General features: G+C 47.0%; 1 protein-coding gene across 2 annotated transcripts; it reads right to left on the bottom strand.

Annotated features, from left to right (window-relative positions):
- Positions 1-25,002: 25,002 nt before the first annotated feature.
- Auh (AU RNA binding methylglutaconyl-CoA hydratase) lies at positions 25,003-131,030 on the bottom strand. 2 transcript variants are annotated; one of them, XM_052727803.1, is made up of 10 exons: positions 130,805-131,029; positions 119,929-119,996; positions 119,733-119,820; positions 99,255-99,341; positions 88,732-88,824; positions 86,759-86,815; positions 30,599-30,786; positions 29,035-29,085; positions 28,184-28,231; positions 25,003-25,566 (listed from the first exon to the last, which is right to left on the bottom strand). In XM_052727803.1, exons 1-10 carry the CDS (start codon positions 130,989-130,991, stop codon positions 25,489-25,491), a joined length of 945 nt encoding a protein of 314 aa, XP_052583763.1. In that variant the 5' UTR covers positions 130,992-131,029; the 3' UTR covers positions 25,003-25,488. The 2 variants fall into 2 exon arrangements, with proteins under 2 accessions (XP_052583763.1, XP_052583764.1); XM_052727804.1 differs by lacking the exons at positions 119,733-119,820; positions 119,929-119,996 and having other exon boundaries at positions 130,805-131,030.
- Between the last annotated feature and the right edge of the window lie 13,149 nt (positions 131,031-144,179).

Below are 144,179 nucleotides of genomic sequence, written 5' to 3'. Positions count from 1 at the left end.
CTCTACTGCTCTCCTCCGTATCCCTGGAAGACAGTGTCTCTCACTGAATTGGAAGCTTGAAGCCTTGGCTAGGCTGGTAGGCTGGTGAGCTCACAGAATCTTCCTGTCTCCACCGCACCCCCTGCAATTCCACCCTACCCCACATCTATGCCAGACTTTGTATGTGGGTGCTAGGAATCTGAATTCAACTCCTCCTGCTTGAGAGCAAGTGCTTTTACCCACGGAGTCTTCTCCCTGGCCCCTGCATGTTTATTTTTTTTTTTATTTTTTTTTTTTTGGTTTTTCGAGACAGGGTTTCTCTGTGTAGCTTTGCGCCTTTCCTGGAACTCATTTGGTAGCCCAGGCTGGCCTCGAACTCACAGAGATCCGCCTGGCTCTGCCTCCCGAGTGCTGGGATTAAAGGCGTGCGCCACCACCGCCCGGCCACCCCTGCATGTTTAATTAGACATGTTACTTCCAATAGTGAATAAATACACATTCCTTGTAGTGTGTGTGTGTGTGTGTGTGTGTGTGTGTGTGTGTGTGTGTGTGTGTGTACGCGCCTGCATCTGTATGCAGGAGTGCATGCTCATGTGTATGGTGCACTAGTGTGTGCAGAAGTGTGGAGGTCAGAGGACAACCTCAGGTATTGGTCCTCAGGTACCATCCGCCTTGTTTTTGGAGACAGGGTCATCCGGTAGCCTGGCCTGCCTGCAAGCTCCGGAAGTCTCTTGGCTGTCTTCTCAGCCCTGGCATCATAAGCACGCACTACCATGCCTGGCCTTTTCTGGGGTCATTAGGGATTCAAACTCAGGTCCTCATGCTTTTTCACTGCAAGCATTTTACTGAGTAAGCTAGTTCCTCAGCCTGTGTTTCTTTATCTTTTAGTTTAACTTAATTAATTATTTTTTTGAGATAAGGCCTCACTGTGCTGCCCAGGTTGCTCTCAAGTGTCAGAGCAAAGGTGTTCCTTCCGGTTCAGTCCCCTCAGTAGCTAAGAGAGGACCTAGTTGTATATACTTTTCCACCTAGGGAACTTAGCATGGTGGAGGCCTGGCCTCCTATCCTCCATGAGGTTAACTTGATTGGGCTGAGAGATAATTCGAGGACTAGGAAAGCCCACCCTTGTGTCATCTCTGAGGGTGTTTCCAAGATGAACAACAACAGGTCAAGGGGGCTGTGACCTAATCAAGGGTTCAACTGTGGGATTCACAATTGGAACAGACGGTCAGGAAGTGCTTGAACAGTGGAAGGTGGGGCATGCTCTGAGAAACAAGTCACTGGGGGCCAGCCTCTGAGGCTCTTTCCTGCCTGTTGCTGATCTATGGTGATATTTTATTTGTACTGAAATGTGATTTTATTTGTATGTTAATAAATAAAGTTGCCTGGGGGTCAGAGCTAATAGCAAGCCATACCAGAAGCCGGGTGGTAGTGGCGAATGCCTTTAATCCCAGCACTCAGGAGGCAGAGGTAGGCAGATTTCTGTGTGTTCAAGGATACAGCCAGCATGGAGATACACGCCTTTAATCTCAATACCAACCATAGAAGACCTGGAGGTCTGTATAGACAGGCAGTGACGAGGAGGTCATGTGGTTGGATTTACAACCAATGAGAAGACAGAACAGAAAGTCAATAAAAGGATAGACACACAGGAAGTAGGTCTCTTTCTGAGGGGAAGGACAGCAGCGGCAGCTAAGGGTAAGAAAGGCAGTTTTAAGTCTCAGCTCTCAGCTACTGCTCTGACCTCTTGGGCTTTTAACTCTGCAATTGGCTCTGTGTTTCTTATTTAATAAGACTGTTCATTGACACTGATCCACTCTGTTTCCTGGCCACCATGATGTGAGTAGCCCTCCTCTATGATACCCCACCCTCCATGATGGACTGACACCTCTGATACCCTGAGCCCAAACACATTTCTCTGTTCAAAATGCACTGTGTCCAGAATTTTGTCACAGTGATAATAAAACTGACTTCTACACCCCTTAGGTTCAAGCATATCCACTTCTTTCAGAAAGATGCTGGCTGGGTGAGTGTCCCTGGGGATGTCCCCACCTCAGTACTTGGCTAAAGAAATTGAAATGTGTGAGGTCACCAGCAGCCACAGACCCTCATGGAGGAGTTGCCTTTATTTAGGAACTGCCTACACAAGCTCTAAGAAATGGGGTGCCCGAGGGAACTCCCCAGGCAGAGAAGTGGGAGGAGGATATTGAGTCTTAAGCAAGAAAAAGAAGGATAAACCACCTACTCTTCCCAGAAACTGCAAGGCAGGATTGCGGAGCAAGCAAAGGGCAGGGAGGCCCTGTGGTCAAGAGTGGGTGTGGGGCTCAGTCTCCACTGATGCCCTGGTGCCTAAGAACCCTGAGGAACCAGGACAGATGAAAGCCTGAATGAACTCAGCAAGAGTCCATGACGGCCTCTGGACGGCACCTGGACCATAAAAGACCTATTCCATCCCTCTGGAGGCTTAAGAACATGGCATGATAGGGTTCTAACCTAGGACAAAGCTAGGCTGCATCTTCATGGTGCAGGACAGGGAGGGGCCGGGACTGTGTTTCATGTCCTCAGCCAATACCACACACAACAGGGAAGTCCCATACATACAAACTGACCTGATCCAGGCAATTGGGACTTGAATCACTGAAGGGCATGCAGAACTGTGAGCAAGGGTCTGCCTTTACTCTAGATGAAGATGAGCTGCTGGTTTCTAGCTCTGCCTTGATCCTGGCCAGTGCCTCAAATGACAGTTCTCTGTAGTGACACCTGTTCCCAGGGTAGAGTAGACATGAGGTAGAGGCACCCTGAGCAATTAGCTAATGATAGAAGGGCTTACAGGATGGGTTCTCAACCTGTGGGTCATGACCCCACAAGACCATCGGAAAACACAGATATTTACATTATGATTCAGAACAGTAGCAAAATTACAATTAAGAAGTAGCAATGAAATAGTGTTATGGTTCAGGTCACCACAACATCAGGAACTGTATTACAGGGTCACAGCTGTAGGAAGGTTGAGAACCGCTGGTTTACAGCAAGACAAATGTTCTCTGTGCTTTTACAGGACACCAGGCAGACACTCATGCTTTGTCCAGACATGTCCCACCAAAACCTCACAAGTTCGGAATAATCCCCTTCCTCACAGTTTTGACCAGCAACATATGAGAGACACAAACTTCTGGGCCTTTTGAGATCAGAGCTTCAACATTCTTCTCCATGTTTCTAGGACCTCCAGACCACATGGAAGAGAGAAAAGACAGCAGAGGAAAAAGGATGCCATTTTGGACAGTCCCACCCAGAGAGATCAGAGATGAATGTAGACTAACTATTCATTTAATTCCTGCCTCACTGAAGAAGCCACTGTAGAAAACCTATAGAGTATGATAGAGTGTACCAGCAGTGATGGTACACTCACGCCATCAAATACAGATGCTTCTGTTGCTATAAGAAACTATTTAAAGCTGGAAAATGTTGGTTTATTCTTAAAGAGGCTTGTTTAATGTAAATTTTTGGAGATGTAGACAGTAGGGTAGCAACTCTGGGAGGTCCCCAGGCTGCACGCACCTCTGTTAGACGGCTTCACAGAAGGAGTATGTGCTGGAGGAGTCCCACCGGAGGACAGAACATGAAGAGGAACAGGCACAGTCCTTTAGAACAACAAACTCTTGAGAGAACAAACCAATTTCTCTACAGCAGAGTGCTCCTAGTGACCCTAGTTCCTCTCCAGCAGAGTGCTTCCAGTGACCCTAGTTCCTCTCCAGCATAGTGCTCCCAGCGACCCTAGTTCCTCTCCAGCAGAGTGCTCCCAGCGACCCACCACCTCCTGCAGGGCCTCACCTCTTAAAGAGTGCTATGGCTTTTAATGCCAACACCTGGGACAAAGCTCTCTGCATGTGAGCTCTTGGGAGATACTCAAACCATCTAAAGCAGCATATCCAACCCACAGCCTGTGGCCCACAGGCATCCCAGAATAGCTGTGAATGTAGCTAGCAAATGCGCTACGGATGACAATGTCATGTCACAATGTTAAAACCATAAGAGTGTGTGATTTTTTTTTTCTTCAAGCCCCTCTCCACTGCCACACTATTTCTTCAGAGTCACATTCCTGAGGCAGATAACCATCTCCTGTCCCAGCCACAGGTGGGGAAGCTGCCTGGCCCACCTAAGCCATGGGCTTTTTCAGGGTCAAAGGCCATTACAGCATCATTACTCTGTCCACTGTACTGTTCAGGTATTGTATCCTTATTCCTTAATTTTTTTCTTCTAAAGATAGCATAAGTGTAGTCTAGATTTGTTGACAATGTCCTTTTATAAACTACTCTAAAATATTTAAGAGCCTTACATTATACAGGGTGCTTTAGGCCTAAGGTCACAAATACGTGCAGGAGGTAGCCGCTGAAGTCCTTAAAGACTGAGAGAACCCAGAGCACACTGTAGCTTTTCAGGAACCTGTGGGCTTTTCTTGGTAGTTCCTGAGCTCTGTATTGGAAAAGATGTGAGGTTGGAAGCCGTCTATGGATTCAGCCCCCACTCAACCTCGGAAAAGGCCTCCTGGTGGAGACTACCCACCTCCCACATCATAGCGCTGCTCACAGACAGCGTTAGCTCAAGAGATTCAGCAGCTAACAGGAAACCTCTGGATAGATGGACAGTTTCCCATGAAAGAAAAACGCAAGATCCACCACCACGTGTTCCAGCCTGACTGTCACTAAGGGCATCTGCCAAATGCAGCCCCCACTACCATGGGTATCTTGGAGGACTGGGCTCAGGGAAGCTGGTAGCTGATAGAAGTTCAGGTCAGGGACTCCTCTGAGACACTGGCCCTTTAGAGACCCGTCCTGTCACTGGCCTCTGCTTCCTTTCTGTCCTCAGAGATGGCACTCTGGCCAGACCAGGAGTGTGTGTCTGTGCACGAAGCACACACAGCCCTTTCCTTTGATAAATCATGGTGGGGGGTAAAAACAGGGAAAGAAGTCAAAGTCACGGGGGAGCAGAATCTGCACCCTGTGCGAAAACAGTCTGCTTTGGGGGAGACCCTGGCAGGAGCTGTGGGAGCTTGCTCCACATACACTGAGTACATTCTCTGGGGACAGGTACGTGCTACAACCACTCAGCTCACTTCAGTTTAAGGAGGCCTGGGCCACCCTCTTTCACTTGAGTGCACAGAGCCATCTGGGAGTCAGAGGAGCTTGGGATGGATGGGCAGCCTGGATGGTCAATTAAGTCTTCAAAGGGGACCAAATCTGGGCACTGTGTGCCCAGTCTCCATGCAGGGAGGTGCCATCCCTGAGTCCCATCTTCAAGAGGCTCCTCTCCAAGAGGAGGTCAGGACTCAGCGTTTCCCTGAGTGTCACAGCCCTCTTGTCATGCTGAGGTTGTTTCATAGAAAACACTGTTGACGCATCAGGCCAAGGACCCTGGCGCTCTGTTTCTGACATCATGCTTCCTGCCACAAAGCCTGCGTCAGGTCCAGGTGTCTCTTGGTGGTGCTGGGGAAGTGGCTCTACCACATCTGTAGGTATAAACATCCTTAGATGTTGCCTCCTTGCAGTCTGGCCTGTGCAGAGCCTCCTGAAGACCTTAGCTCATCTTCAGATGGCCTGTAATACTTCAAATGGTATCAGTGTACTGAACTCACTCTTGGGGTCCCACCCACTCAGCTGAGGTCACCTCTCAATTCAGTGTCCTCAACATCTCCAAATCTATCTTCTTGGTGCTCTTTGAAGATACTCCCAGCCTCTGTCAACCTCTCCCTGTCAAAGCCCCCTAAGGCTGGGCTAACAGAGTCCAAGCCCCAGATTTCACATCACACCTGAGTCCAGTAGACTGGCTCCTCGCCCATTCTCCCTTGGTCCAGATGCTTCGCCTACTCGCTCACAGTGGCAAACAGTTGCTCCCTGGTATTTGGCAAGGCCGCTCTCCACAACTGAGTGTCTCTAGAACAGATGGTAATTTGTTGACACTCAAAGACGTAAGGGGACTCAATTACAGTCCCACTAAAAAAAGCTTTCTCTAAAATAAGAAAGTACACAGATTCCTCAACGTGTGGAAATCGCTGACAGTTCTGTTTCCCCCCACAGGAGTAAAAAAGAAGCTGATGGCTTATTTTTGCAGGCTCTGCTCATTCAAGTCTATTTTAAGATAATTTTCCTAAGTCAGTACACCAGAATAGCATTCGGTTTGAAAAATCACCATCTGTTTGGAGCACAGGGCAGGGTCTCAAAGGGTCTGGGCTAGCATACCCGACCTTCACAAGGCATCAGTCCCCTGAGACAAGAACAAGGTGTTTGGAGGCTCCCAAATTAGTGTTGAAAGAATGCACTAAAACATGGCATTGAAAATTGTCATTAACTATTGATATATGGTATTTATAAACTGAAAGACACACACACACACACACACACACACACACACACACACACACACTCACACCATTGACCTTTCAAAAAGCTGTTCAAACAATCCCGTGTATTTAAATAGTTTTCTTGTAAAAAGGCCATCCAACCTTATCTGGGTTGTTCAGATAAAAATTAACCTATGGAAAAGAAAGCCTACTCAGAAAGCTATAAAAAGGCCCTCGCTCCTCTTTTTTTCCGGTGACCGGGGCCCCTCCCTCCCTCCTTCTGGCCTCTGTGGTGACTCATGTTCTTCTCTGGAAGGCAGCAGGGCCTGAAATACAGCAGGAGAGCAGCAACCTGACAGATGAGTAACGTTAGAAGAATTGCTCTGTATCCCCATCCCCTGAGAGGTAAGGGCTCTCCAGGCTGGGGGCAGGCAGCATGGGGGGGGGGGGGTTAGGAAGGCAAGGGAGAGGTGGGAGTAATTGGTGCCCGGCATGCCTGCCCACCTGGCCACAGGTCTAGGTCATTTTTAGCCTCCTCTAAACTTAGTTCTGTCCACCCTCTTGAATAATCTGCCTCTGAAATGTCATGGTTCTCCTATGGATTAGAATGCGAACACACACAAGATTGTATACTAAATTGCTAATGATGGGCACTTATTGTCTTATAGCCAATTAATAAACTGTTCCTGTGAGGGGCTCCTCAGGCAGCAAGGACATGGCAGGAGTGTCTCAAAACCTGTGCCACCACGCAATGGGTGCCCCAGTGCCTTCTCAGCAGAACCCCTCCCTCCCTGCATGTCATGAGGTTACAAGACCCCTGAGCAAGGAAGCACCCAGCTGGGGCCTCGAGCTGTTGTGTCTGCCCTGTGTTCCAAAACAATTGTGAAAGGAAATCATGCACACTTGACAATCCACAACTCACACATGTTCACACACACATACACACACACACACAAACACACATTCCATGCATTCCACATATACCACATGCACATATGGAAACATATGCACACATTCATGAGCATGCACACACCCATCATATCACACCATATCAAACACATAACACAAAACATACACCATACATGTATGTGTGCAAGCATACCACACACGCACATCCTTCCTTCTTGGGGAAGCCAGGACAAGAATCATCCTCCAGTGAAAGTATGAGAGCTCTGTGGTCCTCAGTGAATCCGTCCTTTGCCAAAAGCACAGCCCCATCAGCACGTGACTTCTCATGGCCATGTGTCCCAGGAAGCAGCTTGGTTGGCCTGTGTCACTGGCCTTTCAGAGTAGCCTGTTCATGGGTAGCTTCAGCTACCAGGGGATTTGCTGTCCTTATGCCACAGCCAAACATCTCAGCTATGGGGAGCTGGAATGCAGGTCGCTAGAGGGTGGTTCAAAAGTCAATGTATAACAGCGTTGTTGGCTTTCAGTGGGGCCTGCATGTGAAAGCTGGGCCCAGGCAGGTGGGGGCCCTCGGCGGGCGGCGTTCACTTGCTTTGAGGCTGAGGTGAGTGTGCAGAGCTCTGGAGGAGGCAGGAAGCAGGGCCTTCCGAACAAACTACACTGCAGGACCACTCACTTCTCTGCCTGCAAACCCCAAAGTTGAGAAGCCAATCAGATCGTCTCGAAGTCTGTTCTCAGAAGCAAAGCCTGAGGACAGGGGTCTGGGAAAGGCGAGGTGGGCACTTCCTACTTCAAATAGCTTTAGAGTATGCAAACTGTTCAGAAGAAAGGGAGTCTTGAATTCTCTTCCTCAGAAGTTTATTTAGGAAACAGGCCACGGTATTAGCAGAAGTTCACATGTGGGGTCAGATCATCTTGCCCCAGAAAGTCCCAGAACTTCTTCTCTCCAAGCCCTCAAAACCAGGCTCCCATTTCCCCCAAAGAGCTCATAATGAGAATAAATAATACTGATATCAGAGAAAACACATAAAATGGCCTATAGTTGGGTAAATCAGAACTTTGCAAAACTCGACAGCTCTTGAAACACCGGGAGACAGTGAGGTGTGTGTCCGGGAGTTATTCTGTTGGTAGTAACAGGGATGATACCGGACAGTGGTCAAATGCTTCCCGGGGTTCACAAGCTGCCCACTGGAGGATCTGGACACACTGTGAGTGCAGAGGTAAACAGAGAAACTCACACATTGCTCAGAGATCCAGGAACCTAGAGGGGCCCAGCCAGGCTCCACTGGGCTGCTGACAGAATCATAGCTAAGGATGGTGGATATCCCCCACACTTTCCTCCTGATCTAGGGCAGAGTCCTAGGAGGGCTGCCCATGACAGCATGTCACCCCTGGCCAAAGGTCCATGTCCTTTTCAGGTATCTCCAGAGAGGTCATAATAGCACTGTCTCTGATGGGGAGACTGGGAACTAACTGACAGGAGCATTCCTCTCCAGTAGGGGAGGGAAAGCTGGGTCACAGGGGCTGGGTCTAGGTACTCCCTCTACCCAGGCAGTCTATTTAAACCATGTCTGTGCACATCCCTACCCACTGACGTTCTGACTCAGGTGTTGACGCCGCCACAGGACTCTGCCCCCATGGCTGACCCGCTCTCTCACAGTGGCGGGAGCTCCTGGCTAGTCCAGGTTCTTGCCAGACCAAAGGCCTTTCCACTGCCAGGCCCTTTCCTTTCCTTCATGGCGGAGGCCATGAAGGCTTCTGGGCTCTGCTGTCAGCCAAGGTCACCCTTAGTCCTCCACAGACAAAATGGAGGCAGATGGTGGGGCTGGGGACACTGTTCAGCTGATAATGCGCTGGCATGCCTGAGGACCTGAGTTCCGGCCGACAGTGGGTTGGGAGTTGCCATCAGACGGAACTAGACCAGAGAGTGAAGCCATACAATGGACACCAGGAAGGACAGGCAGCACAGGACGTCCCTCCAGCCCTGAGAGCCTGGCCCTGCTGTCCCCATGATGCTGCCTCCTGTCCTTTCCTGCTGAGGGTTGCCGGTCAAGTGACATTTTGTTTGATCCAGGCCACTTTGTTTGAACTTGTCCCACTCACAACAAAGAATCCTGACACATCAGTTCGTCAGACCAAACTCCCTTGATAAGATTAAAAACCTGCCACAGTGTGGCATTTACTTTTTTTTTTGTTCCATGGACTCAGTACTGGCCACCACAGTAACTTTCCACTGTATGCGGAAACATGACAGGCCTTGCCTCGTGGCTCTGAAAATGTTCATCAAAGCCACTGTACATCAGTCTTTAGCTCACCAGACAGAGAGGTAGACCTGGCTTTTCGACAGCAAGCTGGAACACAGAAAGGTAAAACCAAAACACTGCGGAAGAGAGAGTTCCCACAGGAACCCTCTCACACAGAACTCCCACATTTAGAAAAGAAAGCCCTGAGTCGGTCTCTCTGTTTCACTCAGAGGTTTAAAAACATTTGTGAATCGTGCAGGAAGGGTAAAAAAAAAAAAAAGCCCAAAAATGCTTAGCTATTTCTGAAGTGCTTTATTTTGGAATTTCTGCTCTGTTCGAGCGGCCTGTGTTTGTGGGCGAGAATTATGTCACGAGTTAATCATCTCAGGAGACAGCAAACTTGGGGAAGGAGAGGTTGTGCAAAGGGCCTTGAGGCCGCGGGCTGTGTTGCGTAAGGGGCTCCTGCGCACGTGTCTGGGATCAGAGTGCGGGGCTCCACAATGCAGCCAGTGTCACAGCTCCCGCTGACCTTTCCGGAGACAGAATCACAGCAACGCCCCACCCCCAACACGGACGGTGCCAATAATGAAGTTGGATGTGAACAGAAAAGCAGAAATGTCAGTTCTCCCACAGTTCCCCAAGGAAGCCTTTGAAGTCCCCGTTGCTGCGGCAGCCTGGTGGCTTGCCTGCCTGTCTCACTCCAAAGCACTGTAAAAAGCTGTCCTTTAACACCGAAGCAAGATGTTTTGCTCAAGTACTTCCTGGCATCTGTGACGGGAACAATAGGCACAGCCTCACAATAGATTATTTTATACGTAAGAAAAGCAAAAGGTCAGAGGTGGGGGGAGCCAGGGCTATGCGCGTCACAGCCCTCCGTCCCTGTTTGATGCTGTTGAGCAACCACGCTGGCCTGGCCGAGAAGCTGTTACTTAATCCTGCCAGTATTCTCCAGAAAGAACGCTTGCGAAATACTGAAGACAAATATGCTGTAATTATTACATGCACAGGGAGCTTGTCAAGCATCAACTGTTAGTGTAACATCAACACAGTCTCCCGCTCCACTGGAGTGGACCAGTAATTAGCACCAACAATGCACTGTGTGTGTGTGAGCAGCGGGGGTGGTGCCCAAGGCCTTGTTCTCCATGATACTTCCATCTGAAAACTCTTCAGAGTCAAGGACCAAGTGTGCATTCTAGAAGAAAATAAGCACTCCATCCCCGGAAGAGTTGTGTACACCTCAGGAGCTGGGATACAGCTCAGCCAGGAAAGCGCTGCCTGTGCAAGTATGAGGCCCCGAGTTCAATCCCCGGCACTGATGTAAACACCCAGGCATGGTGGCGCACGCTGGTAACCCCAGTGCTGAAGAAGCTGACAGAGAAGGACCCCAAGTGTTATTTATTTGTCGGTGTTATTTACCAGGTGTGAGAAAACATGAGGTACAACAGAACCCACTATAAGGGTTTTTATAATGGAAGGGAAAGGGTGGAGGTGGGTAGGCCTACCTAAAAGAAAGGGGGGGGGGGAGGTGCGTGCTACCTCTGAAGGGAGGGAGAGAGGGTAAGAGGCTGCTTTTATAGGTCACCTCAAGCATGCATATATGGGCTTACATAGATTACGTAGGATGTAAGGCCCTGGAGTGACTAAGCATTTTGCCTGACTGCTGACAGTGCATGCTGGGTCATGTGACTCCAGAAGTGGCTAGAATAATAACACTGGGGCTCACTGATAGGCCAACCTAGGCTACTTGGCGAATTCCAGCCTGGTGAGAGGCTTGGTCTCAAAAAAAAGATGGACAGCCACTGATAAATGACACCAAGATCGAACCTCTGATCCCCAAGCCCCCCCCTCACATGTGCATGTACACCTGCGTGCCAATCTCTTCTCCTAATCACGAGATGACTATCAGGAGACAAACAGAATTGGGAAGTTAGTAAGCAAATTGCAAGAAAACCACCAGCCTTGACTGGCTGGTGGGGGAGGGGCACAGAATTCCCTTTCCACAGTTGTGATACTATATTATTTTAAAAGTCCTTTATTCAAAAAATATATATAATATGGAAAGAAAGATCTGTGTAAGAATTGTTAACACTCAGGAGAAACCACACCAGAGAAACCTGAGCGTTGAAGTGACTACTACATATCCTACAAGCATTTCAAATCAGCTACTTTGTGTATGTGCAAAGAGGTTGGAGAGGCAGTTCATGGTTAAGAAGGCTTGCTGTTGGGCCAGGTAGTGGTGGTGCACGCCTTTAATCCCAGCACTCGGGAGGCAGAGGCAGGCAGATCTCGGTGACTTCGAGGCCAACCTGGGCTACAGAGCAAGTTCCAGGACAGGCTCCAAAACTACACAGTGAAACCCTGTCTCGTAAAAAAAGAAGAAGAAGGCGGCTTGCCGCTCTTACAGAGGACCTGAGTTCTGCTCCTAGTACCCATGCTGGGTGGCTCACGGCTGCCTATAACTCCAGCTCCAGGGGATCTGATGTCCTCTTTTCTGTGGGCATCTGCACTCATATGCACGGTGTGTGCACACGGACAGTTTTTAAAAATGTTTTTAAGTATGTGCAAGAAGCTGGAAAAAAGTGTGAGAATAATGTCTGACCAAACACAGAATAGTAACACAGAAGAAGATCCAAAGGAGGTTCCTAAAAATCAAAAGTACAACAGGGTGGTGAAAAGCTCATTAAGAGGGCTCCGAAGCATCATTGTGAGGACAGCACGGGAGAGGGGTAAGCCTGAAGACTTCAGGAGGGGCAATCAAATCTAAAGATGAATACAGATCAAAGGAAAACAAACACCTTCAGAAACCCATGGGGTTTCCCTGAGTATACCAACGTGAATGTGAATGACGGGAGTCCTGGGTGTGTGTGTGGGGGGGGGGGTTAGGAACATATTTGAAAAGGTAACGGTCAAGTCCTCAAGTTAAACAACAGACTAAAACCCACACACCCAAGAAGTCCAGTCAGAGAGCCACTGAGATGCATTATAGTGCAAACGTCAGAAGGCCTTCAGAGAAGCCTTCAGAGCAGCAGGGTTATGCACAAGGGTTCCAAAGAGAGGGACTGAAGCCTTTGCTAAGGAACCTCACTGGTCTAAAGACAGTGGGCCCGCACACTCACAGCTCAGACGGGAAAACTAGGGAATGCAGGCCTACGGTTGCAGACAGGCCTGTGCTCCCAGCCACTTGGGGGGGGGGGGGGGGGGGGCTAAGGGAGGAAGATTGTGTTTGGACTACAGAGGGAGTTCAAGGCCATCATGGGCAAGTTATTGAGATTTTATTACCAAGTAAAAAGAGGGCTGAAAACATAGATCAATTGTAGAGTACTGACTGTATGTGTGAGGCCTTTAGTCCCATTCTCAATCTCTCTCTCTCTCTCTCTCTCTCTCTCTCTCTGTGTGTGTGTGTGTGTGTGTGTGTGTGTAAGAGAGAGACAGAGACAGAGAGAGACAGAGATAAAAAACAGAGAGACAAAGAGAGGCAGAGTCCAAATCACCTATGGAGCACAGGGACAATCCTGGGAAGCACAGCACATGGACACCAGAGGAAAGCTCACCCTGCCTGCCACAAACAAGTGAGGGCAGAATCCCCAGGCACCCTCTGGGACACCCCCAGAAAAGCAGTCCGAACCCTGGTAAGACCAGACCAGCAAACCAGTGCAGGTTCAGCTCCCCAAGAGCCCAGAGCACTGAAATCCACTGGCGAAAAGTCGGACCACAGAGCACAGAGAGGAAGAAAGCCGTCACGATAGGCACTGTGCTGAGGTGGCATTCCCTGCCGAGGGCTGGGAACCTCTTGAGGGCCGATTCCTGAGCAGGAACCTACCTCGGCAAGACAAGGAGAAGACAGCTCACCCCCCACCCCACCCCCCCCCCCGCCCCGGATCTAATGTGCTTGAAGCTAGAGACACAAGCTGTTCTCTGGTGAGTGGCGCTGGCTAGAAAAGCCAATGCAGAGGCTGGGGGAACATACACTCAACCCAGCATAAGGAACTAGTGATGCTATCTTTATTAGTAATTTTATTTTTAGTTTGTTTTCATTCTTATTTTAAATTCGTATCTGTATTTTTAAATGCTTTTAGTTTTATCTTGCTTGATTAGGTTTTATGACTGTTACCTCCATTATCTCTCTTACCTTTAACCTATATTCTTGTCTTCTCATTCCTTATTTCCTCCTTTTCCCTTTCCCCACTCCCTATTCTTTTTACTTCCTTTTCAAAAAAATCCATCCATTGCCAGGCAGTGGTGGCACACCTTTAATCCCAGCACTTGGGAGGCAGAGGCAAGTGGATCTGTGAGTTCAAGGCCAGCCTGGTCTACAGAGGGAGTTCCAGGATAGCCAAAGCTACACAGAGAAATCGTGTCTCAAAAAACAAAACAAAACAAAACAAACAAACAAACAAAACCATCTACCTATCCATTCATTTAATGTGTGTGTGTGTGTGCCTAAGTATGTGCGTCATATTCATGCAGTGTTCTCAGAGGTCAGAAGAGGGCATCAGATCCCCTGGAACTGGAGTTACAGGTGGTTGTGAGCTGCTATGTGGGTGCTGGGACCAAACTCAGGTCCTCTGCAAGAACACTAATCTCCCCACCTGAGCTAGCTCTCCAGGCTCTTTTCATTATACCCATCTTTAGCCTTAATAATCTTTTGATTCCATTTGTCCTATGAGAAACTGAGTTCCTTTGCTTCCTAACACCAATGGTAGTGCCATTAAAGTTCCTATTTGCCTCATTCTGCATTTTAGTACCAGGATTATTGTCCAATTGGTGTTCTTATTACAGCTGTCTATGGGGATCATAATCCCCAGTGGATACTAGCTGCTAAGAAGACCCACACAAATAAAAAGGGAGAGAAAAGAAAATCTAAAAACTAGGATGCATTCATCCCACCAGATGCACAGATCATGCACGACACAGATACTAAAACAGAAAAAGAAAGCATAACATTTTCAAAGTCCAGCCATAGTTCCTCGTTGACTGAAACCACAGATCAGGAAGTCAATGAGACACCAAAGAAAGAATTCAAAATCCTAAGAGGAGCTATGCTTAACTGTACAAACAACGTTATTTAATATCACCCTTTCTTTTTAGGAAGCTGGACTGTAGTGGTCCTTGCACAGACTCTGTGTGTGTGATGCTCCCAGCCAGACTCCTGGGCTCTCAACATCCAGGAAGTGGTTGGCAGTGCTTCACACAAGCTTTATACAAACCATTCCTGGAACTAAAGACATCCCATGTGACCTCCCCAGCAGAAAGATCCTTGGATGCAGCCTTTCTCCCACAACCTTTGTCCTGTGCCTCCTCCAGTGCTGCTGGGCAACACATTCCTTGGTAATGACTCACTGCCATGAGTGTGGTGCATGCTGCAGCTCCAGAAGATGATCAGGGTGGAGGGGAATCTTGGGGGCCCCAACACATTTCATCTCATTATAGTTGACAAGCATACTTTCTCAAGGAGTCTTGTTTTCCGGCTGGTGTATGTTCTGTCCTGGAGAAGGCTGCATGCCCTGTTCTGTTGTTACTGGATGGAATGCTCAGTAGGCATCTATTGAGAAGATCTGGAGTCTTGTTTCATCCTTTCCTTTCCTTACGGAGCTGCCCAGTTCTAGCGGCTTTTGAAAATGAGATATTGGAGTCTGTAGCTCTTATTGTCAGACTTACTACTCAACAGTTCCTAGCTGCCTAGTGCCCTCCTCATCAGTCAGCAGTCTTCCCACTACTTTAGAGCTTTGCATTTAGATGTGTCCATATTTGCACCATTCCACCCATTCTGCCTTTGGAAGGGGAGCTTAACTGCTGACAATCTGTCACTCGTCTTAATGTGGGACTCCTTCCTGCCATTTGCGGTTGTAGATCTAAATGTCACAGCAGCAACTCCTGCTTCCTCCTCTTCCTCTCACTCTCTTCTTTCTCCTCCTTTCCTTCTTTCTTTCTTCTCTGCTCCCCCTCTTCTCATTGTCCCTTTTTTCCTCCTCTTTCTTCTCTTCCCCACGTCTGCATTCTCTGTTTTTCTAATATAGCATTTGATTCTTTGTCATTTCTTTTGCTATACATACTTGATTTGTTAACGAGTTTTCTGAAAATGACAATTACTATCTCCGTCTATAAAATCTATTTTGGATTGATGCCAAGTTAATTTCACCCATCTATAAAAGTTCTGCTTATGGGCAGCTTTGTAGCCCTCCCCCTTCCTCTGAGCTCCACGGTTTCACAATTAAGTCCTTGTGCATCACGAGGCCATCAGAACAGCTGCAGAACGACGGCTCTATGACGTCATCTTTTAATTCCAATCAGAGGAAAGGAAGTTACACATGAAGGATATGCTCACACTGTCTTTTATGCATTTTGAACCTTAACTGGTGCTCATTTCTTTCATGTGAGTGTGAGTCTCTAGTGCCTTTTCATTTCACCCTGAAGAACTCACTTGATTCTCTGTCAACAAAGCAGCCCACTTCTGACAAAAACTCAGTTATTGGAATACCTTAAATTTTCCTGGAGTTTTGATTCTTTAAAAATAGTGTAAGTGTTGAAGAGATGGCTCAGGAGTTAAGAGCACTGGCTGCTCTTCCAGAGGACCCGGGTTCAATTCCCAGCTTCCACATGGCAGCTCACAGTTCCAGGGGATCCAATGCACTCTTTTGGCCTCTGTGGGAACCAGGCATGCATGTGTGGCACAGACAAACATGTAGGCAAAACACTCCTATGAATAAAGTAAATATGAATTTTTTTAAAACTTGTGTGCATTTATTGTACAAAGCAGTGGGTTTCATGATGTTTTGTTCAACCACATCACGTACTTCAGCATTGTTTATCCATTACTTCACTCTGTCCTTTCCCCTGTTCCCACCAGTGCCCTTCCACTTGCTTTGTGAGTGTGTAAAATTTGAAGTACATGAGAGAAAGTACCCAATGTTTGTCTTTCCAAATCTGGCTTGTTTAGATCAGTACAGTGATCTCCTGTTCAAACCATTGCCTCGCCAATGATGTAACTTCATTTTGTTTGTGTGTGAACAGTCTTGAATGTATATCACACTTTCTGGATCCCTTCCTCTGCTGCTAGACAGAGGCTGACTCCATAACGTGGCTGCTGAGAATAGTGCTACAGTAGTCACGGGCGAGCAGCAGCTCCGTTGTGCATGAGTTGATCTAGGAGTGATACAGTTAGATCTTCCATACCAATTTCCAGTGTCTGGACTACCTCGTTCTCACCAGCAGCGTCTTCCGCTTTGCCCTACATCCCCACTATCCGTTGTTGTTTAAGGACAGCTATCACAGGGTGTGATGGAATCTCAGTGTGGGTTTTCTGTTGTTGTTGTTTTTTTGAGACAGGGTTTCTCTGAGTAGCTTTGCTCCTTTCCTGGAACTCACTCTGTAGACCAGGCTGGCCTCGAACTCACAGAGATCCACCTGCCTCTGCCTCCTGAGTGCTGGGATTAAAGGCATGCACCGCCACCGCCCGGCTCTCAGTGTGGTTTTGGTTTGCATTTCTCTAAGGACTGTGGATGTTGAACATTTCTCAGGTATTTACTGACCAGTTTTACTGTTTTTTGAGAAATCCCTGCTCATTTCAACTGGCCTTTATTGATGATTGTTTGGTTCTTTTTATGTCCTACACGTTAACCCATCAGGTGCACAGCAAACGCCCTCAGTTCTGCTGCCTGTCATACATCTGTCAGTGCTCCCTTGTTCGCATGATCTGAATTCCACACAATCCTAGCTGTCTAGTCTCGCTATTATTTTCTGGGCTGTCTTGGTTCCTTTCCCTGTTACTGTGATAAAAGCAGCTAAAGGGGAAAAGGCCTTTCTGGCTCACAGTTCAGGGGTTCAGTCTGTCATAACTTGAAAGCCAAGGTGACTGGAACATTCTTTTCAAATCAGGAGTGAGACAAGCATGCCCCACTTTCTCTCCTCTTACTCAATACAATGTTTGGAGTCCTAGCCAGAGCCTGACAGGGCACAAGGAAAACACCCTGGAATTGGGTCACAACCACAGTTATACAACTCTGAATCTATTTAAAACAAACACTCGATTGTACACTTAGGTGGTGACTTTTGTCAAATACGAGTTACTCAAAAAAGAACCCCCAACTGAGATGGCTTTTCCTCCACCTTGAACCCCAGGGTGTGGTAGGTGGGAGTAGAGTGTGGTTACCTGTGGAGGGTTCAAGACCAGGAGGCTCAGGCCTGGGTACCCCAAGCTGGTGAGCAGACACGCTGAGCTGTGCTGTGTACACGTGGCACCCACCTTCCATCTGTAGCAGACCACAAAGCTGGAGGAGCAGGGTTGAAGGGAGGCCAAGGCTGCTGCTTTTTCTTAACACCTCAGCCCTCACGCCTGAAGAAATTCAAACACAATTTAAAGTTCTAAACTTGTTCAACTTTTTCAGGAAACTCAAGAGACACGGCTGTCTGTATACAGGATGCTCACGTGGGCATACAGAAACCGCAGTCGTGGGGAGTGATGTGAGCCCAGAGGGTTTGTGTTGTTGCCTCTCAACTGCTCTTGGGAGCACTGGTGTCACCGGTGGGCCAGGAGAGACACCCCCCACTCATCATTTCTCAATAGCAGATTAACAATCCCAAGTCATACACTACACATTTGCAAAAAGATTAGATAAAAAAGCAAGTAATCCCATGCATTGAGCATGCCACTGCGGGGTGCTCAGGATACACGTGCTGGAGCTGGAGATGAGGTTTAGTTGGTGTGGCGCTTGCCCTGCATTCACACAGCCCTGGATTTGAGCCCCAGCACCTCATAAACTGCACGTGGTGGTGAAAGTTGTTAATTCCAGCACTGAGGAGATGAAGGCAGAAGGATCAGAAGTTCGAGGTTATCCTCCAACACACGGCATGTTCAAGGACAGCACAGGCTACATGGGATCCTGTCCCCCAAACAAGAATACAGCACTATATCATAGCTGTCCATCATTGGGATTTCCTGTCAAGTTAAATGGTACTGTCATTGCCAGCCTCTTACAACATGTCATATAAATCTTGTAGTTACGTCTTAACGCATTCAAATGATGGCCCTCTTAATAAGCAAGTTCCAGGCTTCATAAAAAGCATTTTTATCAGACAACTTAAGCAGAACTATTACTCACTGAGGGAGCGGCTGCTCGGAACTGGACTTACCTTGCTTGCCCAAACACTTTACTTTCTGCAGACTGCACAAAAGATTCATTCAACCTGTTCAGAGGCTGAAAGTGAAAGTGACTCATTATGTTTGAAAAGGTCAAGAGGGTGCAGCTGCCAACTTTCAAATGTCTCTAGAACCTTCTATGGTGAACATCACTACCAAATGCCTTTGGTCCTCAGCTGCTGCGTTTTGTGGGAGGTGCAGGCACCTGCTCTGAAACAGCTCCCACAGCTGCAGGCAGAGCCTTGAGGTGTTCTGGAAACTTCAGAGGCTGATGCAATTGAAGCCATCTTGGCAGAAGATTCAAGAGTGGACAGAGCCCTAAGCAGGAGACCTGCCTGCTCTCAGCCCAGCCTGATTCCTGCTCAGGTGGTCCACGAGACAAAGGAAACAGCGAGGCAGCCCTGTGAAAGCCAGTGGCTGATGAGAAAATTCAGTGTTTCTCCAAGGCAATACATATGCCCAACCCCCCCCACCCCCCCCAAAAAAAACTGGTACTGTAAACATGCCACTCAGATACATGTGTGTACAGGAGCATACAGGTCTGTATTCAGGTGTGTCTATGCATGTGGAGACCAGAAGACAACCTTGACCATTGTTCCACAGACACTGTCTGTCCATCTCGTTTTGTGACACAGGGTTGCTCACTGGCCTGGGGCTCATCAAAAATGCCAGGCTGGGGCTCATCAAAAATGCCAGGCTGGGGCCGGGTGGTGGTGGCGCACGCCTTTAATCCCAGCACTCGGGAGGCAGAGCCAGGCGGATCTCTGTGAGTTCGAGGCCAGTCTGGGCTACCAAGTGAGTTCCAGGAGAGGCGCAAAGCTACACAGAGAAACCCTGTCTCGAAAAACCAAAAAAAAAAAAAAAAAAAAAAAAAAAAAAAAAAAAAAAAAAAAAAAATGCCAGGCTGGCCGGCAGTGAGCCCCACGGATTCCCCCATCCCTGACTCCCCAACACTGGGGTCGGAAGCATGCCACCACATCCAGATGTTTTATGTGGGTTCTAGGACCTGAACTCAGGTCCTCTTTACCCATTGGCTATTGAGCCCATGATGATGCCAATTCTTAGGCTAAACCACCATAAAACCCAGTGGCCAACCAGACCCCTCCTGGGTCATACTTGCTTTTCTCACTTCTAAGGCCTTACTGCCCTCTACCCCTCTCCAACCCTGCCACCTGAGGCCAGCATGTGCCACAAAGGCAGAGCTTCACATCTCAGTCCTCATCCATGCTGAGACAACAAGCTGGTGCCCTCCACAAGAGCTGGCCCCCATTTCCACCTAATACTGTCCTTGCCCAGCAGCCCTGCCCGGGGCAGTCTACTTCCTGTTTATAGGGTGATGTGAACAGGTGTCTCAAGCTGCTTCTCCTGCTGCCTTCAATTCTCATTTCTAGTGACTTGGAGGCTGCTGTGCAGTGACTTCCTCCCACCCTGACAGCCTCTAAGGACCCCCAATTCATCCTGCAGGGCCCTGGGAAACACAAGTGTGGTGACTGCTGCCAGGGCCTCTGTTCTTACACATGTCCCCAAACTGGCTGTGGTTGTGAAGCCCACTTCCTTGCCCAGCTGGTCTCCTCTGAAACATGAAACGCAAACAGTACCGTCAACAGCTGTTTGAGGCCATACTAACTATAAAATCAGGTCAAACAAACAAACTAAAAATGGGTGCAATGTGACTGGAACTCTCCGGGAGCAGCAACTGCTGACCCCTGACCAAAGAAGACGCTGGGCCTGTGGTTTCACTGTTGGTATCTGTACACCAAAGCTTGCCCTAGAGTTCCTGGGTGCCCTCAGAAAACCAGTGACTCCATGATCACCCCAAAACCAGGACATTAAGAACTGGACACAGGATTGGGCACAATGAGTCACACCTTCAAGTCCAGCATTTGAGAAGCAGAGGTGAGTTGATCTCTGTCAGTTCAAAGCCTGACAGAATTACATAATAAAATCCTGTGGGATGGGCACAGCATCCAGCATGACCTGGGGGGACTGGGCATAGCATCCAGCATGACCTGTGGGGGGATGGGCACAGCATTCAGCATGACCTGGGGGGGATGGGCACAGCATCCAGCATGACCTGTGGGAGAGTGGGGAGGGGCACAGCATCCAGCATGGGGGGGGACGACACTGGACACAGCACCCAGCATGACCTAGGGGGGGTGGGACTGGACACAGCATCCAGCATGACCTGGGGGGGACATTGGGCACAGCATCCAGCATGGGGGGGGGCGACACTGGACACAGCACCCAGCATGACCTAGGGGGGTGGGACTGGACACAGCATCCAGCATGACCTGGGGGGGACACTGGGCACAGCATCCAGCATGACCTAAGCGGGTGGGACTGGACACAGCATCCAGCACGACAGGGGGAGGGGGGGAATGAGGCATGTCAATCTTGATAAAAAGTGCCCAGGGTGGCTGGTCCAGACAGGGTTCCTTCTTGAGCAGTGTGGCTCTCAGGCGTTGACACCTGTCCCAGTGTGGAGTGGGGGCACCGTGAGATGCAAGGCCAGGTCAGTGGGCTTCATGGCAGGGGCCGAACAACCATTAGCATCCACGACACCTCTCAACATACTGTTGTCATTAAGCACCAGGGCTCTGCACATAGATACCCAGCACAGCTTCCACTCCAGACCCTGTTCATTAAACTAGAACTAGATAATGCACTTCTCAGAGGTCTTTGTGGGCAGTAGGGTGGGAATATGGGCAGCACCTGGGCAAGGGAATGCCAAGGAGCGTCAACTCTGTCACCTGCTTTATCACCATTCAATAAGCACACCTCCTTAACTCTCCAAGTCATGATGACTGAGCGATCAGGACAAAGGACACGTGTCCCCGTGTGGATGGTACACCCATCGCAGCCTTAGCCTTACTGTGGTTCTGTTATCCAGCTGGCTGTAAGTGCAAAAGGGCGGAGTCATCGGTTCTGGGTTCAATCCCTGACTTGTTGGTTCAATGTGCTAGTCTCCTCTGGGCACCACAGGAGGCCCAGAGTCTGAGTCCTTGGAGGACTGTCATGGAGAGTCACACAGTGCCTGAAAAGCACTGGGGAGGTTCCTAATTAAGTCATTATCATGACAGTGTGTCAACATACCTACATAAAGCACCTTGCATTTTGTGGTGCTGGGAGCCCAACCCAGGGCTGCATGCACGCTGAAGAATGCACTCTACCTACCACTCAGGCACACTATCTGCCCAATGCTGCTTTTATGTTAGGATTTTTACAAAGAATAGCCATGCTGGTTCCTGTGAGCAGTTGTCCTCAAGATCTGTCACTTACCAAGGAAGGGCCATCTTACCACCCACCTCTTCTAAATGTGGACAAGCAAGAGTGGTCCCTCCATGGTGTCTGAGTGCACTGTCTTTGGATCACCCCATCTTCCCTGTCACGTCCAGTGTTTGCCTGTTGCCCTGAAATTCAGAAAATCATCAACCACCAGCTGGCGGAGGCGCAAGAGCCATACCCCAGCAGGGGAGGGGAGGCGAGTTCTGAACTTTCCAGAAGGGAGGGGTTGTGACCACACAGATATTTTGAGCAAAGGGTTTAAATGGCCCTCTTTCTTGCCCCCCAAGCACAAACTGTGCTTCATTAATGTAAAATAGCTCTCAGTTTCTCAGATTATCAACTAATAACTTTCAAGTAAGTTCTTTTGCGACACATCTACCACAGTTATTTTTAATATACTGTTGAGAAAATAATCTGAATTGGTTTTTTGATAAAGCCCAATAAACACAGACGTACTTGTCAGTTAACATTTAACTAGGTCAGTAGACAAATAATGGGCTTATTATTTAAAAATGTCAGCCTGTCGGGAACTTTGGACTCCAAATGAGAGCCAATGGAGGGCATGTCACCAAAGTGGACATGAAGGTCAACTGAGGGATAGGGCCACAACCAGCTACCCAAAAAGGTACATTTTCTCACATCCCATCTCTGGAAAGCATTATTCCAAGTACTGCTGGGAAAAAGAACCTGCCTGTTAAGATGTATTTGATAGATAAAAGGACTAAGTTTTGATGGGTAAACAGACCTAGAGATGATCCTTGAAGTCAAAGAAATAACCATAGAAAATCAGAGCTTCTAGGTTTTTGTTTCCAGACAACATTTCTCTGTGCAGCCCTGGCTGTCCTGGAACTTGCTCAGTAGACCAGGCTGGCCTTGAACTACTCAGAGATCTACCTGCCTCTGCCTCCCAAGTGCTAGGATTAAACACCTCTAGCTTTTTTAAAAAGGGATTTATTGTGTGCTGGAGAGATGGCTCAGGGGTGAAGGTCACTTGCTGCTCTTGCAGAGGACCTGGGTTCAATTCCAGGTACCCAAACTGAGTGGCTCACAACTGCCTGCAAATCCAGCTTCAGGGAAATCCAGTGTCTCTACAGGAACTGACACTTACTTGTGCCTACCCCTCACCCATGCACACGCTCACACGCATGCACACACAATCAGAAATAAACCTTTTTTTTTTTTTTAAGACTAGGCCATTTTTTTTTAAGATTTATTTATTTTGTATACATTGTTCTGTCTGCATATATTCCTGCATGCCAGAAGAGGGCACCAGATCTCATTATAGGTGGTTGTGAGCCACTATGTGGTTGCTGGGAACTGAACTTAGGACCTCCGGAAGAGCTGCTGGTGTTCTTAACCTCTGAGCCATCTCTCCAGCCCCAGAAATAAATAAATATATATACACCTTATGGGCCTGACTTCCCATCACTTGGGAGGCAGAGGCAGGTAAATCTCTCTTGAGTTGGGGGGTAGTCTGGTCTTCATAGATTTTAGGACAGCAGCTGGGCTACACAGTGAGACCTTGTCTAAAAATATATATTATATAGTGTCTGTTGGCATGTATATGCAGGTGTCCACAGTGGCCAGAAGGCGGCACTGGATCCCTGGAGCTGGAATTAAAGGCAGTTGTGAGCCACCCAATGTTAGTGCTGGGAAGAAAACTCAGGTTTTTCTGGAAGGACAGCAAGCACTCTGCATGCTGCCTCTCTAGCACCATTTTGTTTGCTTTTGAGACAGTCTCACAGTGGAGAACAGGCTGGCCTCAAAAGCTTGATTCTCCTGCCTCCACTTCTCAAGTATTAGGAGTCCAAGCATGCTCTACACACAGTCATTAGGTGACATGTCTTTTACAGGTTTAGCCCCTCAGCACCAGCAGGTCTCACGCTGAGACAAGTGAAATGCTTTTGTTTGCTTCTGCCTCTTGGAGGACAACTGTGCCTGATGCCCTTAGTCCCTTTCTGTGCCAATGGCTGGACTCGGGAGTGCCAGCAAAAGAAAACCCAGGCAAGGCAAAACCCAAGAACCAGCACCCTACTCCTGCTCTTTCCCCATCTCAAGTCACTATAGGACTCTGCTTCAGGCTAACCACCTGTCAGGAAATCAAATGGTGACCAAGCAGCAAGTGCAGCCTGGCCTACAAATCCACACCCTTTCCCATTCCCATTCCCATTTCCAGCCCAGTGAGAACACAAGTGACATTTTTAGCATGCTACGGATAGGACATGGTCCTGGTATCTCAGAGGGGCTGAGGAAACAAGCAAGGTCACTCCACTGGCCAAGGTTTCAGGCTAGAGATCAAGAGTTCAGCAGCTTTCTCAGTAAACAAGTATGGACACCAGACAAGACTCCCAGAGAGCCAAGTGTTGTGGGTCTTCATTCGACCAATAGCTTTGGAGTACCAGCCTTAGGGAATGGCCTCTTGGAGAGAAAACTGAGAAGAGAGCATGTGTTGATCGGACTGCTGGTTCCATTCACCCCTGGGCAGAACAGAAAACCACCATGGCTGTTTACTTTGTCCTGGATCCGTGAGTGCATTTTCTCCCCATTGTATATCTTCATAAATCCTTGATATCCTTTTAACAGATTTTCGTGGATTTGCTAACAGCCAGGCCCCTCAGCTGGTTAGCTGCAGCCTCCTCAGTGGTTGAGGTAGTGAAGGAGCAGCTGGCCCAGGGGCAGCAAGGGGGGATCCTGGCTACCACCCTAATCAGGATAGACAGCAAGTGTAGGCCAGGTGGTGGTCAGCCCACTGTGTGTCTCTTGAAAGTTTTGAGAATCACGTCTGTGCACTCTCAGATAGCAGAGTAGCCAGGATGAAGCTGTGAGCTTACGTAAGGGAAGAGCAGGGACGAGCAGGCTGCATGTATGTTGCAGGACAGGAGGCCACTGCGGCCTTCAGCCAGCACCAAGTACTCACTCAGCCCTTGGATCCCCCTATAGAAGACACTACAGCTAAGCCAAGCAGAGCCTCCGGATGGGCTGACCCCTCACCGCCTGTTCTGCGACCATGTCACAGGATTCCTTGACAAAATCAGCATAGACTTTTTACTCTGAAATCTAACACGCAGAGATCTGTTTTGAAAAGCTGGGCAAGGGGCAAGAGGCAGATTCTCAAATCATCTTCCATTGACTTTATTGACATTGGGGAGTTCCACTCAGAATGCCCATCCCAAGTCCTCAGGTGGCAAAGGACATGTGTCTGTTAGTATGTACATAGTTACTCAGCAACTGTATTTGGTATAACTTCACATTTTTGGTATACAGAAATAGTTTTATTTTCTTAATGCAGCACAGTAGACATACAATCAATTATTCCTTAGAGTGTGCAATATAAATTATTCACATTAAAAAATTAACAACAGAAAGCCTGATATATGGGAAATATTAAAAACATACACCTAATTTTAATGTGTTTTGATCGCAGACACTGCTAGCTGTATAAATCTGAATAAATACGACATGGCGCACAGTGGCTTGAGCAGGGCCTGCTCCAGGCGTAGTGAGAACCCACTCTCCACTTTGGTCATTGAGATTCCCCGTGCCAGGCACGGAACCCATCTGAAAGAGCTTCCAGCACTACAGGGCGTCATGGGCTTTTCCTCCTATTCTCCTTTATAGCGAGGGGGCCTTTTCTCCTTAAAAGCAAGAAGACCTTCCAGTCTGTCTTTCGTTGAGATGGTCTAGGAAAGACAAAACATGAAACACTGAAATCTACACACACAACAGTACGTCAAGCATTAACTATGAAAGCCACCAGCAAGTGCCGGGCGGCCACTGTCCTTTGAACAAATTTCCTAAGTGTGTGGCCAAACTATTTTTAATCCAAGCACTTTTTCTCCATTTCCAATATGCTTAAAAAGTGAGACATTCTATTTTCAGAGCTTAAACAAATGGAAAGCTCAGCATGTGGACAGTCTGCGCTCCCTCTGCATCCAAACACACAGCAGCCGCCTCCCCAAGAGTCAGTGAGTCGTGTGTTCTGTGAGTTTGGACAGAGGCATGACGTCATCTGCTCATCACCACAGTGTACACAGAACGGCGTGGCTGCCCCAAACATTCTTTGTTCTCCACATACTCATCTCCAACCTGTCAAATACTTCCTCCAGAATGTCACTGACTGTCTGGAATCACTGAGTACCCAGTACTTTCAGAATGGATCCTTTCCCCAAGCACCATGAATTCAAGTTTCCATTTTCTCGCCTGACAGGTCCTACTCTGTCATCACTGCACGATGTACCAGGTGGTCTATTCACCCACTGAAGGACATCTTTTCTTTTTATTCTTGAGAGAGGCTCTCACTGTATAGTGGAGGCTACCTTCAAAGTCCCAAGGTACAGCAGACTGCCTTGAATGTTCTTGGATTTTAGTCATGTGCCACTAGACCTGACCATGAAGGACAGACATCTTGGTTGTTTCTAAATTAGTAATTGTGAATGAGTTTAGAGGCAGGATTTTGGGCGGACATGTTCTCACCGTGTCTGGTTAAACTCAGGGGGCACAACCATTAGGTGACAAGGTAGAGAGCCCTCAGGCTTACCTCAAACTGGCACCTATCTTGGGGCCACAAACTACCAACCCCCGGCAGCCACGGTGAGTGTTGGTGCCCACTGTTGTGAGGTTTGGTCATTTAACACACACTGCATAGTCTTCAGTTTCCAAATGACAGGTATTTCCAGCATAGGCTCATATGGCTGTTTGCCATCTGCCCATCTACTATGACAAGGTAGCTAGTCAGATCTCTCATCCAGTCTTTTATTTATTTATCTATTCAGATCTCTTTCTTTCCTTTATTTATTTTAGGTGTGAGTGATGCAGCAAGGTAGCTATTCAGATCTCTTACTCACTCTCGATCTGTGGGACTTGAACTTAGGAAAGAGCAGCCAGTGCTCTTAACCACCGAGTCATCTCTCTCCAGCCCCTCCTGTCCATTCTTAAAGTGGATTTTCACTACCTTACTGTGCAGCCTTTGAAGATCCTGATGAGCCTTGGATGTGAGACCTTCACCAGATCCGTGTTTTGGAAAGACTTCCTTCCAGCTCGTCCCTTTCCATCCTTTCAGCGCTGTCCAGCCCACCACTCTCCTCTCTTGGGGTCTGGACACTGCCCAAACCAAGGCTGAACTTCCTCCTGCACCATCTACACAACTCTACAGTTGCTCCATGCACACTCAGCTCTCCAGTCCATTTGGGACCACATTTTGTGCAAAAGGTAAGGTTGCGCATTTCCACGTACGTGGATGCCCAGGGGCCCCCGTACTGCTGTCCTTCTGTCAGTGTCCGTGGCTGGGCTGTGTGGAGCCCCAAGTCAGCCCCTGGACCCACTGATGTGCTCTTTCGCAAGCATCATCAGAGTCTTGACTCTGGGTCCTCTTGGTCTCCCAGCTCTATCTCTGGCCACACAGAGCTATCTGTTCGATATCTTTGAACTCTGAATCAACCTTTTATCCATAAAGTAAGGAGTCAAGATCCTTGTTGTGATTGAATTAAATGTACAGACGTTTTGTCTTTGTTCAGAAACAAGGTCTCACTCCACTGTACAGCCCTGGTTGACCTGGAATTCACACCTGCCTCTGCCTACGGAGTGCTGACATAAAGGTGTGCATCACCACACCCTGCAGGACTCCCTTCTGAATGATACTGAGTCGTCCTGCCCTCAAACACGGACATCTAGTGATACGGATCACGGTGTCTGCCACAGGTGTTTACTAAGCTTGTGATGCTTTATTAAATGTTTTGACTACTAAGCTAATGGCCACACACTTCCTTCCCTTGTTGCTGGTGTGCAGGATTAGTGTGATCTTGCTGTAACTTCTGAGGAGTTTCCATTGCTGATTTTTTGGAATTTCCTCAGTTCTGTCAGTAGCTTCATTTTTACCTTTTCAAGCTTGTCTTAGTGCATTAGCTCGGCTCCTAACCCGATGCTGAAAGGACAGTGGGAGGACGCCACCACCGTGACCCTGATGGGTAAGGACCATGTCAGCACAGGGCCTGCTCTGCTCACACTTTCTTGTGAGCTTTGATGGGGAATATAGACTAGACCTTGACAAAGACTTTTGCTTTAGGGGAGAGGGGTCCATCAATATGATCATACAGTTTTCTTTTTCAGTGAAGACAGAAGGCTCAGAATCCCAGGAACAGCCAATGTGCCACAAATACCATCAGCACGTGGCAGGGCACCCCTGCAAAAATCCCGTCCGGAGGATGGGAATGCATACAGAAACAGACTCCCTTGGAATTACCACGCATGGGTGTAACTTGGAATGTGCACACCCACTGAATCTGAGACCGTGCTACCTACCTGAGCATAGCAGGCTTCTTCTATGGCTAACCCTGTCACTAAGTCGACCTGAGGATAAAAACGTATTTTAGCAGAATAAGGAGGATTCAATACAAACTCAAACGAAATAGCCCCAATCTAAAATAACAGAATCCTTCAAACATAGCACAGCTGCTCAGAAGTATGTGCAACTTGAGACTTGCAACTAAACTCCTGAAGTCACAGTCTGACCCTACCATCTAGAGCTGTGCAACTTGGGAGAGTTATGTGACCTCTCTCTGCTTCAGAGGCATGTCTGACAAGGAGCTAGCTGCAGTACTCACTAAGTAGGGGGTACAGTGAGGGTTAATGAAGACTTGCACACACACCACGAATGCACGCACACGCCAGCACGCACGCACGCACGCACGCACGCGAGTTCCAAAGTTTATGAGAACCTGCACTGTCCACTGTTCCGCTAGCCCAGGACTCCTCTCCTTTGCAGTCATGTTCCCAGTGTGACACACAAACACCCTCAGACCAGCCTGGGTTCAGTGCTTCTCCCTGCACACACATGAAAGATTCCAGGTAGAAAGCAATTACTCAGCATGGAGCTGGGCGGCTCTCCTTGGATTACTGATAGAAGTGTGATCTGGCTAAGGATTCTGTTTCCTCAGGACTGGCTGAGGACCCCACTAAAGCAATGGCAGAGAGAAGAAGGCTGCCCTAAGTTTCAGGGACACTGGAATTCTGCAGCTATGGCCCTGAAGGGAATCCCAACAGCTTCAGTCAATATGGCAGCAGCTGTATTCTAGAGCACTAGGAACGACACAGATGTCTAAGCCTGATTCTGAGTAGCAGCCTCCTTCCCCGGCAGCACCCGAAACACTCACCTCCATCCCTTGATTAATTGCTAGTTTGGCCACTCTCATTGCAACAGGCCCCTGAAAGTCAAAGGAAAGAAACAAATTTTAATTAAAACCTGGGCAAATTATGCAGACTACCTCAGCAGAATTCACATATTCTCAACGCTGGATCCAAGGATCAGCTAACCACCACTGAGACGCTAGATAGAAAGCGACTTTCTGAGCGACTTGGACTTCAGAGTGGCTCACTGATCAAACTGGGTCTTGATGGCAGCAGGAGCTGTATGTCCTTTAAACGTCCAGCACTCCTCAGGTCCTGTCCTTTCAAGTGAAGCAGAGGGGAGCCCGGGAAGTCTGCCTGGCTCAGCACCACACCAACCAGGGGCGATGCCTGGCGCTCAGGCTGGAGATGAACTGCAGCTGCCAAGTGAGGCTCTGAGCCATCACTTACGTACTCATTATCTCTTCTCCTGCAGCATGGAGAGCCACCTCGGGGACACAGACCGGCCAGGAGTGTCCTCTCAGCATGGACAGCTAACTGTAGTGATGGTGGGCTGGCACAGATGTGTCCCCTCAGGTATGTCTGGGTTATGGAGGGAAGAACTAAATGCCCTCTCTGAGAAGACAGGAACGCTCACATGCTGTGGTATCTCAGCTGCCATCCCTACCCTAGAGACGGCCATACTCTGCGAACAGAATTGAGTTCTTAGATCTTGATTTACATCTATCCACAGGAGATAAGTGTCAACTGGATGCTATATTTTGAATTGAATGGTCTTTTTTTTTTTTTTTTTTTTTTTTGGTTTTTTCGAGACAGGGTTTCTCTGTGTAGCTTTATGCCTTTTCCTGGAACTCACTTGGTAGCCCAGGCTGGCCTCAAACTCACAGAGATCTGCCTGGCTCTGCCTCCCGAGTGCTGGGATTAAAGGCCTGCGCCACCACCGCCCGGCTTGAATGGTCTTTTTAGATTATCACACAACACAGTGGGGCCAAGGAAAGGGCTCAGTGGGTAATGTGCTTACTCAGAGTTCAGATCTTCAACACACATGAATGGCAGGTTGGTGTGGCAGCCAGCCTGTAATCCCAGAATTTGGGGAGGCCAAAACAGGCAGAAAGCACGCTGACTGGACTGATGGGCTGAACTAAAAAGCTTGGGGCCCAAGAAAGAGATCCTTCTTCGATATAAAAGATGAAAACACCAACGGCAATCCCTGGCTTCCACAGGAGTGTGCACATGCAGTCTCCTGACTCAGTGGGAGACAGTGTCATCTACATACCTACATCTGAGGTAGCAGCCCACCTTCACTCTCTCTATGGAGGTAACTTAGGTTAGAGTACAAGTTGGTAAACAAGCTAAAACAACTTGCTAGGAAGCTACACTTGTGTGTGTGTGTGTGTGTGATATGCATGCGTGCCATGTGTCTGTCTGTGTGTCTGTCTCCAGTGCAGTCCTCAGATTACCTTCAAATCTTATTTTAATTGCTTTACTTGAGAGGCAGGACAGGGCCACCCGGGCTTGTGAGTTGGATGCTGCACTATGGGAGAATGTTATGGAGTGATCTCAGGTGGACTTGGGGGCTCGCACTGGTACCTGAGGTAGGAACTCTCTCGCCAGGTCCAGTGCCTTCCTGTAGGCAGCGTCCCCTTCCTGGTTCTGCTCCAGCACGTGGCTGATCAAGCCCACAGCTTTGGCTTCCTGACCATCAAGAACTCGTGCAGAGAAGATGAGTTCCTTGGCCAGGGACATCCCGATGGCACGCGGCAATCTCTGTGTCCCTCCTGAAAGGTGGAGGAGAGAAGAAGGGCACATGATGATCTGAAAGAATTCCCTCCTAAAAATAAACCAGGACCAGAGACATTTATGTGCTTCAAGCAAGGCTCCAGTGTACGGAGTCACACAACCGATAACCTGAAGCATGTAGGATGTCATGTCATGGAGTGGTTGGGCACCTGGACCCAGAACGTATATTCTCAAGGCCAAGGCAGGTCTGGCAAGGACAGGCCCTCTTCCCAGTCACTGGCAAAAGCCAATACCATGCCAGCAGACAGCAGCAGGCAAGCAGGGCTCCCAGGAATCCACCCACCAGAAATAGTTCCATCAAGCTTCCATTCCAAATTCTGACAAGTTCAGTTCACGAAGAGACTCCTTGATGGTGTGAATTGTAAGCTAACTCTAACTCAGGAGAAATGAAAGCAACTGTGATGAGAACTGGCCTGTCCTACACCGCTCACTGCTCCTGCAGGCCTCTATGCTACTGAAGATGCTCATTCACTCATTCATTCATAAACTCACTTAATCATTCGCTCACTCGCTCATTCACTCCCTCCCTCACTTACTTACCCCCCTCCTCACTCAGATGTGTTCTCTCTACTGAGGAAGCCTGCTCTGCAGAGCCAGGGCTACACACGTGGTCTCAGCTCTGTCAGTTAGTACCTCAGGGACTCCAAGAGCTGAGCGACCGACTCTGGTACAAATGCCCAATTTAGGGAAAACACAGGTCATGGGCTAACGCATTCCATCCATACACCAATCCGCTGTAGCGTCTTCCGGGGAAAGGGCTGGGAAGAGGTGCCAGATTCCCGGGGCTGCAGTTGCAGGTGCTTATGAGCTGCCCAAATGAGTGCTGGGAACTCAACCCAGGTCTTCTAGAGCAGTAAGGGCCCTTAACACTGAGCCATCTCTCCAGCCCCAACCAACAACTTTTTAATCCCTGAAAATCATCCCTAGCTTGCAGATTTTAACCTACTGAACACCTGACAACACAGAATTTCCCACTGAGGGTAGAGCCAGGCCCTCTGGGATGATGGGAACCCATGGGCTCTGTCTGGTGAGGGCCTGATCTGGGTTCATGCAGCACTTTTTCTCTGTGGTGCTGAAGATGTGGGACAGCCATGATTTCACACACATGTTCTGAATATTCTCTTAAATATTTTGCACTGAGTTTAGGCTTATGCCTCCAGGGTGAGCACTGACTAATGAGTCATCTCTGCCCCCCCCCCCCACCCCACCCCCGCCACCCGGGGAGGGAGCTCCATCTTTCAGCACTTCCATGTGATCTCAGCTTATCTTCAACCTTCCCACTGCCCACTTTACTAAACACAGCCTCTTCAGCAAGGCATACATTTTACCATTGTGATTTAACTGTTTCTTGAAGCCCAAGAAGTAAAACAAGAACTTGAGGGACTAATTCTCTCAAGGATGCACAAAGACAGCAAAGAGCTTCCCCGAGGTCAGACTCTCTCCTGTTTCTCCTGTGCTATCATCCACACCTGGTATCTTCCAGTCTCTGTTAGCTCGGGTCCAAACCGGCTGCTGAAGCCTTGCCATCACGTCTGCAAACCATCAGTGCGCAGAAAGGAAAGGGGAAGGGTAAAAAGTACTCCATTTGCTGGAGACCTGAATTAAGTAAGCACTGGCTACGAACATTTACTTGTGACTGACTATTCACTAGCTAGGGCTGGTTCACACAAATGAACAGGGGCTTGGAAATGGAACTCTCCTTGCTATGTGTCTCACAGCATGAGGAATTCAACGGGGTCTCTGTTTCTAGTAGAGTGGAAGTGGGTAGATTACTCAGCAGTCACAAACTAAATGGGCAAAACCGATTTAATTACATCATTATCACATCATTACACTTCACATTTACATGTTATTTGAATAGGGTGAAAGTATACTGGAAATGTCACACCTGGTTTGTAATTTCTGTTATGTAATCTAATGAAAGGCATCAAAAAAAACTTAGATAAAACAGGCAGGGGCTTGGGCAGGGGCTCAGGCAGAGCAAGCTTTTGCCAGAGGAGAAACACAATGCTAAGTGCAGAAGACAGCAGACAGACACAACATCCCTTAAGAAAGCTTTGACATTCATAATCGATTAGAGCATAATGTATAAACAACTGAACATAATTTGGGCCCATCCAGTATGAAATGTAAACTGTAGAAAGCACCCCGCTTGGTCTGGTTTGTTTGTCCATCATCTTTCCACCCTCTTGACTTCAAGGAAAAAGAATCCACACTAACGAAAGGGGACGCTTGGCGCATGGACTCAGAGTTGAAAGCTACACAGGCCATAGCAAGGAATTTTACCTACAGGACTAGCAGTGACCTTTGACCCCAGGAACTCCTTCTAAATTCCCTCTCTTAAACAGAGAGCTCCACACTGCAGTAAATGCCCTTTCATGCAACAGATGCTGAGAGCTGGGCAGAGTCTTCTCAGCAGACCAGGGCCCAGTGCTCACACAACTGACTCTCTCTCCTTTACAATATGTTTACAGGCCCTGAACACGCTGTGTCACAAGCACACAGAACCATAGGAATATCTGGCCTTCAATCTGATCACTGTTTACAGCGTTGTAATGCTTTCTACTCCCCCATGCTCTGGGCATGTTGTAAAGCAATGGGGTGGGGAGCCCAAGATCGGAACACATGAGGAGAAAAATCAACTGGCTGAACCACAGCAGAACGTCCTGAACCATGCAGGGAGAGCTCGGCCCGCCCTCACTGACACCTCACTTAGCAAGACTAGAATGTCTAAGGACCGGACAGGAAGACACAGGTTAGACATTCAATTATTTTCACAAGGTCAATTAAGCAGCCGGCGGCAAATTAGAACACTTACTACAGCTTTACAGTTTCAGAATTAATTAGTGGAAGCCTTTCTACTAGTACACTGTTAGAGAAAGACATGCTAAAGCCTTACTCATTACAAACAAAATGATGCTTTTTAAATGTTTCTCTGTACGTTTTTTCTTTAACAAAAAGTGTTTGTTCAGACATCACTGTATCTGTTTTAACTTCTCTTTCTGTAGTTCTGAGGCGCTAATCCAGGGCCTTGTTAACTGTGGTAAAAGCCCTGCCTCAGGCTACACCCCTAGCTGTAATCAGCCCCAAGTCAGACTCTTAACATTTTAAAAGCACATCCCTGTACACCAGATGAACAGTCTTCCTTTTAAAAGGCTATGGAAGACAGCCAAAGAGCACTCTGACCATTCCAGCTGCTCCCAGCAGCCCAGCCACCCTGTGCACCATGTGAAGTCTGCAGGCTGAACTCCACGTGGGTCTTCAGGGCATCCAGAAACGAAATGACTACCTCACAATAGCTGTTCCCACACATCCAAGTGGACTCTGCAAGTCTCATGTAAGCGGAGAGCTTGCCAGCAGGTCTCTGCCATCAACACACCATCCTAAGTCAGTGTGATGCTCTCAGGAGTGGCAACCCAAAGAGGCTGCCAGGAAGAGGGAGCCACTGAACCCTGTAGCACCACATGGTACCAGCTAGCGCGCTCAAGCTGCTATGTAAGGCACCATGCCACCACACACCGTGACCATGTCTCCTGTCCCGTGTGGCACTCCTCCAGTTTAGTCCCTATTCCTAACAGGAGCATGTTACAGACAACGGCAAACATCAAAGGCTGGTCTCTTTCTGTGACGACTGCCTCGTCTACCTAATAGAACAGGTGCTGTGTGTGTGTGTGTGTGTAACACGACATGGTTGTGCTGCTAGAGGAACACAGCCTTAAAGGAGCCCCTGAGAGAGGTACTCTGACACAGTGGCTTTGCTGGAAATACAGCTTTTACACCGATGGTGAGGACCATCAGCTGGCTCCGGGCTACTCCATGAGCTCTGTTTATCACTTGGTTCTCCTTTTGTTTCTTACAGTAAAAAAAATTGTGTGTGTGTGTGTGTGTGTGTGTGTGTGTGTGTGTGTGTGTGTGGGTGGGTGTGCATGCGTGTGAGCGCGTGCATGTCTAAGTGGACATACAGAGGCCAGAGAATCCCTGGAGCTAGAGTTATAGGTAGGGCTGTGAGCCACCATTTGGGTGCTGAAAACTGAACTTGGATCCTCTGTAAGAACATCAAGCTAGAGCTCTTAACTTTTGAGCCAAGTCTCCACTGCCCCCCCACCCCCCTCTCTCACACACACACACACACACACACACCCCTCACATCTTAAATGTTGAAAACCAATTATGCAACAGCATTTCCAAACTCAGCTTGGTGGTAACAGTGTCTTCACCAAGTTCTTTACCAAGAAAAGGTTTCATCACCACTCTGACCGGATGACAGGGCTGTGGTAGTCAGTCAGCGAGCCCGGCAAAGGACTCCACTAATCAACACAACACCTCTCATCTCACAGGCTCTGCAGGTTCCGAGCCCAGGAGGCCTGTGTCTGCTATCTGGCTGAGCCTCACAGGCTGGGGCCTTTGCTTCGGACTTCCTCTGCCTCCGGCTAACGTTCTGTGTCCTGCAGCAGAGAGCCAGGTGAGGGGGCTGCCTCCTGGCATGGCACGACTCAGTGGACATGACTCAGTGGACTCAAGAGAGGCAAGACCTGAGAGGGAGGCCACAGTCTTAGCCCCTCCGAGGGGTGTCAACTCAGAGTAAAGCACAATGGCGGACCAGCCACAGGGACAGCGCAGACCATGCAGCACACTGTGCATCCCTTCCTACACCTTTTTCTAGAAAGCCTTCAGAGCACCTCCCCGAAGTTTACAACCATCCCCATCCTTTCCAGGCAGAGGAGAGGGAAACAGAGCATGTTAATGAGTCATCTTTAAAAAACAATGAAGGAGCGGGGAGAGAGTAACATGGAAGACGCTACTGTTGGACCGCATCACAGGGAAGACGCGTGGTAGCTGCCCACGACCACGGGGAGTAAAGGACGAGGTGCACACTCACGAAGAGTCCTTTCCTCACTAGCACTGGAGCTGGCGGCTTTCACTCAATGAGGGGCCTCAGGGCTTAGGACACAGTGGAGCGCCCTCAGGAGCAGACATGTGCGCTGCCTCAAACCCAACCGCTTACACACTCTCTTCTCACAAAGGTCAGGCGCTACCATCGGCCAGCAAAATATTATTGAAAAAAAAAAAAAAAGGGAGAGAACAAGGGAAAACATTTAATGTTTCCAAAATATAACCAAACAATGACTCAGAGATGAAGACATGAAAAGTTGATTTCTCCTAACAAAAGTAGGTCACACAGTGACAACCGCAAGATTCGAGGACAGCAGAATTGTCCTGAACACACAACTGGCATCTACTGAGAGCCGCCTACACACCACACCACACCACACGGCGTAACACTGTGCCCACAAGAGTTCCAGGAGGCCACACTGTCATTATGTTACGTGTCAAACCTGGGCTCACAGAACTGCAGTGACCAACCCAGACCAGGTCACCTGCCTCACCCCACCAGCAGGGGCCAGAGCCCCACAACTCCCCACCCAGTTCTCCTTTGACACACAAAGGCTCTGTGAGGATAATGGAGGAAAGAATGAAATTGACCTTGTTATCTGGAGAACGGCGACAGCGGCAGAAAGCTCTGAGAGGGACCGTGCTCAGCTCGGCCAGCCAGTGCTGTGGAGGGAAGAGGGGAGTCACCTGGGCCTCCTGGCGGTGGCCTGTCCCCCACTTACTCTGCCATGGACACATCTCCCACTGTCTGTGGTTTTTAGGCCAGGCCATTGTTGCACCATCACCATGAACTCTGAGGTCGTGTGCTTGGGACCAGTCCGAGGGGAACTGCCCACTGTTTTGGTGGTTTTTTTGTTTTTTTTGTTTTTTTTGTTTTTTTTTTTTGGTTTTTTTAAAGACAGAAAAACAAACAGCCAAGTGACCAATTTAAACAAGCAGGATGCTTGAGAGTTCACCAAGATGAAGCAGTTAGAATCACTGGTCCCTAGGGAAAGCACTGGGCACTTTGTAAAAGCCCTCCTGGAGAGGCTAGTCCACAACTGCTTTACATTAACAAAGGATGAGCACTCCCTGGGGCACAGCCCGGCAAGATGAGGCAATTCTAACTTACTGGAAAAAAATTATTTTTGTAAACCATATCCAACTACTGGTCAGTTTTTCAAAACTCTGAGTCATATCTCAAGAAAACCAAGACAAATAAAACTCCCTAGTTCAATCAAACATAAAAACAAAATATACCAACAAAACACCTTAATCCTCATCCAAACCAGCAAGAAAAACCATCCACAGCATAAACCAGTGTCAGCTTACTGAGCTTACCCCTCCGGCTGTACTACTAAAAGGAAGCCACCAATGCCTGCTCATGGTACTGCCCCCCTCATCCCCCCCACCCCCGTCCACAGTTTCCCTTTCTGAGGCTCAGCTCCCCAAGATGTGCGCAGTCTAATGGGAAACTGAGAAGTAGTTCATGGCTTTACAATGATGCAGCTTGGTGACGTCTGCTCCATGCTGCCCTGCCTAGGACGTGATCTCCTCTCCTGCGGCGTGCTTGAGATGTGTACACTACTGTCCCATGGCAGCAGGGACGGTCTACACTGCTGTCAGTGTTCACCTGCACCTGGTTTCTACATTCAATGCCACCACAGGTATGCACCTAGAGGGAAGGCGGTGGACGGGACTTACCTGTTGTCTTAGGCATACACTGGGGATCTTAGAACACAGCCCCTCCCACAAGAGGCAACAGGTATATAACAGTATCATTACAGTACACTGGTCAGCGCTGTCATGTTAAAATGTCGGGGAACCCCACAGCACCAGCCACCCACAGACTTCCTTCTCAGAGACTGCTCCTAAATAAACAGACACGCAAGCTCAGCCTTAACACCTGTGTTTCGATGCAGTCTTTGGCACTTTGATATTTCAAACTATTTTAAAGCATGGCTGGAAGCTAACCTGTCTAATTTTCATGCCACCCATCATATCTCACAACAGCTCCGTAACCACACTGCTGAGTGTATGGGCGACAAGTGTGCATGGCAGGGCAGTGCCATCCCTGCCACAGCACCAGCCTGGCCTCAGAGTTCTGCACCCCTGGGGGGTGGGGGGGGCTCGCCCAGGGGAACAGTAAGGGGACAGTGGGGACACGGTTGACAATGTCACTGCTTCCATGTGAGAACAGGGGCATCTGTCACCACTGTGACACACAACAGCCAAGGGAGGGCAGCAGTGGATTTACGGGGTGTGTGTACAGTGTGTGTGTGTGTGTGTGTGTGTGTGTGTGTGTGTGTGTGTGTGTGTGTGTGTGTGTGTGTGCCTGTGTGTGATTAACCCACAGTCAGTATTTTAAATGAAACCCTCGCAACGACTGTCAGCTTACTGCAGATACCTGCAGGGAACTTAGCTAATTCCTCTCTATTTTCTTCAAAGTCTGTAAAAAATAATTGAAAAGGGCATGGAGGGGGTGAAGTCGGTGTGGACAGACAGCCCTCAAGAGGAAGAGGTACAGACCAACAGAGAAGGCACAGGACAGGCATTCAAGCCAGGACAGAGCATGCTGGGATTCCAGAACACAGCACCCCCTCTCCTTGTCAAGTGTTCCCAGGGTGTGGAGAAGGTATTTCCCTTTTTACCTAACAAAAGGAAAGCCGGAAGAAAGCAGAAAATATTACAACCACCTGGTCCAAGGATAAAAGAAAAATCACACGATAATCTCAAAAGATGCAGGGGGCTCTCCACCAAATTCACTTTCCCTTCGTGATAAAAGACAACAGGGTAAGAGGGAACATTCCTCCACTGTAATAAAAGCTATGTGTAACCAACCCTGAGCCAGTGCTACACTAAAAGGGGACCAAGGATGAGACAAAGAGTCGGGACTCTTATCTCCGATTACTCACAGAATGCTAGTGAGCCAGAGCAATAAGCAAGAGAAAGAAACAGAAGGGACCTGAGTGGGAAAGGAAGAGTCACAGTATCCCCATCTGGGATGACATGATCTTACACCCCCAAGACCATAAGGCCATCAGGGAACTCTTTGATCTGATGAACACTTTCAGCAAAGTGGCAGGAAACAAAACCACCATAAAGAAATCATCAGCCTCTCTGCATATCAATAACAAGCAAGCTGAGAAAGAGATCAGGAAAGCAATCCCACTGATAATAGCTCTGAAATGAATGAATGAATGAATGAATGAGCACACAAATAAAATAGAGAAATAAACCAAATAGTAAGATGGAAGACTTCTGTAAGAAAACTTTAAGAAACCAAAGAAGGCAGAGTAGGTGGAAAGACTTGCCAGGCTCGCAGACAGCAAAATCAATGTAGTTAAAGTGGTTATGCTACTGAAAGCAGCCTACAGAGTCGATGCAGTTGTTATCAAGACCCCAAAGATATTCTTCACAGAAAAACAACCCTACAACTCACACAGAAGGACAAGAGATCCAGACTAGCCGAAGCAATCCTGAGGAGAAAAGAAGGACAAGAGATCCAGACTAGCCGAAGCAATCCTGAGGAGAAACAGCAACGGCCGAGGCGTCACAATAACTATCTCAAATTATACTCGAGAGTCATACGACAACAACATGGTAACGGAACGCAGGCCGACAGAATGCCACAGGACCCAGAAACAAGCCCACACATCTACAGTATTCTGACTTTTAACAAAGGTGCTAAAAATATAATTGGAGGAAGCAGGGCCTCCTCAACAAAGCACTGGGAAAGCTGAACATCCAAACATAGAAAATTAAACTAGATCCCCTCTCACATTGAAGAAAACCAACTCAAAATGGGGGAAGACCTGAAATTTTAAAGCTACTAGAAGAAACTCAGGACACAGGCAGGCAAAGCCTTTCTCAATAGGGCCCGATAGCTCGGAAATAAGAGCAAGAACTGACAAGTGGGGTTACATCACATTTAAAAAGCTTCTGCACAGCAAACGGGAAACGATCTTCAGCCAGACATCTGGTGGGTGTATACACAGAACGTAAAAAGAACATGAATTGAAACACAAAAACCTCAAATAATCCAGTCAACAAGGGCCAAGTGAAATGAATAGGCACGTCTCAAGAAAGTCAAGTATAAGTGGCCAATAAATACACGAAGGAATGTTCAATGCCCTTAGCCGTCAGAGAAATGCACCCGTCAGAAGAACACTACCAAAACAAAATCAAAAGCCAGAGAGAGCGCACTTCAGTGGGGATTAAACCAGTGCAGCCAGCACAGAAATCAGGATGGAGCATCTGCAGGAACCGGAAACTGTACCCATCGTCTGGTCCAGCTCTGCCACTCCCAGGTACACCCAGGAGTAAAGCACAGACAAGAGAAACCTGCACCTCTGTGCCCACTGCAGTGCCTAGGTGGCAGTCAGCAGCTGAACAGAGGAAGAAGGTCTGGGATATACACGAACTGGAGCATCTTCAGCCATAAGGAAGGATGAAACTGTGGCATCTGCCACAAAGTAGATGGAGCCAGAGATATTATATTAAATGAAATAAAGACTAACATTGGCTCAGAAAGACAAATGGTGCACACTTGCTCCCCCCTCCCCCCCCCTCCGCCCTGTCTAAGATGGGGAACATGTAGGAGAGAACTACTTAAGAAGAGGAAGTGGACTGGTGAGGAGGAGGAGAGAGGACAAGGAGGAAATGAGGGATAAGATCAAAGCACACAACACACATGCCTAATACACTAGAAACTCCTGAAATCAAAACTAGCAGGCTAAAAATGTAAAGAGGGCAATACCTCAAATAGATGCTAAAATGTCAATTTGGCTAGAAAAGGGATGTGTGAGGCACACAAACTCAGAATGCCCTGCTCATGTGTCAGATCAGCAACTACCTAAGGTCGGAGGAAGAGGCAGAGAGGATTGTCACAGCCCCTCAGAACACCTACCCTGTAGTGACAGGGCTGTTCCAATCTTGGGGACTTACTGAATGGCAAACTGTGACACAGTATGTGAAGCTTTTCCTTGTGACAGTATTTTAGTAACAAAGAAAGGAAAACAAGTCTACGTGCACCAACAGGGAGCGGGTGAACAGACAGAGCAATGTAGAAGAAACAAGGATGATGTTCACCAGCTATAAGAGTAACTGCAGGAGACTCTCACGGACCGCAGCCACAGTCCAGATGCCGCCACACTACTCAGGTGTGGGCAGGCACTTAACTGATTAGGAGAATCCCAAAGTGTTCCCTACATCGTGTCTATCTTTTCACACGCAGAGTCTCGAAGCTGCAGACGCCCCACACCAACAGCAGTGCCCACGGCTGTGGGTGAGAGCTCAGGCCTGCCTGAGCTATGTCAACATCCCCACCCAGGCCTGCCATGCCCAGTATCTCTCCAGTCATGTCCAGTATCTCTCCACGCTCTTATCTGCTGCCCTTCCACTTCTCATAGGAAATCTGCTCACAGCTCTTGACTCTTTCTTCAACCAGTTTCTTTAATTTCCAAGGACATCTCAAATCTCTTGGCTCTTTTTTCAACTGATTTCTTTAGTTTTCCTTCTATTGACTTCAAGGGTTCTCTTGAACCTACTGCAGGCACAAAGTCCTCTGTCAGTCATGCCCTCATACTGTACACATTACCCCACACACACACACACACACCTTAACAGCGTCTTCTGACAACAGACACTTTTCATCTAGATGGATCTGGCTATTGTCCGGCAAGTCAGGGGGAAAAGGGTTTCTGGACCCCTGGGGTTAGGTGCCCATAAATTCTCAAGCCTCTAATGTAAAGAATACAGTATGTGCTAATCTGTTAGCCCTCCTGCACATGCACAAGCCATTCCTAGATAATTACAACACAAACACTATGCACAAAGGCTGTACTCCAATGTTTGTGGATAACGACAGGAGGGCAGTTTCTACTTTGGGCTTCTATACGTATGTCTTTGACCCACATTTGTTTCTTCTGACTTGTGCTGAGACATGGAGACTGCAGTTTGCTCTTTGCATGGGGACAATGAGTAGATGAGGACCTCTTCCCAATGAGACGCCTTTGCACCAGGCCTTGTTTTTAAATGGTTACATTTGTATTTATTATTTTTGTCTTAGAAGGAGCAAAATGCCTCAAAATGATGTTTCTCTTTCTAAAAATGCCTACAATTGTTGGAAACAAGCAGGAAAAACATGAGCACAAGAGTCTAAGAAGAGGCTGTGTGAATGGCAGACAGGGCTGTTCAGGGCAGCATGGTGCAGGCCAGCGCATGGGTTTTCAGCAGCTTGGATGCAGTTCATACAAGCACACCACTGTCAGCAGGGTGACTCTTCTGCTCACGGCCCCCAGTGACAAAGCTTGCGTGCCTGAAGGACCGGTGTCCAGGCAAAGACAGCAGTGTTTCTGAACACTGACTGACCCAGACAGAGCTCTGCAGGAGACACAGCCTGGCCGGGACACAGTGTGGCTGAGGACACAGGAAGAGGGTCCTAAGGGAATCCTGAGAATCTCCTTCTGGGCTGGGCTGATGCAGTCAGCTGACTGTACACAAGTGACCCGTGGCAGTCATATATGGCCAGAGGTGTAAGATACACATGGAAAGCACTCCGGATACCACATTCAAGGACAAAAGCGGCATTTAAAATGCGCTTTCAACTACTGTCTCCCTTCACTTTAATTTTTTTAAAAAAGATTTTCAAAACAATGTAAGGGTTTCTTAAAATTTATAGTCCCATTACTCCTTTCTTTCAGGAATTAAAGGGTGGGGAGGGGAAGCCTCTAGGGCAGTGGTTCTCATCCTTCCTAATGCTGAGACCCTTTAATACAGTTCTTCACGTTGTGGTGACCCTCAGCCATAACATTATTTCATTGCTACTTCATAACTGTAATTTTGCTACTGTTATGAATTGTAATGTAAACAGCTGTGTTTTCTGATGGTCTTCGGCAACCCCTGTGAAAGGGTCATGACCCACAGGTTGAGGTCAGAGAACTGTCCTGTGTTTGCTGTCTTGGGGACAGGTCTGTGGATGGAAGCATATACACTGTGGCCTCCCTAGCTCACAAGAACTCTCCCCAGGCAAACACTCACCTCAGTCCTCACTGCTACAGCAGGACAGTGTGCAGGTTTTCTGATTCCCCCGAAAATTCATTTTAACCATGTAGTCACATTAGAGCGTTCTGCCAAGGGACCCGCTGACTACATCCCTCAGCAAGCGCACTGTGCGGCTGCAGTCAGGGTTATGATATGCCCTCCTAAGGGACTAGAACTCACGGGGTGGGGGTTATTTCCCAGATACTCAGAGAGCTCCAAGGAATCTTCTTGTCTCTGTCTCCCCAGTGCTGGGATTACAAACACACGCCACCACGCTCCACTTTTTAAAATGGGTTCTGGGAACTGAACTCAGGTGCTCACACTTGCATGGCAAGCACACCATAGACAGATCCATCTCCCCAGGCACCACCCATTCCCTATTTGGTAGTGTCTGGTTGTAGCATGTACCACTACTGCAAACAGAAATAACCTGGTAATGCATGTACCCTCCCTAAAAGGAGTCCACTTTTTCCACCCTAAAGCGACTGAGAGCAACCAGCAGGAAGCCGAGAAGACCGTTTTCTGTTCTCTGAAAAACAGGCACCGAGTTCGCAAGCTTTTTAAATAGGAGAAGTTTCCAGGTTTCCAGTATGTAGCTGTCCTGGCTAGTTTTATGTCAACTTGACACAAGCTAGAGTCATCTGAAAGAAGGGAACCTCAATTGAGAAAATTCCTTCAAAAAATCTGGCATTTTCTTAATTAGTGACTGATGGGGGAGGGCCCAGTCCATTGTAGGTGGTGTTATCCCTGGGCTGGTGGTCAGGAGTGCTATAAAAAAGCAGGCTGAGCAAAGCCATGAGAGCAAGCCAGTAAGCAGCACCCCTCCATGGCCTCGGCATCAGCTCCTGCCTCCAGGTTCCTGCCCTGCTTGAGTTCCTTTGATGATGAACAGTGATATGAAAGTGTAAGACAAAGAAACCCTTTCCTCCCCAAGTTTCTTTGGTCATGGTGTTTGATCACAGCAACAGTAACCCTAACTAAGACAACAGAGGATCATGGTGTCCTCCACTACATCTGTCCTTCCTGTTGCAATAGAAGTCAGCACGATGTTGCCCAGGCTACTCTCAAACTCCTGAGCTCAAGCAATACTCCAACCTTAGCTTCTAAATGAATCAGGACTCCCAGCACTGCCATCTTAGGACAGCAGACAGTCACCCTCAAGACAAGCCTCCTATCAGACTGCACATGATGATATGTGCAACCCCAATACCCAGGGGCTGTTCACTCTAACACAGGGAGGGACTGGCTCCCTGTGCTAGAGAACATGCGTACCTCTGGCTGCTGTGAAGGCAGAAGGGCCAGCTAGAGAGAAGCTACTCCAGAATCAATGGGCAACTTCCTCATACAAGGCAAGCCTGTGAGGTCACCGAGATGCGTGGGGCCACCCTCCCTTCTCCTTGCCCTAGGTGCAGCAGCCGCGCTCTGCCCCTCCTCCATAGGTGCCCCCTAACATCTGGAGTGTCCTGGCATAGTCAAGTGTTAAGTTCTTCTAATTTTTCCGAACTAACCCATCCTGCTCAGCAAGGGACCTCAGCATGTTCTCATCTGTCCTCCAAGCAGAAGCTGCCTGGGCAAGCACAGCCTCTGCTTTGCATTTTCCATGAGAACTTGGGAAGGAATCCCCTGTGGGGTCTGCACTACTTACAGAGGAGCTGAGCTTCTGAGAGGAGCCACTGGAGAGTGGTAAATACAAGTCAATCATGGCTGATCAAGCATTCATTACAAAAGCCAGAGGTGTGGCTTCTCAAAGAGCCTGTAAAAGAAGAAGGGAGAGGGGGCCAAGTGTGGAGTACATGCCAGGACAGAGGGGCCTCTGCTTTGTCCTGACTCCTGAGCCTGCTCTCTGGCTCCCTGATAATCCTATGACCTCTGTGCATTCCACTCAGGACAAGGCACAACTTCTTACACTGGCCAAACAATGGATGGTTCCCACTGCCCCCCTAAGTGCTGTGACTGTATGTAGTTACCCACCATGTCCACAGGTTCTGCACCCACAGACTCAAGCAACCACAGGCTGATAATATTACTGAACACAGACAGACATTTGTCCTTGTCCCTACTCTGAATAATGCAGCTTAGTGGACATCTGCACAATGTACATATACCAGCAAACTAGAGGTACAGGGAGGGTGCTCACAGGTCACATGCAAATGCGCTATCTACTAAAGACTGTGAAGGCTGTCCTGCAAGCAACTTCTAGCAAATGCTAAGGAGTAACCACAACTAACATGTGATGAACAGGGTGAGCATTTCTGTTCCACTTCCTTTAGCATCCTCTGTGGTGAAATGGTTCTTTATGTCTAGCTGAGCTGTTGAGGGAATCTATACACCTATCGATCAATCCCTCTTTTCTTTCTTATTTATTTGAGTTATTTTTAACAGCATTCACCTATGAGTGAGGAACAGCGCCACAGAAATAACTACCTTGAAAAAGAGGCTGTGGGGAAGGACGAGTGCCCAGTTATGTGTACCAGGCACTTCACGCATGCCCAACACCCACATGGGCCCATGACCCACACCAAGTCTAGGGCCTGGCAGCAGGCACGGCGAGATGAGGGCTCACACATCACCACCATGCTACCTCTTATGTCTAAGGATGACATGGCTGGGAAGCGGTCCTGCAGAGTCTCAACCCACGGGGAGAGAACACAATGGGGACCACTGGGTAGCCAAGGTCCACCCTGGAGACAAAAGCTGAAGCTCCTCTGAAGGACTCACCACTGAGCACTATGTATGGGTACAACACACGTGCTGATGAAAGCAAAACAGTGTCACACACTGTGATGGGGACGGGGCCTTTTCAGCCCTGGACTGAGGGCACAGGGGGCACAGAGGTGGGTGTAATTAGAAAATGCAGAACGTTCTAGTCCAGTTGTAGTTATTACTATTGTCCTCTAGGTTTGTGTTTTTAATTTTTCCCTTTAAAACCAGTCAGCGGTAGAGCACTTTTCTAGCATGTACAAAGCCCTGGATTTCATCCTGGCACTGCAAATAGACAGACAGACAGAAACAGACAGATAGACAATCAGATAGATCAAATACATGATTTTTAAAGGTATAATGGGATCCATTACTTTTTAGAAAATAACTCACCATGCAATTTTTAAAAATTTTTACTCTGTATGTGTGTGTGGTCAGTACGTATGTATTCCCGTGGGTGTGGTAAGTGCACATGTAGGTGTGCACACACCACAGGCTGACACCAGGTGTCGTCTCTACCACTATGCACCCTGTTTGTTGAAACAGAGTCTCTTACTAGGCCTGGAGCCCACCAGAGCAGCTGGGCTGATCTCATACCTCTGCCCAGTGCCGAGACCACAGGTGGGTCCTATCACGTGCCTGCAGAGCAGCACTCTAATGATGAAGCCATCAGCCGGCTCCTCGTGTCGTTCTGTCAGTAAGGGACATTCTAGCAAACATGGACCTAATTAAACACTTCTACCTCAGAAAGAGCCACTACTCAAGGGGAACTAGCAAAACTAACCTGGCAGTTGACAGTCTCATGTTTAATAGGATGCAATGAAGTGCTGGAGAGCTGGCTCAATGGTTAAGAGTGTGTGTGGCTTCTGCGGAGGACCCGGGTATGGCTCTCATCACACATCAGGCCGCAGCTCACAGCCACCTTGGACTGCAGCTCCAGGAGGATCTGATACCCTCTTCTGGTTCCATGGGCATCTGTACACATGTGTGTATGTACACACACACACATAAACTTTACAATGTATATTTTAAAAGGGATACAAAGTTGGAATTCTACACAGTGTACATGAAGTGGGCTAATAACTAGAGCTTTGGGATTAGACATTCTGATTTCAGATAATCATCTCATCCTAAGTCCATGGCGTCTACTACAGAAACCAAGCCTGTGAGGAACACCTTCTCATTCTGTTTAGCGTGCAGACACATTCCTCAGAGCACCTACAGAAACAGGAAGTATGTTATGGTGTGCAACTGAAACCTCACAAGAGGGTTGGAGATGGCTCAGTGTTTAAGAGTCTGTACTTCGCTTGCAGAGAACCCAGGTTGGGTTTCCATCACACATCATGTAGCTCACAATCACTTAACTCCACTTCCAGGGGATCCAACACCGTCTAGTGTTGTGAAATAATCTTTTTGTACACTGTGAAGATGTGTCACTCTGGCTGGTTTAATAAAAAGCTGAATGGCCAATAGGTAGGCAGGATTTTGGGGGCAGAGAGGATGCTGGGGAAAAGGGTGGAGATGCACAGAGTCAGATGGAGAGGTAGTATGGGCAGTGTAGAGCAAAGGTAATAAAGCCATGAGACAAAAAATAGATGGATAAAAATGGATTAATTTAAGTTGTAAGAGCTACTTAGTAACAAGCCTAAGCTATTGGCCAAGCTTTTACAATTAATAAGAAGTCTCCATGTGGTTATTTGTGAGCTGACAGGCCAAGTCTAGCACCCATGGGCATCTGCATACATGTGGTGTACATAAAAACTCACACAGCCACACAGACATACAAATTATTTTGTAATCTTAAATAAACAAACCCCTCAAGGAGAGATATTAGGATATTATTTCAGGGGCCAAGGTCACACTGCCTGCTAGTCAGTCAGGCCCCTGATACAGAGAAGTGCCTCTCTGTTCCTACTTCATGTTGGGGAGCTCACTTTAGTGGCAGCATGGCCCTCGGAATCCCAAGCCCTGAAGAGCACTACAGCCAGGAGCCTCCCAAGCCGAGGCATCTCGCTCACATGTGTCTCCTTGTGAAGGAACTCTTCAAACCTTCCAGATCAGCTCACTAAGATTATCCCCTCCGAGTGGGTCATCATGTCCACTGTCCTCAGAAGAGAGCTCAGAGCTGCCCTCCTCTGCTGAAAATACCAGTTTGGGTGTGTTTGTTTGTTTGTTTTTCAAGAAAAGGTTTCTCTGTGTAACCCTGGCTGTCCTGAAACTCACTCTGTAGAGCAGACTAGCCTCAAACTCAGATCCACCTGCCTCTGTCTCCCAGGCATGCACCACCACTGCCTAGCTTTTTTTTTTTTTTTTTAAAATGGAAAGACAGCTCACGTTCTTTTCTTTTTTTAAATGTACATTCGTGTTTGGCCTGCATGCATGTCTGTGTGAGGGAGTTGGACCCACTGGAACTTGAGTTATAGCTGTGAGTTGTCATGTAGGTGCTGGGAATTGAACCTAGGTCCTCTGGAAGATTATAAGCCAGGGTTTTTAGCCACTGAGCCATTACTCTAACCCCTACTAATCATATCTTAATGGCAGGGAATTCAGCAAGACTCAAGTAGACAAACTAGAAATGTGTTAGAAGGAATTAACATAAGAAGCTAAGAAAAAGGGAAGATAATTACATTTCTGACTAATTAAAATGGTAATAGAACCAGTGTCTTTTCTGGTATAAAGACTCATCCATTAACAAATCAGCAGAAAGAATGTTGTAATTGTGCTGTTGTGAGCACAAAGACCTACTCCAGAGCCTGCAAAGGCAGGCTGCACAGGTCCAGTGTCCTTCCCCCCCCCCCCCCCGCCCCCTCAGTTAACACAGCACTACCAGCCGCCCTGCCAGCAGCTGTTACACACCTGTATCAACCTTCACAGCAGATACGTATTGGCATTTTATCCTTGGACCAACACACACAATGTAGCTGAAGGCAGCTTCCAAACAACCTGAGGTGCTGACCCGCATTTCCAGATGCAGCTTTGATCACAACTTTAAAACCTCAGCCTCTGCTGTGCAGGGACCAGTGACGTCAAGGTGTTTTACCTAGTTCAACCCCAGCAGCTCAGCTGGCCTCTGCATGTGAGGTCTGTGCTTCACTGTACAAGGAGCTCTGCCAGTAACAGAGCAGCTTACACTCACTGGACGGACTGATTAAGATAAAGACAAACACAGTAATGGATGCACACGTCTGAAACAGAAGATAGAAACTGCTCTGATGACATTCCTACATCTGTCCTGACGTACAATCTCTCTGATTAAGCAAGGCTGTGCGTCTTGTGCATGCACACACTCTTAAAGCACAGAATATTCAATGTCCCCTGTGAGCTTAATGGAACCATAAAATGACATTTTTATTTCAATCAAATGCTAACTTGGCACAAAGTAAAGTTATCATTTAGTGATGACCTTTCTTATTTAAAACCAAGTATAACATAAATTAGCTTTGGAAAATGTCATTTTCTTTCTCACTTTGGAAAACTAGCCACTTGCTCGGAAAATGGAACACACTGATGTGGCCGTTAGAGACCAACTCTAAGTGCTGGCGTTTTATCTTCCATTTTATAGGAATTGAATTTAATCAAATTTAAACAATATTATATAAACATTTCAGTTTTGTCTTATCTTATAAACAACAAAGATTGATCATTTGTAGCACATGCAAGTGTTTCAAATTGCTCTCGGCTGCTCTATTAAATCAGTCAGTGAGGCTTAGACTGTAAACCAAATGTGCATCTGCCCAGACTGCAGCAATCACACATATAGTTTGTTTAGTGCATAAATGATGCTTCATGAAATTTGTCCTAAAATAGCACATTGATACAACCATGACCATGATGACTCTAAGAAGACAAGCAGATAATACGGCTGCCTCGACCAAGTGAAGCGCAAAAGTGTGCTCCAGATCCCAGACAGGCATCAGTGAGCCCAGCCCAGCCCGGCCCAGCCCAGCCCAGCCCAGCCCACCTCACCCCTACCGAGGACTGGCTGTGGGGTACTCCCAACTTACTTGTCTGGTAGCTCTGCTCCCTGAAACATGTGAACACATTTGTGGGGCTACCCACTTGTGATGGGTAATGTGTGCCCCCCGCCCCCACATCGAGTTCACACTGCATGCAGCTATGCAGGCCAACTGTGTCACAGGGCCATCCCAGTGCTGTGGGAAGGCTGAGGATGCTTGCACTGTGCTGTGTGATGAGTTCCCCCAGGCTATGCCAGGGGCCCTTCCCAGTGATGCTTCTATAAGAAGAAGAGCCAGGCTCTGGACAGCAGCAGTCTGGCAGATAGCATTATGGAGGGAGACAAGGAGCCCACCACAGAGAAGAGGGGGAGCTCCCAACTCACAGTCTCACAGTGCTTCCCCAGGAGCTGTAGCAGGGCCACACCATGGCCCACACCCCCTCCTGGCAGAACAGCAGCTGAGGAGGTGCCTGAGCAGCTGGTGTGTAGTTGGCATTTTCTTTGGGCCACCAACCAGCTCCCAAATAAGGACATGGAGACGACTTATTAATTGTGAATGCTAGGCCTTAGCTTAGGCTTGTCCCACTAGCTCTTTTAATTTAATTTAACCTGTTGCTATTCATTTACATTTTGCCTCAGGGCTTTTTACCTTTCTTTCATTCTGTAGGTATTTTACCTACTTTCCTGCTTCCTCCATGTCTGGCTGGCTGGCCCCTGGTGTCTCCCTGGTGTCTCTTTCTCTTTCTCCTCCAAGCCTAAATCCATCCTCCTACTTACTCTCCCTGCCGGAAGTTCCATACCCTCCTTCCTCGCTACTGGCTGTTCAGCTTTTTATTGGATTAATCAGGTACCTTAGGCAGACAAGGTAAAACAGTAACATATTAACATAATTAAGCAAATGCAACACATCTTTGCATAGTTAAACAAATATTCCCAAACATCTGTGGGCTGAAGAAGGTCCCTGCTTGTAAGTTTTGTGTTTTTTTTTTGTTGTTTTTTGTTTTTGATCATGAATGAATACTGAATTCTGTCTACTGTTTCTCCTGCAAATATTGGGATCACCAAACTATTTGTCCTTCTTTTTGGTTAATAAGTGTTAAGTGTTGTGAATGCCACATTATTGAATTTGATGACTTCTGAACCTTTCAGAATTCCACATGTTTTCAGAGTTATGTCTTACATATAGCTTTCTTTGCTTTTGGTAGGAAAGCAATGAAGACCCTGTAGGGTGTGCTGGCAATGCTCCACACTCTCAAGGCTCTCTTCACCAGTGAAGCTGTCATACCCTGGGGTCTTCTGTAGCTAGAGTTTTCCTGCCTGGCCCACAGTCAGGACAAATCTCTCTCACCTGCCAGTCCCACAGCCGCTCAGACCCAACCAAGTAAACACAGAGACTTATATTGCTTACAAACTGTATGGCCGTGGCAGGCTTCTTGCTAACTGTTCTTATAGCTTAAATTAATCCATTTCTATAAATCTATACCTTGCCACATGGCTCGTGGCTTACCGGCGTCTTCACATGCTGCTTGTCATGGCGGTGGCTGGCAGTGTCTCTGTGACTTAGCCTTCCACTTCCCAGAATTCTTCTCCTCCTTGTCCTGCCTATACTTCCTCCTGCCTGACTACTGGCCAGTCAGTGTTTTATTTACTAACCAATCAGAGCAAAACATTTGCCATACAGAACATTCCACAGCAGTCTTCTTTGTGAGAAAATCCTTAACTATAAATTGAAATTTCATTTAATAAGTGAAAGCATTCTGCTTTCTGCTTCTCAGTTGTTTGGTACCTGCGTCCTACAAGCTGGTGAACTCCACAACACAAGACAGTACCTATACCCTGCTAGGTAGCTTCGCGACCCCTAGAGTCATCTGCAGCCCTGGAGATGAGGAGGTGGCTGCCTTTCCATCCTACACTGGCGCTCTCTCTCTCTCTCTCCCAATGTGGTCACCTTTTCCATTCTGATGACTCGGCTTTGGGTCATTAATTTTCCTACCATTCCCACAGTTTGTTCCACTTGTCACCCTCCCAAAGGCGGGGCAACTGAGAACCTTTCCTGTTGTTGCCCCCTTTCTCGCTCTGGACGGGACTTCTTTCCTAGCAAAGGCTTTTCAAAGCCTTTTAAGCACTGTTTTAGCTGTATCCAAAACAGTTAACTATGGTTTCATTTCACTCACTTTAAAGCTTTTTTTTCTTTCTTTTTTTTTTTTTTTTTACATTTCTCTTGTAAATTCTTCTCTGGCTCATAGGTGACTAACAGGTGTTTTCATTTCCAGGAATTCAGGGCTGTGTCATTGTTTTCTGTCACTGATTCTGTTGGAGTCAGTAGATACTCCGCATGACTTCAATTTAAACTTGGTATACTCATGGCTCATCACTTGGTTTTGATGAGTATCTCACGTGTCTCAGTGGGGTATCATGATGGCAACCAGGCCCTGATGGGGCAGCCCCAGTTTCCTACCTCTCTGCAAGGGTTGTCTTGCTCTAGCAACTACAAAGTCACCAACTTTTTAAAGTAGTGTGTTCTCCCTCTCTCTAGTCTTTGAAACAGTCTCACTATGTATACCAGGCTGACTTCAATTCTCCTGCCCACCCCCCACCATTCTCTATTTTCACTTTGTGTATTCTCAAGTTTTGTTGTTGGAGCTGCCTGAACACAGGCTTGTGCTGTGGGATGGTCTGTATGTGGCAAGGTATAGATTTATAGAAATGGATTAATTTAAGCTGTAAGAACAGTTAGCAAGAAGCCTGCCACAGCCATACAGTTTGTAACCAATATAAGTCTCTGTGTTTATTTGGTTGGGTCTGAATGGCTGTGGGACTGGCGGGTGTCAGAGATTTGTCCTGACTGTGGGCCAGGCAGGAAAACTCTAGCTACAAATGGCGCCCAACGTGTTGGCAAGAGTTTCCACCTAAAAACTGAGTAAAAAGATTCTAAAACGGAGCTAAAAACAGTTCCTAGTTGTCTCTTTCAAGTTAGCGGCAGCCTGCCGGTTTGAGCTACTGGCGGGTTCCTAGCGTGCATGCATGCTTGACCTGCAGTATGGTGGGAATGAGGCCTCTGCAAGTGACACATTAAGCTATGTGGTGGATTTAGCCTTTGCTAGTACAAAACAAAACAAAACAAAAAAAAAGAGGTTTCTGGGCTACACGCTGCTTTGATAGAAACATAGACCCACTATTTCTGAGAGTTGATGGCTCCCAGAGCTGGCAGAAAACGTATCACCACCATGTTGGGAAGCTGAAGTGGGCGGAGACAGCAGCGCCAGCGCCGTTTCAGGCTTAGAAGGCTACAGTTCAAAGCAATAGGCTCAAGTTAATATAAAAAAAATAAGCCACATAAAGATGGCTACCACACAGAGAATCTGGATTATGTTCTCTTTGATATTCATAACTAAAGCTGTTGAGTTATGCCAAAATGTATATTTTAAAGGTAACTTGACTTCAAAATTTGGATGTAAGGATATGTTGCTTTGGAAAGGAGGCTCTGCTTTTGTTTCCACAGAAAGCCAGAGGCTATGGATTTGTTCCAGATTAAGACACATCAGGTTTGACCAGCCAAGACCACCTGAAAGGTCTCCAATGACACCATGGCCCAGATGATCCAACATCCAGAACTGTTTCAAGGAAACTGGCTCAGACGATACACCCTCATGGACTACTCCATAACCCTAAAATATTCTTTGTGTCCCCATAAGATACAGCGCCCCCCTCCAGCAGGAAGTAGTAAGAGAAGCTACGCCCAAATTCCCAAATATACCAAGCTGACTTTGGAGATATGTAAAGGTTAAAACCTTCCTTTTTAAGAAAAGAAAAGGGGAAGTGCTGTGGGATGGTCTGTATGTCAAATGTGCTGCTGATTGGTCAATGAATAAATCACTGATTGGTTAGTGGCCAGGCGGGAAGTATAGGCGGGACTAACAGAGAGGAGAATTGAGAGAACAGGAAGCTGGGTGGGGGAGACACTGCCAGCCACCATCAGGACAAGGAAGATGTAATGTACCAGTAAGCCACAAGCCACATGGCAAGGTATAGATTAATAGAAATGGATTAATTTAAGCTGTAAGAACAGTTAGCAAGAAGCCTGCCACGGCCATACAGTTTGTAACCAATATAAGTCTCTGTGTTTATTTGGTTAGGTCTGAATGGCTGTGGGACTGGCAGGTGAGAGAGATTTGTCCTGACTGTGGGCCAGGCAGGAAAACTCTAGCTACAGGCTTGCGTCTTCCTGACAAGATATACACGGCTGGTATGAAATGTCGCCCTTCATCCCCGGGAGCACCCTTGTTCCCTGTGGTTATGGGATGTCGCCCTTCATCCCTGGGAGCACCCATTCTCTGTGGTTATGGGATGTCGCCCTTCATCCCCGGGAGCACCCTTGTTCCCTGTGGTTATGGGATGTCGCCCTTCATCCCTGGGAGCACCCATTCTCTGTGGTTATGGGATGTCGCCCTTCATCCCCGGAGCACCCTTGTTCCCTGTGGTTATGGGATGTCGCCCATCATCCCTGGGAGCACCCATTCTCTGTGGTTATGGATGTCGCCCTTCATCCCCAGAGCACCCTTGTTCCCTGTGGTTATGGGATGTCACCCTTCATCCCCAGGAGCACCCCTGTTCCCTGTGGTTATGGGATGTCACCCTTCAGTGCCACTCCAGCTTCCCTCTGTATTGGCACGAGGCATATATATACCCTTCTAGACTCTTAGTTGTAGCCTGTCCTGCCTCAATCGGGAAAGTATCCCTTAGAAACAGCTCCGAATTGAGTTGTTTCATCAGTCTGGTGATCTCTTCCTTTTAACCACATCGTGTAGAAAATTTGCAGTTAGTGAAACTCAGTCTTGCTTATGCATTCCAATTTTCATCTTGTTCTGGTGGAAGCTCCACCTCAGCCCCTGGTACCCTGGCATCCATAGACCCAAAGAGTCTGGAATGTTCTGGTGGAAGGTCCACCTCAACTCTCCTCACTCATCTCTTTCCTTAAACCCACCCCTTCAAAGCCCGCCAAACATGGCTCCTTTCCCAGAGATGCTCAAGACCATTCCCATAGGGTATATAAGGTGCATCCCAGAAAACAGATGCGTGGTTTCTGGTCTCTTCTCCCTATCTCCTCTCTGGGGAGGCCAGAGAATCATCCGGGAACGCTTTACTCATTAAACCGGGGCTTTTTCTAATTCAGTCTGATTTGGATTGCTGCATCGGCAGAGAGGCCTATCTATCAGGGTGCAAAAAACCTTTTGCACATATGTCACATCTGTCCATCCTGCTTTCCATTCCATTCTGCCATCGATGCCTGTTTATCAGCTATATGGTTTTTCTTTGCTGTTGTTTGGATTTTTTTTTTTTTTGTCTTTTTTTTTTTTTTTTTTTTTTGCTTTTTAGTAGTCAATCTGCAATGTCTTTTGTAGTAGAATATTATTTTAAAGTGTGTTAGTTTTATTTATGTTTCACTTGTCTAACTCTGTGAAGCTGTGTTGCTGTGCCTGTATAAAACATCTGATGGTCTAATAAAGAACTGGCCAATAGCGAGGCAAGAGAAAGGATAGGCGGGGCTGGCAGGCAGAGAGGATAAATAGAAAGAGAAATCTGGAAGGAGAAAGAAGTAGCCAGAGAAGGAGGAGGACTCCAGGGGCCAGCCACCCGGCTACACAGCAAGCCATGAAGTAAGAGTAAGATTTACAGAAGTAAGAGAACGAGAAAAGCTCAGAGGCTAAAGGTAGATGGGGTAAGTTAAGGAAAGCTGGCAAGAAACTAAGCCAAGCTAAAGCCAGGTATTTATAAGTAATAATAAGCCTCTGTGTGTGATTAATTTGGGAGCTGGGTGGCAGGCTCCCCCAAAAAGAGAAAAGACAACTAACAACAGTCTTTCTCAGTGGGTTTTGTGGACAAACAGAGCTGAAAGAAAATATATAAGTCTCTATTTTTAAATCTCCCAGTGACACCACCCACAATCTAAGTCTTTAAAAAGTAAAACATTAAGCCGGGCGGTGGTGGCGCACGCCTTTAATCCCAGCACTCGGGAGGCAGAGCCAGGAGGATCTCTGTGAGTTCGAGGCCAGCCTGGACTACCAAGTGAGTTCCAGGAAAGGCGCAAAGCTACACAGAGAAACCCTGTCTCGAAAAAAACCAAAAAAAAAAAAACCAAAAAAAAGTAAAACATTAGTTTCCATCCATTTTGGAAAACTCTGGTCAGTATTCCCTGCTTTCTCTGTCAGTTCCGACTCTGGTTCTGCCAGGCCCTTGATCAAATGGTCGCAGCTCAGAGGCTCTGGCCTTGCTTCTCTGCGGTTTCCTCCTATATGTTTGCTTTAGATATCCTCTATTTCTGTGCTTTCCGATTCACTAAGCTTTTCTCCTGCAGTGTCTAATTTGCTTTAATTTTATCCTACAAGTTTTCTGTTTCAACGACTGCTCATTCAGCCCTGGGTGTTCCATGTGGTTCTGTCTTTTACTCCCTCCTTTCACCATGTTTACCTTTTGCTCCTAAACCCTTGAGATTTTGAGCCCACCCCCTGCTGATTCTCTATCTTTACCAAAGGTCACATTTCCCCAGGAGTCTACCGTGTTCTTTATTGCTTAGACCTTTATTGGTTAGATGGCAATTGGCTTCCTTTCTGTTGCTGTGATAAAACACTCTGATCAAAAGCAACTTAGCAAAAGAAAGCATTTATTCTGCTTACAATTCCAGGTCACAGTCCATCGTTGAGAGAAATTAAGGGCAGGAGTTTGAAGCAGAAACTGCAGAGGAACAAATGTTGCTTGCTGGCTTTCTCAAAGGCCCATGCTTATCTAGCTCCTAGGACCTCCTGCCTGGGAAATAGCATTGCCCATGAGATGCTGCTGCCACAGTGGGCTGGGCCTTCTTCCACAGATTAACAATCAAGACAATCCCTCAAAGACATGCTCCAAGACAGGCTGATCTGGGTAATACCTCAACTAGAACTACCTCGCCAGGGGATTCTAGGCTGTGTCAAGTTTGACAGGCAAAGCTAACTGGGGTGGACAGTACATGATTTTGTTATGTGCTGGGTTATACTATATTCCCTTAGAGCAATTTGGATGGTGTACCACAGGCAGTTAAATTCTTTGTTGAGCATGTGGGGCCTCCAGACTTTAAGGTTTGATGGAACATATCTAGAGAGCCCTTGCCTTGACCCCAATGGCTCTCTACTTCATCTAGTATGATGTACACAACTGATTCACTCTGGAGAACCCAGGTTATTCTTAACAGTTCCCTGACTGTACTTTGCTTGGACTTGTACACTTTGACATACAGCAACATATCTTAAGATTCAGTAACAAATTCAAGGTCACTCCAGTTTAAATTTCTAGAGCTTTTCTGTGTGGCTACAACCTGTCACCCACCTAAAGCACTCCAGCCTGCTGCATACAGGCAGTATGCAGAAAGGTGCAGGGATTTCCCAACTAATGCACCTGGCCTGATGCATACTCATGGTATGCAGAAAGGTGCAGGGATTTTAGGGCTTCCTATTGGATCACACGCCTGTAATATTTATAGTCTAGTATCTGAAAATAGCTATTTAATAAATACGCCCAATTTCCTAGGCATTTAAAGTATAAAGGCAGATCTGGTCTGTTAATTCAATGTGGTTAGACAAAAGGAAAGGGGTGTTCCTGACCAAGATGAAACTGGGGTTCTGAAATGCACTAGAATGAGGGGGTGTTTCTCTCTGTTGAAGAATGGAAAATGACTAGATCAATCAGTAGTAGCTCAGGGAACTCAGTAAAAGGCTCAGCTGAGGCAGGAAACAGAGAAGAGCACCCCATGTTTACCACCCACTTCATTCACTCAATTAGTACCGAGTTCTCTGAATACAATCTTCAGGAACTTCATGAGAGACATCAGTACTTAGTATCTTCAATGAGTGGTCTACATTAGTTGTACCTGAGATAATTTTAGTCAAATATGTTTTCTAACATAGTATTTTAATGTAGGTTTATATTCTTACTTATGAAGAAATACCTGAGAGTGGCAAAGGCATTTAAGGAGGTGCAAAGCCCTGGCTTGGCTCCCATGACCCCCTCTTTCCCTTCATACGTACTCACTGGGCAGTATTATTTCCATGGCTGAGAATATGACCCCAAACGTGCTCCCCAGGGTGGGTCAGCACACAGGAACAACCTAACAGCCCCTCGGACCTGCTCCAGTCAGCGAAACTGAACAAGAGCTGCCCCAGCCAGCACTGCTCACAAGCCTGGGACACCTTCCACTTCCTCTAACCTTCAAAGTCTCTGCACTGAAGACAGATTAGCAGCTTGGACTCCAACAGCATTACTAAGGAGAGCTAACTTGCTTAAGACTCTTGTCCTCAGTGACTGGCCAGCTGTTTTCACAAATCAGTCTCAGCCAGGATGAAGGGCAAAATCTATGTTCACAGTCACATGACACAAGTTTGGAGACAGGTACACAAGAGTCACCACCACTTGAAAAATAAAACTCTTGACTGTCATGGCAACAGCTAACTTTCCTGGGTGCAGGAAACACTGTCCAGCGCTTCTGACTGAGGCTCCCCCGTGCTGTTCCCAGCTGCCTCCTCTACCAACTCACCCTCAGGGTAAGTTGAGCTCCTGAGTCAACTCCAAGTAACCAATAATGTTTATCTGATGCGTGCAATGCAGAGTAAAAGGTCTGAGCCCACTTCCTACCAATCCCTGAGACCAAAAACCCACCAATCCCAGAGTTCCAAATCCCACCAATGTCTGGGCTTGGCTTGAAATTCCACTAATCCCCACTCTGGAAAAGTCCTCCCCGGAGAAGCCCCATATAAGCCTGCCTCCTGCTCAGTTCCTTGCTGTTTCTGCCTGTGCAGAGGCAGCCAACCTCATTTCTCTCCCAATAAATCTCTTGTGTGAGGCTTGTTGTACAGTATGACTCTGGTATTCCTTTGCTTCTGACTGCCAGGATACCTTTCCCTTCAGGGCTGTAACACTTGCATTGGGGAAACCTTCCTCCTCAGAGCTGAACACCTCACTAAGGAAGCCTTTCCCCTCAGAGCTGTAACACTTCCACTGGAGAAGCCTTTGCCCTAGAGCTATTAACACTTACATGGAATACCGTGTTTAGGGATCCTGGCTCAAGCCTACACCAGACTGACCAGACCACAAGTCTCCCACAGCAGAGCACAACTATTTCCAGACACAGAGTGTTAGGTTCAATAATGGGATGAAGAATCATTTGACTTTTTGTTATTGCTCAGATTAAGAACCATGACTTAAGGAGGAGCAGATCCCACCTTACTGTATTCCCTGAGGTACCATGAATGGATTCAGAGACAAGTACTCCAGTTAAGTCTTATCTTAGTTTGTATTTTACTGCTGTGATAAAATGCCATGAAAAAAGCAACTTGGGGACAAAAGAGTTTATTCTAGTTTACATCTGTTACTACATGAAAGGAAGTCAGAGTGAGAACTCAGGGCAGGAACCTGGAGCCAGGAACTGAAGCAGAGGCTAGGGAGGGAGGGAGGGGTGTTGCTCAATGGCTTGCTCCTCACGGACTGTTCAGTCTGCTTTCTTATAAACCCAGATCCACCAGCACAGGGGTGGTACTGCCCCCAGGGAGCTGAGCCCTCCCATAACAAGAATCAATCAAGAAAATGCCCTACAGACCTGCCTCCAGGCAATCTAATGGAGGCATTTTCTCAACTGAGCTCCTTCCCAGACAATTCCAGCTTGTGTCAAGTTGATGAAAAACCAATCAGGACATATCTCTTAATTAAAACTTCAGTATAAGTCTGGACTAGAAAATAAATGTTTCCAACTAGGATTTGAGTAGACTTCCTTACATACATGGAACCTTGAGCATTGCAAATGAAAAAAAATTTAAAAAGTGTTGCTATCTTAAAACACAATGTAAGATAAACGTAATATGCGCACTAGAAGTTATGTTTCCACACTTCCTTTCTACCATGTCCCACTCCTCAGAAGAAAGTTTCTGAATATCCTCATTTTTCATTCTTCTGGCAGTTATCACTATTCCCCTAAATAGTATACTCATATGGAGGTCTCTGGATTTAATACTTTTGCATGTCCATTTATTCCTCTAATTTGTAATTTATCACAACTAATCTACCATCACCACTCCCCATCTTACACACCTTTACTAGCTGTGACTGAAAATAAATAGAACACAATTCAGTTCTCAGTTCCACCAAGGTGACCCCACTGGTGAGCTTCACAGGCAGCCTGGGGACAGCCACACATCTGCTTCCAGTGTCTAGACCTTGCTCTGCATGCCTTGAAGGAAACAGCCACCACAACCTCACTGCAGGCCAGTGTGAGAACCAGTCTCCACTAAGATATACAAGAGTACTACATAAGGTCCGGCCAGGGGAGATGCTACAATGACATTTTATGTTTACAGATCTAACCCTGGGATCTCCTGGCCACTCTAGGAAAGTAAACGGTTCTAGCTTTACAGACACTTTTCTTGCATATTACTTAGAAGTACAGCCTTTCCTCACAAGTGGAGGTCTCTTCCTGGGAGCCTGAGTCCAGCCAGTCTGGCTTGAATGGACCAGGATACAGCAACAGAGCCCGTCTCCTGACTTCAGGTCCAGACAGTACCAAAGTGTAGGTAGCACTAGCGCCAACAGCAACCTGGAGCCTAGGGAGGTGCCTGCCAGACACTGAGCATAAGTAGCACATATGCAAAGAATACATGTAACCATGGTGCTGTCAGATTCTGGAGCTGTTGGGAAAACACAGTCAACCTTAAAGGACTAGTATATGGGCAAGATCTGGCTTCTCTTTTAGAGAATTAAATAACCGCCATGATTACAACATGCTGCTTAATAAGTGGCATTAAGCCCACCCAGTGCCTGCAATTCTAAGCCTTCACTAACAGAGCAAGTCCCATTTTCCCTTTGCTGACATGCTCCCTTTACCATGGTGTCTTACCCTGTATGGACAGCCAGTCAAGTAGATTTATCTGAAATTTGCTGATTCATGTTTTAGTTCTCTGCATTTTGATTCCTTTGGGTCTCATCTGCTGCCACCCCAAGAAGACACGTGGGAGTGATAACTCAACTGAGGGGGTCAGAGCATCATATTGCAATGCCCCTTGCTGCCAGTGGCAGATCAGGGATCTACTGTCCTGAGTGTCCCCAGCAGCCAGGACAGAGATGTTTTTCCCTTGCCCTCTAAGGCTACTACAAGTTCTTCTCAGAAAGACAACAGTGTGGACCTGCTGCTTCCCACCCCTCTGTCCTGCCCAGGACTGCCCTGGTACTCACATATCTAACTCACTAATTCCTACCTTCACTACAGGGCTGTCCTGGGCTTCAAAACGTCAGCTCTAGGTGACCCGGAGGCCGCCTGGGAGAGGCAGACTCAAAGTCCATGATGGTGCCACCTCTCACCAGGGCCAACTGTGATTACACTCTTCACACTCAGAGTCCTGCTTACCTCTGCAAGCTCTTCCTTCCCACAGAGGCATTGGTTTGTTCTGTATGTGAAGCAGAAAGCTCACTGCCTAAACACTGAGCTACAGTAGCCAAAGCACTACCCCATGGGTGCTCCTTCCCGTGAGACACTTCTATAAAGGACACACAACTCGCTCCTGAACGGGAGGGCACAAAACCCAAGCATCTGTAAACTCTGAGAATGTGTAAATACGACACGCACAGGGAGAAACAGGGTGGGGTAAAGATCCCTGAAGGCTTCCAGTTCTAACAGCAGTATACTATTACAGCTATTTCAACACGTCTGCTTTAAATAAACCCAGGTATATTTTATTGTGGTACTCTTAAATATATCCAAGGACATGACACCTCATACACCGTCTAAGGACAGATCCAAATGACTACACATTATGGTGTAGCCTGCTGAGGCATTATAATTTAGACGCTTCACATTTTCTACATCTTCCAGTGAACTCCTTCACAAAAGATGGATGAATTTTGAGATATGCTAAAGGCCAACAGGATCCATCCAAGGTAGGAAGACTGACAGAGACAGGCAGTGACTCACAACAAACACCGCACAGTGAGACCTCAGTGTAAACGAACACTTCCCACTCTAGCTCACACTCAAACTCAACAAGCATGAGCTGTTCTTCTTCAATACACAGTTCTCCCAGCAATGGTTCTTTTCAGTACAAAAACTATGCCTTCAGAGGTAACTATATATTTAATTCTGAATAAATTTCAAAATGTAATGTTTTAAGTGTAGTCACAGTCTCCTCACCTAGACAGGGTCACCTTAAGTAAAACAGCAAGAGAGAAAAGGAAACTCGGTTTGTTTTAATAAAATCTCATCACATAAAAATTCAGTGTATGACATGCTTTAAGAGTTTGACTACCTGTTTATACAACACAGCCAGGACACAGTGAGCAGCTGCATCTTCCTGTGCCAGGCTACTGGAAAGCAACACTAGCCAGACCTCGTAAACCACACCTCCAAAGCCAAGCTCTGGAGCTCTAGAGCGTGGTGGTGAGCACCTGGCTGGACACACCTGCCTAGGGAAGACCTTTCAGTGTGACAGCACCATCATGTCTTGGCAGTAGACCACATGTAATAAAACCAAAACTTTGCACTCGACTCTGAAGAATGTGTTTCTTGGTTTCTTGTGTTTTGAAACAAGGTCTGTTTATAAGACAAAGGCCAGCTCCCAGCATTGAAGGAAAAGGGGCTCATGATGTCCCATCCCTAGCTGAGGAGCTATTGGCAACTGATGGCTGCTGGGAGGAGAGGCCATTTTCTTCAGGGATGTGTGCCTTAAAAAGCTGCCCACACTCCAGCAGATCATGCTCCCAGGCCCAGGCACATACAAACAATACTAAGTACACCCAATGATGTTGACAGAAAAAAATGGTGAGGGAAAGGAGAGGAATTAAAAAAGGAGGGGATGGGGATAGATTTGATCAGTTTATATGTATGCATGCCTGAAAAATCTCAAACAAAATAAAGTAAGTAAATTAAAAAAAAAAAAAGTCTGGCTATGTAGCTCAGGCTGGCCTGGAACTCACTATGATATGTAGCTCAGGCTGGCCTGGAACTCACTATGAGGCACAGGATAAGTACCAGGAATATAGGTGTGTATATCACATCCCCTGACTTTGGGAGTACACATTTCTTAAACCAATTACATTCTTGCAAAGGTGTATGAGCAAAAGGTGTAAGTTAGCATAAAGAAAAGAGGATTTATGGAAGGTCCACAGCATCAAGGAATGGGCTTCTGAAGTGACAGCTCAGGGGAGTTTCAGAGAACCCCACCAGACCTCTGCCACCACAGCACCTCCCACTGGAAGGTCCAAGGGCCAGGATGGAGGAGCACACAGTTGCCTGGTCATGTGTGAAGACTCAGATGGGCTCTGGTTCCATCCCTATAGAAACAGCCCTGTGCACTTTCAGGAAAGGCGACAGATGCAGGACTCCAAAAGACAGCTAGAGAGCCTCAGGGGCCATCAGTCAGCAGCACAGAAATACTACCCAGCATAGGTTCATAAATACCACATTCACAAGATCTAAAACAGATGTCCCCTGTTAGGCAGAATGAATGAATGAACGAACAAATGCACGCATACATATTTGGAATCTTTGCTCAAGTAAGATTGTGGTAAAGATGAGTAAGAGTTCGACTGACAGACTGCACAGCCTGCCTGCTGCCACACGAGGCACCTACTGATTAAACACCACAATGCACATCCACACAAACACACCTGTGCACAGGCCAAATGAACTTGCAAACTGGGATTTGTCACCTGACATAGACAAAAACAGATGTGTCTCAATGCTTCTGAAAATGTCTACCTACATCTTGCAAAGATTAAATATTTACAGAAAAGCCCAATTGGAAGTTGGGTGAAAAAGAAAATAGATGGTTTATTATCAGACTGCCTCATTAAAAATACTAATATATGTTGTATATTTTGTTTGTGTTCTGACACATGAAGCTTGCCTGGAGATCAGAGGGCGGAGCTAGCCACTAGTTAACCATAGAGGCCAGGCAGTGGTGGCACACACCTGTAGTGCCAGCACCTGGGAGGAGGAAAAAGGAAGATCAAGAATTCAAGGCCACCCTCGGCTTCACAGAAGTGAACCCTCTAAAAGAGAAACAGAGCCAGGTTTGCAAGCCTTTGATCTCAGCACTTGAGAGTCTCAAACCTGCAATCCCAGCACTAGGGAGGTGAAGGCAGGACTATAAGGTAGGTGGGGACAGGAGCCCATTCAGTTTGAGGATCTGTAGAGGTAAGAACTCGCTGGTGGCTGCCGCTCTGCTCTGATCTTTCAGCTTTCACCCTCAATATGTGACTCGGGTTTTTATTGTTAAGACTAATTAGGATCGCACTTCAAATGTATATGTTAGAACTCATGTACACAGGAAGAGTCAAATGTTCACAGCCCCTTAAAGAAACCTTGTAAGAAACAGACTTCTGATGGGCAGTGGTGGTACACGCCTTTAAACCCAGCACTTGGAAGACAGAGGCAAGCAGATGGAGGACAGCCTTGTCTACAAAGCAAGTTCCAGGACAGTCAGAGCTGTTACCACCAAAAAAAGAAAAAAGGAAGGAAGGGGGGAGGGGGAGAAGAGTGAAAAGAGGGAGGGACGGACAGACGGATGGACAGATGGACAGACTGACAGACTTCCAAACCTTTCTCTGAAATCAACACAACCCCCCTCCAGATGCTCAGCAGCACAGAGCTGTGTGGGGCTGAGCTGAAAGGACTGTGCTGGAAGGGAAGGGAAGCCACATCTGAGTGCAGCAGCAATCATCCTCACTCAATCGTGCGCTGCCTTACGACACGGTAAACAGGAAAGTGTGTGCCTCCGATGGTGGCTGTGGCGTGTGCTGGTTGCAGAGACAATTAATGCATGCAGCTGGTGTCAACCATCAGTAAGTCTCAATCACTGCCTGACAGCTCCAGTAACATCTCACGCAGAGCAATTATAGCAAATGGTGTTCAGGCTTAATGTTCTGCTTTTTTTTTCCTGGGATGTAATCAACAAGATATTAAGATTGCTTCTGCTTAGCTTTTCTTTAATATTCACGCTGACAAAAATAAACAGTCATCAGACACTTAGTGAAAAGTATAGGGGAGAAATGAATAAGACCTTTCCTATGATAATGACTTTGGTAAACATATACGTTTACTGCATAACAGCATTCTATTAGCCCTTCCATAAAGAAATGCACACTCCCCAACATGCATTTCATTTTCTACAAGTCCTAGACTGTCTCACATACATTACATCAGCATTTGCCTGTGTCAGGTGTCAAATACTTTTGTGTGCTAAATAAGGAAACACAGAAGCAGCTGCTGAGGCAACTGTATTATAATAAGGCTTAGTGCTGCCACACATTCCTTGTATATGGGGCAACAGCTAAAATAGACATCAGGAAAAACAGCATACAGCCCGGGTTTAGCAAGTTCATGGTCCAAGTACTTAAACTTACACCCTCATGCTCCTTTGAAACTCCATTCTATGGGTGGTGGCGCATGCCTTTAATCCCAGCACTCAGGAGGTAGAGGCAGAGGCAGAGGCAGGCAGGTCTCTGTGAGTTTGAGGCCAGCCTGATCTACAGAGCTATTTCCAGGACAGCCAAGGCTGTTACGCAGTGAAACCCTGTCCTGAAAAGCAAAACAAACAAAAAACCCACCTCTACTCTATAGCATCTGCAAGTTTAACCCCATTATTCCACCTCACCTGCTCAAGTGAAGCTACCCCACTCCCACACTCTGCTCCAAACCCCCAGGAGGCCATGGGGAAGGACATCTCAAAGCTGGGAGGGCTCTGGGCCTGCCAAGCTCCTTCCTGAGCCTCCTGATGGGAGCAGAAATGGGAACAGAACCCAGCACTCTGCACCACCTCTGACCTGAGACCACCAGGCTCCTTCCAGCACACCCACTCTAACAGTGTTTTGTTCACACTCCTGTCCTCCATGCTACTTCCAATCACCCCGATCACTTCTGCGCATCTGTCTGCCTCCTAAAATAGAGGCTCAACCAAAGCAGTTCTTTCCTCCTTATGGAGACCTGTGTCTCTAGCCCACATATGAAAGGTCGTCATACATTTGGCACTCAATAAAATACTCAGTAGACATACATCTGTCTCCCAGACCTACCAGCCAAAAGGACCAAGGGGAAACGTGCTAAGTGTTAGTCAGCACAGAACATTCTAGCAGGTCCCCAAACTTCTGACATTCACAAAGTCTACAAAGTTCATGCTCAGAACTGTTCAATCAAGTTACAAGGGGGAAAATAATTACACAAAAGTCCCCATAGTGATTTAAGTAAGTTTACAATTTCCTGTTGGGCTGCAGTCACAGCTGTCTTGGGGGACACTCCCACGAGGGGAGATACATGACTGTCCCTGTACTGACTCATTATCCAGGGCAGAACACGGAGAGCACATCCATCAGTCACCCCGCTACTCTGCCACTAGCAAACAAGGGAAACCAATTCTGGTTGACTGATGTGAAAATTTTACTTAAAAAAAGAAATGTGGGCAGCTTCAACCAACACCAGAAATGCTGAAGAACCTTGTCATAAGCCGAAAGACTCCACTACAAGGACTGCCCCCTAATGTGTCTCACGTCTGCGAGAAGAGCTCTGCCACAGACACTGTGTTCCAGACAGGGACAGAGTCACAGAAACTCTGGGGGCAGCCACTCAACCTTACACAGCAGGCCCGGAGACTCAAAGAGGAGGCCGCCTTGTGCCAGCAAGACCCTGCCCTGCCTCCCTCAAACACAACTCTCCTGGAGCTTCAGGACAAAAGGATACCGAGCTCAGACCAAGGTGCTGGATGTGTGGCTGCTAATCAGTACAGTAAGTGACGACCCAGGCTCTGCCAGCAGCTGAAAACAGTCTGGAAAAGCCACAGCTCCTAGGTGAGCAGCAAGTTCCAGTTCTGCAGTTTCAACTGGGGACAGAAACGATACCTTCAAGTCACACACCAAAAGGGCTGTCACTGAAATGTGTTTTATGGGGAACCAAAATTAATGCACATATGTACACATTCATGAGGCACATCAGCAAAAAAAATAATAATAATAATACTAATTAGCACTCCAAATGACAAGCACTGGGAGGTGGCGGCTCTGATTCAGAGCAATCACCAACTTATAAAAATTCAGCGGCCAGCTTTTTAAAACAGTCTTTGCTGCTTTTGACTAATGCTTTTTACCCCCCTTGAAATTTAGGCAGGCACAAATACATAAATAGCTCCTGAATACTCATAAAAAAAAAAGAAGTTGTATGTGTCTGTGTGTATGTGCATGTATAACACACATGTGCAGGTGCCCTCAAAAACCGGAAGATGGGATGGTGCCCTGCTGGAGTTAAGACGGTTGTGAGCTGCCCTGTGAGGGAGCTGGAAACCAATCTGCCTCCTCTGGAAGAGCAGCCGTGCTCAGAAGTGCTCAGCCATCTCTCCAGCCCAGATATTCATGTTTTCTTTGCTCTCACCTCAGAGGTGCTAAAGGATGGCTAGGTACAGCTGAGCTTGACAATCATAATTCTTTCTCCCTTGGCCAGCAAGGGCCAACTGAGGCAGGAAGGAAACAGCCTATGAATCTATGTTCCTCACAGCAGGGGAAAAGGTGCTTCAGGTTCCCAGAACAGGAATCACAGGGTCCTGCAGGGCAGGAAGCCATACCTGCTCACAAGCAAACAGTGGACAGACAGCGTAACTGCACAGGGCACACATCTCCAATACAACTCCCAACAACACAGAGGGAATTCCTAGGAATATGCCTTAAAGGCCCTAGATACTACAAAATCCAGAGAGATCGTTCGATTCCTTTCAAGCAGTACTAAGCACTCACACTTACCAAGCACTAAAGTACTACTGCTATAGGAACCAACCACCCCACCAACCCGGTTTCTCTGTGTCTTGAGAACACTCCTCAGACCTCTCAGAGCAGCAGAGATGTGACACCTTCTCTAGGGGAGCAGGATGTCGGAGCTCGCTCTCCAGTGTCAAAGGCCATGCTCTAAGTTCACTGTACACTGACAGAACCCAAGCCCTCCTGAATCGTTCAATACTGACTTTCCACTGGATGCCGCACTGCTGCTGCGAAGCCAGGAAGAAGAACTAGCAACACTTCCACATCGAGTTTATAAAATTGGAGAATGAAGTAAAACCCAGCATTGAAACTTATTCTGAACCCACACTATAGTAAACTTGATGTAGCCTTAAAACGGTGGTAAAATAAAAAGAAAGGTTTAGAAGGGCTGGGAAGATGGCTCAGCAGGTAAAGTGCTTGCCATGTAAGCAAGAGGACCTGAGTTCAGGTCCCCAGCACCCACCTGAGAGCTAGCCATGGTGGCGTGTAGCTGTAACCTGCACTAGGGGATGCCGAGACAAGGCAGATCCCTGGAGCTGACTGGCCGATCAGTGAGCTCCAGGTTCAGTGAGAGACTCACCAAAACAAGGCGGAGAGCAATTGAGGAAGACCCCTGATACCTTCCTATGGCTTACACACACATACAGAGAGAGAGAGAGAGAGAGAGAGAGAGAGAGAGAGAGAGAGAGAGAGAGAGAGAGAGAGAGAGAGAGAGAGAGAGAGACAGAGAGAGAGACAGAGAGAGAGAGAGACAGAGAGAGACAGAGAGAGACAGAGAGAGAGAGAGACAGAGAGAGAGATAGAGACAGAGAGGACTCAAGGAAGAAAAGCACTAAGAAATAAGTGCAGATACAGAAAAGATCCACATCTGCTGCTGCCTGCTCTGCTAACCCACCAAGGCAGGTTTGGAAAAGCTCCCACTACCAGGATAAGGTGAGCTATGTGGGCCATCCTACAAGAACCACACCCCCTGATGCCTTCTCAGGGGTAACAGTTTATTAGACAAGGTCAGAGAGGACAGAGGACACTAACAGAACATGCTCAACTAACTACCTCTACTTGTACCTGGCAGCACTCGGTGACCGAACACTCAGCATTTGCCCACACATTCACTCCCACAACCCTCACAGGGCCATAGAAAACATATCTGGATACATATATCCATGATGGGGCAGACTCCAAAGGTCACGTCACATTCCCAAAGCCTCAGGACAAGCAAATGAAGCCAGGCGGTCTGTTCCAGGCCCTAACTGCCACCAACAAGCCAGGTCAATGGTTCTGAAGTAGCTCCGTTTTGCCATCTTTTGAAACAGTAAACTGGCAGACGACTGATCTCAAAGCAGTATTTACTATACATCCCACAGATAATTAACTCAGAGGAGACCTGCAGTTATGGCACACTTTTGGGCACTTGTTTCAGGCTGCTAAACCTAACAGCAAATGGCCCTGTGCCTACCAAAAGCCGGCCAAGGCGAATGTAACCCAAAGAGTACTCGGCTTCTTCATACATACATTCAGTTGCTGGGGGAGTGAGTCATATCCCAAGGAGAAGCTTGTTCCAAAGGCTCCACAAAATGCCAGCCACTCTACCAGGCCATACCCCCAGCCAGGCCACATTCCATCACATCATACTCCCTGCTCAACAGGAACCCCACATCAATCTCAAGACTTCCTCTGCCTCTGGGATGCTAGTGACCATGTAAATATTAGGAATATATTGTAATAATTAACTCCAAGGCCCTGGGATTCTGTCTGTGAAAGGACAGTGGCCTGCTGATGTCACATCATGTTTCCAGACAGCACACTCAACAGCAAGTCCCACAGTGTGATGATGCCCAAACACCAGCACTGAGGTTCACTGGGCTGGGAAAGGAATAAAATGTATCTTTTGAGACAGCACTAAGACAGCTTCTGAAACAGCCATACAGGCTACAGCTGGAGGGGATATCAAAAATGGCTTTCCTTTTTGTAGTCCACAAATTAAGGCTAACTCAAGTGTTATTTGTATTTTTTTTTAATTAAAAATGAGGATTGGTAGATTCAAATGCATTTTTAAACTTTTCTTTCTTTGAGACATGGTTCTACTGTGTAGCCCAGGCTGGTCTCAAACTTGCTACAATCCTCCTGCCTCAGCCTCCTGTGTGCTGAGATGGCCTGGGTGAAGCACTACACCTGGCTTGTGGTGGCGAAGGAGGTGGTGGTGTGGTGTGGTGAGGTGAAGGAGGTGGTGGTGGTGGTGGTTGAGGGGGTGTGGTGAAGGGGGAGGAGGAGGTGGTGGTGTGTGGTGGTGAGGTGAAGGAGGTGGAGGTGTGTGGTGGTGGTGTGGTGTGGTGAGGTGAAGAAGGAGGTGGTGGTGTGTGGTGGTGGTGTGGTATGATGAAGGAGGTGGCAGTGTTGGTGTGGTGGTGGTGGTTGGGGGTGTGTGGTGTGGTGAGGTGAAGGAGGAGGAGGTGGTGGTGGTGGTGGTGGTGGTGGTGGTGGTGGTGGTGGTGGTGGTGATATGGTGGTGGTGGTTGGGGGGATGTGGTGGTATGGTGGTGGTGGTGGTATGGTGGTAGTGGTTGGGGTGGTGGTGGTGGAGGAGATGGTAGAGGTGGTGGTGGTGGTGGTGTTTGGGGGTGTGTGGTGGTGTGCTGTGGGATGTTCTGTATGGCAAATGTGTTGCTGATTGGTCAATAAATAAAACACTGATTGGCCATTGGCCAGGCAGGAAGTATAGGCGGGACAAGGAGGAGAATAAAGCTGGGAAGTGGAAGGCTGAGTCAGAGAGACACTGTCAGCCGCCATGATGACAAACAGCATGTGAAGATGCCGGTAAGCCACGAGTATAGATTAATGGAAATGGATTAATTTAAGCTGTAAGAACAGTTAGCAAGAAGCCTGCCATGGCCATACAGTTTGTAACCAATATAAGTCTCTGTGTTTACTTGGTTGGGTCTGAGCAGCTGTGGGACTGGCAGGTAAGAGAGATTTGTCCTGACTGTGGGCCAGGCAGGAAAACTCTAGCTACAGTGCTGTGGTGGTGGTGGTGGTGTGGTGGTGGTGGTTGGGGTGGTGGTAGTGGAGGAGATGGTAGAGGTGGTGGTAGTTGGGGTGGTGGTGGTGGTGGTGTTTGGGGGGGTGTGGTGTGGTGGTGGTGGGGGTGGTGGTGGAGGTGGTGGTGGATGTGGTGGTGGTGTTTGGGGGTGTGTGGTGTGGTGGTGGTGGTGTGGTGGTGGTGGAGGTGGTGGTGTGGTGGTGGTGGAGGTGGTGGAGGTGGAGGTGGTGGTGTGGTGGTGTGGTGGTGGAAGTGGTGGTGGTGGTGGTGGTGGAGGTGGAGGTGGTGGAGGTGGAGGTGGTGGTGGTGGAGGTGGAGGTGGAGGTGGTGGTGTGGTGGTGTGGTGGTGAAAGTGGTGGTGGTGGTGGTGGTGGAGGTGGTGGTGGTGGTGGTGGTGGTGGTGGTGGTGGTGGAGGTGGTGGTGGTGGAGGTGGTGGTGGTGGAGGTGGTGGTGGTGGAGGTGGTGGTGTGGTGGTGAAAGTGGTGGTGGTGGTGTGGTGGTGTGGTGGAGGTGGTGGAGGAGGTGGTGGTAGCGGTGTGTGCACGCATGCACCCTCACAGGGTAGCCGTTGACACTGGCTGCTCACCTGATTGTTCTCCACCTTATTTTGTGGAGCAACCACAGGGACCTCACTAACCCTGGAGCTCGTTGGACTTGCCTGCCAGCAAACGAACCCCAATAACTCTGCTACTCGTGCCCCACAGTGATTGGGATTTCAGGTGGGTGCTTCCACATCCAACTTCTCACCTGGGTGTGGGGTGAAAATTCAGGTCTCCATGCTTTCACGGCAAGCACTCTACCAACCTGGCATCTCCCAAATTCCTAAGAAAGAAAGTATTTTCAGGATCTCACTGCCTCTTGTAGTTTCAGAAACGTCTACTATGGAATGCAGGCGAATGTGTGCAACATTATGTTATCAGCGTGATCTGACAATGTGACCTTAACAAAGGACAAGGTACGGAACTCCCTCCCGGTAACAGAATATAACCAGGCAATGCACACTCAAGACTCCAGGGCAAGGCAGGGCAGGGGCGTTCAGAAGATCACAGTGCTTGCCATGCAGGCCTGACGAGAGTCCAACCCGACCACACACAGAAAATAAGGAATACGAAATAAAATTAGTTGTAAGAGCCTTTACCACGATGGTGTCAGAAGACAAGAGGTGAGAAACAAGCCAGATGCAACCAGGACTCAAAGCATCTTTACTACACAGTTCTCTGCTCAAGTAAGGACTGTGAGCAGAGGGTAAAGCGGCCACCTGGACGAAACGCACTACACAGCATAGGCAAACTCTGAACACATCATGCGACACGCACCTCCGCAGCTCAGAGGTAGAAAAGACTAGCTAGGCAGCTGCACATGGTGGCCAGCACTCAAGAGGCTGAGGCAGGAAGACAGCATTGGGAGCCAACCTGGGCTACAAGTCAAGATTCTGTCTCAATGAGGCCCACAAAATAAAGAAAAGGCTAAGTAAAGCTGCATCACAATTAGATGGACTTAGAGATCACGACATTTGTCAGGAGGGAGAACACAGGGCAAAACATTTCATGGGGACCCAAGGGTTCATCAATGCTGAAGACAGTGATGGCAGAAGACCAGACCTCAGCAGGCACAAAAGCACTTCAGTGAGATGGCTCATGGATCTTCATAAGAAACAAGGATTCACATAATGAGCAACTCAACATACCTCTCCTAACTGGACAGATCACAAAGACAAAAAACAAATATAAGATGTATGAGCCGGGCAATGGTGGTGCACACCTTTAATCCAGCACTCAGGAGGTAGAGGCAGTCAGATCTCAGTGAGTTCGAGGCCAGCCTGGTCTGCAAAGTGAGTTCCAGGACAGCCAAGACTGTTACATAGAGAAATCCTGCCTCGAAAAACTGAGAGAGAGAGAGAGAGAGAGAGAGAGAGAGAGAGAGAGAGAGAGAGAGAGAGAGAGAGAGAGAGAGAAAGCGAACCTAAAGTGAACCTAAGGATCACCAACGACAGCTAGCTTCTTTTCAAGGCCCCTAAAATGCAGTCAGAGTGAAGAGCCAATGCATTAAAGCATTGATCACACAAAGCTGAAGCCACAGCCAGGAGCTAAGGGCAGCATCTGGGACAGCTCTGACAGCTTATGATGCTGCAGGTGATGGTGACTAGAAACCACCCTAAGTAATCTGAACACTTAAATAAACTATGTTAAACAAGGGACTACAAATTGAATTTTTAAAACATAATTTGAAAATAATAATGTTATGTTGAGTGGCAAGTAGTCAGTCAGCTTAAAATGTAAACTTTTCATCACTAAAGATGAATATTCAAGTAAAGGGGCATGTGAGCGGTGAGAGAAAATAAAATTGTTTTCCCAGTTTCAGCTCTGTCATAGCCTTTTCCTTCTGTGGGGGGAATTATGCATAGAAATGCAATTGATGGAGATGTAAAAGCCTGGCCAAGCACCACAGCCTCCACGTGCAGCTTCTAACTGTACAGGGGTCACAGTGAACAGCTGTATGGGGGTCACAGTGAACAGCTTCCAAGTGCAGCTTCTAACTGTATGGGGGTCACAGTGATGGAAAGAGTTGAGGACTGCGCAAGTGTCTGTGTGAGTAACTACCTTAATCTAGTGTGATTTTTTTCATCTGTGTGTCCATCAAAATAAAGTGATCTCATTAGAAAATAAAAATAAAAATTAACATGAGCAAATTAAATATGTAAACTGTGAGTTTAAGGCATGAAAGCAGCAAGGAAAGGAAGACGTAATGGAGCTGTAAAGAGGAGGAGAGGGCTGCAAGGACAGCACAAATAACGTTGCTCTGTGAACGCTGGAGCTCGGGGAAAACAAGGAATGGTGAAGGGACACCAGAGGGGACCTAGGAACATCAGGACGCACTACGCACGTGTCAATGTGCATACACACCTGAAAACCTGGGCAAACTGCTTTCCAAGAGGCACCAACTGTGAAAAGGAAATCTCAAAGTGTAAGACACAAGTAAAACTTGTACAAAACTACAAGAACTAGTGACTCCAGTGTTACTTCAAGTACTCTAGAGAACAGACAACAATTCTTCCAAATACTTTTTAAGATGGCGTCAAGTTAGCATGAAAAACAAATCACTCATTTCATCTATAAAAACCGATTCCACTGTGAACACAGAAAATTCAGAGTTAGAGTTTGTCTCCAGAGAGCGACACTCCAGGGTCATCCAGTAGGGTCCACCCAGGAAAGCAGAGCTGTCTGCCACAGAAAACCAATCTACGTAATTCAAGTATCAAATTTCTTAAGGTTAATGTCATGTCATTTCCTTATCACCGTTAAGAGGAGTGTCTCGGGCTGAAAACCACAGGAAGGTTTTTATGGTAAAACACATCTCCGTATTTGAGTTACATGTAAGACGAGATAGGCTTGTGTGGTAACAGAGTAGGGCCTGCATCTTGAAACTCTGAAATCCAAGTATAAAACTATTAACAATCTTTACTTATTGCAACTAACATTTCCCTATTATCTGAATCAAAATCAAGTGACATCAGCCAACACGGGCGAATACTTTTAAGAAATCCTTTACTAGGAAGGGGGATGAAGAGAAACAATATATTTTTAATTAAAAAAAAAACTTCCCTTACTCAAGACAAGTAAGAATTTTAAATTCTGCAGAATGCCCCCCTCTACTGTTTTGTATTACTAATCATGTGTCGGCTCATCCTTCCATGTTTCCCTTTATAAAGGTTTCTCAAACCAGAGTTTATCACAACCATTTCCTTTTTAGCTGAGGTTATGGTCCTGGCATGGGAGTCTCCACCTGAACTCAAGGTCACCCAGCTTGGGAGGCAGCAGTGCTGACTGATAAAAGTGGGTGGGGACGGGGGACAGCACAGACAGACAGACAGACACAGCTGTGCTGCTACAGGCTGACAAGTCTAGTTACCCACAGGGCCCAGAAATACATTCCAGGTCACTCTCTTGTGAAAGAGAACAAAATGGACTGAAGGGAAAGTGAGGCATGTGGGTATAAAAGGCTGGTCTAGTTCCACAGCTGGCTCTTCCGAGCAGCACAGCAAAGTTCCCTTTAGGAACGGCATTATGCAGAGTGCAAGCACTGAGGGTTCCTGTTCATGTCTTCCACAGTCCTGACAGACAGTGCTCACTTCTGAGTGACAACTGTTGATGCCAGCACGTCCACTTCAAAGGAAAGGCAGTCCCTGACCACCGTCAGGTACCCTAGAGGTCACCACCACAGTTTAACCTCACTTTTGAGGGCAGCAAATCCTGAGAGCACTTTGGCAAGGCTGAGCATACATTAAACAGCCGGTCCAGTGACGTGCTATGTCCTTTGATAGGGGAATGTAGCCTGGTGACTCCGGCATGTAACAAGTAATCAGTTTAATCCCCAGCACTGCCGAGTGGCCTCAAAAGGAATGAGCTCCACCTTTCAAAAGAAAAAAAAAGAAAAGAAAAGAAAGAAATCTCAGCTACATGAATTTGTAGAAACTGACACTGATTCTAAAATTCATGTGGAAACACAAAGAACCAAGATTCAACAAAACAACTGGCAGAAAAAAAGGTAGAAAAGCCAATTTAGGTGATTTCAAGATTCAGCATGTGGCACTGGCAGCAAGCTAGACAGAAACACTGCTAAGACAGAATACCAGTCTGACCTAGCTCATGGAGACATGGACACCATGGAGACGTAAAGACAGAAGAGAGGGTCTTTCCAATGTGGGACGTGGGGACAAGCACATATGCACTTACACCACGTATAAAAACCGACTGATGACTAAATGTAAACCAGATCTATCAACACCCTAAACAAAACACAGGAAACTGGCCATGGCCTCAGTCGGCTGGAGACAGGAGTTCAAGCACAACCCACTGAAGAGCAGACACATGGGCTTTGCCAAAGTAACACCTTCCAGTCTGTGAACCACGATGTTAAGAATGTAAGTCACCGCAAAGTGGAGAAAACATCTGCAAGGCACACACTGCATAAAAGAACCTGTACCTAGGTCTACACGATGGTGGCAGTGCAAGGAGAGAGCCCACTCTCTGACCTCCACTTGTGCACTGTGGCACATGTGCACATAAATAAAACAATTTATAAAAAGAACTTGTACCCATGACAGTCAATGATAAGAAAATTCAGTACTAACTCAAGAGCAGGTCTGCAGAGATGCTCGGCTGTTAAGAGCACCAGTTGCTCTTCCAAATGACCCCAGTCTGGTACCCACCACCCATACCCATCAGCTCACAACTGCCCATAATCCCAGCTCCAGAGAATCCAACACTGTCTGTCCTCCACCACACATGCACATACACACAAATAAAAATAAATCTGAAAAACAAAAGAACTCTAAAGCAAAGTAAACTGATTTTAAAAAATGAAAGAAGGCAGGCAAGAAAAGAGAGGAAAGAAAGAAAGAAAGAAAGAAAGAAAGAAAGAAAGAAAGAAAGAAAGAAAGAAAGAAAGAAAGAAAGAAAGAGAAAGGAGGGAGGGAGGGAAGGAAAGAAGGAAAGAAGGAAAGAAGGAAGGCAGGCATGGAAGGAGGGCAGGAGGGAGGGAGGGAGGGAGGGATCGACCCACGAACACACACACGCACGCACGCACACACAGGTAAAACAGTTGAATGAATGTCCTCAGAGAAAAGATGCAGAACATAAGGACATAAAGGTGGTCAGTGTCACATCACTGGACCCTTGGAAATATAGTGGGGTATGGTGATCACACCTTTAATCTCAGCACTCAGGACACAGAGAAAGGTAATCTCAGTAAGTTTAAGGCCATTGTGATCTACACAGAAAGTTCCAGACTAGCCAGGACCATATAGTGAGACTGTCTGGAGAGAAAAAAAAAAAAAAAAGCACAGCCACACGAGGATATGACATACCTGTGTACCTGTGAGAAGTCAGCATGGTAGAACTCATGCTGCTGGAACCAGCTCACTGAAACCAAGCACACACCGGCCACATGAAACATCAATGTCAAGTGTCCACCTCAGACAACTGAAAACATTGCACCACATGGACACAATCACTCACAGTGGCTCTACTCACAACAGGCAAAACTAAAAGTAAGCAGATGTCTGTCCGTACAGGAAGATAGTGGTACATTCAAAGAATACATCACCATTTGGCAATAGAAAAGAAATTTATACCAAAATTCATAATATGGATGAACTTAAAAATAATTACGTAAGTGAATGAAGCCAAATAAAGATTACGTGCACATTACATGATGTCACACGATGATCTAGAAAATGAAAAGTAACCTAGGCTGTGGACACGACTCACTGATCGAGTGCTCATCCAGCACTCAAGGCTCAGCTCAATCCTTAGCACCAACAAAAGACAGAGAAGAGGAGCACTACTTTATAGGATCCTTGAGTACTCCAGTGGCTGCTTGAGAAAACTGAGAGGTGACGGACATGCTCACTACCTCCATGGTGATGGTTTCATGGCTGTGTATGTATCAACACTTACCAAACGGTGTGTTAAAACGTGTGCTTTACTGAACCTTAATTATAATTTGGTAAAGCTGTTAAAGGTTTTTATAAAGAAGAAAAATTGCAGCAACCAACAATTAGGCAGGCAATACCAGGCAGTGAGGCTCTTACTTCTCATCACCCTGTAGGCTGGATGTTAGCAGCAGGTAGACAGGCTAGTCATCAGACAATAAATCATGTGACAGCTGAGCTGCTGTGTATGTGTTGATTTTATAAATGAAAGCAATGACTCCCATTCCCGCTATTCCAAATCAGAGCACTCACCATCAATTCTCAGATGAAATACTCATGGACACACCAAAACATCGCTCTGAGCTAAGCCTGCTCGGCTCACACCATTTTCACATTAGAGGCGCTACAGAAGACCAGTTACCAAAGGCTGGGTGATGAGCTCACTGACAGAACTGCCTAACACAGGGGGCACTGGGACGGGGCAGATGCAGGCAGGACTGATGTACCATATTTTACTAACCCTCTCTAATGAAAGTGTTTTATCTGACTACTGTAACGAGCTTGGTTTTCAAACATCTGCTTTCTACTGTACTTCATTTATTAACCTGATACATAGACACTGTGCTGTGCAGATATGCAAATAAAGCTGCTGTGATCACAGCTGGACAAGAGGAATGGAACAGGCTGCTTCCGGAATGTTTGTTCTTATTGGGTGCATGATACATCAATGCAGACACACATGTGCACCACAGTGGGTGTGGGCCAGAGGATAACTTGGCGGGGCTGATTCTCTTCTTCTACCTTTACATGGGTTCCTGGGATTGAACTCAGGTAGTCAGGCTTCTGCTGCAAGTGCTTTTACCCTCTGAGCCATCTTGCTGGCCCAAATCACTTACTTTTAAAGCAGCAAGTTACTCAGTGCTGAAAACAAGAAGAAAAAAAATAACGATGAGAGACACTAACAGCACCGTGCCTTACTGGGGTGCAGTTCACACTCAAGAATTCCTATGAGCTCCTGAGGCCAAGCCCTTCAGTCGCCAACACTGGGGAACAAGTGTGTGACTTCTGGGGATTTCAAAATGCCATGTAGTTGTACAGTTATGTTCTATTTTGAGTTCACTTTTGCATAGATTTTCAAGATGAAATCTAAGTTATTATTGTTTTTTTAACATAGCTGTCAGTTTTACCAAAACGAAACTATGCCCATGAAGGCTCCCCCACAGCTTTGTCAGCCATCAGAGACTTTTAGTAACAGCACTGAGTCTGAGACAGAAATTCTGTTCATTTTTCCTGATCTGATAATTACCTCATTTCATCATCATTCTTTCTGTGTGGAGGGGGTGGGGAGGTGCTGAGACCTAGCCTGGAACTTACAGCAATTTTCCTGCCTCAGAATCCTGAGTGCTCAGACAACGGGTTTGACCTACTAGGTCTGGGACAGCATCCTCTCTAGGTTACCCTGGATGAGGTACCCTGGATGAGGACTCTGGCCCAGCAATCCTCTCTAGGTGAGGTACCCCTGGATGAGGACTCTGGCCCAGCATCCTCTCTGGGTGAGATACCCCTGGATGAGGACTCTGGCCCAGCCATCCTCTCTGGGTGAAGTACCCCTGGATGAGGACTCTGGCCCAGCATCCTCTCTGGGTGTGGTACCCCTGGATGAGGGCTCTGGCCCAGCCATCCTCTCTGGGTGAAGTACCCTTGGATGAGGGCCCTGGCCCAACATCATCTCTGGGTGCGGTACCCCTGGATGAGGGCTCCTCTTTCACTTCACAGTACCTCCATTGGTGTCTGGACTAATTTCTAACGAGGAACCGTCCATTCTAATTCCTGCTTCCTTATAAGCATGTCCCAATGCCTCCTCCTTACAGGAAAAGTTTGTTCCCACTTCAAGCAGTAAGGCTGATGTGTCTGTGCGCACTCCTGTGGTGTACCTTACTGGAGCCTATGCCCTGGGGCTCTCCAACTACAGACCTGCTTTATCGCAGCTCTGAGCTTTGCCTGCTCACTCAAGTTCTCAGTGTTCAGTTATGATGTCTTATGCTTTTTCTTTCTCCTTCTAGAACTTTTGGAAGCATACACATTAACCCTCTCCGTACCGCCTTGATTGACTTTCTTGATTCTATCTTCTTTATTTTGCTGTGCTGTTCAGACTTAATACATTTCTGCAGACCTGTCTACCCATTTACACCTCAGACGCACTCTCTTCCTTCAGCCACGTTCAGCATCTCGTCTACACAGCAGGCTGGCTGCAGTATTCTCAGTCCTAATGTCTCTGTTTGCTGGTACCAGCTGAAGCTACTCTAAACACTACTCTCTGGTGAACAAACATCAGACTTTGAGATTTGGGGGCATCTCGGATTTCAGATTTTCAGATGAGTCCGTGTAAACACTATCCCGACCCCACTATTGTGGGTAAGAGATACTCAACTGATACTTTGCATCTTTCATTTATTTTCTGAAACTTTTCTACATCCCAGGGAGTTTTAACTGTGTTCAAAATGCACTAAAAGACTCAAACTTAAGGTCTCATGTGATAGTTGCCTCAGCAGCTGAGGAAGCCGAGGACCACAGAGCCAACTCTAAGTCCTGCCCATTCTCTCCTATGACAAGGCCTGAGACAAACATGTTCTCTTCCTCTAGGAGGCCAGGGTAGTCCTCACTTAGCCACTGGGAACAACCCCATGAGTTACCCCAACAATCCTGGGGGAACCCAGGGTCCCAAACCTCTTGACCCTCTACAGCCTCCTGCCACAGCCTGCATGTCCGTGGTGTCCCATATGGTGTGTGACTCTGACAAGCTGCTACCATGTTCACCACCCTGGGGAAGGAAAGCATCTATTTCTGGGCTCAGGACCCTTTAGTAGGTGGGGAAAACAACAAACACCATAATTTTATTCCTGACCAGACTGTGCCCATATCCTTAGCGTTTGTGCAACTAACCCGACACTTGATTAAGACAGTATTTACATATTTAGTAGTCATTTTTAAACAAACGGTAATACCCAGAGCAGCATCTTTTGCTGGTATTCCTTCTCAGGAGAAGGCAATTCCTTTTTCCAGACCCCTGGCTTGTTCCCTACTCATCTCTCTTGATTATATTCCCGTCCCACCTGCCAGGCGATTTTCCTAGACTTGTCTTTAAAATCCACCCAGAATCTGACCACAGTCCTAGTTCAGCAGAAGCACCCCAGTCCAAGGCCATGCCACACCTAACTAAGGCACCAGCTCCGGATTATTGCTTCTAGCCTTGGCCTACTGTTCTCCACTTTCAGTACACTGACAAGAAACCTATAAAACTGCTGATTTACCTGCTGTGGTCCCCTTCCCACTGGGGTGAAAACTCAAGTCCTTATGGCATGACAATCCCTTGGTGACCTCACCCTTTGGTGTTTCCTGCTGTGGCTGCAAGGACTCCCCACCTCAGCCCTTCGTCATGGGTGCTGTCTTTGTCTAGAACATTCTTCTTCAAATCTTTTAAGGCTTAAGCCTAACTCCTGTGGGACCCTCTCAGTGAGGACGCTGCTGGCCTCCTCTTTGCAAAGCCCCACCCTCCCCAGACCCTGTCCCCCCAGTACTTTTCCACCGGGGACAGGCTCCCACTCAGCTGTGCCACCAGTTCCCGGGCTGGAACGAAAGGTTTATGATGGCTGTAGCTTGTTCCTTCACAGCGAGAGCCACTGCCTACAACAGTGCAGGACCCAAGAGCTGTGAGTGAACCAATATGCCTAGCATGTGGGGAGCAGAGCAGGAGTGAAGTGAGGTGAAGAGGCCAGGGAGCCACATGGGCCTTGTCAGCTGCTGTCACTGACTCTTCAGGAAGCCTCATGGGAGGGACCTCACTACTTTCACTGGATTCAGGACTACTGGCTTTAGATCACTGTTTCCGTTTGGCTGCAAATTTTATCACAATAAGGTAGATAGACACGTGGGCACATGTGTCCTCTCTCCTATCTGATCTCAGAACGGGCATTCCAAAACAGCAAGAGGAGTCCCACAGAAGAGATGCATCCTCACAGCAGCCCTGAACCCAGCAGGAAGTCAGGACACAGCCCCCTCACAGCTCCCACCTCACCCCAGCCTCAGTACATGAACTGTGGGAGCGACCCTGGAGGGAACTCCAGAAAGCCCACTGACAGCCCTCCATTAGTCTTCAGAAAGGCGCGTGCACACACCACACTAGCACTAGGCCTGCAACACTGCCCCCCTTCACAAGGGAAAGGCCTGCGAGGCCGCTGTGCCAGTGTGAATGGAATTGGCCCCCTAATCTCATAGGGAGTGGCACTAATAGGAGGCATGGCTTTATTGGAGCGGGTATGGCCTTGATGGAGGAAGTGTGTCACGGTGGGGGTGGGCTTTGAGGTTTCCTATGCTCAGGATACCGCCCAGTGATCCAGTCGACTTCCTGTTACCTGCAAGATGTAGGACTCTCAGCTATTCCTCCAGTACCATGTCTGCCTGCATGCCACCATGCTCCCAACCATGATGATAAAGGACCAAACCTCTGAAACCGTAAGGGAGCTCCATCAATTAAATGTTTTCCTTATAAGAATAGTTGTGGTCATGGTATCTCTTCAAAGCAATAAAAACCCTAACTGAGACAGTTGCCCACCCTTCACAGCATGGGGAAAGCCTGCAAGGCTGTGCACTCTTAGCAGCAGGAAAGACCTGCTGTTACTAAGCCTCTCAGATCTTTCTTTGCTGCTACACGGCTCTCCTTCCTGAATGACCTTATCCATTGGCTTTGGCACAGACAGACCTCTTGCTATTTATGAAAATCAAGCTCAGCCTCCCAGAATGAAGATGACTCATGGCTGAGGATGCTCTAAGATAAGCTCAGATTCTGATGTAAATTCTAGGGGAATTTCAACAAAGGTTATAAACAGAGCTTCCAAAATCAGTACTGTGTTAGCAACAAAACACACTCCCAGGATTTAAATGTCAGTCATTACCTCATAGACACGCCTTAACATAGAGTTCCTGGAAAATGTGCCAAGCACACGGCTAGAGGCCTCGGCACTCATCCTGGGAGTGGCTCTTTCTGGCTGTGGAATCCGAGAACTACAGTATAGCCTCTGAGAACTACAGTATAGCCTCACCCCCATCAGTTTGCTAAGAAAAGGCCAAGTAACACCCAGTTAGTCGCTACTTTAACCAGGTGACAACTCTCTCCAAAGGTAGACTAGTCAAACATGTGACGAAGCACCAAACACAACACACGGCATTGCCTTTCAGTGCTTGTAGCCAGGCTTTTCAACCTAAACCCAAGCATGCGGAAACGCTAACTGAAACCAGCGTGTGAGCTGAGTCAGCTGGGGCAGCTCGCCCTTCAGCCTCAGCACTGGGGAGGCTAAGGGTAGGGGGGCGTGGATCAGGAATTTGAGGCCGGCACTGTGCTGAAATGTGATAGTTTATTTGTATGTTAATAAATAAAGTTTGCCTGGAGATCAGAGGTCATAGCCATAAACAGGTGGTACACACCCTTAATCCCGATCACATGGCAGGCAGGGTCTCTGTGTGTTCAAGGACACAGTCAAGCATAGTGACACAAGCCTTTAATCCCAGTACCAACCATAGAGACCCGGAGGTCTGTATAGACAGGCAGTGACAAGGAAGTGATGTGTCGGGGCTTAGAGCCAATGAGAAGGCAGAACAGGAAGGCAATAAAGGCACAGGCTAGACAGGAAGAGGCTCTCTTGAGAAGCTATGGTGAAGTGGTGAGCTAAGGTTAGTTGGCGGCTATTGCTCTGATCTCTACGGCTTGCACCTCTGTATTTTGCTCTGTGTTTCTTATTTAATAAGACTGTTTAGAAATTTGTCTACAATTGGCACCCAACGTGGGGTGCCAGATGTAACATGAATCTTAAAAGGTCTTATTAATGAAAACAAACCCAGGGCCAGGTATTGGGGTGAACACTGAAAGATCAGAGACAGAAGAGGCCACAGCTTCCTCACCTTGCCAATTCCTCAGCTGATCCTGTTTCCACAGACTGGAAACTTCTGAGTCCTCATCCAGAATGAATCTCAGCTGAACTGCTGCTAAAAGCCTAAACGCTTAACCAGGCTCTAGTTCCTGGTCCTCAGGCCTTAGATACCTTTCTGCTTCCTACCATCACTTCCTGGGATTAAAGGCATGTGCCACCATTTTCTGGCCTCTGTATCTAGTGGCTGTTCTGTTCTCTGACCCCAAGTAAGTTTATTAGGATGCACAACATATTGGGAGACACAATATATCACCACAAGCACAGGCTACACAGTAAGTTCTGGGTCATCAAGATACTAGAGACCTGTTGTAGGCACTGGCAATAAAAGCTATTAATAACACACAGAACCCTTAGAAATGGACAGGGGGATAGACTTCAGTGTTGTCACGGGGAGGAGAGTGTGGGGGGAGGAGAGAGAGATGGGGGACAAAGACAAGGGGAAAGGGGAGCAGCGAGGTGGTGTAAATGTTGTAAGCTTGACTTAGTCTTACAACATGCATGCAGACATCAAAACACCCATGTTATAGCCAATAAATAAGTGCAGTTTTTAAGGCAAAGTGACAATCTCACAAAAGAAAGGCCTGGTGAGTGTGCTGGTGAGTTTTACATCAACATAAGATAGAGTTGTGGTAGTGGTGGTGGTGCATGTCTTTGATCCCAGCACTCAGAAGCAGGGGACCTCTGAGTTCAAGGGTAGCCTGGTCAACAGAGCAAGTTGTGGAAGCCACAGAAACCTTTTGGCCACTAAGAAGTAAGAAAAAAGTAAATGCAGATATAGTTTTAACAGCTAACAGAATGGCCACAAAAAGCAGATATCTCGGGACCTCTGAAATGTAGCAAAATTCACCAATTTAGAAGCAGAACTTCTAAAATGTACTTTATCTATCAGTGCGTGTGTGCATGCCAGCATCTGGGGCATAGAGGCTGGCTCTCTCCGTCTACCGTGGGATCCGGGGATCCAATTCAGGAGTCAGTCTTGCATGGCAAGGGCTTTTATAGGTTGAGCCATCTCACAGACCACAGATGGTTTTCAATCAATCTTTTCAGGTGCTGCTCTCCATGAGAAATGAAAGGGAAACAGAGAAACAGTGACTGGTAGAGCAGCACAAGGCAATTCCCTCACAAGCTTGCAGACGTGCCCCTTTAAGTACGAGAAAATTGTATTTGAAATGAACTGGTCTTCGACTTAAAACAGAAAGTGCTTATTTTAAGAACCAAAACAGTAATGCGCACACGCCGCACACAGGTCCTGGTGAGTCGAGAAGAAACAAAACCCTGTTCAACATGAAACTGCACCCTTCTAGCATGCTGTGAGTTAAGTCATGAACTGAAGCCTTCTCAGGTTGAAGGAGCAGCTGAAATACAATCCTCAGACTCAATTACAAAATAGCGTAACAGACTGTCATCTATCACAGGAGATTAGGAAAATGCCAGTGTACTCCAATTTTTATTATGAATGTATGTAATAAAAGTTAGAAAACTAACTGGGGGCAGGGGTTAAGGGTGGCGCACACCTTTAATGCCAGCACTTGAGAGGCAGAGGCAGGTGGATCTATCTCTGTGAGTTTGAGGCCAGCCTGGCCTACAAAGTGAGTTCCAGGACAGCCAGGGCTACAGAGGATAGCCAGGGCTACCCTGTCTCAAAAAAACCAATAAAAAAAAAATTAGAAAACTACTTCTATTTATGAGAAAGCATAGTCCAAATTCAATGAAATCTATAAAAGCAGATTCTGATCAACAGGTCTACTGTGACAGACCCTCAAAGAACTTACTGTATCAGAGAGAGTCTCAAGTCTCAGTCTCCAGCTACGTGCAACGGTGTGTAAGGAGACGACAGGCATCGTTTGCTGTCTCCCTGGCTCTGAACTGTCAGTCTGGCCACAGTTAACAAGCAGTTTTCTTACACAACCACTCCATCTCCTACTGTGCTCACAATGCGCTTCATGTTCAAGACATAGTCAGCACCCAAATCAGCATCCCCCACCACCAGTGACCTCTGCCAGTCTCCTAAGACCGCTGTGATAAATTACCAGCAACTTAGTGCTAAACAACAAAAGGTGTTCTCTCACAGTTCTGAAATAGAACTATGAAATGTGCACCAAGTTCAGCTGGGCATGGTGGCTCACACCTGTAACCAGCACTTGGGAGGCTGAGGCAGGCAAGCTGTCACGGGTTTGAGGCCAGCCCATCAGGTATACAGAATGAGAGCTCACTGAAAGACACAACCTAAGTCAAGACACACAACAAGACCCACAACAAGCAAAGGGAGGAGAGAGGGGAGGGGGAAGGAGGGAGGGAGGGGGAGGAGCGCAAGGGGAAGGGAGTGAGAAACTTCTGACCCTGCAGTAGACACTGTTGCTCAATGTTGGGGACAATCAATTGCCTGCTCTGGCCCTCAGCTTCTGGAGCCTGCCACCCTCTGCTCACAGATTCTAACTCCTGTCTTCAGGGGACTTCCTTCTGTCTGAGTCTCTTCTTGCAAGGACTGTGTCACTGGATTCAGAGCTCACTCAGATATTTGTGATTTCATCTCAAGACCTTTTATTTCCATGTGATGGTCCCTTTTCCAAATGAGGCCACATTTACAGGTTCAAGTTGACACATTGGGGGGTGGGGGAACAACAGCAGTCACACACTAGTCTCCTAGGATTAGTTATATTCTAATTTCCAGTCAATCCTGACTCAAGAAGTTCAAGGCTTAGATACAGCTCGGCGGCAGAGCTCTTGCAGGCATGCTCCAGACCCTAAGTTTGTCTCCAGCACCATGAAAAGACAAGTCAGAAACATCAGATCTCACTCTAACACAGTTTTATTTCATGTATTATCTGACAGCTCTTTATAGACAGACCCCCTCTCTTAGGACTCCTTTTCCTGCTGTTCACTGTAAGGAAGGCAAGCACGCAAAACAGGCACATGTGAGCAGGAAGGAGGTCACGCTGGCTGCAGGAACACTGCTCTCAGGGATGAGCAGGCTCCGGTGCACTGACCTGGGCAGACTTCAACCTCCCTATCCCCAGACCTCACTCTGATGGAGACTCTGCAAGTAGGCTTAAGCAGGCAGAGGACCTGCTGATATAAACACAGCTGAATGCTAGTCACTTCATTCATATGCTAATAAACTGTCCTTATGTGAAAACTACCAAAGGAGTACTCTAGTATATTGCACCCACCCTTACATGACACCTTCCTTGAAGAATGACATCATAAAATGGAAATGTCTACAAATTCTCTGAATCACAACAGCATAACATTCAGATGGGGGGGGGGGGGCAGATACAGTGTTTCGATGTCAATGTTGGCAAAGTACGTTCTTAAATCACTTTAAAGAGGAGGCCCCCACCCCATGCACCCAGAGAACAGACACACACAGCTCTGCAGTGCAGCTTCCTCCAACCTAGCTGTTGTCCTGCTGTGCGCACAGAGAGAGCCCAAGAAACTAGGGTCGTCTAAACCCCAAATGTCCCAAAACACCCAAGGAAGCCTGGCCCCCAGCGGGGCACTACAAGGAGGAGGTAGGAGGAGGGGACACCGAGAATGTTAGGTCACTGGGTACTGAAGGGACCAGGGTCCCTTTTTCTCTCCCTCTCCATGAGCTGAGTTTTGGTGGCCATGCCCTCAGGACTACAATGCTTAGCTCCAACACAGGCCAGAACAGCAGAACCAGGAAAGCGACTGACTCCCCTGAGACTGTGGGCCCAAACCAACCTTTCCTCCCAACAAACTGTTCACCTCTGGTGTGGTCACAGCAACACAAAGCTGAGGAGAAGAAAGGTCACTTCCTCCTATACTCAGGGTTTGGCTGTGGACATGGTGCTCTGGGGTGAGGGTGCATAAACACACACACGAGTTTCAAACCAGCTGTGAGTCTGTGAGGAGCGCACCAAGCAGTGATAGCCATACAGACCACACGATGACAGAGAAAGCAAGCGTGTGCAGGCCATTCCCCAGACCACAGTCCACACAGGCCCAACAGAGATGTTGAGCGGGAAGAGGGAACACTGCTGGATCACAGCTGCACAGCATCTGCCTTTTTACCCAAATGCGGCCTTCCCACTGCGCCCTGCATCTGGGAACAAACCAAGGATGCTGAGAGACGGGGCAGGCGTGAAGAACTCATACCTCCACCAGGAATAATTGCCAGCTTTGTTTCAACCAGGCCCATTTTTGCAGAGGAAGCTGAAAAGAAATAAAGAGAATTAAGTGACAGGCATGTCATCACTTTGCAATACGACAACTTGAAAAGTAAAGTAAGATTCTCTGAAAACACTGTTCACTGGTTAAATTAATGCCACAATTTTTTTTTTTTTAAAGACAGGGTTTCTCTGTGTAGCTTTGGAGTCTGTCCTGGAACTCACTCTGTAGACCAGGCTAGCCTCGAACTCAGAGATCCGCCTGCCTCTGCCTCCGGAGTGCTGGTATTAAAGGAGTGTGCCACCACCTCCAATTTTTAAGAAATTACTTCAAAAGTTTTTTTCTTATGAAAACACATAATCATTCAAAATGACCCTCCACCCCCAACCCTATCCCCAGGTGAACACATGACATTTTCTGTTCAAAATTGCTTGGCAATCAGCTAGGTCCCAGTGGTCGAAGACCAGAGTGGAAATTTCATCTTTGGATCCAATGTTGCCAGCTCATGAAGGCCTGAATCCTGCTAATGATTCAGGAACAAGGAGAAACCTCTTGACAAGCACAGATTCCTTGTCTGCCTGGGCAGTCCCCAGACCAAACAACTCTATCTGCTATCAGATAAGGTAAAGGCTCAAAACCAAGGCACTTTCTGACAAGAGGCCCCACAGCCTCCTGCACTGAGCTGGCTCTCTCTCACGGCCTTGCTCCCACAGTCTGCCGCTTTTCTGAATGGGCTGCACGTGCCTTGGCTTCTCAACTGAAAACCCACCTGACCCCAGTACCAGGAAAGAATCAGGTGAAGACCAACACAAGAACGTGAGGACCCAGAATAACATGGGGAAAGGGGAAGCCCCCAACACGGCAACCTCACGCCCCAAGATGTGCGTGAGCACATGAGGTCAGCACAAGGCAAACTAAACTAAAACAGCAGTGACGGCATGAAGCAGGGCCCAACTGTGCTGACCCTCTGCTGCCCAGCACAAAACTCCGGGCAGGACAGAAGCCTGGGCTGTGACACCTCAGCTGGGCTCAGATCCCAGCTCCCTGAATTCCTCCTCTCTGCTCCTGCTTCCTCCACAGCATCTGAAGAGGAAGAGGAGAGGGAGTGAACCATGTCAAGGGCCCCTGTTTCAGCACCCAGCAAGTGGCTAGTACCAACTCTTTTCACAATCCTCTCAACACATGCTCACAATCACCCCAAAAGACGGAACTTCAAGGGAATAAAGTCGCTAAGTGCTGGACCAAACACGTCCACTAACTGAACTGACTCCATGGGTCAGATGCACAGAGCTACAGTCACAAGCTCTATTTTAAATGGAAGGAAATTAGTCTTTGAAAGAGAAGCCCTAGGGTCCCAAATCAGATGTCTGAACAGAGGATGGCTAAAGAGCTTCCTAATAGGACTTTTAAATGCTAGGCTCAAAAAAAGGCAGCTTTCCTAAGTAGGAGTTGCAAACATCAGGCTCCACAGGCCATTTTTTAATGTGCTACTGAACAGGAAGCAGAGCAAAACTATTTGGGCCTGAGGGGAATGCACCCTTCACCACCACCACCACCACCACCACCACCACCACCACCACCACCACCACCACCACGTGTGTGTGTGCACTAGGGGTCAAACGCAGGGCTTATCCTCCCAGACCCCAGGCTTCTTCATCAGCATATTCATCGCACAAAACAATAGATTTCATTCTCAGACTTTCATAGTGCCCATGATGTATTTGGATATTTGCTCCTCTTCGTCCCCCACACTTCCATTCCTCATCCCAAATCTCCTTTTCATGTCTTTGTTTTTGTCTAGAGTCTACATATAAGAGAAAATGGAATGTCTTTCTAAGTCAGGCTTACTTCAACAAGCATGTGAATTTCCAAATTCATTGATTTTCATGCAAATAACATCGTTTTATAATTCTTTAACCCAAGCTCCTTTTAAAATTTATGTTAACAGGATAAATTCTCACCTGCTACTCGAATATCACACGCTAAAGCCAGTTCCAGACCACCTCCTAGGGCAAGTCCATCTATGGCTGCGATCGTGGGCACAGGGAGGTTAGCTGAAATGACAGAGTTTATCCTTCACTCAAAGCCACAGCTTTCCAGACAGTTAATTTCAGAACATATTCTTAAGCAGGGTGTCATATGCAGACTTTATGCCTCTAATCTTCAATAAAACACAAGCATTCCCAGTGCTCTTTATAAATCCTTATGTAATGACTGTAGACAGCGCACCTATGAAAGGGGAACACATCTGAACCATGTCCTGAATTCCCCTCAGGACTATTTTACTGAATTCTGTAACTTCAAAATCTGAGAACGTAAAGTCTTTTACAAGGTGTTTAGTTCACACAAATTCAAGTTGGGATACTTTATGGAGCATTTTGGAACTCTTGACCCTTTATGGACTTGGTGCTCAGAATGCAATCTTGAGACATGGCATCTGCTCAAAAAAAAACACACAGTGCAAAAGGCCACAGAGGGTATAGGCCAGGTACCACCGCCAAGGAAGGGTGGTACAAGGGCTGCATCCACAGTCCTCTCTGGCTCTGGGATCCTGACCCAGAGACGAGGGAAGCAGCAGGACTCACAGAACCTACAAGAGAGTATTTCTGGAAGCTTCTACAGTAGCAGGTTTCCACATGGCATTTTCAAAAGTACTTGTGTCATCCCTCCCCTACTCCCCCCGCCACTTAACTCTTCCAGTTCCATTACTCCCCCTGTCCCCCTACCACCTTTTCTATCCCCCTTCTCTTGAAACCCACAGCCAAAGTCTTTCCCCGGTGTACTGACGGCTGTGGGTTTTCTAATGTAAACACACATCTCAACAACCTTCCCCAGGACTGAATCTGTGAGCTCCAGTAATAACTGGCCTAGTAAGACATGCCCACCGTTAAAATAGTGGCATGAATGTCATTTCAGTAAATGACTACTCCCTGATTGGATAAAGCTGCTCCACCAGAGAGAATGCATGCCAGGTACTGCTAACCGGGTCCAAAACTTATGGCTGGCTAGGTCATAGGCCATAGGGAAGAAGCTAATACTGTTATTTTGCTAAATGGACATAATGACAAATTGCCCCTGCATTCTTAACTTTATACCCAAAAGTTAGTACATCTCTCAGTACATCTTCATCAGAGGAGCTTCTTTTTGCAGTAGATGAAGATTAACAGAGAGACCCACAACTGGTCAATGTGTAGAGAATAAGGCTCAAAACAGAACATCTATATCATACCCCTAAAGCTCAGGAATCATTGTGAAAGAAAGACTGTAAAAGTCAGGGGTCACAGACGTCTGCAGCAAACATTTGCTGGACATAACAGGGCTACTGCACACATGAACTGCACAAGATCTACCCAAAATCCCAGCACTGATGGGGAAGAACTCATGAAGTCCCACCTCTACCAACTGACGGCTGCCGGGGGAGGGAGGGTCAGTTTTCTTTAGGGATATAGCTACTGAGTAGTCACTGAAAGGCCTGTTCCAGTAGGTGCACATTTGGGTAGCACTAAGAGGGGGCGGGGGAGTGCACATGAAGTTGAGAGGGAAAGGGAGGGGACTAGGGGAGGAGCTGGGAGGAAGGGGATGGGGGTGAATTTGATCATTATATGGTGGCTGAGGACCTGAGTTTGAGTCCCTGCACCCTCACTGGGTGCCTTATAACCACCTACTTCATTTGCAAGAGCTGGAGGTGACCTTGAGAACTGCTCAGTTTGACCTGCCCTTGTCATCACGGTTTTCTTTTTTCAGGTTAATTCATTAGGTACACTTGTACTACTAACCCATTCCTTGCTGAAGACAGTGACAGGTCTGTCTGATATTCCCCACAAAGTGGACGCAAAGTCTGAATCTGTCCTGTCCTTGAAGGACAAACCTCCCCTCACTCAGCTCTCATACACAGGAAGCATGGCCTGTGTGACAAGCCTTCCTCCCAAGCCCTTTCAGACTGACAGCAGAGCAAGTGTGGCAGATTTCACCTTCAAGAGCTGTGTAGACTTTAGAAGAGGCCAAGAAATGAGCCTGTGTTGGGGAGTAGGGGGTGACGAAAGGGCCTTTACAAGTCCATTGTGTTTGGTGTGAAGGAGCCAGTCTTACTTGTCTCTCCCAGTCTGCAGAAAACATTCTCTTTCATACAATTTCTAGGAAGGAATCATTTTTTGCAAGAAACTAACAATGAAATCTGTCCTACTATAATTTATAAACCTTTCATTAGTGAACACCTTCTTTTCTTTCTCTTTTTTAGCAGAGACATTCATACATGCATATAATGTTTTTAACTTGATTTTTATTGTGTGTGTAGGTATGGGCACATGAGTACAGTTGCCTGCAGAGGCCAGAGGTATCTGAGCCCCTGAAGCTGGAGTTACAGGTGATGTGGTGCTGACGCTGATCTCAGGCTAAGGTAACCTGTCTGTACAGCTGGACCATCTTACACAGTAACAGACAGATGTGACATGCCATTGCTTAGTGAGTACAGCCCCCAATCACACAATATAAGAAACACAGTGAGTCTGACCTGGAGTCTGGCTGGGAGGCAGAGTGAAGAGGCTGGCCTCAGACCAGGACCTGAAGTCAGGTGGTACAAGTATTAACACGTTCCTATTGTGATCATGCATTGTAGAATCAATACAAAATATTTTTAAATCTGACATTTAAAATTTGAGAAATAAATTTTCCAAAGGGAATACAACAAATTTAACACTGCAACTTTTAAGAAATAGAACACAGAATGACAACAAATTGGAATCCAAAAAGAACATGGAAAAGAGTAACTGTGCCCACATCACTTCTGAAATTTTCAAACAGTACCAAACTGGTGTGGTAGAAGGCTGGTTATGTTTCCTACTTAAAAATTATTTAATTAGAACAGCTTAATCCATTCAATACTTTACAATACTATAAAGTTTAAAGCTATACACCCTTGGAAAGGCAGACTATCAGCACAGAGGCCTGAGGGAATACCAAAGGGCAGCTGTGCATGCCTACAAAGGACTTGAGGCAGGAAATGAAATGCCAGGGCCACAGCTCCAGCGAGAAACCATGACTCAGTGAGTTACGCAACAGTGGGATCAGATACTATTTTGAGTGTTTCATTCCAGGAAGTGAGCCAGGTATGACAAGGAAGATAATAATCCTTTGAAATGCTCCTAAAAATATAATTAAGGCAATAATTAAAGAGTTGATCTATTTTGAGAAGGGAAAGCATGGCAGGCCTCCGGTGCACCTCAGAGCCCGCAGCACATCCAGGCCCAGGGAGGCTGGAGTGAGCACAGGACTGGAGGTGGTGTGTCTACTCCCTGCTTCTCAGGCACAGCTTAATTGAAGCCTCTAGAAAAACAAACGATCCGATTATAAGGGGAAGGTCAGGGTTGGCTATGTGACTTTCAAACGTGGTTCTGCTGAAGGACTAGTATTCTGGTGTCAGCAAGACGGCTCACTGGCTCAGCGTTTGTGACCAGCACTGACAATCGAAGGTCCACTCCCAGGACCCATGTGGTAGAAGTAGAGAACACACACCCTGACTTTCACCCAAATTTTTTTAAAAAATGTAATTTTAAACACCTAGAAATCTAGCACTGTTATACAAAACAGAAAAGTCGTTACTTTAACAGAAAGGTCCATATACAGTATGATGAAAAGTCTGAATGCCAAAATCAAGAATAGAAATAAAATCTCTATTAACAAAATCACAATAAATTCCTAATTATTCCTAGATCCAGTTAAAACTTTACTTTTGACTTAAGGTGCTTTCTCCTTTCTCTCTCAATTCTGAAGAAACCACAAGAACAGAACAAAGCAGTTCCTGAGCAAAGCTGACGGGCTGGGTAAGCTCTGTGGGAGGCCGGCAGGCTGGACTGGGCTGGAGGCTGGTCCAGAACTGCCACACAGGGTGCTGCTGGATGCCAGCAGGCACCGCAGAGGGGAGCACCACCACCCTCAGGTGGGAGATGCCAGATCCAAGACTGGAAATCTCAGCCACCTTAGCCCTAGAGACACAGGCAAACTCCTACGATGCCTAAACACTAACCCTAGGTTAAAATCCAAATCAAGTGAGAGCTCTGGAAGGCTGTGGTGGAGAAGGACAGCAGCAGTGTTCCTCATGGGGGAGTCTTTCTAGTAACAGCCACCTCCTGGGACCCAGCTCTCCCTCCACACATCCCAGTTTCCAGGCTGTATCTATACATGAAAATGAGAGGGTAAACTGATGTTTTAGCCAGGAAAGATGGAGGAAAAACCCTTGTAACAATGTGACAAAATAAGCCAAAGGACAAAGAGAAAGAGACTGATGCCACTGCAGGATGAAAGGGAAAGATGGGCAGGCACAGGGAGTCCTGGCCACGCGTGGGACCACAGCATGGGACAAACCAGAAGAGTGCTTAAGACAGGCATACGTATTTTCGGAAAGTCAAGTCACGAGGCTGGAGAGGTGCTCAGCAGTTAAGAGCACACACTGCTCTTGCATAGCACCCCCAGGTCAGTCCTCAGAACTCAAGCTGGTTAGAGCTCAACTGCCTGCAACTCCTGGCACCCTCTTCTGGACTCAGGGTACCTACACAAACACGCACACACATACACATACACACATACACACACACACACACACACACACACACACACACACACACACACACACATACACACACACACACATGCACGCACACACATACACATACACACATACATACATACACACACACACACACACATGCACGCACGCACGCACGCGTGCATACACACACAATTTTAAAATAAAAGTATGTCTTTAAAAACGTAGTCACCAAACCCAGAAAGTATAGACAAGACACAGAGAAATCTGAGCCAGAAGGGACGGGGCACAGGAGGAGACAGGGTAGAGAGCATAACACATGCATGGTACTGCAACCAAGCCCTGAGGAAAACCTCCAGAACCTTAACAAGGCAGTGTGGACGAAGCAACGATCCCTCATGTACAGATAAGTGTTTTGTGTAAGAGTCAAAGAAAGAGCTAAAGATGTGTACAATAAATCAACACATCCCCGATGACCACACCCACACAGGAAAGGATAGCAGCTGCTGAGAAACTACCAAAGCCTACAGTCAACACAGCCTCAGGTGTTGTTTATGGGATTAAAAGTATAGGAAAACCAATGAGAACTGAAGAGAATTCCCTTTTGATCTGAACAAATTCTAGGTGGCAGAAGTTAACAGTTAAACACATGGCTCAAGCTTAAACAACACAGTGGTCAGGCGGTGATGGCGCATGTTTTTAATCCCAGCGCTCGGGAGGCAGAGGCAGGAGGATCTCTTGAGTTTGAAGCCATCCTGGTCTACAGAGTGAGTTCCAGGACAGCCAGGACTACACAGAGAAACCATGTAGATGGATAGATATATAGACAGACAGACTGACTGACTGACTAAATGAAAATAAAATGTAGCATGATCCTAATTAGTCTTATGAATTAAAACCAGGAGTCAGATATCAGGGTAATAAGCTGAAAGATCAGAGAAGCAGAGCAGCAGCCACTAGAGACTTCTTACCTCTATAAAACCTCAGACAGAATGGGGGTGAGATCCTGTCTCCACCTTCTGATTGTGCTGGGATTGAAGGTGTGAGCCTCCCAAGTGCTGGGATTAAAGGTGTGAGCCACCACCTGGCCTCTATATTTAACTAGTAGCTAGCTCCACCCTCTGATCTGCAGGTAAGCTTTATTTGTCAGAACACAAACAAAATATCACACAACAATAAAAGTAAAAAGCAAAGTGTTCATAGCCAAGAGCCACAATGTGCATAGCACCCAGTACAGGACCTCAACAGGACAGGGATGCAAGCACCCTCAACAGGACAGGGGTGCTAGCAACTCATGAAGAAGCTATGTAACCCATGAAAGCTTGCTCTTCCTTCCCATGGGTCTTCCTTGGCCCTCAGACACAGGCAGAAGACACAGTGAGCATAAAGACTAACTGTGCAAACTCAAAACTATTCTTCACCAAGTAACTCTTAGCACAGTGCAGTGTAAACAAAAGCTAAGTTATCACATGGCGAAGAATGTGGACACATGGGGAGCACTCAGCCTCAGTGTGCATGCCAGCACCACTATGGAACTATCCAACAGAGGTTCTTGATAAAGTGGGACAACAGTCAGACACCTCCAAGGGCTGAGTGGTACTTAGTGGCAATAAGAACCGAAGTTACTCAGTGGGTACTGATCCAACAGGCAGAGCTCCTGTAGGCTGTATCTGTGTCCTTAGTTTAACACTGTATGCAGTTAAAATGAACACAGTGGTTAAGTGGATAAAAGACGAACAGCACTTCCAACTCAGACACATTACTCGTGCCTTAGGATGTCACACCAGAGACTCTGACCCTCATGGCAGAGACTATAACAAAATGATGGTAAGTCAGTGCTACACTCCACAGAGTATCTGTGAGAGGAAACTTTCCAAGTAATCTCTCTGATAGTTCATCCACAAAACACAGAGTCACACGATGGGTTTTAACTTACATTTTACTTTGTGTACAGTTTGCGAATGCGCATGCGCATGCGTGCAAGGACTGTGCATGTGTGGAGGTCAGAAAACAACTTGCTAGAGTCAATTCTCTTCTTCCACTATGTGGGTTTGAGATATTGAACTGCAGACCTTCACCCACAGAGCCATCTTGTCGGGGAGAGCTGTAATTTTATAACGCACCCCAGGCATCAACGCCTGGGTGATCTGAGGTACACAACAAGCCCTACTGAGATCGAGCAGTTTACAAATCTGTGACCACTAATGAGGCTGAACCCAGTTAGTAAAGCCCTAGAGCAGTTGTTCTCAACCTGTGGGTCTTAACCCTTTCACAGGGTCTCCTAGGACAATCAGAAAACACAATATTTACATTATGATTCATAACAGTAGCAAAATTACAGTTATAAAGTAGCAACAAAAATAAATTTTATGGTTGGGTCACCACAACATGAGGTGAAGCAAGCTTGATCCTAATTAGTCTTAACAATAAAAACTTGGAGTCAGACACTGAGGGTGAAAGCTGAAGAGCAGAGCAGAGCAGCCACCAGAAACTTCTTACCTCTATGAAATCTCAGACCAAATGGGGTCCGCCTGTCTCTACAAATCCTCAGACTGAATGGGGCAGCTCCTATCTCCAACTGCCTTATATTCCTGTCTCCACTTCCCTAGCGCTCATCAAAGGCATGAGCCTCCCTAGTGCTCATCAAAGGCATGAGCCTCCCTAGCGCTGGCATTAAAAGTGTGTGCCACTACTGCCTGGCCTCTATGGTTAACTAGTGGCTAGCTCTGCCCTCTGTTCTCCAGGCAAGCTTTATTTGGCAGAACACAAAATATCATACAACAATGAGGAACTGTACTAAAAGGGTCAAAGCATTAGGAAGAAGGTTGAGAACCACTGTCCTAGAGCGTGAGGGACATTTTTTTATGTAAATTCTTTTTTCACACAATATATTTTGATTATGTTTTCCCCTCCCTCAAGTCCTTGATCCTCCCCACCTCCCTCCCTACACAATTTCATGCTCACACTCTCTCCTACTCCCTCCCCCTTTCACCTCCCCCCAAAAAACAAAAACCCAGCAAGACAAAGAAAAATGCCAAAACAAAATGTTCACACAAAAAATAATAGACAGACAGACCATGGAGCTCACTTTGTGTTGTCCAACTATTCCTGGGCATGGGGCCTGCCCTGGAGGGTGGTTGATACAGCCAGTACCTCTCCACTATAGAAAACTGGTTTTCCCTTTCCCAGCAGGTATAAACTGCAAACAATTTCTTAGTTAGGGGTGGGGCTTTGCATCCACTCTCCCAGAGTATCCTCTCACAGGCTTCCAGGCTGTCTATCAATCTTGTGTGTGTGTTCACATATACACAGATCGTCTGACAGCTGTTTCAAGTACTTCTCCCAGGACATTTTAATAAACTGACTTTCTTACATTTAATGTTGACAGAATTGATTCATCTTTTCTTCCCTTTTTAAAGAAACTCACTCACTCCATCTTAAATTCTAGTTTCCTCTTTGGGCATATTAACAGTTGCCATATTCTGCCGTTCCCCAATAAGGTCCGTCTGCTGCCTCCCCTGGAGGGGTCTGGCCACCCGTGCACCCACAGCAAGCAGCCCAGCACCTTGACTTGTGTCTACTGAATAGTCTGCAGCATCACTTCAGCGAGGCTCCTTGTCCTTTCTGTTTGGGGACTTGGGGCCCTAGCTCTACTCAAGTCCCTCAGAGATCGGAGCCAGAACTAAAGTCAGTACACCTGACTACACACCCCTATCTCACAAGACAGCTCTGTCACTGCACATGTTTCCTGTGCTCCTAGACCCACTGTGACTTCTGAGCCGATGCCGTCTTCTTGGACATTGACAATGACAGCTTCTGCCTATTGCTGACGTAGGGAAACAACTGATGACTTTTCACACGGGTCCCTGCCCTACCATCTTGCCACACTATTCTACTTTTTAATGACTCGATCTTTTGGTGTGTTGATTTTTCTTTTTCAGTCTTTATTTTGGTTGTTTCCCTCTTTTCTCCAGAGGCAAGACTTCAGAGGCCGCCACAGTCTCTCCCAGCTTGCTTCTGAGCTCAGGGGACAGCTCTGAATACCATGAAGAAACAGGTATTGGCTCAGGCTGAAGAAGTCCATTCCCATTCACTAAGCTTTTCCATGAATACAGACTAACATTTTTCAAGTGCTTTTCTCACTATATAAGGTGAACATATGATTTTATTTTAATTGCCTAATGTCATGAATTAACTTTAACTTTTTCCAATGGAAACCACCCTTACATTCCTAGAAACACCCAACTTTGTCTTTTCCTCAGTCTGCAGGTCTTACCCAAACTCCCAGACATCAGCTTGTTTCCACTATTTCTGTTGGGTTTGGGCATAAAAACTGTTGTACGTTCATTAGCTGACTCCCGTGGTACTGTCCTGTGGAAAGGCTGGTACAGGGTGTAAAGACTCCTCCCAGCAGCTCCCATGACACCTGAGATCTAAGTCCCTGACATTTAAGTTGAGCCTGCTGTGGGTCTGGCATGGCAGGGGATAGAGGAGAAGTTGAGGAAAGGGGTCACAGTTTTAACAGCTGGTTCAGTTTCGTCTTTCACATCTATTGGCATTGAGTTTCGCCATGGTATTTTCTCATTCCCTTCACCTTCTCTGCGGTTTCTGCACCAAGCCTGGTCCATCTGCAGTGTGTTAGTATGCACCACGCTCTCAGGAGTGGCCTGACCTAGGCTGTCACTCTTGTGTGTCACTGACTTCTGGTCCTTTCATTGATGCTTTCCCGACACTTCCTTAGCTTTTAACCTTTGCTGATGCCTTGCTATCTATGATCAGTGGGCTTGCTCTCGCTGACATGAACTTAAGGTTGAGAATGTCCCTCAAGTGTTTACCCCAAGTCTCCCAATCTGGACATACAGTAGTGTAACCATTCAGTCTTTGAGTTATCACTCACAGCTTCTCCTCTGACTCCTAACTCAGCCCAGGCTCCTCTTAAACAGGTAAGCACATGATTCTTAAAACTATCTGTTTCTAACTTACTGTCCTGTGAACCAAGAACAATGTCTCTATGTGTCCATTTTCTGAAAATTTAACTGACTTTAGATTCTGGCTCAGCACATTTTACAAAGATTCTGAAAGAATGATACATGCTCTCTGGTTTACAGTTGAGTCTATTAAATCAAACCTGACAGTCCTGCTGTTCAGGTCCCCCTCCCCTTTTTTTTAAGTTATTTACCAGTTTTTGTCCTTTTGGATTCACAACAAAGTGATGGAATGCCAGCAAGGCTAATTTTACTAATACTGACAGATTTATCGATGTGTATAATTTTATTTATATTGAGACAGTAGCTTTAAGAGCAATAACTAGCAATCTTCTTTATCTTTCAGTTATTAGTTTTTTTCTTTCGTTTTTCTGAAAAAGAGGTTTGGTGAGCTGGCCTCAAATTCACTGTAATCTCAGCTGGCCTCACCTGTAATCCTATCCTCCTGCCTCATCCAGACTCTGCATCACCTTGCCTAACTCTTGGTCAATAATCTACGAATCAAAAATTTAAAAAGGAGAAAAAAAGAGGAAATGTGTGTGTGTGTGTGTGTTTGTGTGTGTGTGTTTGTGTGTACACATTTGTTAAAGTGCACGTGTGTGTACATGTGTGTGGAGGTCAGAGGTCAAGGCAAAGTGTCTTCCTTAATCACTCTCCACCTACTTTCTGAGTCAGTCTCTGTCGGAGCCTGGAGCTTTGCCAATTAGGTTAGACTGGCTGGCTGGTTCTGCCTCCCCGGTGCTGGGATCACAGGCATACACCACTGCACCCAGTTTTTCACATGTGTTCTGGGGATCAAACACAAGTCCTCATATCTCACGTATCTTTTCAAATACAATACATAAAGTGCTTAAGCAGCCACAGCTCCTGATTATCTATGTATTTGACCGCAGCACAGGAAGACAATTGTGACATAAAGCCCATCCTAAGCATGCGGAGAAGATGTGACCGCACTTACCAATGTCATTGATTACTGCTCGTATCTTGGAGACAAAGGGACCAACTTCACTGGAATGCATTTTGGCTCTTTCCTTAAGGTCAGCACCTGCAAGACATTGTATTTACAAGTGAGATGGTGACATAAGACAATTGTAAAGCAAAAAATGAGACATTTACTCAGGACTAATGCCACAGGAAGGCCCACTGAATTTACATGTTGCACGCCCTTCCCAATGATGATGCTAGAAGGAAAGAAGGCCTGTTTGTCCATGCTGATCAGGTGGTCCACCGCAGTGTCCTGCGCTTTCTGCTCTCGGCACCCCTCATGCTCAGAGGAAGACCCTGTTACACCCACTGCTGCTGCTCTACAAGAACTCAAGCACTCGTTTATTCACTAACGTCACAAACACAATGACACTGTCACAAATGACTTCAGATTGATGCTGTCACCTGCATCTTGAAGAGATGCTGGAGGTTTACCCACCTCCGCTCTGGACTCACGGCCAAAGCAGTGAAAATGGCAAAGTACAATGAGTCACCATGGTGACTGTAAACGCAACCTGAGAAATGCTAGCTTAAAGTCAAGTGATGATTTCATAATTATGGCTTTATCGAACAATCCTAAATCTGGAACAGATAAAAACAAACCTCAGGAGTTCCTCAGAGGGTCATTCATTCTGAACTCAACAAACAGGCTTTCACCAAAAGCTTTCCCACTGAACAAACTAAGTACCCAGCACTGACGTGGCTGATCACTCTCTCCTTAATTCACTGTAGACTACAACTATGCATAGTACCCGGGGGAGCTGCACACACACGCACCTTCCCATGGGAGGAGAATTGGAATCACTTCAGTACAGGCCTCACAATCCACCAGTTCTCAGCGCACATGTCACTGAAATCTCAGGACAGACAATGGAAAGCACAGGCAATACTATGCAGTGCAGCACAAGGAAGGCCCCGAACAGACGGTTAACAGACCTAGGACACACTCTTATAAAAGGGACTTAAATAAAACAATTACGAGTATAAGTGCAGACAAGCTCTTGGGATCCTCCTGTCTCCACATCCCCAGTACCCAGTCCTAACTGCACACACAACTTCACACTTAAGATTTTTTTCAAGAGCACTAAGGTTCCAAACTTAAGTCCTTACCCTTGTGGAGCACATACATTAAATTAAATTTAAAAGTGAGCTTTGATGTTTCCACCATGAATCATGCTCAGGTAAGATAGAGAACTCATCTAGATACAATTTTGAAAAGAGGCTAATTAATAGCTCTACAGGGAGCCTCTAAATGTCCTAGTGAAGAGATGAGGCACAAACCTCTCAATTTCAAAACAAAAGCCAGGCTGGAGAGATGGCTCAGCAGTTGAGGGCACTGACTGCCCTTCAGAGGACCCAGACTTGGTACTTACATGCTGGCTAACAACCACCTGTAACTCCAGTTCCAGGGAATTCAATGCCATACTCCGGCCTCTGTGGGCAGCAGGCATGCTTACAGTACACACTCACACACATGCAGGTAAAACACTCATAAAGCAAAAATGAATACTTTCAGAAGACCAGCAATGATTAAGGTTAGTGGGAAAGCTACAGTGTACGCCAGACAGATGGAGAGCTGGCCTCCACATCAGTTAGCCCAAGCTGCCAGTGCAAAGGAGAAGTTACTAGAGACTCCAAACAGCAAAAGGTCTTACTGCACATAACAGAGAAAGTTCTAGTGGTCTGGACAAAAGACCAAAGCAGCCACAGCATTCCCTCTGGCCAAGTCACAAACCACAGCCAGGCCCTACTCTCTTCAGTTCTGGGAAGGCTGAGGAAGCTGCAGAACCAAGACCTGAGACGAGCAGCTCCAGCAACCGAAAACTCACAAACCGGCAGAAAGAGCCAGGAACACCTTCCATTTGAACTGGGGCACCCACTCTGCCTTTGGGAAATGTATGAATCACTTTAACCGTCTTTAGACCTCGGTAACATCTTCCTCATTACTTTGTAATTCTTCATGGAAAAATTAACTATGAAAATGTCTCAAGCATCCAAAAATGGTTCAAGACCAACTCTGAGCACATGCTGCCCAACCCTAAGCACTACGATAGTACAGGTAGTCCTGCCAGAAGCACACACCCATCCTAACAGTACATTGTTACAGATGAACCCGCCAACCCCACATGACCAAAGCACACACCCATCCTAACGGTACACTGTTACAGATGAAGCCACCAACCCCACATAACCGGAGCACACATCCATCCTAACAGTACACTGTTACAGATGAACCCGCCAACCCCACATGACCGAAGCACACACCCATCCTAACGGTACACTGTTACAGATGAAGCCACCAACCCCACATACCCACGATGCATGCTTTATAGCCCTAAAGTGCATTTTTATTTGTAGCTTTAACTAATGTACCTTAAGCTGGTAAAATTGTACATATTTATCATGCATGGCATGATGTTCTGAAGTACATCAACACTTTAGCATGGGTTATTAAATCGAGTTCACTAACATGGACATTACCTAACAGCTGTGGTTTAGGGGGTTAAGAAAATTAACATCCACTCACTCTTGTGGAGTTTTCCAAAGATATACACTGACAAGGTTTCATCCCCAGGATGGTGTTATGGGGATCTCCCAGGAAGTGTTTAAGTCATTGGGACGACGCCCGTGAGGGAACCCTTCTCCTTCCTGACTGAGAAGTAACCGCTCTGCCCACATGCTCCTGCTGCCTGCCCATCCACTCAACCCAAGGGAGCCAACCAGTCATGGATCGAAAACTTCCACAGTTCTGGGCCAGAACAACCATCTCTCTTCACAAATGACTATCTCCAAGGTTTGTCAGTGACAGAAGCTGGCTAAGACAACAACCACCACTCTACCTCAACAGCACTGTGGGGTCTTTGCCAGACCACTGTAGAGGACTGACTGACACGCAAAGCAAACTACATGGATGTTTTTAATTTCCCGGTGTATATAAAAGCTGCATTCAACTCTGCAAAGGTCTACTGAGGAAGCAAGGACATCACGTCTCACTGTAGAGAGCGGAGGAAGCCCTGAGTAAGTGAAGGTCTGTGTGAGCGGGCATTGTTGGACTCCAAGGCCTTGGACTCATGGGAAATTGGCCATTCTGTTACCCATAAGGACAAGGCTCATGAGGAATGGCAACAACTGAGCGATGCAGCAAAGTCTAACAACTGCAGCTTCTTCCTCCCGGGTGCTCACGCCTGAGACTGCTCCTCTTCAGAGACCTCCTGCCTACACAGCTAGGCCTCCTCCTGTGACCCCAGCTGACATTAGCTTTACCGTGGTGTGTCTGTCCTTTCCTATTCTACTGCTGCCCCAGCCAGGGTTCTAGGACCCCAGGGCATCCCACTACGCCTATCTTAGGTGATGACTACTCATAACCACCGGAACCTTCAGCAAGGTGGACTCCCCCACCTGGGACCTTGCTGATACCTAGGGTGTGAACTCATCAAAGTGGCAGCTGCTCATGGTCACAGTTTTTTTGGGACAGGGTCTTAGAGTGTAGCTCACTGTGTAGACCAGGCTGGCCTCTAGCTTGCAGTGATACCTCGATTCTGCTTCCTTTCTTAAAGGCACAGTGAAGGGAGTTTCCCTCCTTCACTGAGGCCTGCCTGCAGGGTTCCCTTTACAGCATTTACCCACAGCAGGGAGGGTTCCCAAAGGGCTCATCTTTTCAAACCTTGCTACTGCCTTCACAACTAATCTGGAAGCTTGTGTTGTCTCACCAGAATGTCACAGTGTCTTCATCAATCAACAGAAAGCTTCACGTCCAGCTTCCACGTATGCCCCATCTTATTTTATATTGCTTTTAAGGTGGCACCTTAAAACATATAGGACAAAGAACGGCTAAAGCAAAGGGTGAAAGCACACAAAGCCAGAGGCCACTGTTCTGTGACAAGTAAGATAACCTACTAGTTTGTGGGTAAAAGCACTTGCTGGGCAAGCCTGACAACCCAAGTTCAATCCTAGATCCCAAGTGGAAGGAGAGAACTGACCTCTGACCTCTACAAGCATGCTGTGGTTCATGCATGTTGGTTTTGACACACACATACACACACACACACACACACACACACACACACACACACACATTTTAAGACATCCAAAGAACTCTAAGTTGTTGATTCACATAGTATGAGGGAAACATGTCAGAAGACAGTGACAGAGTCCCATCATAGCTGACTTTTACAAGCCCGTTCTCAATAACTGATATAATAATCAACCACCTGCGTCAAGAAACAGAGGGCAGGGGAAGAAGAGCAACAGACAGTGGAGTCGTGCTGCAGTGCGGCGCCCACTGTCTCCACAGCACGTGCAAAGGAGAGGCACAGCCCTCTGCTCAGAGCCTGCCCTCACTCCCAGGCAGCTCGCCCGGACTGGAGAGCAGTGCCCTCAGCACTACGGAATGAAGCCGCTATGGAAGAGAGGCACTCCCCCTGCCAAGACACGACCATCTGGAAAGGCCCCACCGCCAGCACAGTGGCATCCACAGCAGCCTGAGCTCCCCACAGTCACCACTGCAGCTTCAAACTGAGCTGACAAAACCGAGCTCCGAGCTTGGAAACCTTTACTCATAACCCACCACAGTTTTTACCAATAAACATGTACTAAAGTGTTATTAAGTTCCCTGTAGCCTTAAATGAGATTTCTTTCCGATTGAATTTCATTAGCAAAACTATTAATACAGCTGACCACATTATATATAAACTACAAACCTAGTAACTATAAAAAAACTAAATGTAACATTGTAGTTTAAAATGTATCTTGTTCAGGACCATCTGCCATCTTCCCATTATTTCATCTTCCCATCATCTCACCATTTCATAAAGCCTTGTATGGAAAGCATTTCTTGCTAGAATGGGGCAGGGTTTACTCATGCTGAGAAAAATATTCCATAGTAAGCAGGAAGGAGTTTTATTACAGCAGGATCATTCAACTGACTGCTGGGAAAAATAATCACAGCCATCAAGAAATATCTTACAGTCCATGTCAATACTGAACAACCTATAAAAGTTGATGCTGAAAGTGGGGGATTGGAAATCACCAGAATAAGGATCCCAATGAAGTGCCCAATATCATTCTTCTATATGCCTTCCTCTGTAACTCACAGGCTTTTCCCTCTCCCTGGAGCAATAAAGCGCAGATCCAGACTGACTTCCTTTGTACATGAGGGGCAACTCAGAAAGAGCATGCTCAACCCTGTAACCTACTGAGAAGTCTGGGAAGTTTTAGGGAAGAATGCACAGAAGCCATGCATTCCTGTTGCTTGGCAACAGAATTGAAGCGTCCTCTTCTGGAGGGAGAAGGGAAGCTATTCAAACTCAGGAAGTAAACAAAACTTACAAGACTGAGAAAGTAGAAACTACAAGAATCACCAGGCCCCTTCCCAAAGTTCCGTGAGCTTCACCCCCAGCCCAGGCTTCCCTTTGAGGTTTTGAGACAGTGTCTCAAGAAGCACAGGCTGACCTCAAACTTGCTGAGCCCCAAGGATGACCTTGAACTTCTGACCTCCCGTCTCCACCAAGTGCTGGGCTCACAGAAAGCACTACAGAAGAGAAAGCAACGCTTTGTGCACGGCAATCGAGCACTCCAGCTAGCCCCCATGCCCCGGCCCTCAAACTGGGCCCTCAGCAGACAGTTTAGGGTAGGAACTTACTACCACCTACTCCCATCTCCTCCCACCTCCCCTCCCGGATGCTAGCTTCTGTCCTTTACTAGCTCCTGACCACTTGTCTGAACATGAACCCTCAACCCCCAGGCCCCTCTGGGTAGGCCCTGGTTAGCTAAGCCAGTAGCCCGAAGGCTCTGGCCTCTATTAAGGCAAAAATATTCTATCAACAAAGCCACACATGGGTGCGGCCTGGAGCTGCTGAAGCATCTGGAGGCCATGAAAGCATTTCAGACAAACTCAGAGTCACTATCTTCTGGCCATCCGATGGCCACATTTCTGGGTCACTTGAGAGTTTTTTTCTGTCACAGGATGTTGCAAGCTCATCACTTACCAGCTGTCAGTTAAACAGTGACAACCTGGTTCTACTGAAATTCTATCTCTACTCTGTGGATGTGACCTTAAGCCACAGCGCCTGTGCTCACGGCTGCCTCCTCCTTCACAGTCATGCCCAAGCCTGCCCAGGAGCTGCCATGAACAAGGTCCACCCTCCCAAGCTGAAGAGAGTTATAGAAAAGAAGTTATCATTGAAATGAAATGTTGGTATGCCATGTCCAAGAACACTGAGGAGCTTTGATCCCTCCATTTATAAACAGTAATTATAAACAGAATTATAAACAGTAGGTGTGTGGAGATGGCACTAGTGGGCCACAGGAAACACTGGGACAGTGGCCACAGGAGGCGACAGCACGTGTTAGAAGCCTGGGAGTGACTGGCTTTTCAGCAGAGAGCTCCAGGTCTGCAACCCAAAGGGCCTTTTGTACTATGACACAGTAGGTCACATACATTTTCTATGAAACTTTTTGCTACATAAACGCTTGTAATATCTAAAAAAGAAAGGGGGGGTGACCTTGATCAGTGGGGGCCCTAAGGAATAGGCTGCTATGAAATAGAATATTTGTTTAACTAAGTAAAGACGTGTTGCATTTGTTTCTGCTGCATTTGTTTAACTATGTTAAGATGTGCTGCATTTGTTTAACTATGTTAAGATATGCTGCATTTGTTTAACTATGTAAAGATGTGCTGCATTTGTTTAACTATGTAAAGATGTGCTCCATTTGTTTAACTATGTAAAGATGTGTTGCTTTTTACCTGGCCTGCCTAAGGCACCTGACTGGTCTAATAAAAAGCTGAATGGCCAATAACTAGGCAGCGGAAGGATAAGCAGGGCTGGGGGAGCAGAGAGAAAAGGGGAGCAAGAAGAAGTAGGAAAGCAGGATGAACAGTACATGGATGAAGTAAACGAGCCTCGCTCGGGACAGCACACAGATTAACAGAAATGGGTTAAGTTAAAAAAAAAAAAAAAAAGCTAGCTAGAAACAAGGCTAAGCTAAGGCCAAGCATTCATGATAATGAGAAGAAGTCTCTGTGTCATGATTTGGGGGCTCACGGTCCAAGAAAGCCTGCTGCACTAGGCTAGTTATTATAGGAAATGTCTAGACAGTATGAAGTGAGACAGAGAGTGAGTGGGTGAAGCTAAGGAGGCTAAGGAGCAAGGCTCTCAAGGACCGTCTGGTGCAGGGCCTGATGCCTCCCAAGTCCCCAGCAACACTTGTTGTGAACGAGCTGCCTGAATCTCTTCCAGGACATACACTCCTTGGACTCTAATTAAACATAAAGAAAGTTTCCATCTTTAGAAAAATTGCCTAACAGCCGGGCATCGGTGGTGCACGCCTTTAATCCCAGCACTTAGGAGGCAGAGCCATGTGGATCTCTGTGAGTTCGAGACCAGCCTGGTCTACAGAGCGAGATCCAGGACAGGCACCAAAAACTACACAGAGAAACCCTGTCTTAAAAAAAAAAAAAAAAAAAGAAAACAAAACAAAATTGCCTAACAAAATCTTGAGGCGGGCCCCTGCTGAAGCAAAGGGCAGTTGTGGTGCAGGATTCCACCAGAAGTCAAGGCTCTGATGAACAGCACTTCAGTTTTCCTCAAAGTGGCCTTGTTCTCGATTTCTGCTTCTGCTAGGCACCCAAGCCTTACTGTCCTACTTCAGGATGAGTGACACCACTCACAGGGACACCGACTAGGCTCCTCCGGAAGGAGCCCCACTCCCCTCCTTTTCACAGAGGTCATCGTCACAGTTTTGGGAACTAAACATGGAATGATTTCTAGAATGTACTATTAACTGACAAAAGTAAACATGCAAGCCTGGTGGTGGTGGCTCTTGCCTTTAATCCCAACACTTGGGAGGCAGAGGCAGGAGGATATGAGTTCAAGGCCAGCCAGGTCTACAGGGTGAGTTCCAGGACAGGCAGGGCTACACAGAGAAACCCTGTCTCAAAAAACGAAAACGTAAAGGTGCCGCAGTTGGACTACAGACATTTCTAAGATGCTACCTTTGCAGTTCTAACTTGTGAAACCATGTTAATATTTATACATTCAAAATAAAATGAAACAGGAAACCTAAATCTGAACCGCAACACAACCGCACTGGAGGGAAAATGACCTACACACCTTTCAAAACAGCAGTTTAGGACTGTGTTTCAATGTTGTAAACCCTGCACTACGCTCAACATGAAACAAACAAGCTACTAATCATCTGTCAAACAGAAAGGTGTGGAGTGGGAAGGTTGCTGTCTCTCAAGCACCGGGATCTGAGTTGGAAGCACACTTCCATAATGGGGAGGGCACCAGAAGCTGAGGATCCCTGAAGCTCAGTACCCAACCAGCTCAGCCGAATGAACAAGCTCCAGCTTCAGTGAGAGCCCGACTCCAATAGCAAGATGGACTTACTTTGATTATCTTCAGGGGTGTGCGTGTGCGTGTGCGTGTATGTGTGTGTGTGTGTGTATTCATGTGAGGTAAGTGCATGCCACAGGAGCTACAGGCTGACGTGGGTGCTGGGAACCAAACTCAGGTCCTCTACAACTGCAGTGAGCGCTCTTACCTTCTGAGCCAATTCTACAGCCCCAGTAAACTTTTAAAGAAGGAAAATGGGCGGGTAGGTGAGTAGGACATAAAATCTGAGGCAAGCATTTTCAAGCACCGTGTGCACCGAGTCCAGTGAGAAATTGAGCTTTGCCTGACAGAGAAAAGGAGTCGTGGGGCGGTGGTGACGGAGAAGGAGAAAGGCAAGAGCAGATGAAACCTAAAACTCTTGGTGTCAGTTGCCCTGCTGTTGCTAGGAAAGGACCACAGACAAGATGCATCCACCATTATCGCTAGGTGAGGCATCCCCCAGGATCTCTAAGTGGGCTGGCAGGCCTGCGACTCTGGAGGCACCACGGTAGGTAAGCTAAGCGTCCATGGCCCTCTCAGTTTCTCGGGTCTGGCTCTGTCTGTGAACCCCTCCTTGGATGATTCTGACTTCTGGCCCCCAGCATCATTTCTTGTTGGTGAAGTTCCCCTGCCTCCATTTTTTTGCGGACTCTGTATCTTAAGTGGCCCCAGGGGATGAAGCAGGAAAATTTCCCATCACAAGATCATCAATTTACATCTGCCATGTCCCCTTTGCATGTAAGAGCAGCGGCCATATAAGGGCAGAGATCATGGCATGGACAGGTCAGGGCCTCAGCCTGCACCCAGACAGTGCTACTGGGCAGGAACAGTGTTCTTAGATCACTTGGGCTGTGTGGGGAAAGCGCTGAGTGGACAGGTGTGGAAGGCAAGATTAAGCCAACAACGTCATTACGAATGGATTTTTCCTATGTGCTAAGGAAACGGTATGTACAAAATCTAGGACAGTATTTCAGTAGGTTTGCTGAAAATGGAAACAGAGTTACAAGTTAATGACAGCCAATCAATTACTTCCTTGGAACCAACAGGAGTCCTGAGCTAATGGAATCCTGGCATGTTCAAAGGAAGAAAGGAAAGGCACATTAACAGTGAAAGGTCACATGATAAAAGAAGGCCTCAAATGCAAGAGCTGACCTTCTACCTTAAGAGAAATGAAAGATTAAGTCCAAAGCACACAGAGAAATAAGCCAATAGAACAGAAAAGAAAAAACAAAGCGAACTAGCTTTTAAAAAGATAGGTAGGCGCTGGAGAGTTGGCTCAACAGTTAAGAGCATTGGCTGCTCTTCCAGAGGACTCAGGTTCAACGCCCAGCATCCACATGGCAGCTCAAGCCTGTCTGTAACTCCAGTTCCAAGGGATCCCACACCCTCATACAGGCAAAACACCCATGCACATTTAAAAAAATACATAATTTTTTTAAAAAAGGATAGGCAAAATGATTATTTTGTTGATATTTTAAGGAAGGACAAAATTTATCAAGATGGAAAAAAAAAAGCTAAGCATGTAGCATATGTCTGTAGTCTCCGCACCTGAGAGGCTGAAGCAGAACAGAAAATCAAAGGCCAGACAGTTTACAGGTTAAGATGCTGTCTTTAAAAAAAAACCAAACAAACAAACAAACCATCCAACAAGCACAAAGAGAAAAGGGCAGAACGCAGTGGTGATGCCTACAGCCCTCCAGCCTTGAAGGAACCAGGGATGGCTGTGAGGCTGAGGCCAGCTTGCACTACAGGTCCTGTCTCACGCTAAATTAAATACAAACAGTGAATAACCACAGACTCCGAAGACCTTAAAAGCATAGGGAGGGCTGGGAGCAGCTTGATACTAATAAATCTGAAAACTTTGACAAAACAATGTCCTAAACACACACACACACACACACACACACACACACACACACACACACACACACACACACACACACCAACAAAGTTCTCCGAAAAGAAACAGGTAACTAGAATAGCACTTTGTCTGCTAATAACATTAAATTCACAGTTAAAACCTTCCCACTATGGAAACCTGAGGCCAAGCGGCTTCCTTGGTAAATTTACCACTCAGCTAAGAAGTACTACAGATTGTATTTGTACAGCTCTAGAAAGCCGGAAGTCGGCATTCTTAGGAGCACAGCATGACCCTGACATTCACGGGAGAGGCTGTCCTGACGAAGCTGACTGCAGACTTCCTCGCTACACCTCAGCAAACCAGAGACTGTGTGCTGCTGCCCAATGCAAGAAGAATATACTGTAACTAAGAGGCTTGTCCAGGGATACCAGGTTGTTTAATATTTGACAATCACTACTGTAACATCAACCGGCAGAATGAACAAAAACACAACGGTCTTAAAGAGTCTGGCAAAATTCAATTCATGCTCATGAGGTGTTTTTGGTTTTGTTTTTGTCTTTGATCTCTAGGAAAAAGAGGTCAAGAAAAATCTTTTTACATCTTAGGCGGCAAGCTGGCTGGTGCTGACCCAATGCCTTCCACAGAAGTAAAGTACAGGACCAGGACAGGCCTCACCATGTTGACTCAACCTGTTCCAAAATCCACCCCAAGAAAGAAGGATGAAAGGCAAAGACACTGGAAAACAGCTTACTCTAAGATACTGTGACTATCTACAATGAACGGACGAACGAGCTTTCTCCAACTAAAGGCTCCTAAATCTAAAACATGAGTATCACAAGGATATCAAGGGAGCCAGCTGTGTGGACAGCCATGTGCTAGGAATAAAAAATTAGAAGTGAAATTAAAAAGAAATACCACCTACGATAGCATCAAACACAAAATGCATGAAAATAAATTCAAGCAAATAGCTGCTCTGATTTGGAGTGTTGACCCTTCCCAAGGCTCATATCTGGGGAGCTGGGTCCCCATGTGGTGGTGCTTAGAAGTGATGGGCATTTGTGAGAGGAGCCTAGAAGGTACAGGTCACTGGGGATACAGGAGTGCCACCTCCAAAGGACAAACAGTTCTCATAGAACCAGTTAGTTCCTGAGAAAGTAGTTGGTATATATACAACAGCAAGCTTGTGGCTCCCACTAGCTCTCCGGTTTCCTGTCACTCATATGTGCTTGAGCCACCCTAATACCGTCCACCAGGAAGTGATACAGCAAGGGAACCTACACCAGGGATCACACCTGACCACCCTAATACTGTCCACCAGGAGGTGATACAGCACGGGAACCCTCACCAGAGATCACACCTGATCACTCTAATACCGTCCACCAGGAGGTGATACAGCACAGGAACCTACACCAGGGATCACACCTGACCACCCTAATACCGTCCACCAGGAGGTGATACAGCACGGGAACCCTCACCAGAGATCACACCTGATCACTCTAATACCGTCCACCAGGAGGTGATACAGCACGGGAACCCTCACCAGAGATCACACCTGACCACCCTAATACCGTCCACCAGGAGGTGATACAGCAAGGGAACCCTCACCAGGGATCACACCTGACCACCCTAATACCGTCCACCAGGAGGTGATACAGCAAGGGAACCCTCACCAGAGATCACACCTGATCACCCTAATACCGTCCACCAGGAGGTGATACAGCATGGGAACCCACACCAGGGATCACACCTGATGGTGCTGCCAGAACTTTAACTTTTGAAACTAAAGAAACTTTTTTTTTCTTACAAATGATATACTCTCAGGTGTTTTGTCACAGCAACGGAAAATAAACTAATACAATGTGCAAAACCTAACACAGTAACGGAGACAGTATACTGCTGTATAAGCCCATGTTCATTAATGCAGCAGCACAGAGAACCTGGACATGACTCAAATACATAGCATCTGACATTTTTAGTAAAGTCTCTCAATAATTCAAGGGGAGAAAAAGTCGTCGCAACAAATGGCTGCTAGAAGAATTGGACATGCATATGCAATAATTAAGTCAAATAAAGATAAATAAGTAACAGCCTGTGGAATGAAAAAAGTTGGGTCCATTCCCAATTTCAGATTTCTGGTACAGAGCCCCAAACTTTGAACTCTGGAGTAATGGTGCCCTTTGTTATTCAAAGCCGTCCTTCCTAACCAAGTTGGTGGTTATGTTGATCACGTGACTCTCCTGGGTCAGGGCACAGCTTCAGCATTGGACTGGTCACCACAAAACTAAAGCTATGATTCGAAGGAAAGAACTTTCAGCCCCACCCGCCTCCACTGGATGGGCAGGGATGATGGACTGAAAATGAGGCTCAGTCATCAATGGCGAGAACTGAGGCCCCAACACCTATGTGAGAGATCTCCACTAACACTACCATGACTTCCTAGTAAGCACACCTGGTGCTCTCAGAAGAGTGATAGGCCCAAAGAAGTTGTGGAGGCTCTACAGCCTCACCCCATTCCCACCTGCCCCGCCCTGAGCAATTTGACCTTCCTTGGTAAGTGACACTCTGGCTTCTGTGAGCGAGACTAACTCCTGACTCCAGATGCAGAAGGGGCATCTTGCCCTTTTTTCCTGTGGCTGTAATAAACTATCTCAACAAATTAATTTAAGGGAGAAAAGGTTTACGTGGCTCAGTCTGAGGGAATAATCTCTAAGACCAGGGAAGTACTGGGGGCAGCTTGAGGCAGCTGGAAGCGAAGAACGAGAATGAATGCAGGAGCCTCCTTTAGGGTGGGCCTTCCCACCTCAACTAACCTCCTTAAGATAATCCTTCACAGGCATGCCTGCAGGACTAGTCCTTCCGGTGGCTCTAAATCCTATTAAGTAGACAGTCTACACTAGCCATCTCAAAGGGAGGGATCCACAACAATTCTCCAGTCCTCTGGCCAAGCCAGTATCCAACAATTCAATTAAACTCTGGCACAAGCTCCCAAAGTTAGTACACACAAGTGTCTACTCAAGACTGTCTTCTCTTCAAATACCAATCCCAGGACAAATCCTAAGGGTAATTCATACTTCTGACCAACCAGGATATACATGTGGGGTTTCCCTCAAAGCCCTGCCCAAACTCATCCACTAAAACAACTCAAGAACTCAAGCAACGTCCAACTCTATTACAATCAAGGTGCACTTCACAGACAATATAGGCCATGTGGGGGTAGAGGGGGCAGATCCATCACTGCTGGGCCCTCACGGCATGAATGAACCCCAGGGGAGGAGTCTCTTGAGGCAGGCCCCTTTCATAAGTTCCCACAAAGATAAACTCAACCCCCAGCCCCTACCCACTTGCTAGAAGACGAAGGCAAGGGTACCTACCAATTGAGCCCTCTAATTCATTTAGAGACCCTGCCGAGCCCACCTGTTGACCAAACACAGGCATTTTCATCACTCCACAGTGTCCATGGTCTCAAGGAGCTCTATGCTGAGAACCAAAGCTAAACTACATATGATTTTCGTGTACCCTAACACTCAACCCCTACTTCACGCACACACACAAACCTAACTCAGAATACACCCTAGGCCCAAAGGAAAAGCACTAGAATCAGAAGGAAGGAGCTGGGACTCTGAAGCAGCCACTAGAAAGGTGCAAATCGGAAAACGATGCTTGATGTCAACCCTCAGCGGAAACAAACTGTAAAAAAAAGAAAAGGCAAGCCACTGAGTGGGAAAAACACTCGTAAAGCATGCTAGCTAAGAACAGATAGTTGTTTCAATATAAAGAAGGAACTTCAACTCAGTAAGGATGCATTCTATAAAAATGTGAAGGCCAAGGATGGTGGCACACACCTGCAATCCAAACACTCAGAAAGCTGAGGCAGGAAAATCATGAGTTCAAGGCTAGCCTGAGCTACACAAGGAGACTGCACCTTCATAAAGGTAAATGTGGGGAGGGGCAGGGCAGACGGAGACAGTGATGAGAAGGAGGAGGAAGTGCTGAGGGAGAAGGGAGGGACAGACAAAGTATCTGAACTGACATTGTACCAAAAAAAACACCCTGTGACAAAGGAGCACAAGACAAGATGCTCAGACTCTAGAGAAATGCAGACTGCGGCCATCCGCCAGTAACAGCGCATGCTGCAGGACGCACAGGAGAACCAGGCAAGAGAAGATCAGAGACACTCTCCCTCCTCCTCTCTCTCTCTCTCTCTCTCTCTCTCTCTCTCTCACACACACACACACACACAGACGCACACGCACGCGCACACGCACACACACACGCAGCTTCTCAGTCTGAGGGTCCTGTTTTGTTTGTTACCTGGCATTTAACTCAGAACCTTGTACCTGGTTGGCACAGTTATCTAAGACCTGGTAACTCCTCTCCTGAGTACTTACCCAACAGACTAAAACCACACACTGACAGAGCCTTGGCTGTGAATGTCCCAGAAACCACTGTAGTTTAAATGTGAATGTCCCTCCAAGATGTTCCACATCATCCCAGCCATGATGTGCTGAGCCGCCACAGGCCCAACCAAGGGCCCCCAAGCACGGAACTGAAACCTCCAAAACTCTGAACCAAAATGACCTTTCCTCTTTCAGAGTTTATCATCTCAGTTATTCATTCCAGTGACTGATGAAAATGTGGTCCACATAAAACTAAAGAGTGAAAACCTCAGGCAACTATCATGAGCAGAGAACCCGCAGCTCAGGAAGCAATGCTCAGCAGGGAAACACACACAGGCAAACAGGCCAGACAAATGACCTACACTTTCCCTGCAAAGCTCCAAACACCTTTGTCTGAGGAGACAAAGTAGCCTTTTAAGGGGGTCACTGTAAGGAAAACACAGCTATGCAAATGAACACACTCAGTACATCATTCGCAACATGATGGCCTAAACATCTGTTAAAACATCAACTATACACTTAAAAGTGGGAAATGTCATTACAAGGAATTCATATCCTCAATGAAATATTTAGCAACGTTTTATGTAAAAAATGGCATGCAACAGAAAACAGCACACTAACCCCCTGCCCCTTCCCTCCTACAGAACTGACTATGTACCACACCAGAGCAACAGCCTAAGACTGAGGCAACCGTTGAAACAGATTTCTTCATCAGGCAGAGACTCCCACATTCTATTCCCGTCATGACATCTGAACACACAGCATTTAACAACGTGTGCTGACGGTTTTAGTGAGGAGTCCTAGTCATAACACAATTTACTAGAATTCAAAAGCAGAAGCAAAACGACCTTTACTTTTGGGGGAAAATACCCACACTGGTATAATTCAGTGAAACACTCAATTTAGACTGCTGCACAGAGGAATCGCTACCAAGAACTGAGTGTCGTCTGTTCAGAAACTGCAATGGGGCAAAAGTGAAGCTGGCTAAGTCTTCATTTTAGAACAGTGTGGTAAAAACAGCTCCGGATATTTACTACTTGGTGTTAGAAGAGAGACACAAAGACAAACAGCTGACCACAGGAACCAGCTTCTGGAAGCTTCCATGTGTTTATGCAGCCTGGCCTAAAGGACTTTTCCATAATTTCATTGAAGGTGATATTACTAAAAACTGAGCAGATCTTAAACATCTAGAAATAACAGACTTTAGAGCATGTATGCATGTGCAATGGGGGAAGGATATGAACTTTAAAATCAAATACACAATTCCTATAAAGCACAGGTAGATGACAAGGCCACGCTGGCTGATTCGCCACACACACATACACACACACACACACACACACACACACACACACACACACACACACACCCCTCCCTGTGATGCTCCAAAGAGGCTAGCCATGAGCCCAGAAGCTTAGCTCTAACCTACAAGGAAACATGCACTGTGCCTCCTGGTCTGCAGAGCCATGAAGATGGTAAGCACAGGGACTCCAGAGAACTTAGGGGTGCTTTGCTCCCTTGAGGTCTTAGAAGTCAAGGTAAAGAAAACCACCAAGGTCTGAGACGGGACAGCACTGGGGTACGGCACCTCCTGAGCATGGGAAAAGTCCTGAATTCCATCCGCAGCACAGAATTGTCAAGAGAACTCACCATCACCACTCTTAGGCAGCCCTTTGCCTCATACAGCCGATCTGACTTTCTGGAAAGCCTTGTTTCAGTCCCTACCTTTGCTTTCAACAGCTTTAACAATCATTCAGGACCTTAGTTATCAAACTAGGAAAGTATACTAATACACTTGTATTTTCTTTAGAGTAACTTACTTCAAAGATACTCTTAATACCATGAAATGAACTTGTCATTTCAGGAAGTTTCAAGATAAAGTATCTCCCCCACCCAAGGTCTGCCTTGTAACAGTCCACACAGCTGGAGAAACACTGGGGACATCTGCATGCACCCTCTCTCTGCTGTCAGCACCCCACACTGCGGCATAGCCTTCACTCCAAGCACTTGCTTAACATTCTAATCGGCACGGTGATACACTTGGACATTTGTGTGCATTAGTACAGTAACACAACAGTGTGGTGATATACTGTGTACCCTAATAAAGCTCTCCTGAGGATCAGAGGACAGAACCAGCCAATAGATTAGACAGAGGTCAGGTAGTGGTGGCACACACCTTTAATGCCAGCACTCGAGATCTCATGCCTTTGCTTGGGAAGCAATATGGCAGGGCAGAGAAAAGTATATGAGGCGTGAGGGAACAGGAACTCAGTCTCTTTAGGCTGAGGATTTCGCAGAGGTAAGAACTAGTGGCTGGCTGTTCTGCTTCTCTGATCTTCCAGCTGTCTAAGATCCGAACAACACAACCGAAGAAGTAAAAATGGTAAAATGTCTATTAGAGGAAGGAGCAAGACCTCTCTTTGTGTATTTTTCATATATTTTGATCTAGAATCCTCTTTTTAAATTTTGATTTGAAATGTAAGTAAAATAGTTTCAACTCTACAGCAGAGATTTAAATGGAAGCCAAGACCACCCAGTCCCAGCACTAGTATTATGTAGGAAACTTTTTCATAATACATGTAATAACTACCTGTTTTCACAGCATTTTAGGAGAAAAGGACAGAAAGATAAACATCTATAACTAGAAACATTGTCAGTGAACAGGAGCATGGCCTGAAACACAAGCCAACAGCCCCTAAAAACACACTGTGAATGAATGCACAGTCAAAGGGGTGAGCTGGGGCAAATACATGCGGAGTCCCATTTCAAATTCTGTCCTGAGACCACAAAACAGGATTTTCAAAGACAGCTTCCTGTGCTCCAGAAACCTGAAGCAAGACCACTCCAGATGCTTTAGGTCTTCAGAAATGAAGAAGGCACCAGCAGTACACAGCAGCACCAGCAGCACACAGCAGCACACAGCACACAGCACGCAGCACGCAGCAGCACACAGCACACAGCAGCACACAGCAGCACCAGCAGCACACAGCACACAGCAGCACACAGCACACAGCAGCACCAGCAGCACACAGCACACAGCAGCACACAGCAGCACACAGCACACAGCAGCACACAGCACACAGCAGCACACAGCACACAACAGCATACAGCAGCACACAGCAGACAGCACACAGCAGCACACAGCAGCACCAGCAGCACAGAGCAGCACACAGCACAGAGCAGCACACAGCAGCACACAGCAGCACAGAGCAGCACACAGCACACAGCAGCACACAACAGCACCAGCAGCACACAGCAGCACACAGCAGCACACAGCAGCACACAGCAGCACACAGCAGCACACAGCAGCACACAGCACACAGCAGCACATGGGTGGACAAGAAGGGAAGATGAGTCCCGGGCATGCAGAGCTCTCAAAGGGGGTGCAAATGGGCAGAGCTCCCAGGTTTTGTAGTCTCTAGTACTCTAGAATAGGTAACTAAGGATTCAGTGGGTTCAAGATGCATGTTGAATAACTAACAAACACAGCCGACCAACATTAAGACTTTACAATTATAATAGCTCACATATTCTCTTAATTAGGTTTCTTTTGTGACCTAGAACTGTATTTCACACAAACAGAGCTTCTGGACGATCTCAAATACATTTATGAAAAGGACGCCCTTTAGAGAAAAGCTGTGGATTAGGACAATAAACAAACTGCCCCAAACTGTCTATAGCACAAACACTGAGTATCTAATAGAATATAGAAGGAAAAACAAAACATAGACCACTTAGGAATTAAAATGTGAACAAACACCCTGACTGTGCAAAAGTTGAACATACATAAACAGATTCTAGATTAACTTCGGATAAAGTGAGCAGGCTGACTTAACATGACAAATAGTGTGTGATATTGTGTTTGCACAGCCTGCAATGGACAACAGCAGACTGTACCAGAACACCCCAGTTTCTTCCAGACAGCATCACTTACAGAGACAGGACAGGACAAAGCGGAAGCCAAGGATGGCTAGACTCTGACTGTGGGGCAATCAGGAGGCCTGTCGGGACCAGCAGACAGTACCAGTGGATGGCACGCTTACCTGAAGCGCTCTGCCTTTGGAATGTCACCACCTTTAATCTAGAATTCATGACAGTGAGCCTTAAAAGCCCCGGAGCACTCCACACTCCCAACCATGCAGCCCCCGAAAGCCTCAGGGCCAGTCCCTGATAGCCCTCCAGCCCAGACTGGAGCTGGTCCTGAAAGTCACAGACTAAGACTCCTAACACTCTAGGTCTACATTCCTAGGAACCAGGCGCGTCCTGTGAACTGCAAGCCTCCTGCATCCATGAATTTCACAACCTCAGTTCACGAAGCCAGAAGACAGAAATATTTGTGGGGAAAGTGTCACCTGAATTCACTGTGTGCATTCCCTAAATGACACGGTGCCACTATCTTCACAGCTCTTACATCGTCAGCAGGCATTGCAAGTGATCCAGAGATGACTTAAAGTACAAGGAAAGATGGGTGAGGGCGGGGGACGGTGCTGCACGTAAACACAACGCAGTTGTCTATGAGAACAGTCAGCAGCCAGAGACTGGAGTTCTGGGAGAGGAGGGAATCACAGGGAAAGATCCGAGACTCAGTCATCCCGTTGACCTTCGCAGGCTGACAGAGAACAGCAAGCAGCCTGGGAACACTATTCCCCACACGTAAAGGCAGTAACCACCTTCTTGAATTACACACTCAGTAGAACGTTACCTTTTTAGGTATGCTGCATTTTAAGGAAGCAGTAAAACTTTACTAAAGCCAAAATATAACTCATCTGCACTGGATGTGCCCAAATCCCATAAAATTCTACAGCAGTTTGGGGTGAAGCCAGGCTTGTAAAGATGAGCACCCTGACGGGCATGAGCCGCAGTCACCACACCTCCAGAAGAACGGTTAATATCCCCTGTTCTCAGAGATGGCCCAGCCACAGCAGTCACTTCTTATTAAATAAACACTTGTGCGATGAATGAAACACTACAGGTGGTTCCCTTGAATGGTTAGGGGAATTACCCCGTTCATATTTTACTGAAAACATTAGTTCTATCACTTGCTTATTGGTCATGATCACCTAGGTTGTTTACTAGTGGAAACAGATTCATTCCGCACCGTGGCTCAGAAGTAGTAACAAAGTAAACTGCAAGATAACAATCTTTAATTCTGGGGAAACATGGCACTAACAGAAAGTACAACACTGTGACCCGTGGGCACACTCACAGGGGTGGGAGACACTGTGCACACCAACCTTCAGAGCTCAGGCCTGCCCCTAAGAATCCATGATGAGGCAGATATTCAAGTGTCTCTGAGCAATCAAATGCACAGAGCAGAACCCTGTGACCTGAGACCTAGTTTCTCCCACTGAAGTTTCACAAGGATTGTTCATTTACCACAAATAATTATCTCAATGGCTCCAAGAATTTTTTTTCTGCTTCTAAAACAATCCACATGTTGCGAAAGTGTCTTTCCAATGCTAACAGACTAAGAATATTCTTTTCTTAAGAAACTGTAAAAAGGAGACAAAGAGGAATCTTTGTAATAGTTCAAACCACAGAACATCTGAAGGGAGAATGGACCACTGCAAAGGAAGTATGCAACCAGCCCACAGTGTGACAGTAAGATCCCTCACAGGAGGCTGGGAAGATGGTTCAGTGGTTAAGCTCTCCTGCTGTTCTTTCAAGGGAGTATAGTTTCTATCAAGTGTCTGTAGCTCCAGCCCTAAGGGATCCTGCCTTCTCTCCTAGCCTCCACGGGTGCCCACACACATGGCATATGGATCCACACATACACATGAAGAAAATAAATCTTAACAACAAAAGATTATTTTACCTACCAGCACAGAATATCCCAGGGACTTCACTCCTGATTATAACGGTCCGAACTTTCTTATCTGATTTTAATGCATCCACAGCTTTTGATAACTAAACCAAAGTAGGGAGGGGAAAGAAGAAAGAGGAAAAAAATCATTTTCAAAATCATGTCAACAATGTATTTAATATTAGAAGCAAACAGCTTAATCTTACACTCACCATTTTGAGAAGGTTTTTACTGAGTGAATTTTTCCCATAAGCTCTGTTTATTCCAAGCACCACAATGCCTAGTTAAGGAGGGGGAAAAGTACACACACTTGGGTTAGTGAGGTACTCAGAGAACAGAATGTAGCATATAGCTGACTAACCTGGCATATGATCAATCTGCCATCTTAACCAAGACTTGTTGCAAAACTGGGCCTTTATTTTTACAGTTATAGCTTTCTCCTCAAAGTCAAGTACTTTTTTTCTTAATATGGCAGTTAAAAACATATCAAAGCAATTGGTACTTAATATATTCAGTTCACTTTAAGGGGAGAATTTCAGTGTCCAGTTTCACGGGCCCTTCAACTTTTCTCTTTGAAAGCAACACAACAGGAATCTGCAGTGTCTTACAGGCTTGAATTACTAATAAGACTGACTAGGGAGGGCACACAGTAGAGACTGGCAATCACCACCTCATTCACCATCGCCCAGTAAATGGCACACACAGGGAACAGCCTTGCTGCATGCAGGCCTCAGCCCTGCTTTCTGCTGCTGCTCCAGCCTCAGGCAGCTCACTGCTCCTTGCTGCTCTAACAGTCTTAGTACTTCTATGCCAGGCTTCCTCCTGACCTCTGCCCTGCACACTTAACCCAACAACACTTCCATTCAGATCTACAAGCAATTCGGACTCAACCCTAATAAAACAAAGTTCATTATCCTTCCCCTAAAGCCCAAGCTCTCCCTGCTCACTCCCTGTTTTATTTATCAAGCTTTCATCTGAACGCAGGCTCTCCGCTCCAGCTGCAGCTGTCAGACTAACTTTCCAAAACCAGTTCCATGCACAGAATTCACCACTTATGCAAAATCCTTTATTTACCACAAAACGTCGAGTTCAGTGGCTGTAACTGTAGATCTTAAGTCCTATACAACCTGCACTCAACCTTCTCCCCTAAGCACAAACTTTCACTGTGGATCAGAAATGCCTTCTCCAGCTAAGTGGGCCTTATCCGTTCCTGACTTAAATCAAGGCAAAATACACACATCCAAACACCGTCAGGGAGGAGAACAGCTTGCAGGGGACTGAGGCTGTGACAGGCCAGAGGCCTACACCTACCTGCACTGACTGCACAGTGTTGGGTATACTAGCTCATTAATCCCACAGCAACCCAACAGGCAGCCACCATTCTGCCCCAGTTTAAGTATGTGCCATTAGCGGGGAGGCAGCTATATAGCTCCACACCTAAATGACTGCACTACATATATGCAAACTTCAGTTTCCATGTGAAGATAATTTAGCAGCTTAAGCCAGATGTACTGAGTACATATTATAATACTCAGTCGTCTCATTAAATACACACCAAGATGAATGGTGCATGGTGACTCTGACCAAACTGGCATGGCCTGGGCCAAAAGAAAGCCAAGGAAAGGCTCCCCCAGACTACTGAGATGAGCCAGAAGCTGGATGCTCAGGAAGGCAAGTGGAAATCATCGGGAAGAAGGCTTGACTGGATTGAGACATGCCGAGAACTAGTAAAGCACACACCTCTAGGGGTGGCTGTGACCACCCCTACCAGCTGCAACCTAATGAATGAAGTAACCATCCCGTGATGGAGTCTCAGTGTGTGGCATTACAGGAAAGCAGCAGAAGGAAGGAGGCAGGCCTGGCTGGAGGAAATGGGTCACTGAGTATGGCGTCTTTGGGAGCTGTATCTTGCCCTGGTCCCTTCCTATCTTCCCTCCCTCCCTCTGCTTATCGTCCTCCATGAAGTGAACAGCTTCCTCCACCATATAGATTTCTACCACCATGATGTTCTGCCCAAATGCATGATGGGCCCTTACCACCAAGGAATGAACCTTCTGAAACTACCAGCCCAAAATAACTCCTTCCTCATTTACACTATTACTGTAAGATACTTTGTCATACAGGAAAAGAGACACAAGGACTGAATTGAGAGCAGAGGATGACCAGGAGAAAGGTCAAAGAAGAGAGAGAGAGTCCAAAAAAAAAAAAAAAAAAAAAAAAAGCCGGGCGGTGGTGGCGCACGCCTTTAATCCCAGCACTCGGGAGGCAGAGCCAGGCGGATCGCTGTGAGTTCGAGGCCAGCCTGGGCTACCAAGTGAGTCCCAGGAAAGGCGCAAAGCTACACAGAGAAACCCTGTCTCAAAAAACCAAAAAAAAAAAAAAAAAAAAAAGAAGAAGAGAGAGAGAGAGAGAGAGAGAGAGAGAGCGAGCACATGGTCAGGGAAAGAAGAGAAGTCAACCACAGTAAATAAGTCAGCACAGGTCAGAGAATGTCCTTGCGGGCCAAGATCAAAGTCCTGTCTTCAGCTCAAAGCAACTTGGCGAGAGCGAGAGAGCAAGAAAGCAAGAGAGAGAGCGTGTGTGTGTGTGAGAGAGAGAGAGAGAGAGAGAGAGAGAGAGAGAGAGAGAGAGAGAGAGAGCACGCACACAGAGTGGCATCAAGATGGGAAAGAAAAAAGTAAAGCTTTGACCACTTATAGGGGACATGATTATCTATGAAGGAAATCCCACAGAACCCACCAAAAAAACTACAGAGCCAATTAATGAATTCAGCAATGCTTGTGTTTTATACATTAACGGTAAATAATCTAAAGATAAATTTAGCAAAGAACTCCATTGGTAACATCAAGACACAGAACAGGAATTCCACTTTGCAGTCCAGCACTGGAAATCATCACTCAGTCCTAGCAAGAACTAAAGAAACTGAAAGACAAGCAGTCTCTAATCTATCAGCGAGCGGAGGCCTGACAAGAGGGCATCTCAGCAGAAACCCCCAGCATACCCTCCAGAGGAGCCAGTGCGGGGACAGAACACACCAAACTACAACTGGCAAACGGGTTTCATTTGCACAACCAACCAGGAACTCAGTGTAGGCCACGTGTGATGGTTAATCTTGACTGTCAGCTGGACTGAGGCTCGCCTAAGAGATTAGCAAAATCCACCTGCGGGTGTCTGTGGGTTCGACTCTAGAAAGGATTAACTCATGGGAGAAGACGGCAGGATGCCACACCATCAGTAAACTCTACCATTGTAAACTACACCATCAGAAAGTTTTATACAGGTTTATCATACACCACGAAGCTGACGGTGATGGAATTAGCTAACTATACAGCTCGCCATAACTAAACAACTTGGCTCCCATGTAGCTCAGACTGGCCTTGACCTCACTACGTAGTACATGGGGGTAACACGAACATCACCACTCCCTGCTAATGCACCAGTGGGGACTGAACCCAGGGCCTCCCGCACGCCAGGCAAACACTCCACCAGCTGAGCTACACCCCAGCCCCACATTAATATTTTTATAGACAGTGTTGGACTTCTTTTGATGTGAAACAAAAGGGGGCTTGCTGTTCCATTTTGTCTCAAAATAATAAAGAACAATAATAATGCAGAAAACGTAACCAGAAAGGCTGTGAATCACAGCGAGAACTCAGGACAGGTTTAAAGACATTTTGATGAAAGTGCCTGAAAATGTGGCATCCTTCTATAATGCTTTTTTTCTTTCACCATGAAGATGTATATTTTTACTTAAAAAAATTTTCCAACTTAAAGTTAATCATTATTACTAAAAAATTGTATCAACCAACCACTGAAAACCACTGCTAGAACCTGTTTGACACCCATAATAAAATCAACAGCTTGGCAAATGCTCCAAAGGAAGTCACAATCCACAAGTACAACACACACGCTCCCGCGCTTCTGAACCACACGGTGAGACGTGCAGGAGCAAGGCAACGATCTGGAATTGGACTCACTTTAGGGGTATGGATGTTGTGCCTTCGTGTATGTTTGTGCACATGTGTGCCTGGATGTCATGACAAGGACATCAGAGCCCCTGGAACTGGAGTTACTGAAGGCTGTGAGCCACCATGTAGGGGGCTGGGACTAGAACCTGTTCTTTGCAAGAGCAGCAAGGCTCTCAACCCCTGAGCCATCTCTCCAGCCCTGTATCAACTTTTGTAACAGGCAACTTAGAGAGAACTTAACAAGCCATTAACAGAGAAACAATTAAAAACAAAAAACACACACATGAAAAACATTACTACCATAAAAAGCATTCTTTAAAAGACAGAATCAACATAGTCATAAGAAACAACCTAGTAGGAAGGGAGTGGAGAGGAGGCCCTCCTAAAGCTGTCTGGGGGAAGACATCACATTTTTAGAAACAGCCAGAAAGGAGAGGCTGGAAGGATGACCAAGTGACACTCTTAGCAAGATTTGGGCAAATCCCACTGGCAGACACTTCCTACAACTCTGAACACCAGGAAAGTCAAATTAAACAAATTAAACATGTCTTTACACAGTAAGCCATAACGTGTAAACAGTTCTCTCACATCTATTCAACACAACACTGATTCTGAACAAAATGGTGTTAAATCCAGCTGAAAAGTAGCAATGCAGCAAGAACCAAGAGAATACTAAAAAGCGAGCAGGGCTGCGAAGGACGGAGCCAAGCCTCAGACAGGGACGCAGGAGTCGGGGTGGGCGGAGGGCTTCCTGCTGTGTGTGAGGCACTGGCCTGGATGCCACTGCACAGACAAACCCACATTTGTCACAAAGCAGTATCGCAGTGCAGCGTCCACAGGGCCAGGCAAGCAGAATTCCCAGGGATCTCCTCTGGATCGACAGCGTAAGTCAGCGGGCGGAGGCCAACAGACATGCTCGGATGGTTGGGTGCTCACAGGAAAAGCAAAGGACACACATGTACACCTAAATACGGAAGAGCGAGGGGGTGCGGCTGAAGGACTGACGACCCCTAAGTGTGGCTTTCTACGGCCCCATTCTCTCCGTCTGCTGCTGCTGGTGCCAGGCTTTGCCCTTTAGAGGTTGCAGAAGCATCCTTCAGTTTGAACAGTGAGCTTTTATCACGATGAATTTTGTCAAATGCTTTGTCTGAGTGTGTTGGGGTAAGTGCAGTTTTTCCTGTTTAGCTTGCTGGTGTGATCAGTCACTTTAAATGCTTTTCAATAATGATCCACACCTGCACCCCCAGAGTAAATCCCACGTGGTTGTGGTAAATAGTTCTTACTATGTATTGTTAGATTTAATTCGTTTGGGTTTTATTTGAGGCCAAAAAAGACACACACTTAAACCTAAGTATGCAAGACCCTGAGGGTGAAGACACCAGTGAACAAGACAACGGGAAGTACAGGCGTGATACGTAATAATCCAACCAGCTCAGGAGTAACGTTAGGCTGGAGGGACCTATAGAGATCACGAGGGGCTGGAGAACGGCTCGGCTGGTGGAACTGCTTGCCCTCCATCAACTCAGCCCTAAAAACAAACAAACAAACAAGCAAACAAAATCATCAGAGTGGATACCATCATCATCAGTGGCAAATCATCCAGCAGGACCTGGCGGCTGGCTCTAAAGACATGTTGTGTTTTAAGGTCCATCGCTGGCACTAATCAAAGAAAGCTGACGCAGGTATATTAATTTCAGAGAGCTGATGTCCAGCAAGGCATAGCCTCCCGAAAGAAAGGGGCATTCCATGATGCAGGGGTCCTGCTCCTCTGAGACATCACAATCCTTAGTGCGCTTGCACCTGCAGAAGAACCTCAGCGCTTTGGGGAGAAGAGATGAACCCACACCCCATACAACTGCAGGCTGTAACTCACTTCTACCAGCAGACCGGCCCAGCAGCAGCTGTGCTCACTGAATGCAGAAGCTTTACCCAGCCACAGCAGAGTTTCCACTCTTCTCAAGCTCAAGGGAACATCAGTGAGACAGACCACACTGAGGGTGAAAACATCTTAGCCCACAGCAGTGAGCTCCTGTGATCCCAGCACTCAGGAGGCTGAGGCAAGATCACAACTCTAGGCCAGTATGGACTATTCAGCAAAGCTATGTTAAAGGAAAAGAATGTGGGGCTGGAGAGATGGCTCAGCGGTTAAGAGCACTGGCTGACATCAGATGTCCTCTACACTGAGGCAGACAGAGTCTCTCAACTGAACCCAGGGCCAGCCAGCTTTATCTAGTCCAGCTCCATAATTCCTTCTCTGCCTCCACATGCTGAGATCACAATAATGACAGCACCATGCCCGCCTGGCCACCAAGCCCCAGCTGGCCACCAAGCCCCGCCTGGCATCTGGGTGCTCTGAAGGTCCCAACTCCAGTCTTCACACACACATGGTAAGCACTTTAACACCTGGGCCATTCCCCTAGTCCCCAGAGGGTAGTTTTTAAAATGAGTGATTTGATAAGCCTCTATCAAAGAAAGAAACTTGAGCAATTCTCAACAAACAAGCTCTGTGAAAAATAGAACCAAAAAGACATGTCCTACCTCAGTCTACAAGGTTAGTATTAAACCAGATAAAGATTATAGAAACAGAAAACTAAAGACCAATATTTCTCATAAATATAGTTGCACATAAAATACACACATATCAAATCCAACAAAAGAACCACTTACCACCACATGGGATTTACTCCAGGGTAGAGGTATGGGTCATTACTGAAAAGCATTTAAAGTGATTCATCACACCAGCAAGCTAAGCAAGAAAAACCAAGATTATTCCAGAAAACATACTTGACAAAATTCAACAAAATAAAAGTTCACTCTCCAAATGGAAGAAGCTTCCTCAACTGATTCAGACTGAGTGAGCAAAGTTTGAATGTTTTCCTCCATGGATCAAGAGGGGCAGGATGAGGTAAATTCAGCTGTATAAATTAGCGAGAAAAAGAAATAAAGCCATTCAGAAAGAAGCAAAGCCACTGTTTCCGAACGACATGCCATATATGGGAAATACAGAAAGTATGAGGACAAATAAGAGAGGTTATCAAAGCGCACAATACAGTGTCTACGGGCAGCACTCCAGTGGACTCCCACACATCAGCAATGAGCAGCTGGAAAATGAGCGTAACAAAACTATTCCTCTCATGACAAGAGAAGCAGAAATGGAGCTAGTCAATGGAGACAAATTTATGGAGACAAAAAGAGATAAAATGTTGTGGGTTTTTTTTGGGGGGGGGGGGTGGAAGGAAGCAAATGGAGTGTCCTGTTGAAGATGAGAGGGCTAATTTTGAGTTTGATTTTTTCAAATGTTCTAAAATTGAAGCTGGAGAGATGGTTTGGTGGTCAAGAGCATTTTGGTGCTCTTATAGAGGATCCGAGTTCGGTTCCCAGCACCTACATCAGGTGGTTCGAAACCACTGTAACTCTAGTCCCCGGGGATCCAACACCCTCTTTTGGCTTCAATGAGCACTGCGCTCACATGCACATACATGCATACACATGCACACATACATATACATGAAGAAATCTTTTTAAAAAACAAAAGGAAAAATGTTCTAAATTGGGATTGTTTTGAGAGAGCACAACTGTGAAGATGCACTGTACATGTTGAACATTATGGCCCATCAATCATACCTCAGTAATTCAAAACTCTAACTTTATTATTGAGATAATTCACATATTCATCAAATACATGGAAATATATCTTTTAGAACATGAAGAAAGATGTGCTAGCAGGCTTCTGCCGCATCTACCAGCCTACCATGGGTAAAGCTGGCATAAATAAAGGCCATAGAAGGTTTTAAAGAAATCTCTCACCCGATCTTTGCATCTCGAGTGAAGGATTGAGAGGGTGCCTCAAGAATGACTTCTCTGTTCACTTGCTTGTTTGTGCTGTCGGCCAGAAACTGTCCCAACAGTTTCAGAAAGCCATCTTTAAAATGGGTCACTGTATAGCCCAAGCTTACCACCCTGCAGAAAAGAACGTTCCTAGGGGCGGGGAGAAGCCATTCCCAGAAGCATGTACAGAAGCCTAAGCAGAAAGGGCTGCAGAAGAGCAAGGTCAGGGCAGCTGCAGGGGTGAGCTGAGGCGGCCCAAAGGAGAAGGCCTGCAACCAGAAGATCCCCCAGCACACAATGTGAAGGGGGCGGGGATACAACTAAGAGGGGCCTCTGCAAGACAAGACCCACAGGCTACTCTAAAACTGAGTAGGATGAACAAACCTGGAGGAGAAATAAGTGGCAGGGAGGCTCTCTGAGGCCCCACTGCAAACTGCAAACACAGAGCCCTGAGATAAATCAGAAAGGACAACTCACTACACAGGACAGGTGAATTGTTGCAGGGTTCTGGACCACTAAGGTCCTGTCCTATGCTGCTCCTGGTGCCTGAGTCAGCCCCACCATCCAAGCCCACCAGGGAGAGAACAGAGTGGCCTAGTCTCAGGTCTTAAGGGTAGCCTTGAGGCTACACCCCAGGGACTGGTACTTCAAGGTCATAGGTAGGTAGAACAGGTATCCACCACATCTCCCCCTTTTGTCTAAACAAGAAAGTTCTAACCTAATACAAAACTATATACAATAGGAATGACTATCAAGTATTGTCCACGAGAGGGGAAAGGTAATAACATAAATAAAATAGAAATATAACCAGCAAGAACAACATCAAACAAGAGACACACACTAAATACCCAGAAATATCCAGACCATAGGTAAACGGCATGTTACTCCACTAGCTGTCCTATCCTGAAGAATCTAACTTTAGTACCCAAGGTGTTATTAGCTAAGATACGAGAGGATTATAACTGTAACTATCTAGTCCTCAACCCCATCAAAGATCTGAGAAGGAAAATAATGTCACCCGAGAAAACAGGAAGTGCAAGCAAGCAAATTCCAAAAAACTGCAGGAGTAGACAGAGACAGCCGGCAGCCTGGACAGACAAGCCTAAAGTGTTCTGCACACACCCACCTCTGCGGCGGGCCCTAACCTTACAAATGAAGCTTGGTGCTTCTCGGTCCCAGAGGGTTCTCATGTTTCTGAAAGGCTGAGAGGATCAAATTCTGGACTCATGACTCTGACAAAACCACCAGGAGACTCTAAAGAATGTGCTATTAGAATCCACAGTACCTGCCGCAGCCCCTTCCCTCTCCCCACCAGGCACCCTCCTGAGGACACTGGGATTTCTCACCAGGAGAAGTGAGTTTACATCACAGGAGACAGTGGTGGCCACACAGTCTGATCCCCACCCTTTCCCCTACCTCCTGCCTGGGCATCATCTAGCCTGGGTACAAGATCCTGCTGAGAAAGCACAGCCATCATCAAAGGTCTATAAGAGACCACCACTCCTGCCTCATGAGCCCCGATTCACTCTTCTGAGCCCCCTCAACGCTGCGGTCTCTGATGGCAGGGCCTGAACTCTCCTGTGTCCCTGCCATGCTGTCTGTTGTCTGTTATGACAAAACTCTAGCAACTAAAACACCAACAATCTGCCTCAGTGTCCCTCTTAAACCTACATCCCCAACCTTTTGGAGACTCCATCCGGCAGTACCCCGGCCCTCATGCTTCCCTTTGCACTCCTTACAGTTGGCTCAGTGGTAAAAAACAGAGCAAAGCCTGCACGGTCATTTCTGCCAATCCTCAAAGAATGCTGGCCGGCTCAATGCTAAGGCCAGGGTGTCCTAACGACCGATAGTTAGATTTCTGATCAACGGAAAACATTCCCGTTTCTCGAAGCATCTTCCACGTGCTCTATCTTCCCCTGCAGCCCAATCACATCCGAACGTAAAGACTTCCCAGATGTTCTGTGTGGATTTGCACAGAACGTGCACTCACAAAAGCACACGGAACTTGGTACATACAGCTAGCCATATTTCCAGCCTCTTCATAAGTAAGGCACCACTGGAGCACACAACTTAACTGAAACACCAGCACCACTAAGCTTACCCAGAAGACTGGCATTCAAGGCTCTAATGATTCTAATGATTCTAATGATTCCTGCTTGTCTAAGCTCCCAGCTGGGCTTCCTGCTCTGTCATACCAGCCTTGTCATCTGCGGTTTCCCAAATACATATCTCCATCATTTTGACCATTCCACTGTCTCAGATGGCTTGAATGAGCAAGAAACAAAATTACTCTCCATACTCCTGAGCACCTCACAAAGGTTACCTACTCATCGGGCACAGTAACCATCTCATCTCATCATTCTGCTTGATACATTCGATGGCTGGAGAGCAGGGAAATCAAATCCAGAACCCTCAAGTCTCCAATACCTACAGAATGCCTTGGAGTTGGCACGGTGGCTCAACCCTGTGGTGCCAGCACTCTTGAGTCTGAGGATCTTTAGTTCCAAGGCAACCTAAGTTACACAGTGAGAGATAAACCCTGCAGACACTGCAGGGTTCTCAACAAGCCTTTGAGCAAGCCATCATCTGACCTTCAATAGACAGAAGAGCTTCTTAAAAGACAGCCATCCTGACTTACTTATTTTCCACTTCTACTTAAAGGATTACAGCACTCTATAAATGTTTGTCAAAATGCAATGAGTGGTCCTCTCTTCCTTCCTGGGCAATCCCCTATCCCACCTTTTCCACCCCTATAGTTAAGCCAACATGGCAACTAAAAGGAACTTCCTCACTATTCCTCTGCATCTTACCTTTCCAACGCCCCCAACCTCTGTCGTGCACTAATCTGTCTCCTCCCAGAACAGGGGCCCAAGGGCAAGATGAAATCCTTTATTTACTCCCACGTAACTCAGCAAGGCAAAAAAAAAAAAAAATTAGAAGTGCCCAAAATTCTTTAAGTGAAGTGCAACAGTCCCCCAAAACTAACTCTCCGAGATTAAAATGTGCAAAAGAAAAAGATGCGTCTAATTTAAGATTCTCTCGGGTAATAAAAGGCATCCCCGCTGCAGCTCCTACAACTCTCGCACTGATGCCTGAGGTGGCAGGGAGCTATTACACAGCAAGAAACAAGCCGGGCCCAGTACTAAACCCCCGGCATTGACCTTGGCTGCAGAGACCCCCAGGCGCGAGCAGCATCACCTTGCGCGCTGAACCGGGTGGGCCACCGTACCCTCCAGCCGCAGTTGCAACCGGGCCGACCTCCGCGGCCTCGCCCGCCCTGCCCGCAGCTCACCTCGGTTCTCCTCCTCCAGGTGCCGCACGCGCAGCTCGTCCTCGGTCTTCACCTCAGAGCTGTAGCCCCTCCTCGGGGCGGGACCCCCGGCCCAGGCTGCAGGGCCGAGCCGCGCACAGCACGCGGCCACCAGGCGGACGCGACTGGCCCTCAAGGCGCCCAGAGCGCCCGGAGCCGCCGCCGCCATGTTGTCTGTTTACAGCGGGCGCCCGCGGCCAGGCTCCGCCCCCGCTTGGAGACGCGCACGCGCACGACGGGCGTCTGGAGCTCTGGCCCCGCCCCTCGCCGTCTGGCCCGACCCGGGCCTTGGTGGTTTCTGAGGTCCAGGTCTGCAGCTGCCAGTGTGACATTAGTCTCTTGCCACCGCAGAGAAGAGGCATCGTTAAAGCTATGGAAACGCTAAGGGGACACATTCTCAAGTACCAGAGGGATTTGCCTCCCTGCACTCCTTGGACCACAGTCTAGGGCTGTGACTGACCATCCCTGCAGCAGCAAAGATACTCCAAAGACACACCTTTGAATCCCTCCCTTTGGATGTCAGGCTGTTAAAAATCAAAAAGGAAATGAAATTTCCTCCCGGTATCCCATGTGGAGATGGGCACTTTGGAGCCTAGAGGCCAGTCAGAGGAGGAACTTCTCTCCAGACAGAAGTGTCACACAGTTCTGACAATTTGTCAGCCCACCTTGCAGGAAAGACTGTAGATAATGATTTGTCAGTGATGGGTGGGACCTCGTCTTGACCAAGACTACCTAGCTAAACATACTCTTGCCCTCTGTTTAAACCTCGTACCAGGACCTTGAAAATGTGCTGGGGTACAAGAACATCATAGGACCCGTTTGTTCCTCTTCCCAATGTGGACACATTGAACTATCTCTAATTGGCCTATTAAAGACAGGTGGCTGAATTAGTTTATCAGGGCTGCCAGGACCTCAGGCTCTGATACTAATGACTCCCATCCCAAGGTCATTATGTTAAGGTGAGCAAAATTGCTCCATTCCCTTAGGTTTGGTGGAACAGGAAGGCAGCTCAGCATGGGACCTCTCTGCTTGTCATTAGATGTGCCTGATAAACCTGGTAAGTGAAGGGGAAAACAGCAAATAGGGAAATGGGTCCTCCTCCCCACCTCTGGGGACTTCCTGGAGGCCAGTGTCCCAACAAGAGCCCACCCCAAAGAAAACCCAGCCAAAGCTCAGGCCCAGGTGCAATTCCAAGCCTAGGGCTACTCCCGAAACCTCAGGTCAGTTCTGTGAAGCTATTCCTTAGAGTGCCTTGTTTGAGAATTTCCCGGTACCTGGCTTTTCTTAGCTCTCCACTCAGGGAAAGCCTGTGGAGGAATAAATAGGGTCTTCAAAAAGTATCACTGTTGCTGGAGTTGAAGAGTTGGCACTTGTGCCCCTCAGAGTCCTAACAAGCCAGGCTCCACCACATGTCCCAGTAAACAAATCATTTAAAATCACTGAATTGATAGTGCAAAGCAGACATGGGAGATGGATTCAAATCTGTCCACACTGGGAAGAGAGACACCGAGATCCAATGATGCATCAGGTCCTTCTTCAGTTAAAGTAGACAGACAAAATCATGCGTAGCCAGGCAGGTTAGTGTGTGGTCCCTGCCATCCCTGACCAGCACTGTCTGTGAGAAATACCCGGATTCAGTCTTTTGGGAGCCTTATTTCACAGTCTAAAGCTAAAGGGAGAGATAGAAAGTCTCTTTAGAGCACTCCCAATCCTTCCAGACCAGGAGATTACACTCTGGCCATAGAAATTCTGATAGAATACATTATGTTTGGCACCCTCAATGTTCCCACCTGCCGGGCTTGTCTCCAGAAGGAGAAGAGCCTGTGTTGTTGCAAGTGTCTGCCTCTGCTATGATAATGACCTTGGGACACCCTCTGCTGTGAGTTTCTGCCAAGCGCCATTTGGGAAGTTGTTCTTGAAAGTTAGGTTGTATCCTTTTCTGATAGCAATGTTCTTTTTGCTAAGTGCTGAGATTGTTATTGTCAGGGTTTATGGTTTCTCCAAGTTGGTTTTGAAGTCTCTAGGCAGACAGGAGGTGTGGGAGTGAAAGGGAGGCCAGCCAATGGGAGGGAGAGAGAGGGGAGGGAGAGGGAGAGATTGATTAAGGATGAGAGCCAGCTGACATGGTGGCTTCTAATTGGTGGATTTAGAGCAAGCCCCTGTTTGAGTCCCGCTGTGGTCAGAGGGTTCATCTCTGCATACCTGGCAATCCACACAGGGTGAGGACAGTGCCATGGGCCGTCCCATAGGGAGGTAAGACAGGCGTCTGAATGGACCAAATTAAGAACTGAGGGGGGCGCAGAACTGGAAACCAACTGCATCAGGGTGGCCGGGCCCTGTCTCAGGGGTAAAAGAATTAACTTAATCTTTAGCACAGATGCAGAGACAACCTAAAATTACAAGACTCCATCACACTGGGAAATCAACCCCCCAACCATGTGTTTATTTGGTCAGCTGGCTTTTTACATGAGGTCACCCTACACTGCCCAGGTTGGCCTCCAACCAGCGACCACAGGCCTCCCCTATTTCTGACCAACCAGCTCTGCACTGGTTCCCACCACCCTTTCCTCAGGAACAGTCTTCTCTCAGAAGAGCTCACTGAACTGAGGAAAGCATTTTACTTCCATTTCAGGTTATTACAAAGAACATTTCAAAGGGCACAAATGACCAGTCAAGTGAAGTAGCACACCACTTAAGACCCAGAAGCTTCCTCCCATGGGGTAGGGTGCGACACCTGGGGTCCTCTGACCTCTACATATGTAGATGGAGTTTTCCTGTGTCCACCCGGCTCCTGCAGCCTCTCAGACTCAAGTAAACACACAGAGACTTATATTACTTATAAACTGTATGGCCGTGGCAGGCTTCTTGCTATCTAGTTTTTATTTCTTAAATTAAACCATTTCTATAAATCTATGCCTTGCCATGTGGCTAATGGCTCACCGGTATCTTTACATCTTACTTCTCATGGCAGCAGCAGCTGGCAGTGTCTCCTAACTCAGCCTTCCACTTCCCAGCATTCTCCTCTCTTCTTATCCCGCCTTTACTATACTTCCTGCCTGGCTACTGGCCAATCAGCATTTTATTTATCAACCAAATCAGAGCAACACATTCACAGCATACAGAGCAATCGATATTCACAGCACACATGCATGTGTACATACTTGGACATTCACACACATGCACAAACAAACAAGCAACTTTGAATTTGGGTCTTTTCAAAGGCTGGCAGCAGCATATCTACACACACACACACACACATACACACACACACACACACACACACACACACACACACACACGCTCAGCCTGGGATCATGACAACCCAAGCAAGACTGGACAGGGTGCCACATCGCTAAGCTGGAATATTTAGCACTTGAGGAGTATTAAGCAAGTTTTGAAGGAAGATATTTTCAGCTTCCAATGTGTCTATTGAGATGGGGTTCACCGAAAGGCAAGGAGTACCTGGACACTTCGATAACAATATAGTCGTCTCCTCCATTTACCCAAAAAATGAAGGGTGGGAATTGGCCACAAAGCTGTCTAGAAACCAACCCTATTGCTCTTTACCCATCTTGCTTTAATAAGCCTGTGAGTACACTCTCCTGCTTCCCCTAAAAGATAGTCTCTTCTCTCTTGCTAGAGAACCAGAAATCTGGGGTTTGACCCCTGCCCTGCTATAGCCCCAGAATTCATTGGTCCTTGTGCCTTAAGCACTAACTGTATTCTGTCCTCTAACTCCCTTGTCCTCCTGTGGTTTCAAGGGGGCAGGACAGGGTGTCTAGTCAGCTCTGCCTACCACAGACCAGGTGACTTAAACAACAGATTTCACTTCCTCGTAGATGAGGAGGTTGTAATCCAAGGTCAAAGTGTTGGCAGGGTCAGTTTCTTCTGAGGCTTATCTCCTTGGAATGCAGATGGTCACCTTCTCACTGTGTCCCCACCTGACTTCTCCACTGTATGCACCTGTCCCTGGTGTCGCTTCCTCTGCTTAGAGGGGCAGCAGTCCTGTTATAGCAGGCCTGGCAGAGATGAGGATATTCTAAAAGAGACATTCAGGTCTTTCCATCTGACTTTGAGATCTTTGCAACAATGGGCCCCTGAGAAATAGTCTCATGCTGGGAGAAGGAAAAGGTGCCCACTAGAAAGGAGACTTGACTCCTAGAAAGAGATTTCTCAGTCCCTACAACTCCTTAGACCCCTTTACACAGTGGTGAGACTGGGGCCCAAATAGTGTGGGCAGGACCACACCTTCACGGGACTGCTTAGATATGCGTGACCTTGGCTCTCTAGATTCTTTTAGAGGCTTCTGGGGCTCTCTTTGCTGCTAGCTCCTCTTCCCAATGTAGCCACCTCCTTTTGTGAACCTCCTCCTTTTCCTGCTTTCCTTTTCTTTTTATTTTTTTATTTTTGGTATTTTGAGAGAGGGTTTCTTGGTGTAGCCTTGGCTGTCCTGGAACTCTCTCTGTAGACCAGGCTGGCTTCGAATTCACAGAGAACCGCCTGCCTCTGCTTCCCAAATGCTGGGATCAAAGGTGTACACCACCACCACCCAGCTCCCTGCTTTCCACTCTTATGGGACTGATTTAATTGGCTTGCTGAGGACAGGTGGCTAGACCTAACTTGGGGCACTGGTTGTAACCTCCAAGTTTAATCACAAACAATACAGTTAGGCTTCACCCATATGAGCCTCCCAGCCTTAATTACTTCATATTTACACAGTAAGGCAGAGGATTTCACTCCGTGCACTTGGGAGAGTCATAGCTCAGTATTAGAAATTATTTTATTTGTTCATTTATGTAAAGTCTATGACAGCCCAGGCTGGCCTAGAACTCCAGCTTCGCTGTTCTTAGCCTGCCAAGGTGTACACCAACAGAGACCACACAACAGAGAATGGACTCCTCCAGTTCCCTGCAGCCAGCTCTGCTGACCTATTCCTGCCCTGACTAGCCCAGTTCTAAAGCAATGCCTCAGGCAGTGACAATGCCAGCAGCCTGAACCATCTGGGACTCACATGTGCCCTGTGTCATATGCTCACAGGTAACCATAAGAAGCATTTGGTCAACAGTCACATCGTTAATAAGCTACAGAGCCCAGTGCAAATCCAGGCAAAGTTCCTTCATGATTCCCCACCTTCCTCCTACTGCCAGAGCCCAGTGCAAATCCAGGCAAGTTCCTTCACGAGCCCCCACCTCCCTCCTACTGCCAGAGCCCAGTGCAAATCCAGGCAAGTTTCTTCATGACCTCCCCCCTCCCTCCGACTGCCAGAGCCCAGTGCAAATCCAGGCAAAGTTCCTTCATGACACCCCCCCGCCCTGCTGCCTCTCTTTCCCCTAGGACATCTGCACATGGGTGTTCCGTCTCCGTCATGTTAGGCATGGTGTCCTCAGAGTGGAGACGCTGGTACTGCAATGCTTCTCTCGTGCAGAGTAGACCCCAATTATCAGGCATGGCACACCTGTGATCCCAGCACGAAGCGAACTCAGCAGGAGGACCAGAAGTGCAGGCCAGCCTGGGCTACACAATGAGCTTAAGGCTGGCCTGAGCTTCACAGTGAGCTTGAGTCCACCCTGGGCTACAAGAGACCCCATCTCAAATAGCTAAGCCACTGCTTTCAGAAGGTTCATAATAGAGCAGCAGATGACAGCTCAGTCTCTCTCTCCCTCTCTCTCTCTCCCCCCTCTCCCCTCTCCCCTCTCTGCTTTGTGACTATCCAGAAATCAGTCCCCCCCCAAGCAGCAGATAGAATCTAGTTCAAGGCTTTGAAGTGCTGTTCTTTTATGGAACAGCAGGCATGTGAGGCCCATAATTGTCTCTCTGAATAAAGCATTTGTTCACGAATATCACAGCGAGAAAAATCATGGTGCAGGACTGCCCAGCAAGGCTGAGTTGCAGTAAGGTCAGGATGAAGCCTGGAGATTCCAGGGTCCTCCTGCAGGGGAGGGGCCAGCTGCCTGAAGCCAGGCCTCCAGTCTGTTACAAGCTGATTTTTCATTTATGTAAAGTCTATGAGAACTGAATGTTCTCAAACACATTTCTTCTTGTTATTTTTACTGCACTCATAACACCTGGATGCAAACCTGTTGTTCAAAGCACTCATGCTGTAGGAGTGGTGGCCCATGACTTTAATCTCAGTACTCTGGAGGAAAAGGTAGGCAGATCTCTGAGTTTATGTCCAGATGGGTGTGCTCAGAGAGTTACAGGCTAGCCAGAGCTACTTGGTGAGACCCTAACTCAAAAACAAAAACAACAACAAACAAAAACTTTCTCAAGCTGTGGTGGCGCACACCTTTAATCCCAGCACTCGGGAGGCAGAGTCAGGCGGATCTCTGTGAGTTCGAGGCCAGCCTGGTCTCCAAAGCGAGTTCCAGGAAAGGCACAAAGCTACACAGAGAAACCCTGTCTCAAAAAAAACAAAAACAAGCTGGGCGGTGGTGGCTCACGCCTTTAATCCCAGCACTCGGGAGGCAGAGCCAGGCGGATCTCTGTGAGTTCAAGGCCAGCCTGGGCTACCAAGTGAGTCCCAGGAAAGGCGCAAAGCTACACAGAGAAACCCTGTCTCGAAAAACCAAAAAAAAAAACAAAAAAAAAAAAAACAAAAAAAAAACTTTCTCAAGCTGACTAGCTAGCGGGGAAAGAACCCATGATACACAAGTTTTGTTTTAGATTGTTTTTTGGTTTTTCGAGATAAGGTTTCTCTGTGTCACAACTCTGGCTGTCCTGGAACTCACTTTGTAGATCAGGCTGACCTCAAACTCACAGAGATCCTCCTGCCTCTGCCTCCCAAGTGCTGGGATTAAAGGCATGCACCACCACACCTGGCCTGAAATCAGGTCTTTTTGATAGGAAAAGCTCAATGTGAGCGACTGAATACTTTTAAAACATTATTTGGTGATGCGGAGATACAAAAGGGCTCACCTCTTAAGGTTATAAAAGTGTGCAAAGGCTGGGAATGTCTTAGCAAAAGGGCTCACCTCTTAAGGTTATAAAAGTATGCAAAGGCTGGGAATGTCTTAGCAAAAGGGCTCACCTCTTAAGGTTATAAAAGTGTGCAAAGGCTGGGAATGTCTTAGCTCAATTAGATGTTCACAGAGCACTGGAGAATCAAGCCCTGGGCTTCATCTCTACTACATCTCTACTACCACATAAACCAAGTGTGATGGTGCACACCTGTCTTTTAAGCACTCAGGAGGGGGAGACAGGAAGATCAACCTGTGTTACTTGAAACCCTGGGGTGGGGGGGAAACATGAGCTAACTGTATAAACTGATGACATGACCATCCCATAGTATCGTTAAGGGGAAGGTTAATTAGGTCAATAGATTGTAGATGTGTGAGAGAGAACATCCAGAGGCATCTGCAAAAGTTCAGAGAAGGAGATAGTAGTAGACTGAATATCGACAGCAGATGGGACCTGACCACGACCAAAGCAGGAGTAGAGCGAATAGAGCGAGTGAGGAGATAGAGGGAGAGTGCTGGAGAGCTGAGAGAGGGAGAGAGGGTGATAGAAGACAGGAAAGAATCAGCAGGGGTATGAGGAGAATGAGTAGCTATGGGAGGGAAGCCCATGAGCTGGATAGAGTTTAGCGTAGGGGAGGAGGTGAGAAGGGCTAGGAGGCTAGCAAGGACTTTGAAATGTGTCCCAGGTACTTGTGATACTAAGGGAGCCTGGAGGCCAGCATGCTCTTTGATAGAATAAATGGCTCAGATAGCCATTTTTCCCTTCTGCCTTTTAGAATCTGGGGAAATGGAGTTTCCTTTGGACCTGACAATAACATACATAAATATCCACTGCAAATGCAATATAGAGCAATAGGTCTTAATAGACTTGAATATCAAATATAAGAGACTATTACTTTAATTTCAGATTCCACACTGCAACCGGCCTTAAATAAGCTTGGCGAGGGAGACGGCTCAGCAGGTAAAACACTTGTTCTCAAGCCTGGGGATCCCCATTTATATCCCTGGAACCCGTGTTAAAACAGGAAGTGGGATTCGTTGCTGCACACCTACAATCCCAGCATGCCTACCCTAATGATAGGAGGTAGAGATGGCAGAATCACCTAGAAGCTCATGGGCCAGCCTGGAATTCAGAGATCCACCTGCCTCTGCCTCCCAAGTGCAAGGATTAAAGATGTACATTGAGACAGCCATCCAGTTAAGAATTTTAGATCCCAGGTTCTGGCTATTACAAGCAATGCTGATATGAACATAGCTGAACAAGTGCTCTTATGGTGTGGTTGAGCATTCCTTGGGTATATGCCCAAGAGTGGTATAGCTGGATCTTGGGGGAGATTGATTCCCAATTTTCTAAGAAAGCGCCATATTGATTTCCAAAGTGGTTGTACAAGCTTGCATTCCCACCAGCAGTGGAGGAGAGTTCCCCTAGGTCCACATCCTCTCCAGCATAAGGTGTCTTCAGTGTTTTTGATCTTAGCCATTCTGACAGGCGTAAGGTGGTATCTCAGAGTTGTTTTGATTTGCATTTCCCTGATAATTAGGGATATTGAGCAATTCCTTAAATGTCTTTCAGCCATTTGAGTTTCCTCTGTTGAGAATTCTCTGTTTAGTTCTATAGCCCATTTCTTAATTGGACTGTCGGGCATTTTGATGTCTAATTTCTTGAGTTCCTTATATATTCTGGATATCAGTCCTCTGTCAGATGTGGGGTTGGTGAAGACCTTTTCCCATTCTGTAGGCTGTTCAACTGAAGAATGGATAAATAAAATGTGGTACATATACACAATGGAATACTACTCAGCAGAGAAAAACAATGACATCATGAGGTTTGCAGGCAAACGGATGGATCTAGAAAAAATCATCCTGAGTGAGATAACCCAGACTCAGAAAGACAAACATGGTATGTACTCACTCATAGGAGGATACTAGATGTGGAACAAGGATGACTGGACTGCTACTCACAACACCAGGGAGGCTACCTGGAAAACAGGATCCCAAGAAAGACATGGGAATCGCCCAATGATAGAGAAATGGATGAGATCTACATGAACAGCCTGGACGTGAGTGGGGGTAATGAACGGCGAGGGTCGAGGGAAAGAGAGCTTGGGGGAGCGGGAGATCCCAGCTGGATCAAGAATAGAGAGGGAGAACAAGGAATAGGAGACCATGGTAAATGAAGACCACATGAGAATAGGAAGAAGCAAAGTGCTAGAGAGGCCCACAGAAATCCACAAAGATGCCCCCACAATAGACTGCTAGAAATGGTCGAGAGACAGCCCAAACTGACCTACTCTGGTGATAGGATGGCCAAACACCCCAATTATCATGCTAGAAACCCCATCCAATGACTGAGGGAACTGGATGCAGAGATCCATGGCCAGGCCCCGGGTGGAGCTCCGGGAGTCCAATTGGCGAGAAAGAGGAGGGTTTATATGAGCAAGAATTATTGAGACCAAGGTTGGATAAAGCACAGGGACAAATAGCCAAATGAATGGAAATACATGAACTATGAACCAATGGCTGAGGGGCCCCCAACTGGATCAGGCCCTCTGAATAGGTGAGACAGTTGATTGGCTTGATCTGTTTGGGAGGCATCCAGGCAGTGGGATCGGGTCCTGTGCTCATTGCATGAGCTGGCTGTTTGAAATCTGGGGCTTATACAGGGTCGCTTGGCTCGGCCTGGGAGGAGGGGACTGGACCTGCCTAGACTGAGTCTACCAGGTTGATCTCAATCCTCGGGGGAGTCTTTGCCCTGGAGGAGATGGGAATGGGGGGGTTGGCTGGGGGGAAGGTGAGGGGGGCAGGAGGGGGGAGAACAAGGGAATCCGTGGTTGATATGTAGAATTAAATTATATTGTAAAATAAAATTAAATAAAATAATAAAAAAAAGAATTTTAGATCCCGTTCCAGGCATCACTGTGCTGTGTTGTGGATAAATCATATCTCCCTGAGCAGCTACTTTGGCAGAGAGTTATCTTCTTCATGAGCACAGTGGGCAGTTTGGAAATCTCTTGTGCGTTCTTTTTGCCTTAACTACACGCCTGAGTCTTTCATGCAGGAATGGAGCCCAGAGGCTGGTCAGGGATTTGGACAGACCTCCCATCACCACTGCAGCACCAGTTCTGTACCTCTCTTTTCTGAGACTCCACCCACTCCCGTATTTCCCAGATACAGCATTCATCCACACTTTTTCCTCTGACCCCTGCAGTAGCAGTTGAAGGCCCAGGACTGAAGGGGTCACCATGAAGAGAGCCTATGAGAGGCTTTTGGTGAAAGTGTAGCCCAGGGTCAGCAGAGGACCCCAGCATTTTGGAGATGCCAGCACCATGGGATGACCACCAAGAACAGCAGCAGCAGTAGGGTGGAGCCAGCTGGAGCCTAGAAGACAAGTTGTGTCTACTGCAGAGAGCAGAGCTAGAAAAGTGACCCAAGCCCTTTGGAGGAGGCTAGAAAACCAGGAGTGGATCCCAGATATTGGACATCATGTTGTTTATACTGTTGGAGTTCGGTTTTGCTTTGTACAGATTGTGACTGCTGCTCTGGTCCGTTCCTCTTGAAGTAAGGAAGTACTTTATATTTTATTTTATAGGAGGGACTGTACGTTTTTTTAAAAAGATTTGGGGGTTTTACAGAAAATTTGGAATTTAAAAGAGATGATATTTTCAATTTTAGTGTTATTTTTCAAGACAGGGTTTCTCTGTTGTCCTGGAGCTCGCTTTGTAGACCAGGATGGCCTTGAACTCAGAAATCTGCCTTCCTTTGCCTCCCAAGTACTGGGATCAAATGTGTGCTGCATCACTGGCCAGTTAATAGACAATATTTTTATTTATTTATTTATTTTTATTTTTTTATTTTGTTCAAGATAGAATTTCTCTGTGTATCAGCTCTGGCTGTCCTGAAACTCACTCTGTAGGCCAGGCTGGCCTCAAACTCACAGAGATCCGCCTGCCTCTGCCTCCTGAATGCTGGGATTAAAGGCATGCGCCACCACCACCTGGCAAGAGATGATACTTTTAAAACTTTTAAAGTGTTTGAATTTGTAAGGCTGTGGGACTTTTTAAGTTTGTAAAATGTGTTATATTCTGTTATCTTTATTAATGTGTGGTCTTGGGGATTAATAAGAAAGGAAAGGTTGTGGCTTAACAGCGGTATAGTTGTGTGTCAGACTGGCAAGGGGTCAGCTGTTCTGGCTAGTTTTATGCCAACTTGACACAAGCTACAGTCATCAGAGAGGAAGGAGCCTCCATTGAGAAAATGCCTCCATAAAATGGGCTGTAGGCAAGTCTGTAGGGCATTTTCTTAATTAGTGATTGATGAGTGAGGGCCTAACCCATGTTGGGTGATCCATCCCTGGACTGGTCATCCTGGATTCTATAAGAAAGCAGGCTGAGCAAGCCATGAGTAGCAAGCCAGTAAGCAGCACCTCCCCATGGCCTCTACATCAGCTCCTGCCTCCAGGTTCCTGCCCTGTTTGGGTTCCTGTCCTGATTTCCTTCACTGATGAACAGTGATGTGGAAATGTAAACCAAATAAACCCTTGCCTCCCTATCTTGCTTTTGGTCGTGTTGTTTCATCACAGCAATAGAAACCATATTTATTGTTCATATTTTTTTGTATTTTATAATTTTATTGTTTATGTTTTTTTAAGTGAAGAAAACAAAATTAAAGATACATTGAAAAACTAAGGTCGCTATTGCAGAGTCAGGATTAAAAACAGACTCCAAGTAGCAGTAGGTGACCTGCCTCTACCTGCCAGTGCTGCAGGGTCAAAGGCATGTGCCACCGTGCTGAGAGTGGGCGCATTATTATTTTAAAGATCTAGCAGCTTTAGCATGAAGAAATAACTTCCAATGCAATATACATTGGGGTAAGGAAATATACCAGGGCTGCTGCTTCTATTTCTCCTCTACCTATAGATTTTACTTGTATATACATTATATACATAGCTACACACACACACACACACACACACACACACGCACGCACGCACGCATCCTATGTGTTCTTGTTTCCATCTTGTTTTGTAATAAAACACTCCGACCAAAAGCAACTTAGGGGAGGAAAGGTTTATGTCATCTAACACTCGCAGGTCACAGTCTACCATCAAGGGACGTTGTGGCAGGAATCCGAAGCAGGAATCCGAAGCAGAAACCATGGTGGGACGCTATTTGCTGACTAACTCTCTGGCTTGCTCACAGGCTCTTGCTCCGCTGGCTTCCTTACACAGCCCAGGAAATGATGCCTCCCACAGTGGACTGGGCCCTCCTGCATCAGTGAACAATCAAGATGGCTATGCCCATGGGCCGATCTGGTCCAGACAATTCCTCAGTTGAAGCTGTGTCAGTTTGACAATTAAAGCTAACTAGGACAGCATGTATCTATACTGCTCTTGGAATTATATCTTTTACAATTTTTTCTGTGGCTAAGAGATCCATGAAACAAAAATGTCTCTGATCTTCAAGCCCCTTGCCCAAGGACAGATAGTTCCTGAAATGCTGGAGGTTATTGATAATAGAAGATAACAAGACACATGTTTTCACTCCCCTAAACAAGTTTGTTTGACCCATCTGCACCAGATGTGCTTGATCATATGTGGGCAGAAAGTACACAGGTAAGAACTATATTGGGATTTATGCTTGTCCCTGATTGGACCTGATGGGAAATGCAATGAATTGTGGGTTTTCCTGCTTAAGCTCTTGCCATACTTGATTCTGGGCCATTTTCCAGGGACCTAGGTATAGACCTGGCTGGAGCCTATCCATCTTGCCAGAGCCCATCCACCTGGCCAGTATTTAATGAAAGCTTGCTTCAAATTTGGCTTAAAACTATGGTAGTGGTCTTATTCTCGACTGCTGAGATTAACAGACCAACGGCCACATGGCAGGGAAGGGAGCTTTCGAGAAAAACTAAGCCCCAAGTGTCAAGGAAGCCTGAAGTGCTGAGGGAAGCATGCTTAGAAAAGAATGGAAGGGGCAAAGGAGGAGATGCACTCTTCCGACTCATTCAGAAAAGCAGGCAGACTTACGAAGCTGCCCGGCTTCAGCCCAGGAAGTAACTGTGCTAGAGGCAGGGATTCAGAGAAGTTCGGTATCTCATTAAAGGATGAATTATTCCACCTATCTCTTTAGCATGGCCTAAGGTGAGCCCACCTTCCTAAGAGTCGTCCCTTTACAGAGTGACTGATCATACCCAACTGGAATGTTAGGGCTCCACCCAGACCAGAGATTCTATTCTCTTGACCGTGAGTTTTTCCTTAGTGGGCCTTTATTGCTACTTTAACATACAACCCCCTCTGGAAAGACAGCCCTAAAATCATTTAGGAAGCAGGTCAGGAATCAGAGCCCCTAAGCACTGTTGGCCTTTGGCTTCTGGCAAGGATGACATTGCCAATCAAAATGAAG

This window comes from Peromyscus californicus, unplaced genomic scaffold (assembly GCF_007827085.1).
Source record: "Peromyscus californicus insignis strain IS unplaced genomic scaffold, ASM782708v3 Scaffold_8__1_contigs__length_139910024, whole genome shotgun sequence".
NCBI classification, from domain to species: Eukaryota; Metazoa; Chordata; class Mammalia; order Rodentia; family Cricetidae; genus Peromyscus; species Peromyscus californicus.
Note: the sequence above shows the minus strand (reverse complement) of the source record. Positions and strands in the feature narration are given on the sequence as shown.

Bases quoted from the DNA above. Each gene is read 5' to 3' on its own strand.
- Auh (XM_052727803.1), bottom strand. From the start codon at position 130,991: ATGGCGGCGGCGGCTCCGGGCGCTCTGGGCGCCTTGAGGGCCAGTCGC. The intron at 119,997-130,804 runs GTGAGCTGCGGG...CTCCTTAACTAG, and splicing joins CCTGGAGGAGGAGAACCGAG to GCATTGTGGTGCTTGGAATA. The intron at 99,342-119,732 runs GTAGGTAAAATA...AATGTCTTGCAG, and splicing joins CCCTGGGATATTCTGTGCTG to GTGCTGACCTTAAGGAAAGA.